General features: G+C 36.8%; 3 protein-coding genes across 4 annotated transcripts; 1 reads left to right on the top strand and 2 right to left on the bottom strand.

Annotated features, from left to right (window-relative positions):
• Positions 1-12,865: 12,865 nt before the first annotated feature.
• Positions 12,866-14,044, bottom strand: LOC133525291 (zinc finger BED domain-containing protein 4-like). Its single transcript, XM_061861578.1, has one exon. It carries the CDS (start codon positions 14,042-14,044, stop codon positions 12,866-12,868), a length of 1,179 nt encoding a protein of 392 aa, XP_061717562.1.
• A 9,689-nt stretch (positions 14,045-23,733) lies between these two features.
• LOC133524999 (uncharacterized) lies at positions 23,734-93,931 on the bottom strand. Of its 2 annotated transcripts, XM_061861184.1 has the most exons (8): positions 93,473-93,931; positions 91,258-91,449; positions 89,756-89,794; positions 68,731-68,841; positions 33,219-33,383; positions 31,808-31,899; positions 30,608-30,746; positions 23,734-28,973 (listed from the first exon to the last, which is right to left on the bottom strand). In XM_061861184.1, the coding sequence occupies exons 2-8, from the start codon at positions 91,367-91,369 to the stop codon at positions 28,708-28,710; spliced, it is 924 nt and encodes a 307-aa protein (XP_061717168.1). In that variant the 5' UTR covers positions 91,370-91,449; positions 93,473-93,931; the 3' UTR covers positions 23,734-28,707. The 2 variants fall into 2 exon arrangements, with proteins under 2 accessions (XP_061717168.1, XP_061717169.1); XM_061861185.1 differs by lacking the exon at positions 89,756-89,794.
• On the top strand, positions 92,765-104,351 carry LOC133525290 (uncharacterized). The gene is made up of 10 exons (XM_061861577.1): positions 92,765-92,791; positions 99,347-99,368; positions 100,242-100,273; positions 100,538-100,620; positions 100,753-100,841; positions 101,223-101,254; positions 102,212-102,288; positions 102,418-102,506; positions 103,447-103,570; positions 104,104-104,351. The coding sequence occupies exons 1-10, from the start codon at positions 92,765-92,767 to the stop codon at positions 104,249-104,251; spliced, it is 723 nt and encodes a 240-aa protein (XP_061717561.1). The 3' UTR covers positions 104,252-104,351.
• The last annotated feature ends 39,828 nt before the right edge of the window (positions 104,352-144,179 follow it).

Raw genomic sequence — 144,179 nt, 5'->3', positions numbered from 1 at the left:
TTGGGGTGATCATGATATAAATCATTTATGAAACATGCATGGGCTGTTGAAAAACTGGTATGGGTAAAACAAATAAAATCAATCTGAGGGCCTTTTATTATGGGTTTACACATTCTCTAAAGTATGTTGTAATGCTCTTTTGTAAATTAAGACCTATGGATTATATTTTTACTAATTAACTGTTATGTTATTTCCAATACATGGCTAGGGTTACATACAATTGTTACATTGTAATTTATTTATATGCGACTTCACTTTATGACTGGTTGAATACAAGTAAAATTCAGGTGACAGAAGGGAGGCCATATTATATTTTATCTAACCCAGGTATTGGCTGTTATATTTATAAATGTTATCCAGTATGAAAGGAAACAATTAAGATGGTCAGCTCTTTATCATTTGTCACCATGCCTGTCATGTTCTAACAAGTATGTATGTGCAAAAGTGACAGGCATAGTGACAAGTGGATAAAAATGGAACCATGCTGCCACCGCAGGTTATACCTATTAAACTACTTAGTTGTTCTCATGTATATTCGATATTTCCAGAAGAATTACTTTATTAGGCTCGGAGGCCACTATTGTCTAGACACAGTAAGAGATCCTTTGGCGTAGTATCAAGGTAAGTATGTCAGGGCATGCCGAGGCATCCCTCACACAAACAAATGCTAAGAACATCTGGCATTTCTAAGACTCTGTGGTAAACCTGAAAATTCCAGAGGGATACCTTGACATTCAAAAGCAGAGCTCAATGTGTAGGGATGCCTCGGCAATATGCTGAAGGACGCCCTGCCATGCCATGTTGCTAACGGGTGCGGGACCCTATAATAGGTATAATGTAATAATTGAAGATAAGAGATACCCAGGTAGCCCACACTCAAAATAAATGTAGATTTTTGGAGCTGTTAATGGTTAAATCTAATTGTAACTTTGTATTCTAATAAATATTAATTTAAATATAAATATCACCATAAATAAAACTGTTTTAGTTAATTACTTGCAAAGTTGTTGTTTCTAGGGTTAATGAATAAGATATGTTGTAAAAGCAAATAAAACACAAGCAAGTATGTATGAATTGAAGTATTATAATCAGTTTTACATTAGGTACACATTTTGCCCACTTATATATAACCTATTATGCCGACTGGTCTGGAATTGTCCAATACATTTTCTTCGCACTAAAATACTTGATTTCATATGTAGCATCTTGTTTTGTGTGATTTTATAGTTATAAATATAGTTCACTTCTCTTCTGGGTTACGATTTTCAGAGGCCGACTTTGTATATGTTTATAGTTGTCATCTCGCTGTTTTCGAATATCATAGTTAGTCCACTAATATTTCCAAGGGATATAACATTCTTATCTTGATTCCAATAAACAGAGAGCGTTTTAAATTGATTTTAATGACCAGTCTGTCGATAAATAGTGTTCATTACATGCCGTCGAGTTTCACTTTATGGGACGTATTTGTTAACCTGTGATAGCATCAATCTGGTCTTATCCTCAACTTAAACTCATTCTGCACTCGATTTCAATTTAAAACACACCTTTTCTTTGAATATCCGGAACAAATTAATGTATTTTATGAAACACAAGTAGTCTCGCAACTAAAATGACATTTAAAACCATTATGTCAACTATCACACGTTTTTGCGTTTAGATATTTCCACCTTTTTATTGTTATAAATATATTTTTAATAATTTACATTACTTTTTACTCAAATTATTTAATAATCAAACATAAATTCGTGAAATACGGACGATTTCCAAAAAGCGCCGCCATATTTATCGAACGACTTTGCTGTTAACCAGTGCTCTACCACCGGTTAAAGGCAGCGTAACTTTTTAACGGACACATAGCGTGGTGCAACCCAAATATGCAGTTAGCATTCGCTAGCGCCATATTTACACATGATCAGTACATCAAATGGGCATGGTGCAACTGGCCCTTAGTGTTAGCGCTGTGGCAACACCGCTAGTTTTTCTACAACCAATGATTGATGGAGATGCGGCTCCAATCTGCCATCATAGACGACAGAACGGCGGCCAACCAGAGAGCGCGATGCCAGCGCCGAAGTTTCGCATATGAGACGCATCGACGTGCACCGCGACCCGAGCATCGACCTCTTGCATCTTAACCACTGAACTGAACGCGCGTGGCCTAGACAAAGAACCTGTAGTAACGTCTTGTAATACACCATTAAAATAATGGTACTTCTTTAAACACTTGTCTTTTATTTAAATAGCGTAATAACGCGCTAACATTTGGCGACCGCGGACAGGACACGCGCGGAATATTATAAGCATTTTTCCAGTGCCTGAGCAAAAGCCGCCATATTGGGACGCTGTGGGCCTGGAGCCGACGCCGACGCAAATCGCCAGCGACCATCACCGCCAGCCATCGCCGCCAGAAGTACAGCCCGAAGACCAAGGAGGGACGGCAGCGGCGACTGGGACCGAATCGGAATAACGACGAACGACGGCGCCTAGCAACAAGGCGGCAGCGCGTGGCGGCCGGCGAAACGAGGGAAGTGCCGTGAGGGGTGCCCGTTCCTTTCCTGTTTCTTTCCTTGTTTAATCCTACACCTTTTTCTTTAACTTAACTTAAATCCCTTGTCCAAAAATTGCATCGTAAATTTAAAAACTTGAACATTCCTAAACTCAGTGCATTGACCTTTACTTAACCTTACATGACAACTGACTTTAAACTTAAAGAACATTGAATTCCCTTCTTAAAAGAGTGCTTATTGTGTATTAATTGCCTTCATTTGTGTTTTACTTTCAGAATAGTTCTTCAAAGTGTGACAATCGTGTGTGAACTCGTAAATTTCTAACCTCTTAAGCCACGTTTGCATATACCTACTGTTAACTTTATTTCTGCTTAAAACGCCTATCGGGGCTTTCTTAATTACATAAACTACTGTGAAGTGCTATTATACATTCCAATTTTAAAGACGTACTTTTTTGTAAAACCAGTGAGATTGCATGTGCATCTTTTTATTTCGTGAAGAAACCGTTTTGACCACGCATTTACGCTCAATTCTTTTGCACTTAAGGACCCACACGTGTGTTCTTTTAAAATTTCACTTAAATTGTAACCCAATTACTTTCGCCAACCTAATCAGTTTTCTTTCTAACTTCACCCCTGCTTGCATCCTGGTTGTGTTCGCATATGCACATATTCGTTTGCACGATTTCAGTGGACAACCTGTCGAAGTGCGTGCCGCGTGCCACGAATATACCGTGCCACGCACACTGCTGTCACCACGTGGCAAGTTATCCAGTGTCAAAGCCGCATGCTGCTGCTACACGCCAAGTGCACCTCTGCGTAGCTGTTGAAGTCAAATAAGGGGCGTAAGCTGTTTTGCCAATTTTTATTTTCTTACGTGGATGACTTTAAACTTTGATTTAAAATAAAATTTTATTGTTAGACGTGCTAGCTCAGCTAAAAACATAATTCAACATGGCTGAAGCTACAAAAAGCGAAGCTCTTCTGGCAGAACTACGTGTTAAACGTGGCTCAATAAAGGGTCAGGTTTCTAAATTCCGTGGTTACTTAAGTACAATCAAAGATGATGAAGTGTTAACCGGTGTTAAAGTCAATGAGCTGACCTTAAGATTAAATAAAGTTATAGAGTTATCCACGCGCCTTGACGAGCTGCAAACTTCGATAGAAGTAACTAACTCTGATAATCTTGAAAGTGAACTTTCAGAACGGGACATCAATGAGACCCATATTAACTCGGCTATAGCTACAGCTCAGAGTATACTTGAACGCTCTCAGGCTCTAAAAACATCACCAGAAGCTTCTGTCAAAACCTGTATCTCAGGCGGCTGTAACTCGGAGCATCTCGGCTTCAAGCTTCCTCAAATTAAAATCTCAAAATTTGATGGCTCTTATTATAAATGGATGGAATTCAAAGACCTTTATGAATCTTTAATTCATAATAATGAACATATTAAGCCCATCCATAAATTCCATTATTTGAGTTCCTATCTTGAAGGAGAGGCCTCACGAGTCATAGCAAATTTAGAAGTTTCCACTGACAACTATACTGAAGCCTGGAAACTGTTGTGTGACAGGTTCAGTAACAAAAGGCAACTAATTACTAACCACTTAAATGCTTTATTTAATTTAGACCCCATACAAAGAGAATCTGATAAATCTTTAAGATTTTTGAGTGACCATGTTACTAAAAACCTCCGGGCCCTTAAAACATTGGGCCAACCAACGGAACACTGGGATACAATGCTAGTTCATTTGTTATCTGCAAAATTGGATACCAATACTAATTCAAAATGGGAAGAGCATAGAAACACTCTTAAAGAATGGCCAACACTTGATGATTTTAGGGAATTTCTAAAGAATCGTGCAGACATTTTAGAAAACCTATACCGCTCAAAGCGGGACAAACAAGCTAACCACAAGCCAGAGCCTGTGGCTATTAAAACTTTATTTAAACATGATAAAAACATAAAAACTTTCATGATTTCAGAAAAACAAAGTGACCACAAGGGTCGGCCGTGCGTCGTGTGCCATGGTGATCACAGGGTGTATGACTGCCCAACCTTTAGAAAGATGTCAGTCGACGAGCGCTGGTCACGGGCGTCCAGTCTGAAGCTGTGCCATGTCTGCCTCCGACCGGACCATGAGACCCGTGCATGCAAGTTAAATGGCTGTCGCGTATGTAGAAGACGACACAATACATACTTACACAACACACCAAATAACACTTCTTCTAGTGGAGCTAGCAAGGAACAGACAGTTCAGGCAACCAATAGTGCTATGGGAGATGTCGCTTGCTCCTCCACTATGCTAACTTCTGACAGTGCAGAGGTGCCAAACACCTTCACTGCTAATACTTTGCTTACCAATAGTGAAGCACTACTTTCGACAGCTCTAATTGAAATAGTTAACCCTTTCAATAATAAAAAAGAGACTGTTAAGTGTCTCTTAGATAGCTGTTCGCAATCGAACTATCTTACTGAAGCATTAAGACAACGTTTGCAACTTGATCTTCAGCCTCTAACTGCCTCAAATGTTACAGGAATAGGAAATACCCCTCTGACCTATAAGCCTGTACGTTGTGCAGCCCATATTAAATCTAAATTAAGCGATTTCAATGCTAATCTTGACTTTCTAGTTTTAGACCAAATAACTGATCGCTTCCCACAGAAATATGTTGATGTTAGTCACCTTAACTTACCTGCTTATATACAACTTGCAGATCCAACCTTTAATGTTCCAGCCCAAATTGATATGCTGTTGGGAGTGGAAATGTTTTGGGCAATAGTAACAGGTGCTGCAAAAACATTGCCAACGAGCAAGCGCACCTACCTAATCCCATCTAAACTTGGGTGGCTTGTAGCTGGCCCGGTAGAGGGAGCTACTACGCATATAAACACATCAACCACGCGTAGTCATTTTTGTTTAGCTGATCTGTCGACCCAGATGACAAAGTTTTGGGAGACAGAGGAGCTGCCGCCAGAGGCAGACTCCATCAAAAATGGGATTGAGTTCGACTCTCATCCTATAGAAAAACATTTTGTGGACAATACCTATCGCCAATCTGACGGCAGATTTGTAGTGCGTTTACCTTTAAAAGACACACCAGACTGCTTAGGCAACACATTTAACATAGCTAAGAAGCGCTTACTTAACTTAGAAAAGCGTTTTAGTAAACAACCTGAGCTTAAATCAATGTACGTTGATTTTATAAATGAATATAGAGATTTAGGGCATCTGTCGGAGTCTAGGCAATGTTATACAGCCAACCACCTCCCTCATCACCCGGTGATGAAGGAGAGTGAATCTACTCGCTTAAGAACTGTATTCAATGCTAGTTGCCCAACCTCCTCTGGATATTCTATCAATGATATCCAGCTGGTAGGACCTAATATCCAAAACTCTCTGTTCGATATATTGCTTAGATTCCGTCAATACAGGTATGTGCTCTCCGGTGACATAGAAAAACAGTACAGGCAAATTTTAATGAATGAACTAGACAGAAACCTACAAGTGATTCTATGGCGCGAAGACGAGCACTTACCTATACGCTCTCTCACTTTAAATACCGTTACGTATGGCTTTGCTTCATCGAGCTGGTTAGCGGCTCGATGTTTGTGGCAGTTAGGGGCTGAGAGCAAGGATCCTTTGGTTAGGACCATTATACAAAATGACTTTTACTGTGATGACTTATTAACAGGGGCAGACTCTGAATCAGAGCTGCTTCAAATACAAGCTGGCGTCTCACAGTCTTTAGCCTCTGGTTGCTTTAATCTGCGTAAATACCGTTCAAATTCAAACGCGTTACTAAAGTCAGATTTCATTAATCAAGATGATCATCTAGCTTTGAGTCAAGCCTGTCAGACACTTGGACTGGGGTGGCAACCTAGCCAAGATATATTAAATTTTTCAATTAAAAATGATCACTCTGATGAAAAGGCCACAAAAAGAACAATTTTATCTAAAACCTTCCAAGTATTTGATCCCTTGGGTCTTTTAAGCCTATGTACAGTCAAACCTAAAATATTAATACAAACTTTGTGGAAAGAAGGCAAATCTTGGGACGAACCAGTTTCTCCTGAAATACAGCGAATCTGGTCTCGATTTATTAAAAATTTGCATCACATTAAAGCACTCAGTATACCTAGATATGTATTGTGCGAGGCACCCTCCACAATAGAGTTGCATTGCTTTTCTGACGCTGCAGAGACTGCATATGCAGCCTGCATTTATGTAAAAACTATTTCTGACACGGGTGAACAACAAGTCCACCTGTTGTGTGCGAGAGACAGAATAGCTCCAATCCGGCGCACAAGCATACCGAAATTAGAATTAGCTGGATGCTTGTTAGCGGCACAAACATATGCAGCCGTAGTAAGAGCCTGGAGGCGTCCTGTCTCTCGCACTATATTCTGGACTGACTCTAGCTGCTGCCTGGCTTGGCTAAAGACAGACAGAGCCAACTTAAAACGTTTGTAGCAAACAGAGTGGCCGCTATAGCCAGTCTCACGTCCGGAGCCACCTGGAGACATGTGCCTACAAAAGAAAATCCAAGTGATCTTGCAACACGTGGTGTGGATCCACAGCATGTCTCTGGGAACGCTCTGTGGTGGGGGGGCCCCGAGTTTCTATTAAAGCCTGAAAAGGAATGGCCAGAGCTAAACTCAGTAGAATCGGAGGTCTTGCATGAACTCAAAGTAACGTCTATGCTAACAAGCATCGACAATGAACCATCTATCATAGATTTTGATAGATTTTCAAAATATAAAAGGCTACAACATACTGTGGCTTATGTGCGCCGTTTCATAAATAATTGTAAGCCTAGCCTGCCCAAACTAACTGGCTCGCTATCGTCACAAGAACTTACAGACTCTTTACATACTTTAGTTAAAATTGCACAACAGCAGTCATTTGCCTCTGAACTTGAAACGATGCGCAAAGGTCACAGGTTGAGTCCTAGATCACACGTTATAACCTTGAACCCATTTATTGACTCACAAGGCCTCTTGAGAGTCGGGGGAAGGCTAGATGCTTCAGATTGTAGTTATGAACAGAAGCATCCCATGTTGTTACATGCTAAACACACACTAACCAAACTCATTTTTACACATGAACACATACGTCTCCTACATGCAGGACCACAGCTATTGCTATGCTCAGCGCGGGACTTGATATGGCCGGTCGGAGGCAGAAACCTCGCGAGAAGCACGGCCCACAATTGTGTCACTTGTAAAAGAATCGCTGGCCAAACTTTAAAAAATATAATGGGCAATTTACCAGCGCAACGCTTAAATGCTGATTTTTCATTCACGTCAACAGCTGTAGACTTAGCCGGTCCTTATTTAATAACAGATCGCCGTGGGCGTGGATGTAAAATCACGAAATGTTATCTGTGTCTATTTATATGTTTAAGATATAAATGTGTTCACTTAGAGGCTGTGAGCGACTTGTCTAAAGATGCATTTGTGCTAGCACTCCGCAGATTTATCGCCAGGCGCGGCAAACCTGCGGAGCTGTTTTGTGATAATGGTAGAAATCTAGTAGCTGCAGCTAAAGAAATAAATGATTTCTTTAAATTGTATGAAAACGATATATCTGAATTTGCAGCTGGTCAAGGTATGAAATTTAAATTTGCACCAGCTTATGCACCTAACTTTAATGGCTACGCTGAGGCCGGCATTAAAAGCGCCAAATTTCACCTCAAACGAATTTTGGGTAACACACATCTCACCTTTGAAGAGCTTTCGTCTCTTTTTAGCCAAGTGGAGGCAATTTTGAACAGTAGGCCTCTCTGCCCACTCTCCTCCTCCCCTAATGACTTTTACCCCCTTACTCCCGGGCACTTTCTCATTTGTAGGCCGCTCACGTCGCTGCCGTCGCCGCCCCTGCAGGACCGGAACCCGAACCGCCTGGACCGCTACCTGAGGCTGGAGCAGCTGCGGCAACACTTCTGGAAGCGTTGGTCGGCCGAGTTCGTGTCCCTGCAGCAGCAGCGCTACAAGTGGCGCGAGAGGCAGCGCGATCTACGGCTGGGAGAACTCGTACTCATCAAGGAGGAAGGCTTGCCGCCGTTGCTATGGCGCATGGGCAGAGTCGTCAAACTATATAACGGAAAGGATGGCGTGCCACGCGTTGCAGACATCAATATCGCTAGAGGGATAGTCAAGCGAGCGCTCAACCGAATGTGCCCGCTGCCTGTACAACAGAGAGAGTCCTGAAAGATGGATCTTTCAGCGCCCCGGAGTATGTTAGCGCTGTGGCAACACCGCTAGTTTTTCTACAACCAATGATTGATGGAGATGCGGCTCCAATCTGCCAACATAGACGACAGAACGGCGGCCAACCAGAGAGCGCGATGCCAGCGCCGAAGTTTCGCATATGAGACGCATCGACGTGCACCGCGACCCGAGCATCGACCTCTTGCATCTTAACCACTGAACTGAACGCGCGTGTCCTAGACAAAGAACCTGTAGTAACGTCTTGTAATACACCATTAAAATAATGGTACTTCTTTAAACACTTGTCTTTTATTTAAATAGCGTAATAACGCGCTAACACTTAGTAAATACGTATATATGCGTCAACCCTAATGTGCAACTGCTACGGTTTTGCGGATTCAATTGCGAGGTATGTTTATACGTAGAATTAACGATGTTTATACGTTAAATCTTTCTCTTTAAGGCCGTATAAAAGTGCAGCTGGTGAATAACTTGCGTTATTGCTGAGAGGAGAGGGCTAAGTCTGGGTATGAGCCAGACTTAGACAGAGACTTAATTGCTAGTACAAACTCGTCTAGCGTTGCTTTCAAGGACTCAGTCACCGCGGCATGCACCGTGGTGACTATGTCCTTGTGCAGCGCTGCGGTGTCGAGCGTGGGGGGCGCTGCGGGTGGCGTTGTTCTGGGCTCTGCTTGCGGCTTCCTCTGCTGCTGTTGTTGTTGCGGCTGTCTCCGCTGCTGTCCTGTCGTCCGGGTCTTCGGCTGGTTAGCTGGTGCCATTAGAGAACCTGTGGAAGACTACTACCAGGTTTGGGGTGTCCGAGGCCCTCGTGTCAGGGCCTCGTTGCGGCTGGCGGCGGGTGTGGTAGCGTGTACCGGCCCGCCAATTCCTCAGCTCTGTGAGGTATGCGGGGCACTGCCTGTGGTTGGCAGGGTGGTCCCCGAAACAGTTGCAGCACATGGCTGGTTCCTCCTTCGGTCTCGTGCACTCGTTCGAGGGGTGGTCCAGTGCGCACTTGACGCACCGGACCGCCCTGTGGCACCCGTGGGATGAGTGCCTGAACCCTTGGCACCGGTGGCCCGGGCTTACCTCTCCAAGGTTCGACACGAACCTTGGTGTTGATGCCGGCTAGGTCCGTGAGGTCCAGGAAGCCTGGATTCTCACGTTCCGTCCCGGCGAGCTCCACGAAGAATACGCTGCTTCCTCGTCCTCTACCTGGGGATATAAGTTTTGCGTTTTGTGTTGCATTATACCCCTTTTCGGCGCATGCGTCCTTGACGTCTTGCACCGTTGTTGTCGGCGGAAGGCCGCGGATAGCGGCCTTCATTGGCATGGCGGACCTCTCCGCGTGCTCGACGAACTCGAGTTTGTGGTGTAGATCCCGCTGCTCCGTGAGGTACTTTTTGACCCCAATGTATTCTACCCCGGACCTGGGGTAGAATCGGACGCCTTTTGGGCTGGCGGTCTCGGTTTTGGCCGGGAACTCGAGCCGCTTGTTGATGGCCTGCACGTGTTGGCGCCAGTCCGGGAAGTCCTCGACCAGGATCTGGGGCGGCTTGTACTTGGCCGGTTGGCCTAGTCTCCTCTTGTCGCTGGCTGGTGCGCCTGTGGACGAAGAGGAAGCGGTATTAGCCTTTTTGGGCTTTGGTGGTGGCGATTTAGCCGCGGCGGCATATGTGTCGGTACTAGCTGCCGGTGTAGGCAGCAGTACTTTGCGCTTTGGCGGCTGATGCGATGTTCCGGCGGCTGGTGTCGATAGCTCTGCTGTGTCCATCGGCTGTTGGGAGACCTGTGGGCAGACCGCGGGTTGAGTAGGACCGCGCGACACAGGAGTGATACGGTTACATTCCCGTGTGCCGGCGGGCTGTCCTCTTCCCGCTGTCTCTTCTATTGACGCGCCCCAGAGTGCGTCAACAGGGTTGACAATAGCGCCGCCTCGAGCGGACCGAGGGTGCAACTGTCTAGCGATCCCCGAGCTACTCTGTCGAGTTTCTCAAATATCGCCATCCAGGCGTCCCCGGTCATCTCGAGGCCGGGCTGAGGGCGGCAAGGCGACTTGCGGCGGCGTTGCGGCGAGTTGGCCGGCGTGGTGAAGTTGCCGGCCGGTTGGGACGGACTTTCGGCACGTGGTGATTTACTACCACGTGGCGATTGGTCAGGTCGCGACAAGTCTAGTGGCGATGAGTCACCACGCGACAAGTCGAGACACGAAAAATCGCCATGTGCCAGGCTCTCATCGACGACGGCTGACTGTTCCGGCTCCCCGTCCTCGGGCGTCCCAGAACCGCATTGGTCCTCCGCGTTTGTGCCTTCGCTAGGACTTTCCACGGAGTCTACGACGTCAATGTGCTCTTCCGAGTCACTGGTTGACATGGTTGACCCCGTGTAACTTCGACGCGCTGGCAAACGCTTTGGCCCTTCGCATTCCGGTTCGTCCTTGGTATCGGCGAGCAGAAGCAGGCCAGTGTCCGGGAGCTTTATCACCCGTGACGAAGTCGTCGCTGTGGCTGCGTCCTCCTGCGTTGAGGCCTTTGCCGCTGTGAAGATATGTAACCTCCTTTACATACCTACTTGTTTGCTTAGCTGATTTTTGGTAGTTGCCTAGCAAAGTTGTTTGACATGTCTTCTTGACTCTGTTTACTTGGTAATATAAAATATTGAATGAAGTATGTTATGAATTAAAATAAGGGTTTAATTTACGTTAATAATTATATTTCCGTGCACATGAAGAAGTTTTTACAAATAGAATAAAAACAAACTTCATAGCCGCCTTGGGTGGTGTCCTCTGAATGAACATTTTGCGTGGCGTCGGCGGGTTGACCTGTAAATTAACACAGCGTAAGCACAAGACAAGACAGTTAGCACTATGTTGGGACTGGGCTATAGTGCCCCGTTCGTGGTTTGGGTTGTCACCGTTAGGTATCCACCAACAAGAGGCCACTACGAAAGTGGTCTTTCAACACTGGGGGCCACTGGTTTGCACAAACACTGAAGTTAACACAAGACGACTAGTGAGTTGGATAGGGTGCGTAAGTCTCGAGAGCTAGCTCAAGCGCGTGCGGTCCCTTCAATGTCTGTTGTCATGTCATGTTGTCTGCTGTCTAGAACGGCCGGCCATATTTATACCTTGACCAGTCCCCCTACTGTGCAAGTGTGAGTGAGATGGAAAAAATCGTAATAACGGCGATGACGCAACATTCAACTGTTCGTTAAGAATCATCCCCCTATTGTTGTACCTAATTATTTCCAACTGTTCCAGAACACTCAAACGCAATCCTTCCTCGCAAACATGTAAAATATCTTTGGTCTCGTGTAGTACACAAAAATTTTCACGTCAGTCAGCCATCAAAAAATACAACCTGAAAAAATGTAATCCGTCTTCATCACTATTTCACTCATGTTTTCTGAAGGTATTCTAACAATTTCATTATTTTCGTATTATTTTATTGAAATTTCTAATTGAAAAATTATAATAATAAATAGTAATTCTAACAATTAACTTTAATTACCGGAATAAAACAAATCTACAGAAATTTCAATAAAATAATAAGAAAATAATGAAATAACGAATATCAATTGACAGTTCAATCGAAAACTTTTTTTTTGTAAAAAAAAACCTTTGTAAGATACGGTCCGAATTGCGGATACTACTATTTGTCAACTACCTATAGTAGAGATCGTTAAAAGTAGTTAAGTAGAATTATTTACTCCGTAACAATTGCGTAAATTTGTATAAGTTCATTGTTTTTAGAGGTGCGCCGAATATTCGGTAAATATTCGGTATTCGGCATATTCGGCATGATTTTCAATGTTCGGGATTCGGCCGAATTATTCGGTAAAACTGCCGAATATTTACCGAATAAACAAATGATATTTTATCTGATAATAAATAAATCATTCATACTATTTGTAGCTCATAAAAGTTAAGTTATATATTTATTGATATTATTAGGGTTATAATAAAACAAAAAAACTTTACTTGTAAGCTTTATTATTCAGTTTAATCACATAATCAAAAATCACCATCACGATATCAACGTCTGTCACTAATTCGCCGTCAAAAACAATTGCAAATGTTGACATTGACAATGCCAAGGAAGCATACACAATTACACATATTATTTTACTAGAAATAAAAAGTTCAATAGTTAAAATTTAATAGCGGTAAATTATGATGCAGAAATACTAAACTTTCTGCTCGATCAGGTAGAAGGCGGTTTCGTTTCTTCTCATAAATATTACCCGCTTCAGAGAATAATCTTTCGCTGTAAACCGAAGAGCCAGGAGCTGCCAACCATTTTTTAGCGAGGTGCGCCATTAGTGGATATTTTGCTTTATTTTTTACCCACCAATCATAAGGACTTCTGTCCCGCTGAAGTAAATTCTCCTGGAGATATTTGTCCAATTCTGCAGCAATAGGACTTTTAGTTGTTTCGATGGGTTGGGATAAAGTTGGTTTTGCTGATGCAACTTCCTCGAAGCAGCTCCAGAAATCTGCGTGAGTCTCGTTTGAAGGTATGTTCTCTTTATTACGTGGCAGCTCTTCGTCATCGTTACTGCTATCTTCGTCATCATTATTTTTTATGGCTTCTATGAGGAAGGCTTTTCTTGCAGGTTCTATTTTGTCATTGCTGAAGAAATTGAGTTTGTACCTGGGATCCAAAATTGTGGCGAGCGTGTACACAATGTCATCTTGAATACCTTCAAATCGGGCTTTTAACTCCGTTTGTAATCTTTTCCTCATTGTAACAGTGTTTGAGTCATCACTTGCAGGTTTGGCCAAATATTTGAGCAGAATATTTACGTGCGGTATGACTTCTGAAATGCACGAAAAGTTCGAGCTTGTAATTCTTGTTATCTCTTCAAAAGGCTGCAATATTGTCAACAATTCTTTAACGAGTTGCCATTGTCTTTCTGTTAAATTGTTGAAGTTAATTGAGCCAGAGTAATCTGATATATACAGTGAAACAGCTCGCTTTTGCTCAATTAGCCTCTCGCACATATAAAAAGTGCTGTTCCAGCGGGTTGTCACATCCTGAATGAGCTTGTGTTTTGGCAAATTGAGCTCATTCTGGATAAGCACCATTTTTTCTTGCGCTGTACTAGAGTGATTGAAATGTGTCACGATCCTTCTCGCTGCAGTGAGGCTTTCGTTGATGTTTGGTTGAGCATCCAGCGAATGCTTGATGGCCAGCTGTAGTGTGTGAATAAAGCATGGCTTTCCGGTGTATGGGCTGTCATTGATCGCCTTCACGATATTTGGTCCATTATCCCTTACAATTATGTGAACTTTCGAACCCAAATCCCACGACTCTGCCATTGTTTCTAAGCTTGCTCTGATTTTTCCAGTTGTATTTGACCAGTAAAGTTACACATTTGCAGCACACGGTGTTGTGCAGCGAGCTCAGCATTCAGCCAGTGAGCGGTGAAGCTTAAAAAACTGGTGACGTTGTCAGTGCAAGTCCACATATCAGTTGTTACAGAAACCGCCTTTGCCTGGTCAATATCCTTTTTTACACACAACTTAACTTTCTCGTAAATTTTTGGTAAAATAACTTCACTCATATATTTCCTTTCAGGCATTGGATATTTCGGTTTTAATACTTTGATTAGTCTGTTAAATCCAACGTCCTCTACAATCGATATCGGCTGATTGTCGACGGCGATCATCTCTCCTATCGCGTTGTGAATTTCTTGAGATCGTGGATCTTGTAGGTCCCACTTTTTAGAAATAGAACTTTCGATCGATTGCTGTACCTACGCACGCACGCGATGAGGACGGCTGATGTAATTCTCCAACATTAATAATTGAATGAATTGGCTTATCCAGTTTTTCACTTTCTTCTTTATGTTTTAGTTTTAAATGGTTCGATAGTGCCGAGGTCGACCCCGTACGTCCTGTGCCGCCGCGCGACAGCACCGAATTGCACAATGTACACTTAACTTTACTTTTATCGTCTTCCATTTCATTAAAGAACGTCCACACATTCGACCGCTTGCGACTCCCACTCATTTTAAAGTCCAAAACAAATAATAACAATCACAACGACAACACTCCGCAATCCGTGCAATCACTAATTAAGACATCAAATAACTAAACACGATACGACTAGCTGACCGGCCGTCGCGCTGGGCCAGTACGGGTAGCGGGCGGCGAGCGGGAGGGGTCGAAATCGCGCTCAGCGAGCCGCGCGCGGACCTGCATAAACCTGTTTAGTTTTACCGAATAATTCGGCCGAATATTCGGTTCGGTAAGATCTGAACCGAATGTTCGGCCGAATAGGTATTCGTATTCGGTGAAGTCTATATTCGGCGCATCTCTAATTGTTTTGATTGTATAATAAAATATGGTGTTTTTATTAAATTTTAAACTTTTATTTCATTAATTAATTATTACGAATGAAGACTCGTAGGGTGTTTTTGAACGATGCGGTCTGACTTATTTCGGGGGTCTATTATAAACCGTCAATATACCGTTGAATTAAGTATGCACTTTTTTTGTCTCTTTCTTTTTGCTAATGACGTGAAAGGGACACCAAATACTTCGAACTTGTATTAGGCCCTGCACATTGAAATGACATTTCAATATAAAGTCATTTGAATGTTATTTTGTCTCACTCAGTGAGAAAAATGCGATTTTGCTCACTATTTTTAAGCACCAAATTACCCTTGTTCCAGCTGCTGACGTGAAAATATTTTAGGGGAGCAACATTATGTTTTCTTCTACGATTTAGCAGCTCCGAGTTAAATGGTAGTGTTTTATCTACCTAGTCTCGTTAAACTAAATACATACAGCTTCCTCATTGATAATAAGTCACATAGTGGTAGAGGTCTTTCGTTGGGTATCTGTATGGCTTGAATTAAAGTACATAACCTTTAGCAGACAACGTTGCCCCCTTTCAACCTCCAGAAATTACCGATTGAGCTAAAGTTATATATAACTGATTCAATATTTTTATGTAGTAATATGTCTTAACTTTTTGAAGAGCCATATCAGTTTACGTATTCTCATATTGACATATTCAGTATGAGTATACCATGACATGCGCTGGTCCAGCATTACACCTAGATATTTCGTGGAGTTTACTTTAGTAATTACCATACAGTTTCATGAAAGTAGATTAGAAGTATTATAAGTACGAATTTTTAATTTAAGATTATTGTTAGGTTGTGAGCTAATATATTTAGTAAAACATATGTAATTCGTTTTATTAACATTAAGAGTTAGAAGGTTCGTTTTTAGCCAAGAATACACTTTATTGAGACCTGTCTTTTGGTTAGTTAGTCCCACAGAAATAAGTCAGGAGCTGCAAAATTTGGGGAATTTGGGTGCCCATCACTGTTACTTTTTCTCGAATTTAATCGAGCAAACAACGTGTTTTCAAGTCAATAACACAAATATTTGAGAAAAAATTGCTTTCTGCCAGAGGTAGACATATGGCAGAAATTGGCTACCGTATACAATTTTTTTTTATAAATTTGCACTTTTTATAATTAAAATTTAAAAACAAGTGTGTCTGTACTCTTATTTGTCCAGGCTGTACAAACTATTTGAAACTATATTTTTCTTATAATGGCTATACTCCTAACTCTTATCAATTTACATGCTTATTACTCACTCGGGTACTGTTATTGGGTCAGTTTTGCACCTGACTGTATATTGGAAATACAAATATAATTTACTACATAACCTATTGCATTAACCTGTTTCCTTAAATGTTCGCTTATTAAGAATGATCGTGTCGCATACTAATTTTGAATTCATGGAAGGTGGAGGTACCTAAGGACTACAATCTACATAGGCAGAACTGTTGCAAGTGTCCAGCTGTCAGCTCTAAATAATAGTTCCAATTCCAAATCTCTCCAGAGTAACGCTAGAGTAGCTAAGAACCTAGGCGTTATTTACGGAGTTAAGTGCGCTGTCTATGATTTGTTTTTTTTTTCTAATATTCTACGTGTTGTAGCTCTACAACCTATTTAAAGTTCCTTACCTCTAGCTTCCATATTTGAATTATTATATTTGAAATTAAAGATCTTACATAAATGATTTCGTGTATTTAAATTATAACTTTGTATATTGTAAAATAATTAACAAACTATGAATTAAAAAAGGTAGTGAGCTCCAAATGTACCTACTTAGAAATGTTAAAATATATTTTTTTTTCTACAGTTTATACTTATTTTTTGGCTAATATAAAACATTCCCGTAGCCAATAACCCCGATGTATGGTTATCACGGTGTGTGAAAGTAGGTAAATATTACATTTGGATTGCCACTGCCACAGCAATGCTGGTGCAGCGTTCCAGTAAGAGATGATGTGATGTATGGAAGTAAAACGACCGTGTATTGCTATTGCTGATTTAATACTGAACAAGAGTGGTTTGACAAGGTTTTAGGCGCAAGCGCACTAGTTTATGCATCTATACATACGATGTAGGTACATGTATACAGGCTGACGCAACTAGGAACAAAATAAGTTTTGTATGGAACTTGTTTCGCAAAACTTTGCCAACGAAGAAAAATAAAACGTCAGTGCTATTTATTCTGTCAAGTTTACATCAAGTCAACTGTCAGCCTAATTGTTTTGTTTGTTATGAAGGCTAAAATGTTTTGTTCGGGTATTTCGTGCAATTTCTTTATTATTTAGTGAAAATAGTGAACCGTGATCAGAGTAAAGAACGAGTTTTTTACAATGCCACCGAGAAAACGGTTTACTAAGTGTGAAATATGTGGCAAGCGAGCCACTCGAGAAAATCACGAAAAAAGGGATTTTATGGCGAAATTTCCCTTGGATAAAGACCGGTAAGTCTTGCTTTAGATACTTTTGACCTTATTTTGGTGCAGCAGGCTTTAAACACATCGAAAATTTGATATTTTATATTATGTTTAGTTGTGAACTAGGGATGTACTAAAACTATCGATAATTGTATGTTTATTTGTATATCAGTGTAAGTAATTAAATAAAATATGTGAAATTTCCTGAGAACTTGCATGCAATATGACACAAAATTAATTCGTCGAAGATTTTCAGTGGAAAATTATCTATCATCTATGCATTAATGGTCATTATTAAACATATTTGATTTGATTTATAGATGCATATTAGCGCTAAATAATCAGTTGATCATCTCATTAGCAAACACTTGGAATATAAACTGTACATAACCAAGGCTGTATGTTTTCAGATGCAGGCAGTGGGTTAAATTTGTTGGGAACGAAGACCTGATACATCTTCCCATAGAAAAGTTACATTTATTGAAACATGTATCTGCAGATAATTTTAAAAATAGTGCTTTTAATAATAAAAAAAAAATAAGAATAAAAATAGTGAAGGATTTTGTAATTACAATCTGAGTGTAACGAGGTATTCTAAAATAGAATCCTAGCGTAGTGAGGGATTCAAGTGTTAACGCCTATGGGTGGTATTCCACCTATGCAATTTCTTTGTCCAATGTGTATTGCGTCTCACATTTTGATTAATGACAGAGTGAGACGCAATGACATTGGACCATGAAATTGGATAGGTGGAATACCACCCTAAGGTGGAAATATTTTTGCTACCACGTGATAAATTTACATACTGCTTTGCACATCACCTATGAGGAAAATATTATGGTACAAATAAATAAATAAATAAATTTAATTAATGGTAATTAAATTAAATAATTTAACCTAAGAAGTATGCAAAAAGAGGAAAAAAGTGATCCCTCCTAGTAGGAAAAAAAAGTGCTACTTTGATCCTTCCTAGTGGTGAAGAACAACAAGGTGTTCTAAAAAAATCGAGTCCACATTAGGCTCGACCACGTATTAGTCTACTCATAGAACTATCCACTATATAACATACAACTTAAATGTGGACTCGATCCTAACTTGATTTCGAGTACAAAATTTGTAGACAAGAGTATATTTCAACCCTCCCCATTTTATCGATATCGATAAGAAACGCAAGCGTGTAGCGTACTACACTATTTAAATTGCTTATGTTGGTACTATGGTTCTTTGACAGTTCTTTGTCGTACATTTTGGTAATGATTTGCGAAACAAAGGGATTCCACTCGCTAGTATGGAAGTCCCGTCTCTTAAAACGTAGTGATTATATGCTCTCTGCATGTATACACATCAGATGAGCTATAAATTGACTGGCTTGAGTTGAAGCCACGGCAACAACTTAAGGATAACCCACGCTAGACCGGCCCTTGCCCATTAAGGATAACCCACGCTAGACCGGCCCAGCAATTATCTCCGAATATATTTACTTTATCAAGAAATGTTTGTTGAAGACCCCTATTAGTTTTGAAAGACCTTTCCAACGATATCCCACACTGTAGGGTAGAAGAAAAAAAAAATTCACCCCCACTTTACGTGTAGAGGAGGTACCCTAAAAAAATTAAATTTTTAGATTTTATTGTACGACTTTGTCGGCTTTATTGATTTATATATCCATGCCAAATTTCAGCTTTCTAGCAGTAACGACCACGGAGCAAAGCCTCGGACAGACAGACAGACAGACGGACATGGCGAAACTATAAGGGGAAACTATAGTTGACTACGGAACCCTATAAATGGTAACGTACGACTCTGTGCATGTGTACATTATTAGGGTAACAAGGTTGAATGCCGCCTACGTTAGCACAACTTCACGCGTCTTATAGGGTCAACCATTCAGAATAGACTATAGGCAAATTAACCCGAAGTCGTCTCTTTCACGATTTTCGTAGACATCTCTTCTATATACCTAAAACTGGTATGAATGTGTTCCTCGTTATCTCCAGAATATGAATTGACCGGTTTTAGTTTATGGAGGGGGGGACGGGTCCAAAAAAGGGGGGAACAGATGACGGTCGACCATGATTGATATTTGTTCACATTTTAAGTTATAATTTATTGAGTAAGAAGTATATTTTATCAGTACTTATGCACTGAAAAAAATAGATAGCCGAACTGGTTTTGTAACTTTACTAAATAACTAAACTACGGTTATAAGAAAATAAACTTCGCATAAATTTACAAACTTATTTTGTAGTGTATACCCAGTACCTGAACACTGATAGCCAAACACAGTTTTGTAACATATAACACATAGTTCGCAAGTCCCAATTTTTGTGTAAACAGTAACCAAAATTTTGTTACAGTTATGCAAACATTTCTTTCAGTGTGCCATCCATGCACGGTAAAAAAATATTTTCAAATATTTTGTAAACGACTGCAGTTATGACTATCATTGTTGAGAAACAATAATAGTACGTTTAATATTATTTCAAACCACACCTCACACGAATTGATCATGGAACCCGAGAAATATTAAAAAGTCGACGACGGTCGGACGCTATTTTTGTGACGGTGCGTAGTGATCCATGCTGAACAAAATTCGTCATTACTTGGTTATATAATATCATACACCAATAAAACTTATATTTTTGGAAAGCTAATGAAATATCCCATATATTTTGTAATAACTTTAATTGCGGTAAGTTATAATTTATCGAGTTAGAAGCATATTTTATCAGTACTTATGCCATCTGTGCACAGTGAATAATAATATAATTTCAAATATTTTGTAAACGACTACAGTTATGACTACGGTTATTAGATATAATAATAGTACGTCTAATTATTCTTTCAAATGACACCTCACACGAACCGATCGGTCTCACCCCCCCCCCCCCCCTTTTTTTTCGACCCCTCCACCTCTCCATAAACTAAAACCGGTCAATTCGTATTCTTGAGACAATGAGGAACATTTCCATACCAGTTTTAGATGTTTAGAAGAGATGTCGAAGACTTTTCTCAAAAAAGGCCGGCTTCCTCCAGACTAGAAAAAGGTCCCTTCTGTAGACAAAACCATCAAATTTAACGACTCGGATACATACATATACATTTTGATGATCGCTCTGGCCTAGTGGGTAGTGACCCTGCCTATGAAGCCGATGGTCCTGGGTTCGAATCCCGGTAAGGGCATTTATTTGTGTGACGAGCACAGATATTTGTTCCTGAGTTATGGATGTTTTCTATGTATTTAAGTATTTGTATATTTTATATATCGTTGTCTGAGTACCCACAACACAAGCTTTCTTGGCTTACCGTGGAACTTACACAATTTTTCTCATTTTAAAACGACGTGCTTAAATGACACGACATTTGACATGAACGTATACGTAAAATACACCTACCTGGTACCAGTTTTCGTCGCTAAAAATTATTATCCCCTCGTGCGGCAAGATGCTTCGAAATGAACGCTCTCTGGCAACCGCGCATGCGGCGGCCGCCATATTTAATAGGTCGCGAAGTGCGTAGTTTATGGTCAATAAAAAAATAAAAACATTGCAGTCTCGATTTCATGACTACAACCGCGAAAATCGAACTTCGCAAATTGCGGGCATTTTTTCTGTCACTAATTACGGCTTCATTGGAGTAAATAAAAGGCAAGATCCCCGCAATTTTCGAATGTCGGTTTTTGCGGTATGCCGTCAGGACTGCATTTTTAGAGTTCTAAATTTTTTATCAAGTTAAAATGGCCATATCGAATGAAGGCATAGAGGTCCATTAAACAGATGATTAGTGCTTATTATTATGTTGGTACAGTCAGCATCAAATACTTTGTAGCAGTCAAAGTGGCGAAATAGTTCGGTACACCATACTAAATATATGGTGTACCGAACTATTTGGCTACTTTGGTTGCTACAAAGTATTTGATGCTGACTGTACCGCGACTTTGGCTGTCTCAAATAGGTTGGCATTTCGGCAGAAAAATAAACTTCAATTTTTTTTATTAAAACAAAATAAAAAGGTGGCAAAACAAATATTTTCAATTGTTTTTACTTTTTTCTGTGAAATATGCACGTTGCGTCTGAAAAATATTTCTATTATATTTATATTTTTTGCACCACTTACGAGAAAAGCACAACTTATATTATGACTTGGCTGGAAGGTACTATTGTTTTTGAATAAAATTAACGTATAATAATAAAATCAAACCACTTTCGTTCAGGAGGGTCAAGTTTTAATTTTCAAATAATATAAAATGATTTATACACCAAAACTTGAAAGAAGGAAACCACATATTATTGTAAACATATATATGTATTCACAACATAAACTGTACTAAAATTGAAATTCATGCGTTGGCCTATATAAAACATTAGTGAATTCCAACAACAAATTTAACAATAATAAAAAATTTGATTCCACTCATTTCATGCTTACAGCTAAATATACTATTATAATATCAACTAATCTTAAGACCAGAGTTTGGACGGATAAAGAAAATTAATATCCTAAATTATATCGAAAACAAATATTTTAGGTTTTAGATTTTAAAAGGCAACAACCGTAGGGTAAAGGCTGAGGGTTGAAGGCACGTTTGCATTTTGTTGAGTACCTAAGGCACAATTTTGTATAGATTAATGTTGGATACCAACCAAACGAACGAAAGAACTTCGTAGAAGCATGAGGGTTTTTATAGGACACTTGATGCGGTTAATTAATTAAATAATTCTTAGCACTATTAGGGCACTTGATGCGGTTAATTAATTAATTCCTAGCACAACTAGGGCACTTGATGCGGTTAATTAATTAATTAATTCTTAGCAAAATTAGGGCACTTGAAGCGGTTAAATAATTCCTAGCAGAATTAGGGCACTTGATGCGGTTAATTAATTAAATAATTCCTAGCACAATTAGGGCATATTAAGTTATTTACCCAAAAGGATCCAACCTTGGAGCATTTAACAACTGAAGACGCCTTGTCTGTAATTATCTGTACAAAACAGTCTGCCGATTTTTGCGGGGGAGGGACACGTGAAATGTATGGCTATTTGTAACGTAACGTACAAATAGCCATGTCTGATAAACGCCAGTCCATACAAGACATATGACCATTGACCGAGGTTTTCGACAGAGGGGTAAGCTCTTAATGGCGACTCCGGTTGTTAAATCCTCCAAGGATTCAACCCGCAATAATCTGTCAATAAAATTAGAACTGTCAAAAAGAAAAGTCATTAATTTGAAAGAAAAATTGTTGCGAATGGATCCTTTTCGCCAAACTATGACCAATTATTAATTTTTCCTCGTGTGCTTTACGTTCACATTGGATGCAACCGCACGCCGCACACTGTGCAAGCGGGACCTCGCTATACTGATATGTGCATAGCGATATCTCGCTCACACACCGGAGCGTCATGCGGACCCATATCAGTGTCATAACCGAATTAGAACCGCACACTTCTGCGGAGTTTTTTTCTAATCCTAAAAAAAAAGCGTCTATGAAGTTTCTCATTCTATAAATATAAACAGTATTTCTGTACAGAAAAAGCACAGATTTTTCGCCGTTTTCAAGATATGCAAGAAAGTTTTTTCGTTCGTTTGTCAAATTTCTTGTGAAGAAGTTCAGAGCGTCTTGTTGGTTCATATAATTATTTGGGCCATTTTGTTCCATATAATTCGCCTATTGGACAAATGCCTATGAAAAACTGAAATAATACTGATGATGACATCGAGGAAAACTAAAAAGCACGGAACATCTAAACAAGACGCTCTTAGGTAAAAAACTTAAGTAAAGCCCATTTTGTATGTACAGTCTGAAAATATCGATACGGACAAAGTACCAAAAATATGTATACATTACCCTAATATATAGGCCATAAAGTCGTGTATACATATTTTTGGCACTTCGATCGTGTCGATGTTTTCAAACGTGACTGTAAGTACTATGAAGTGAAGTTTGATTAAACATTCCATATTTGAAATTATAACGAAACATACATTTAGCAAAGTAATTATACTGGATTTCGTAATTTACTTAGTAAGATTAAAATTATATTAAGAAATTCATTTGATGCCCACATTACAATGGTAGGCCCACGCTGGTTTGTTATATAACATCGTGTTACAGATAGTATTAATAGTGTTTTATTATGTTGTTACACAATGTTATATAATAGCCAGTGCGGGAACACTATAAGAAAATAAATAGCAGCATAAATAGTTGGTTGTTAAAAAAACGCAATAAGGGCTTTTCTTAAGTTTTTAGTACTAAAATGATTAAAAAAAGTATTTAAGGCGAAATCATGTCTTACCCTAAATCATGTTTTTAACGTGACGATCTTGTAACAAGCCTGGTGGGTTTTATTTATTTTAGGAATGTTTATTTACAATACTATGTAATACTAGCTTATATAAAAGTAGTCATTTCTATATTTCAACTAACTTACAGTTAAGTGATAAAATGAATTGCATACAAATATACAACAAGCTATATGTATAAAACATTCTCTCAACACTTTGTGCTGGTAATAATTATACTATGTACACGCGTAGACAATATATAAAAAGAACTTTGTTCACGAAAATATACATAAACGTAATTAAGTATATAAAATTGTGTAAAAAAATAAAAGGTATAAGTCTTACGGATATTTGATTGAAATAACAATGTGACATTTACTCTCGAATAGCTGTAAAACTTTTCGCCTTAATAGTAAATAATAAAGATTACATAGTTGTTTTTCTACACAAACAGACTTTATCCATCTATACAAAAGAGAAATGAAATCGAGTCACTGTGTAGGGAAATTTTCATACAAATTGACCAGCTTTCATTGCTCTTGTGTTTCAAGGAGCGTTTCAATAGATGGCGTTAATAACACGCCATACAAAATGACTGAACTCTCTAAAATTACGCCATTATATCCAAATACCATTGATACAAAGACTGCATTTTTTGTTGGTGAGCCGGTAGAAGATATAAAGCTGACTTTTCACTCAGATACTTATTATTTACTATGGTGGCCACATACAGATGTAGTGCATAATTATTTTCCATCGTATTTTCACGGAAACGTACAAACGCGTCTTGCTATTTCAGTCAGTCTCGGTACAAAAAGTACTGAGGTTGACTGAACTAGCATGACATATACGAACGTTTCCGAGAAAATACGATGGAAAACAATTATGCACTACATTTGTAGCCCTGTGGATGTATTTAATTTACAAGACTAATTAAAATTGGTCAGGTTCATATAAAGTACACTCATACAAACCTCTTGCACCATCCCACTAACCCAGGGTTACCCCGTTAAACCTGGGGTTACCATGGTTACCAGAACAATTTTACCCTGAGTTAGGACCACTTTCGCCATTACACTAACCCGGGGTTAAGCAGTTAAACCGTTAACCCAGTGTCAAATTGTATTGGTAACCATGGTAACTCCTGGTTTACCCTGTTAACCCAGTCTCAAATTGTACTGGTAAACATGGTAACTCCAGGTTTACCCTGTTAACCCAGTGTCAAATTGTACTGGTAACCATGGTAACTCCATGTTTACCCTGTTAACCCAGTGACAAATTGTACTGGTAACCATGGTAACTCCAGGTTTACCCGGTTAACCCAGTGTCAAATTGTACTGGTAACCATGGTAACTCCTAGGTTTACCCGGCTAACCTCGGGTTAGTGGAATAATGCAAGTGGCGCTTAGTAAAGGATAGATACATTAGAGACTCGTTTTGACTGCTCTTAGGTCATATCTGATTTCCATTTTACAGGTAAGTTTATTGCGATATAAAACCATCAATACAAAAGTGTAAATAGTGGGATATGTCGAGATTCATGAAGCGTGCTTTAACACTTGCCACTTAACATATATCTACATCACAGTGTGTGCGATGCTTGATTTTTATTTATATTTATACAGCAGTTTAAACCAGTATAAAAGATTTTTATAGGACTTTAGGAGAATTTTTTCGTACCTTAACCATATCGTAGATGGTTAAGCAGGCAATACTGAACCAATTTTACTGTGTGATCAGTCAAGTAGTTGAGAAAACATTAGTACGATATAAGTGCAAAAAGGAGGAAATTAGAAACGAGTGGCGATAAATTAAAACGGGACCGAAGGGAGTGTTTTAAATCGACACGAATAACCTATTCGTACATGTATCGTACATTTTATAGTACATTAAGGCCCTTTAAATTTTCAGCATAGTTACGTAATGTGCTAATTATTATCACACTAGTGCGGAAAAGTAGCCCGATATGTACTGTAAAAAATATTTGTTGTTATTTCGCGATTTCAAGGCTGGTCCCATAGTCAAAGTTAATCAATATGACCTACCTAGTCACTTTTCTTAACCTTGTCCCGTATCCTTCCCAGACAATTAGGACTGTAATTTATACATTCTACGTTCAGTAGCAATTTAATTTAATTTTAGTAGTAGTTCATTCAATTGCAATTTTTTGACAAGTACAAACGAAGGGTTAATATGGCCGAGGAATCGAAAAAACACCCTGCATTTTAAAATCGTGCATTGTATAAATATAAGTAAATATCTTGGTTTTGTATATTATCTTACAAGCTAAATATTCTAAATTACTTAAGTCAGGTAAGACCAGTGACATTTACAAGTTTTTGCCTTAGAGCTAAGATGCGTATTTTGAAAATAATGTATCAACTATAGGTATTATTCAGGTCATTTTTTGTGTCTATCTGTACACTCGGCAAAAACCTTGGAACCATAACAAGGTGTATTTACAAACAGTTAAGGCAAACAGTTTTGAATGATTAACGGTTAGTTTCACTAGACTTAAATCGAATTAATCGATCACGGTTTAAGTCTAGTTAAGGTCAATGTGGGTAAAACCGTCTATAAAGGACCGCCGTCCGTCGCTTTTAAGCAGTAGGATTGAAGCTTTTCCTTTCAGAGTGTGTCTGAGCGACGTAGTTACTTTATTCAAATACTATGTCAGTCTTCCCAGCAAACATTTGTATATGCCGGTCTTGTCCACATTGACCTTACGTTAGAAAACTCATACTACTTAATATGGTTCCATGGTAGATAAAGTTCAATTAATTTGTTTACACTCGTATCCAAATAAAATATATTTAAGTTACAATCAACATTGTAAAAATTGTTTAATATGTTCAGTAGGTTAGTTCTTTTTTTTCTTGAATGTGGTATTTCGATCAAAGTAGTCTAATTTACTACAAAAAGTTGATATAGACGTTTTGCCATAGCAAAATAATTATTATTTAAATGTGGTTTTATATCCAAGTGACGATATAAATAATGCTTTTTTGTTAAGTTAACCGTAAAAATTGGTCTAAATTTATGACTAAACAAGTACAGATAGACCAAGCTAAGTTGGCAGCGATTTTCATAGCATAGACGGTGCAAATGCTACTTTAAACGTCAAACTTCTATGAGATGACGTTTAAATAACACTTGAACGGTCTGGGCTATCAAAATCTCTGCCAACTTAGCTTAGTCTAATTCTAAATCCTTGTAATTATTTTCTTAGTCCTTACTTTGCGTCTGATAGACATATACTTTCGTAATTCGATATTATTTATAATGAAATAGATGTCATACACTAAAGAAAAAGTGAACAAGCCTTCCACTTATAGTTCGTGTCATCCACGATGACGCGCAGATCTGTCAAATCTATCCTTTAATAACATGACAATACGAGTCAAGGCGCGCGTCTTCGTGAATGACACGATCTATACGCGGCTAAAGGCCACCTAGCTACGGAGGTACCCGTCCCAAATTCTCGAGTATATGCAATTAAAGCGCTTTGTTTAGTATATTACATCTATTTCAGTTTATAAGTCATATATACCTAATAGTGCGAATACTTTAAAAATATACAAATCAAAATAATTTGATTTATTCCTATTTGTATCGATATTATTTATTGACAGCTTGTAATATCGCTAAAATATCACTACATTCACTGCCGTTATGGTGAACAACATGATAAGATGACAATAAGAGACTCGATTTTAGAATAATTTATTTTTAAATATTGCAATTTCTACAATTAATTCCGATAAGATTCACAATAACGGGTCATTTCGAGGATTTTGGACTCCTCACCCCATCCTTGTCACACTAAGTCACATTTGGCAATCCGGTATTATTGCGATGCACAAGCTGTCAAAACAAGTCGAATACACTTGGTTTATCGATACTTTCTCTCATTTCCAAAGGACTTAAATTAATCACATAATATTCCATGCGGTCAAATATTACGTGTTTTTAAAGATGAACCAGACTCTGCACAGAAATTTATAATCTTAACTTTGTTAAATTTTGTCTCATTCTAACAAATACAAATGCCGAAATGATGGATAAGGATAAACGATTATCAAAAGCTTGTTAGACTTGACAAGAGTTTATGAATAACACCATAAAAGTGTAGCCCTGCCACTTTAAACGACTAATTCGTATGAAAACATAACATTAATAGTAGCAACTACTATTAATGTTATGTTTACTACTACTATTTTAATAAAGTCTGCAAATAAAACATTTTTAAATTAGAAGAAAAATTTGAAAGTTCACGACTTCGGGCATAATTTGAATTTGCGACCTTTTGGAATACTGGTCCAATCGCTCTTATTCAACTGTTTGAATTGAATTTTTCAATTCTTTTTTTTTGTTTTAAAGCCTTAGGGAGGCGCATAGCGACATCTAAAGCGTATTTCCCTAATGCGAGCGAACTGTCTTTATAGTGGCAGTGTAACACTTTGTGACTTCAAACTCGGTGCAGAGTCAGTTTACACAGTCTAGTAAAATTTCAAATAATGTTGACTAATGTGTCCAAAACCAACCAAGCAAGGTGGGTTTTGAAAGGTTTTAGGTACTTTACTACTCGCTAGCGTCCAGCCGAAGTTTCGGGTTCGGTTTCGGTATGTTTCAGCATAAAAATCACGTTAGGCCGAAGGTTCACTTTCGGCCGAAAAATTGCCGAACGAGGGTCTCTAATCGAGTGAAACTAGAACAAAACCGAATTTTCTGTTTTGGCAAAAAAATCTGGTTTCGGTTGTTCCCAAACAGACTCATATATTCCATACGGTGAAATCCTCCGTGCATTTGTAGTAATTCGGCTATCGCTCATTTACACGGCGCGCGAACTCGCATGCGATTTTAGTTACATTGCGGACTATAGGTTACAGTCAGCTCAGCCGACTGGTCCAAAGGAGCCCTTACACCTCAGTGCTGTGGGTCTGGATACGCACCTTCTTCTGGCTGCCGTTCCTGGCGAGCGGCGGCGAGTGGCCCGAGTAGCCGGGGTTGGGGATGCCGAGCGCGCGCGGCTTCTTGAGGGACGAGCGCAGCGGCGAGCGCGTCACGGTGCTGGCGTCCGAGCCCGAGCCCGCCGTCAGCGTCGTGGCCGCCGTGCCCACGGACGCCAGCGAGCCGTGCCCGTTGCTGCCGTACGGCTTGCCCGACGCGTCCGTCATCGAGATGCCTGCGAGTTTAAGAGGCTGTCAATACCTACAGCGCGCACCCTGTCTATTTCTATCGGAGTAAATGAGATAGCACTGCCGCATGTTCCTGGGCCCGGGCGAGGGAATAATAAGAAAATTATTTAAATAAAAAAAAGTGGATTATTAGTGTAATATTTTACTCGACCACGGTTTAGATATAAATGTTTTGAAATTGTGGTTTTAATTGCAGACCCACAAGTCAAAACAATAAAGACATAGAACCGTTTAATTGTGATTTTAAGACCAATCTTTGCAATTATTTTCTATCGAGCCGATTTCGTTCAATAGTGTATCGAGTACAACCACGGTCTTTGAAATATAATTAATATGAACATATATTTTTATTACTTGACTAAAACAAATAGTCTTTCTTAAAAAACTGTTTAAGTAACATCAATTTCAAGGACATTGGGTGTTGACAGCCTCTTAAGCGGGACGATATTTTGAGTAACGATCAACTCTACTTCAAAATAATCGCAATAGTAGGTAGGAGGCCGGAAAACCGCTCAAAGATGGACGAGTGAGTTTGAGCTCAAATAATACGAGTCCATCTTTAGCGTTTCCGACCGAGGCATTACATAGTACTGTTCACGACTACTGCGAGGAAATAAGAAAACATTTACAAAACTATAAGTACTTTAATAGAAATTAATATTTATATTGGCGTGAGAACAATTGTTGAAAGAAAGCGATGTATTTTTGCCAGGATCATTTACATTTTCTTCACTAGAAAAACTCATTTTTATAACGTAGATACGTGTTTCTTGTATTTTTTAGTCAAACACAATTCAAATAGATGAATGAATATGAGTTTGAATAAGAGTTGAATTTTATTGTCAATGTCGACTCCATAGCACGCTAGTCTTTCCATGCGATAAAAACTCCGATGCCAATTTATCACTATATATGCCCAGGTTGATACAGTCACAAATCATGTCTACTTCTGACAAGTGCTACGTCATGTCTGACGCTTCTATGGGATATATGTGAACTATCAAAACCAAGACAGAGCAAACTTACAAGGAAAGGTACCCAACTGTCCGGTTCCGATTTGATTTATATTTATATATGTTATAGAGTAGTCTAAAATAATAGACACGTATTTTTTTTTAGCTGCCCAAACTCAACCTATTGGGAGAAATTGTCCTCCAGTACTAAAAAATTACTGACTCCTATAGAAAGTGATGCTCAAGCAACTTGCTAGTTAATGGCTGGTTTGAGTATATGTTTGAGATCAGGAAAAAATAATAAGCACGTGTTTCTTTCTTTCTATCTTTCTATCTTTAGCGATAAGATATTATAAAACTTCGCACGTCGATTTTTTTAGGAGAAAAAAGAGTTTCTGGCGATATAACAAAACACGTGTTCATTTTTTTTCCTGCTCTCAAACATATACTCAAACCAGCCATTAACTAGCAATTTGCTTGAGCATCACTTTCTATAGGAGTTCGAAGGTTTAGTAATTTGGAGGACAATTTCTCCTAATAGGTTGAGTTTGGGCAGCTAAAAATAATACGTGTCTGTTATTTTAGACTACTCTATAACATATATAAATATAAATCAAATCGGAACCGGACAGTTGGGTACCTTTCCTTGTTAGTATAATAGTAGTTACCTCGACCCTCCTTGAAGCCGGGGTTGTTGATGGTGGTGGAGTCGGTCTCGTGCGTGGGGTCGCCGCCGCTGCGCCGCGTGAACAGCGCGTCGTACACGGACATGATGAATAGTAGCGAGTTTATTACTATGCACACGATCTGGAATATTATTAATATCTAAGTCACTGTTTAGGTAAGAGGTAATTAAGAAAGAAAATTAAGAATAGTATGTTTTTTTAGCATTAGAAAGAAGGTAAGCGATTTTGACGTGTCTTTGAAAAACACTTTTGAAAAATAATTCACGGCAAATATGTAACAATTTTAAATATAAATCATAAGTATAGGTACTGATTTAAAAAAAAATGCGTTTTTCAATAACAAGACATGTCAAGATTGTTAAGCTTTTTTCTAATGTTAAAAAAAACGAACTCTAGTGGTGTTTTCGGAACTAAATTAGTCTGACAAACAAGTTTTGTCAGTAACAGTAGAGTCTGTCAGTTACTCGCAAAAGCTGACAATCGCGAATAGCTGACAGACCGAAATCGTCCGGCGAACTGGTAACCAGTGGCTCCCTTAAAGGGGACGAAGTCACATGATCGGTCTCCATTCAAACGTAATCCTCATTTTCTACTCTGGATATTAACTATAATAAATCGAAAGTACTTGATATATTTCATGGATAACTATTTTTTTATTATTCTTTTCTTTTGAATTTGGTTTTTGGACCAAACTCTTAAAATAATCAAAATATGGAAAAAAGTTAAACGAATAGCGTTAACATACATAATGTTCACATCCAGGGAGGAAAATGGGGACTACGATTGAATGGAGAAGCGAGCGAGAAGTCCACGCCGCAGGGTTTACCAGCCGAGCGGCTTAGCGCTGGCGAATCCGTTTATAAACACGAGGCAGGAAAGGTAGACTACATGAGAAAAACTCAACGTAAGAAAATGTCTTTTTCATCATCCCGCCGCGGCTTTTTACGCTCGGCAACCTAATTCCAAGAACATGCTGCCAACCCAGCGGAAATAGTAATGCTTATTGGAATTAGCTTTTCACGGTAGCTTTCCTCACGATGTTTTCCTTCACCGAAAAGCAACTGGTAAATATTAAACGATATTTCGTATTAGTACGAGCCAGGGTTGTAAGACGCACGCGCTTAATGTTATATCAACGCTTAACATAAGAAAATGCCTGTACAAATATTAAATGAATATTACCTGCACATAGAACGCCTCTCCCCTCGTCACCCGGAAGCCTCTGTCATCGCCCTGCACGGCGAACAGACCTGCCGCGGCTATGGACAGCAACGCTGAAACGCACATTTATATGATATTATTCGGTGAGATAGGTTATTCGAAAAGGCCCTTTGTTTATTAAATAGTACAGTCGCGGACTTTAATTGTTGAGCCATTTAAGGTTAACTTTACGAGTATATTGGACATTTATTACTCGTACTGTTAGTCTAAACAACCAAATTACCTAACTCGTAAATCGTATTTTTTCAACATCTAACAACACTGGGTATACTTCGTCAGGAGATTACGTAAGTTATACTTAACGAGTTTTACTAGGTATGGGACATGGGACTGCCCCGACACCAAAAAAAATTAACAGACCATTTTTTCCTGGTTTAGTCCTATACCATTGTAAATGTAATTCAGAATAATTGATACATATTTAACATATTCCCTTGGCGTAGGATCATCAAACCTTGAAAAGACATCTGGTAAATCAATCGTCAGTTTACATTACTTGGAGCCGCATTAGGTACCCAACCGGAAATACGCAATACAACGCTAGTTCTGTCTTACAATGTCGGCCTCCACGTCTTCCAGCCATCACTTCATCCATACCGACTGTCCTTGTGCGTATGGTGCCATCAAGACTGCCTAAAGCAGTCTTTTACTCTGAGCTAGCCTCAGGTAAACGCAAGGTTGGCGGGCAATACCTAACGCTACAAGGATGTCGGAAAACTCCACCTGTCGGCCACCGGCATATCTTGCGAGTCGTGGAAGAAGCTTGCGACTCGGAGATCGGACTGGCGATTTGCTGTCAATACGGGTCTTGACAACTTCGAACGCACCCGGCTAGAAGATCTTGGCGCCAAACGTCAGCTCCGAAAACCTCTGCCCAAGCCCTCTTATACATACAACTCACCATGACAGCTTGAAATTTGGATTTGCATGTCACGCTCGCGCCCATGCGCGTAATAGTTGATAAAGAACCTTTAAAAACTATATTAATAAATAAAAAATCTTGTCAGGATATCGTCTACGGATACGTCTGGGAAGACATAATCATCATCACTGGACAAAGGCCTTCCTTATAAATCTCCATTCTTCCACCCGCTTCATAAAGTTGTTACAATGTATTTAAATAACTCCGGTTACACTTGCGTAAATTCCACCTTGCTGTTGGTGACATGTTTCACGTGTGCCTTGAGTACACGGAGTGCAGTCATTGCGAGCACTCAAGCCTGAGGAAGGACCCCCGATGGGTTCGAAACTTGTCACCAATAGCGACGAATAATTCACGTGAGTGTAATCGGAAATGAGTCGGAATCGTGAGTGTAAATATTTTGAAATATGTCTCACGAAAGTTTAATTTCGATTGTTACTTGAGACTTACCGGCTAACAGCGCCAGCGCCAGCTTCAGCATGACGAGGGTGGAGTACTTTAGCCCGACACGCTCCTTGGACGAGATCATGGCGAGCTGCAGGACTGACAGCACGCAGAACACGCCGAGCACAGAAGTACCGATCGCTCCGACTACACCCGCTATGTAGACCGCAGCTGGAAATAGACAACATCAATTGTTAATAATCTTTTTCATTAACATTATAATTAAATGAGAACCAAATGTAATTCGTGACAATGAGTTTCTTGGAACTGTACAAAATAACATTTGATGCTTACCAGTTGCTTTTTGTGAAGGAAAATATCGCGAGTAAATCGGAATAATGACTAACAAGTTGTTACCTCTTTGGCATGGAAGGTCAGATGGGATTCGATTTAAGGCAGGCGAATACTGTTTTTCAAGACGCGGAGATTTGTCAAATCGAACCTTTAATAACATGACAATACGGGCACATGACACGATCTATAATCATATACTTAAATGGCGTTATTCTTAAAATCTAATATTAATAAACAACGGTTTGTCATTCTAACTAACAGAAATGTCAAAACGTCAGACACAAATTACAACAAATGATCAATAATCGTCTCTTCCTGTCATGTTTCTGTTTGTTAGAAAGAGAAAACATTTAACACAGATTCGTAAGAGGTTGCTAAGTTTTATGAATAAGGGGGTTTGTCTTGACGTCAAAACTGTGTACAAAAATTAATATTTCCGGTAATACCAGCAACAGGAAAAATTCATTAAGACAGATCCGTAATTTACTTAAAAGGGCGCAATAAAATGGTTTACCTCTCAACTAAATTGACCCTGAATCTAAATCTGAATCATATCAGTTAACCGTTTGACCGCCATAGAAGTTACCTAACCGGTAACCGGTACCGATATTGCTTCATGCATTTCAATAAGAAGTGTTAAGTAGCCGTGGCGTTGAAAGGGTTAATTTCACAACCGACCTTTTTTACATTTTCCTAATATCCATACAGGGACACATCACTTTTAAAACCAATTTACTCAGTACATTCTCAAACAGTTTTCGTTTTTATTTATTGCAGCAAATCAGTAACAACAAGACACCGAATGACACAAAGTTGAACTGAGCGGGCACGAAAACACTTTCATCTTACTTCATTTCACAAAATGACTCACCACATACACTTCAGACTTGAACTACCGAGTTTTCAAGTCACGACTCACTTTCGATACTTGGTGGAATATAGGTGAATACTTTATATATTTTTATGAGACAGTTTATTTAGAATCAGACTAAACTAACTCTGCGTTTCATTCTCATTGACAAAGTGACACATGGTCATCGTTAATGTTAGATTTCTATGAAAATACACTGTCACACAACTTAGACGGACTCTAATAATGTTTAAGTTTTCTTATAAAATGTACCGGTATGTCTACGCCAGACCATCGACTGATTTGGCACATAGGCCTGTGCATCCAATAATGTTAAGGAATTCTGAGTAATATTGTTATCAATATGCACGACACGCGTAACCCGTAGAGTTGCGGTAGGTAAGTAGTCAGGGCAATCCCATGCGTCATTATATTAAGACATCACCTGCTTATTAGTCATTCATTAAAAAAAATATCCTAATCGTAAGCGACAAACGAATTTGCGACAATTATGTATCATTACGGTAATAAGCAGTTAGGTTTTATGATCGTCTCAAAATTCCTTTGATGATGTGAGTGTTTCCGGTGTAATAAAATACATTGCTCTTCTGGGCAGGTTGTTGCTCTTAAGTTATCTCTCAATGCAGAAAGTCGACCTGTGTCTATGTCCATACTTTTTACAAGATTTTCAATGTTAAGTTAAAATTTACAATGTTTGTATTTCTGTACCTATGTAATATTAGATATGTTCGGGTCAAATCTTGCAAGCCAAATTAGATATACTTCCCATTATTTGATTGAGCTTAAACTTAACATACATATGTGAATTGGGTGACAATCGTCGAGCTGATCTGATGATGAACACAGTAAGTGGCCATAGGAACTCTGTGATAAAATAAACGCAACCTCATTGTGTTTGAGTTTATTAGAATAGAATTGTCTTGATGAGTATTAGTTGCCTGTTAAAAAAAAAAAAAAAAAAAATAAATAAATAAAACGTTTATTCACATTTCATGCCTTATAAATATTTACAATATACTTCTGCCAAACCACAGAGTGGTTTGTTGGCAGACGAAGCTCCTATAATATGCAAGCTAGGTAGTCTATATGTTACTTATATTTTTATCTATTTAACCTCTTACCGCATGCGCAGCCCTATCTGGCAGTTATAATATTCAATTCTATTGATAGCTATTAAAGTTTATTTTTAAACAGATATAATACTTTTGTTTACGACATGAAGTAAGGGGTTAACGCTACAATCTGATCATACAGTATAAAAATGCAGTGCATGTATACAATTTATAGCGGTTGTATTTTACCTTTTATTTTATTTAATAGATTATTGCTAAGTTTCTTTTTAAATGTTCGTTTTGTTATCCTTTTGGTCTTCAAATCCGATGGTAACTCGTTATAGATCATAGGGACTAAATATTTTCTACATCTCTGGCCAAAATAATTAGTAAAACTAGGTACTAGCAATTTATTATTATCTCTGTTTCTTACTAACCTTTGATTGACAATAGGTATTTTAAACTCATCATTATACATTTGTTCCATAGCTAAGAATAACGTGACTTTTTCATGAACTGTTAAAATTTTACATTCTAAGAAGAGTTGTTCATAGGTAGTACTTTTACATTTAAATTTAGTTTTTTTGTCAACCATTAATTTCATGAATCTAATCTGCAATGCCCTTATCTTGTCTAGATACGTTTTAAATGTACGACCGTAGCTTGACAGCCCATACGACAATAGTGAATCCACTAGAGCATAGTACACTGCATACATAGTGGCCCTATTTAAAACGAACTTCAGATGGTGGAATTTTACAAGTACTGCTCTTAATTTATTGCATAAGCCATTAACATGTGGCTGCCACGAGAACTTATAGTCTACAAGCAAGCCCAAGTACTTGTATTGTTCCACAACCTGAAGCTCGACACAGCCGCATGCGACCCCGGCCGGCCGCGCACTGTGGAGGCAGTCGAAACTGTGCCCCACAATGCACGGCGGCCTGTACCTATCTCTAGAGTAAGGTGACCGTATGCACATACATTTTGTTTTCGCAATATTAATAATAATACCGTTATCATGTGACCATTTAATAATATTAGTTAAGTCTTCCTGTACTCTATTTTCTATTAGGCCTAGGTCCTTATCCGCGTATATTAGACAGGTGTCATCTGCATACATGTAAACACTACAGTTTTTGACAACATTACACATACTGTTAACATGAACTATGTACCCAACTGGCCCGGTTACCGAGCCGGTCGGCACGCCGCAGGAGACATGCGCAGGCGCGCCGCACTCGCCTCCCACGGCCGTGCGCAAGGTTCGACCCTCGAGGTATGCGCGAAGCCACCCGTGGAGTGGACCCGCGATTCCACACTCTTCCATTGCCTGAAGCAGCTGGTTGTGGCCCAAAGTATCAAAAGCTTTTTTGAAATCAATAAAGACCACAACCACCTGCTTCCGCTGGTCTAGAGCCTCGTTGACCTCGTCAGTAAACCGACCCAGCGCGGTCGCCGTGCTACGCCCTCGACGGAACCCATGTTGCGACTGTGCGATGATATTATTTTTTTCTAAAAAACTACTAATTTGTGCTGTCAAGTATTTTTCTAGTATTTTATTAATGACTGATAAAATGGCAATAGGGCGATAGTTTGTATAATCAGTATATGATCCTTGCTTAAATATATAGACCAATAGTGGGACCGGATTTTTGCCCTATAAGTTTCGATAATTCTAAAGAGTGAAAAGTGATGTTTATCTGTTATGGGACATATTTTTAAGCATATTTGTAATATATGAAGAAAATTTAGAACGAGCGTTAGATATAAATAAGGTATTTATGTATTTTTATTGATGAATTTTGAATATTGAATTAAAGTACAAAATTTAAGCATCGTCTTTTATAATATGTATGAGGCTTTATGCTATCAAATTTTTAGAAAAAAAATCAACGTGCTACTTTGTCAAACTCAAATTAGCTTATTATTTTGTCAATATTGAATTAAAGTTTGAAAAATCCACAATATCATATCTAAATTCTTAAGTTAATAGGCAAGGCAAAAAATTAGAAGAGTAGGATATGTGCTTTACAATTAATATGCGTTTTTTGTCCTGTAAGATCTAATATTGAATTAAAGTCCGTAGAGATAAGTCTATTACTATAAAATAATATATGCAGCCATTTTATGGAAAGGTAGAAATATCTGTGTGTAGCTTGCATTGTAATAGTAAAATCAACTTAAAAAGGCGCGAAATTCATAACCACGCCGCGCTGGTCCGTCAACATGTCGGCTCGGCGCGCGGGAGCCTATCGTAGCCGACCTGGTGAGCGATAGATACCTCGCCCCGCCCGCGCCCCCCGCTCAGCTTCGCAAGCGCTGTTTGTCTTTTCTTTCAAATCATTCATTTGTTTGTTTATCGTGCACATAAATTAGATGCGGACATTACATGAATTTAATTATAGAATAAAAGTTATTATGACTTCAAAATGAGTGAAAAATGTTTGATATGTGTACTGTACTGACTTAGTAACAGAGAAAAAACGAGGAATTGAGCAGTTAATAACTGCGAGCAAATAATCTTTCTTGGTGATGGGAAAGTTAAATATTTCTACGGGAAGGAGGAACTACGTTTCCATAAAAAGTGTAGATTATACATTGAGTCGAAGGCTATACCGGCGTACAAAAGACTAATGGAGGTGGCATCAGAGGGCTTACCGCGTACCACGTTCGACGTGTTGCCTCCCTGTCATACTTACGTACGAATTTACAAGTGCGACAGAGAGGTAACACGTCGAACGTGGTTCGCGATAGGCCCTCAAATGTACAGCCAAGTGACGATGATGAAAATTACATTTTCAAAACTTTTGTCTTTTGGTACCATTGTGTTAGCCGCCTGTACTTACTTTCAACATATATTAGTAGTTTATGTTACTGCTACATAATAAAAGGCATTAAAATACACGAGTGTGGGCTTAGGAAACGAACGAAGTGAGTTTCTTAAAAAGATCACACGAGTGTTTTAATGCCTAATTATCTATTATATTACCTTTAAACGAGCAATTCTTGTATATATATATTTCCGGGATCTCGGAAACGGCTCTAACGATTTTGCTGAAATTTGGTATATGGGGGTTTTTGGGGGTAAACAATCGATCTAGATTAGTCTTATGTTTGGGAAAACGCGTGTTTTCGAGTTTTCATGCGTTTTTCTTTCGACGCAGAATATGGTCGCTAATTTCGTGTTGCCGGCCACTGTCCGTCTGGTCCAGCGGGTTAAGACGCGGACTGCTAAACGAGTGTTACGGGTTCGAATCTCGCCTGGTGACTAACTTTTGTTTTTTTTTATATGTTCAATTTTATATATAATTTTTTAATTTTTATTGTTTTAGACAAGTTTAATTTAGTAAAAGAATGTAGTTAAGATTATCACCTATACACCACCATATTACAATAAATAGTTAATTATAACCGAGCAAAGCTCGGCGCCCAGGTACTGTATAGTTATTGCAGGTAGTTCGCAATCACATTTTTAGCACAGGCATTATAAGAGAGGTATGGGCATTGTAAATGTCATCTGGCTCTGTGTGGTAGGGCACAGCACAGCGGATGTCATTCCAGATCTAGAGCAGAACCCAACTGGGGAAGTACCTCCACCTTACAGAAAATCGCAGCCAAATAACACTAGACCCTACTCATAGTGTTGTGTTCCTGCCGGTGAGTAAGGTTGCCAGAGCTCAACGAGGGGTGGGAGGGTGTTAGGGTCGGCAACGCGCATGTAACTCCTCTGGAGTTGCAGGCGTACATAGGCTACGGATACTGCTTACCATCAGGCAGGCCGTATGCTTGTTTGCCACCGACGTAGTATAAAAATAAATAAAAAAAAACACACACAATTAAAATATTTCATATGACATGTGCTAATTATTTGTCTCAGTGTAAACAAAAATATATCATAATTATGATATCAATTTTCAAATTCAAAATGGCGGACATGTTTTATAACTTATTTTAAGAAATTATGAGTAGTTTAAGACTTTAAAAAGCAAGAAATTGTTTCTTGCTTCTGTTTGTATATGTATCATGTAGTATTTGATGTTTTCATTATTTTTGAAAGTCCTCAGGGTGCCGATTACGAAAATGACATCCATTATGGAACCCAAGATGGCGGACATTCATTTTTCTTAAAAATTGGTATGGGTGTCATCTCCGAGGTTTTTCGAGGTTCCGATTACGAAAATGACGTCCATTTTGCAATCCAAGATGGCGAACATTATTTTTTCTTAAAAATCGATATGGGTGTCATCTCCGAGGTTCCTCGGGGATCCGATTACGAAAATGACGTTCATTTTGAAATCCAAGATGGCGGAAATTATTTTTTCTTAAGTCGATATGGGTGTCATATCCGGGGTTCCTCGGGATTCCGATTACGAAAATGACGTCTATTTTGAAATCCAAGATGGCGGACATTAATTTTTCTTAAAAATCGATTTGGGTGTCATCTCCGAGGTTCCTCGGGGTTCCGATTACGAAAATGACGTTCATTTTGAAATCCAAGATGGCGGACATTAATTTTTCTTAAAAATCGATATGGGTGTCATCTCCGAGGTTCCTCGGGGATCCGATTACGAAAATGACGTTCATTTTGAAATCCAAGATGGCGGAAATTATTTTTTCTTAAGTCGATATGGGTGTCATATCCGAGGTTCCTCGGGATTCCGATTACGAAAATGACGTCTATTTTGAAATCCAAGATGGCGGACATTAATTTTTCTTAAAAATCGATTTGGGTGTCATCTCCGAGGTTCCTCGGGGTTCCGATTACGAAAATGACGTTCATTTTGAAATCCAAGATGGCGGACATTAATTTTTCTTAAAAATCAATATGGGTGTCATCTCCGAGGTACCTCGGGGATCCGATTACGAAAATGACGTTCATTTTGAAATCCAAGATGGCGGAAATTATTTTTTCTTAAAAGTCGATATGGGTGTCATATCCGAGGTTCCTCAGGATTCCGATTACGAAAATGACGTCTATTTTGAAATCCAAGATGGCGGACATTAATTTTTCTTAAAAATCGATATGGGTGTCATCTCCGAGGTTCCTCGGGGTTCCAATTACAAAAATGACGTCAATTTTGGCGGTTCTTGTTGGTGCAGATTTCAAAAATAGAGACCATTTTAGAATTAAAGGTGGTTGATATCACGGCTACACACATCGACACCCATTTCAAAAAGTAGCGTCCGCCATATTTATTTTCAAAATAGATGCCATTTATGAAATCCACACCCCTAAAAACCCAGAAAACAACACCCATGACGACTTTTTCAAAAAAGTGACGTCCGCCATCTTTATTTCCAAAATAGACGTCATTTGTAAAATTAGTACACATACATCATACAACATGAAAACTAAAAACATTTCCATCCTCTTTTGGGCAGTTGTGTAAGTCTGTGATAACCCTAGGTAGGTATGGAGACCTTGAGCGGTGTCGGCATTTACGCAAACATCAAAGGCGTCGGCCCACTGTTACTTTTTACACTGTGCTTTTACTGTGTAAACGAAAACGTCACATGATATATCAAAAGAAAAGTTATTTTATCTTATACCTTTAAACGAGCAATTCTTGTATATATATACATATATATATATATATATATATATATATATATATATATTTCTGTGATCTCGGAAACGGCTCTAACGATTTCGCTGAAATTTGGTATATAGGGGTTTTTGTGGGTATACAATCTATCTAGATTAGTCTTATGTTTGGGAAAACGCGTGTTTTCGAGTTTTCATACGTTTTTCTTTCGACGCAGAATATGGTGACTAATTTCGTGTTGCCGGCCACTGTCCGTTTGGTCCAGCGGGTTAAGACGCGGACTGCTAAACGAGTGTTACGGGTTCGAATCTCGCCCGGTGACTAACTTTTGTTTTTTTTTTATATGTTCAAGTTTATATATAATTTTTTAATTTTTATTGTTTTACACAAGTTTAATTTAGTAAAAAAAAAATGACCTATGTAATAAGAAAAATCGACAATACATGGCGTTACTCTGTGACAAGTGCTGTAAGGTTAAAATCGATTGTAAATAATACTAATTGTCAGTTCACATTTTACTTTTTAAGTTTATGTAGATTATCACCACCATATTACAATAAATAGTTATAACCGAGCAAAGCTCGGTCGCCCAGGTACTAATATTACTAACTGTACTAGGTTGCCTTTTTAACAAGTTGGTCCAGTCCATGGTTGCCTACATTTTATATAAAAATCGGTTAATCTAGGCGACCATTAACTGGACCAACTTTTTTAATACGGCAACTTTCAAATAAGCTTTCATTTGATATATCATACGATGAAATAACAAACAAAAAAACTATCCGTACGCAATCTTACAAGGCAACCTACTTGAAATGTATCACTGTGAATTTTGTTTTACATTTATTTCTTATCAGAAATAAATAACATGAGGGTGCATATACCTTATAACGTATCTCTATATAACTATCGGTTATCAATATTAGCATTAGCGGTTAACAACAACATTCCCCTTAAAACAAATAACTATCGCGAGGAAAATACCAAGTCCAAACATCTGAAAAAAATCGGGAAAGAAAAGCTGCAACTGGCTTTTAAAATGGTACAAGGAAGGGTGGTCATCTGTATGAGAATGTGTTTTTTTGTCTCTATTTGACCCAATGGTTGACTGGTAGAGAATGCCTTTTGGCATTAAGTCCGCCATTTGTGTTTTTTTTTTTGTTTGTGCAATAAAGTTTAAATAAATAAATAATATTCATGTAACGCGATAACGAATTCTACGTGAACGAAACCGCGGGCAATACCTATTATAGTAACAACAAAATAACAATTTTCCATTGCTATTAATTTAAAACACGCTTACCGTAGACGCAGTCAAGGGCACCCCGCTCCCCACTACCGTTGTTCGCTGCCTCCTGCCACAGCGCGCGGCGCGCGCAAACTTGCCGCGCGTTTGAAACGTAACGTATTTATATAAGCAAGGAATGCATACATATCAGTAATGAGTGTCGCCGTGATTTTATATTTCTAAATTTTTGTTTAGTAACTGAGATCATTGTTGATGATCGATTATTATTAACTCTACAAACTTTAATTCAATATCAGCTATACTGCTTAACCTGAAATCAATATCTAGACAAGCACATTGTCTACATGTCTAACTTTTTACTAGAATACTAAGTTGATCGATAATATCGTAATTTTGCAATATCAGCAACTCTAATTCTATATTTACAAAATAACTCGTGTTTTTACGTTTACCAGAAAGCAGCTGTTCCAGATTTCTAAAAACTGAAAATTGTACATAAATTGAAGTGTTATTCGATATGCTAAAGTTTTCTGTAACTTTAATTCTATATTTACTTAGTTATTAGCAAAAATTAAAATATTTAAATATAACCGAAAGCTCAATCTTAAAATTTCTAACTTTTTACCAAAGTATTATTTAACATACTCCCAATGACATTTAAAAAAAAGAAAAAACTTTAATATTATCGAAACCCATTTTTGTTCAACCGCTGGTCTAATAGGCCTTATTATTGCTGCTTTTAATAGCTCTGGGTACATAGCTTTTGTTACACACATATTAATAAATTTTGCCAACACCGGACTAATTTTTTCACTTAAATATTTTACATCTCGAACTCTGATCTGATCTAATCCAGGCGACTTTTTTTCACTTAAATTATGAATAATTTTCTTTATATCGTTAGATTGCGCCTTAACAAACCTTAATGATACTTGACTATTGTTTATATACTTTGACCTATCTAAGAACTTGACATTACAGTTATGCCTTATATTCAATATTTCCTTAGTGAAAGTTTCCGAGAATTTATTACAGATATTCAAGATGGTATCATTTTTTGCTAAATATTTTTGTATTATTCTATCTATGCTCAATTTTTCCGTCCCTGTCCACAGATTAATTTTTTCCCATATTTTCCTAGGATTGTTATTACAGTGTTTTAACTCTTCCTGCCTATACTTATTTTTAGCTTTATTTATACATTTGTTGACCCTATTCCTATATCTATTATATAGCAGTCTTAGGTTCATATCGTTAGGACTAATTTTCCACCTTTTAAATAACTTATCTCTTACTATTAACATTTTTTTAATACTTTTATTCATCCATGTTTTATCTATGCGTCTACCAGGCGTTTTTTGTTTTTTAGAGTCATTGTAAACACTAGAAAAAGCTGAGCATAACTTATCATACAATTGTAGTGGACACTCGCAGTAAGTCAGTTCTTTCCAATTAACACTGTCAAGTAGATTTTTTACTGTTTTTTCACATAAAATAGTCACAGGTGCTTGCTTACTAGTCTGTGCAGGGTCAACGACCTCGATACTCACTCCGATAGGATAATGGTCAGATACCTTGGTGGTGAGGACGTACGCGGACACAGGCCGCCCGCACCGGGTGCGCACCCACGCGTGGTCTATGCAGGTGCGGGTCACGTGGCCGCCGTACACCTCCTCGCGGGTCACGTCACTGATGGCGCATTCTAATCCTAACTCACACATGTTGTCCCTGTACTGGTTAATGACGTTGCCTGAGCTGACTTCATTCATGAGATCTATATTTGTATCGCCGATCATTATTAACTCCTGTCCAGTAGGTATTTTTGAGAGCACTTGATGTATATCTGTCACAAATCCATGTTTGTTTGTTTTCGGTGGTCTATATACGACGGTCAGCTGTTTTTTATCCCGAGAAAGTTCTCCGTATATTATCTTACTGTAGTTAGATTTAATTATAGATGCCGAGAAGCTAATACTCTTTCTTACATATACCAGTATTCCTCCTCCCCTGGATGTCTCTCTTGTCGTTATATATGTATCATAGTCCTCCAGTTTATACATCGGCAATTCTTGTTCTCTTATATTAACCTCTGTAAGCGCAATTACATCTATTTTCGCCATACACCCGCTTAGTAATAATTGTAGCTCGTTAAAGTTTTTCCTTAATGATCTTATATTGATGTGAATGATATGTAAACTTAGTTTATATAGTTTTATTTCATTGTTCCATACTTCTAAGTTCTCGTACTTTTTGTAGCTTATATTAGACGTAATATGTGTAGATTCGTCGTCGAATTTGAATATTAGATAACATCCTATTTACCTCAATGTTACAATTTAAAGGAACCGTTTCAGATATAAGTATAAGTACGTCACTTCTCATCATTTAATAATGAATCTATGTCGTTGAGGGAGCGGACCACTTTTATCTTCGCGTCAGCTGGGTCATCTTTCCTTATCAGCACCTTGCCGTTCTGCACCCATACATACTTATAAGTAGGTTTCAATTCATTCTTTGCCGTCCACAACAAGTTACGTGTATACTTAGTTAAATCCTCATTTATGTATATAAAGTCTTTGTTGCCATTCTCAAATACGTCATCATTGCAGAGCTTTATTGTTTTTCTAGCGGCCAGCCACTGGTCGCGAGCCGCCCGCGATGCCATGGTGATAACAACGGGCCGCGGGCGCGGCTTGCTCGAGCGACCCTCACTTTGCTGGTTAGCGGTTGCTAATCTAACAGCGGCGGGTTTTACGCCTACCCGCTGTATCTCTCGAATTTGCCCGGCATCTACTCCAAACTTGCGGGCTAACTGCTGTATAGCATTATCCAGCATGACGCCATCTTTGTCCTCCAGGCCAACTATCTCCACATTCTTCTCTTTCTCTTTAGTTTCCAACCATGTTACCCGCTCTTCCAGAGCCCGATTGCATGTCTCCAGGTGGTTGTTCCTATGCTCCAGTGTCTTTATTCTGTTGTTCGATTTGTCCCGATCCTCGATAAGTTCTTGATATTTTGCGGAGTAAAAACTTATGTCGTTAGACATATCTTCGAGGGTTTTTTCCATTTTGTATACGACAGACAGCTTTTCGTTGACCTCTCTCAACACTTTTTCCATCGTTATTTTGGAAGAATCAGTATTTGTACTCGATTGAGGCTTTACAGGTGTTTGGCAGTCTGCACATATCTCAGTCTCGTTAAAGCCTTTTATTTTTGCGGCACATTTTTTGTGAAAAGCACCCTCACATATGCCTTTACAACGGGATATATTATCGCTTTTGATTTTAGCTAACGATAATTTGCACTCCTTACACTGCACCATCATCAAGGGACATTAAAAAATACAATCTCGTAAGTATCAAAAATGTCATTTTTGACAAATAACTTTTTTGAATCAAAATGTCGCTAAGTTCACAGTGTTAGCGTGCACTGAAGAGGATAATATGAGTACATATTCGGGTCATATTTCAAGGCTGCCCATAGTGTTTACATGTTTCAGGTAATTTGCGACAGTTGACAATAAGTAATGTTGAGTAATGTAGAGCAAAGCATTAGCTCAGCTGAATTTGCATGAAAATTACATAATACTAAATGAGTTTGACCAGACTAGTAGGTACATTTACGATGGCTGTTTTACCACTTATGTTTGTTTCAATATTTGAGTATTCCTTTTCAATTCTAATCTAAGCTTTGATATTGGATTAGGAAAGAAAGAAATAAATGTATACAGTTTTTTAATACAACAAAGTGAGAGGTAGTCATTTTAAACGTCATTTTCATAGAAATTTCATACTGAGCTTGGTCCGACTATAGTCGAGTCGAAAGTCGACCAACTGATATCAGTTCTCTGCATAACTTCAGTCATATAGGGTGAAATCTTAAGAAACTTATACACATATGCCGCGCTCTGGTTTTTTTTCTGATCCTCCAACGTTATCGAAGTGTATGTTAAGCTTACTCATTCATTCCAGTTCTCGCATTTATTCTTCTCGCACTTTCATGCTGCATACTATCTTTCATTCATCCTTCATCTTTCACGACTGTCTTCTGGATGAGATTCCCAGCTAAGCTATTCTGTCTACTCTTATTTCGACTGGGATTTTTGTGGCAGTGTTAGAGAGAGCTTAACCGAAATTCACAAACGACCGACGAAAGAAACATAGTCTATGATGAATGAATGATGAATGGTGGTCAACGGTTTTATAGCCTGAAAGTATGCTGTGGTGTACCATCAATTGTTAGGCCACAGCAGGTTATTGTCATATAACCATAACCCGGTTACATTAGAGATTTGAGCCCACAAATTCGTTGCAGTCTAGCCTTAATAAAAATAAAAAATACCACGTCGGTGGCAAACAATACGGCCGAAGCAAAGCAATCACCGTAGCCTATGGACGCCTGCAACACCAGACCCTCTAGCATGACTTGCGTTCTCGCGCGTGACTCCATACATCTAGCGCGACTACAAGTATGGAAACGCAAGTCATGATAGAGGGTCAGATATTACATGCGCGTTGCCGACCCTTTAAAAACGTATACACTCCTTTTTTGAAGAACTCCATACTGTAGACCCTCGGGAATACCTCGGCAGGAAGCTCATTACACAGCCGAAGCGGCCGCGGAAGGAAATTCCTCTTAAACCGCACAGTACGTGATCATTTGGGTTAGGAGATAGTAAGACGACACAGAATCTACTTATAACCTAAAGGTATATAACGGTGCTAAAGTAGTATATACATTTACACAGGTGACCTGGCAATAGCGTTTTAACGAATCAGCTATTGCTTAGGTAAATATACGCGGCGGATGATATTTATTAGAAATATTGTTCGACGTTCCAACAGTGTATTTGCAGATCAGACAAAACTTGCGGGCAGACCATCCAGCCAAACGGGGTATCCCATCGTCTTGTCAAATTACATTTGACGTTTAAACCTGGGACGCAGCGACTCCACTTTCTTACTAATCCAGGCTACCCTTGTATAATAACATAGTCACTTTCCCGCGCATGTGCAGTTTAAACATGGACTCCATAGCAATCTGCTCTACCGACAGTGGCATCATTCGCGGCGGCGGTCGCGATTAGCACCGAGATATTTAAGATACCATGCACTTTATATATTTTATCGCACTCATGTAATTCATGTTTTAGCTTCAGCTGAACGTCATCTAATGTCATGCTATTAAAAAGCAAGTAGCGGTCACCGAGACAATAGCGTGGCATTGACAACATCAGTCATAAAGTAATTGTCCATTATCTCTGATATACCGTGTAGAAGATACGAGGAAAACTGACGAAGGTAAACGGTTACAGGAAATGCGCTTCTTGCTATGTAGAAGGAAGATGCATTACGAAGTTAATGTTCGTAGTTTACATATTTTAGACGGTTTTCTTTGGAGAAACAACATTAACAAAATGTATTAAGATTATGATGAAGTCGACGGCAGCCTTTACTAAACCTACATACTGGATCTACTTTATCTATACGGGTGTTTATTTAATAGTCACCTTCAATAATTTACGGGGTGAATATATAGGTAGCTCAACGAGGGGGGGGGCGGGTTTAGGCTCAACGAGGGGGGGCGGGTTTAGGGTCGGCAACGCGCATGTAACTCCTCTGGAGTTGCAGGCGTACATAGGCTACGGAGACTTCTTACCATCAGGCGGCCCGTATGCTTGTTTGCCACCGACGTAGCATTAAAAAAAAGGTCATATTGAGTAACTTTTACTATGGGACCAACCCCAAAAATACAAAAAAATTGCCTGTTTTATACATTTTGTCTGTGTGACCTTGACATTTTCTATGGGGGAGTAATTTTTTTTTTCGGGGTTTGTCCCGTATTAAAAGTTGCTCCGTATGATCAATATAAACGGGCCGTAAATTTTTGCAGGTGACTAAATTAATACCCTGTATGTCAAACCGAACTAGGTGTATTATTCGAAAGGGGGGTTGGGTTTCAAATTAATTACGAATGGATGGAATAGATAGCACAATTCGAAGCCTAATTAACCTTTAATTAACCTCTTCATTAATTGTGAATGATTATTAATACTTCTTTTCATTTAATGAAATAAGCAACAGAACTTTTAATTTCAATACTGCAGATACCTACGCTTAGCGAGGCAAGGTAATAAAATGCAGTCAATCTTGTGGAATTTTAATGAAAACTATTGGTTGCTCGCGTGCTGCCAAATCGAATCAGTGACGTCATACCGGACTGGTTTTGTGTCTAGCTCGGACAATAACTTATTATAATAAACGGTATATTGGCAATATTGGAATGTATACTAAAACGTAGGTATATAAAAAAATAAAACCTCGTAGCATGAATTGAATATGTTTTTAAATAAACATTGATATAGACGGTCTTCCCCACATTGACCTTATGTTTTTTTGCTTTGAAATGTCTGCTGTCTATCTATTATGGTTCTTGAGATACGGCCAGACAGACGGATAGCGAAAGCTTAGTATTAGGGATGCTAGCACAGGCAGAGCAGGGATACCATGTAAACGTTTTTTTTTTATATACTACGTCAGTGGCAAACATGCATACGGCCCGCCCGATGGTAAGCAGTCTCCGTAGCCTATGTACGCCGGCAACTCCAGAGGAGTTACATGCGCGTTGCCGACCCTAATGGAGAGGGGTAACGCAGGTTTTTTCTTGCTAGGGATAAAACTAGATCAGAGGTCTCCAAATTACCGCCAGTAAAAGGGAAGCGGGAGAACCCAACGCCTGGCCATGACCCTCGAGACAAAATGTTTGGAACTCTCTGAGCTGGATGATTTACAGCTTTGGTATGACAGCGATTAAAACTCAGCTTTAATATGAAAATATCTGCAGATTGACAAAAAATCATTTAACAATCTCTATTGTCGAAAATATAATGTAAGTACTTAGGAGCCTTTTCAAATTGATAACCATATATTTCCGTATCTTATAGCATAGACAGTTTCATATTCCCTCGGGGAACCTGATATTTTCCCCAGTCTACCGACGTATAATGAAGTTGGAAACGTAGCAAAACCTGTAGAACTTATGCTGATAATATAATCAACTTTATTACTGAAACCGTTATTCGAATAGGTGCATTTCAATAAGGATTCCGCAGAAGAACCGGTTATATCTATATCTTAAACATATTGTGTACCTGTGTTGGCGTGAGCGTGGCAAACAACTATACGTGTTGGTTCCATTTATGTCGTAATGTCAATGTCAATTTTATTGTTTTGCTGATGTCATAATTAGTTAATAGAATGAGGATGAACTACGTAGGAAATAAAGTTACAATACCCTAGTATGCTTAATGTTAAGTCCTGCGTATTAATGATTTTTGACAGTTAATAACTTATATCACTATACTTTTAATTGGCGATTAGTGAATAGTGTCATACATTTTAAGATCCTGCTTCGTCTGTAGGTTCGTATATTTCCTCCTTAAATCAACTTATTATTGCCTCCAAATACCACTGGTATAGTTATTTTCTTACTCTCTCGAGCTTCATTATATTTATTCTACTGAGTAGAAACTTTTTTCTAAGTCCATTCCTAAACAATTTAAAAAGTTTCGCCAAAGTTTGTATTGTAAGAATGAGAAAATACATTGTAAACAAATTCGCCATCACAACACATAGGTAAACTAAAGAACATAATCAATGATTCAACATAAAATTATACAAGTATCAAATTAAATGCAGTTACTATTGATACTGCAAGACGTGACTCACAGAGACGTGCAAAAATGCCGTCTGACTTTAACGTGTCTGTTGAACTATAGTACCTGCTTACATTTATTTACTAACTCTCTAATAGTCGTGAGGTTCATCACGACCATGGTATTATCTAGACCAGTTGGCGTTTAGCACTAGGCTGGCCACTTACAAAAGTTGCGAACACATTAGGAGAGATACCGTTAAAGACTAGATGTCGTTAAGGCTGGGACTTAATTCTGGTTTTCTTTTCTAATGGGTTTTTTGTACTAGAATGTCTAGAACGCTAACTTTATCGTCATTTCGAGTTCAGCTAACTCAAGTTACTTAAGATTTATCTGCAACGTTTTCTATATTAACAAAAACGAACTAAAGTGGAGTTAAAATAGAAATTGCGGATAATGTAAATAAACCAATTTACCTTCATTACTTTGTAATCTCGCACCGGCCAACCCACTGAGAAGGTGCCATGGAAATAACATCTGTGCACGCTGGATGTTGTGTTGATCTAGTACCAACCAACTCTATTGCACAATTTTTTCACAAAGGTTTACTTTTTATGTATTCTTAGTATAAGTAAACTGTTATCTTTTATTAAATAAGCTGCATCCTGTCTAGTAAGTCTGTACATGGTAAAATCATTCAAACCATACGTTGCTGCAGGCGCCAGACGTATTGTAATTCACTATATGACTAGACGCACTACGCCTATGTCTATATAGGCATATTCCTATCAATCAGTCATTCAATGGAATCAAAGGCCGGTTAAGTAAGGTGTGTACTTAGGTGGTATTTAGAATTAGATAAAGCAAACTGACTTGCGGGTAAGTATTTAAAGATACGAGTATTATATGATCACAGCTATATTTTTGTTAATATTAGTGAATTTTGTTTTGGTAGCATTATCATACTGTAGTCCTGTAGGGTTTTCTAGGTGTACGTAACCAGCTAAATTAAACCAGTGGCTCCAATACTAGGCACTTATTTTGGTTCCCCTCCTGAATGTTACACCGTCCTTACTGTTTACTGACATTTTGTAAACCTTATTGCAAATACGTAAGGTCCTCAATAAACAAATTATGTTTCTGTTAGTTCTCACTTGCGCTCAGTAACCAATACATGGGCTGCAAGGCAGGTGACAGAGGCGCGTTGCATCTGATTAGATTACTGAGTGACTCATATGTCCCTGATCTATAACCTGAGGCATGCAGAGCTAAATCAGACCATTGTTGCTGGTACGTGGCCGGGATTCAGTATGATTGCATAAGGTTAGACGATTGCGTGGTTTTGGAAAAAGTTATGGTATGACGCCAATAATAGCATATTTAGCAAAATAGGTAAGTACTTAGACGGCTCTCTGGATTAATAAAACAATACAATCGGTGGTTGGCTGTAAAACTAAGCTTATCATGTAATCGAAATACCTAAATCTGATCGACACTTTTTCTACCTTGTACAATAGGTATGATTAGTCACGAGAGAACGTATAAAAGGTAAAATATTAATTAGAATATAAGATTTTCAATTCGATTGAGGAGGAGCAAATAGCTATTTTCTTTAACACTGTATAGTATATTAATTAATAGATAGATAGATACAATACTATGTTTTCCTACTATTAGGTAGATATTTATTAGTTCTCATTAATCAATGTCATGTCATAAGCATGAATCTAATATTAGTGCTATTAAATCCAGAGCACGTAAAATCGGCTGGAAGCTTATTTTTAGGTCGGCCTTCAGAACGTATAGCCCTAGATTCAGTGCAAGGGCATCTTACAAATCAGATGCTGGATGCGTTGGTACTTGAACGTTTGTGGAGTATTGCGTAGGAATCCACAACAAGTAACTAGGCATCACTGATGATAGGTAAAAATGGTTAAATCACTATACAATTTCACTACGTATTTTTTGACTTAAGAGAGCCGAGAGGAAAATACGAGTCATGGCAGAATAGGCCCCATTATGCCAATGAACACGTTATGCGTAAAAAAAGCAATCTGCTATATGAGATGATATTATCGTTTGAGTCATGAACTTAAAAAAAATCTCATATTAATCTAATATTGATTTCTGACACTGACAAGTGCGGCGAGATGTACAGATATCAATAATAAATCAATAACAGATTAAGATGTGATTAGATAACATATTAAAGTTCACATGTCTTAGATAAATCTGTCTTATACAGAAACACAAATGTCTACGTAAAATTTGACTACCGTTTTCGCACTGCGTCACATTTCCGTGTCAAATAAGTTGATTCATATTAACTTATTTGTAAATAAAAAGTTGTGGATCATTCACCTAGCCTTGATGTTGTAATGATTTATGTTGTTACTGGACATGGACAACAGTCCATCAGCATCCTGATCTGGGAAATCATTTTGTGGTATTTGAACATATTGTCTGCTTATCATGTGTTTTAGCCATGTTGTTTATGTAACAACACATTATAAACAATGTTTGTTTCTTCAATGGATTCTGATGTTTGATCATCATATGATGTTTTTTCAAGTTTTGCACCATTTTGGTATAATTTAAATTTTTAGTTCGTTGAGTAATAGTAACAACGTTAACACTATACGTGGACACACATTACACAAGGGTATCACCGTAAGCAACGGATGTATACTTTAAACACGTTATTTGTACCGTCTCCACCGTTTAGCCATAAGGAAACATTCACACGAAATAGTAGATAATACCGCAACAATGACACCCCAATATGGATAACTGTGTTGAGGTGAATCGTAATCTGTGAAACACCTGTGTTTAGATTCTTGAATTAGTATGCCGACGGTGTTTACTGCAGTTCTGTATATGTCGCGCCATTGTCGTATTGTGAACTAACAAATGATGATTAGATACAGTAAGTGACTTTGTTAATTATTGCTGCATTTTGCGACCCATTCGAGGTGGTCATTGGCTATTATGAAGTTTAGTTGCAAGAGTTGCCAGTATATTTATAACATTAGTACTTGCGTCTACCGATACTGAACAACATAATTGAACTTTAGTAATAAACAATTTTTTTTTTTCAATATGAAAAAAAAGTTTTGAATTGTATAATTTAAGCTCTTTCAAACGATACTTATTTTCCTGTACCCCTAGTTACAAATTCACCGTATATCGCTGTATTCTCGCTTTAATGTCGTTTTGTATGAAGAGAAGTGCCGATGAGATATTCGATTAGGTAGTAGTTTTGCAGAAAGCGGTCAATTTTATTTTTATAATTAATGCAGATCAAAAACATTGAGATTATGGTCCATTATCGAATGGTTTTAACAACTTTCTCGAGAACTGCGGTTCCTTTGGATGTATTCATCCAAAGAATACAATCAGGGCCTTTCTACTTTTATCGCCACAACGATCTGTCTTCACCGTTTGACGTATTATTCGTGACTTAACGATTTACTAAAAATAAAACATAATACAACTCTGTTTAAATAGAAAATGAAATAGTGAATTGATAGAAAGTGTTCTGCACTGAGATAGGGAATAAATTGATTATTTGGTAGTGCTAATTTGAGCAGATAATCAATTATTAAATATACCAGAAAAACTACCTCTTTAGTAAGTTTATGATGTAAAATAGAACTTGTCTTACGTTTCTGGTGCAGAAGGGTAGGGAGTTACCGTTACATTTATATAAACATATCTAATGAAGCCCTTTATCCCGTACTATCACCAATTAATTGTACTTTGACTCGTACTCCTCAAGGTTAATTTTAAATAACCGCATGCTTACGGAACACTTTTTTTTAGTTTTTTCGTCCAACTGTAAACAGAGGATGCTTGCCAACAACGGGACCAATGTATAACACCGCATATGAGTGGGGAGGGGGGACAATGACATTGTTGTCGCATTACGTGAGCACATGGCAACGTTTCGATGCGAACTTCCTTCGCCCGTGCAAATGACCGACTTGTAGTGAGATTGTACAACCAAAACCTTTAGGTAAGTAAGTAAAATGATTATTATTTAATTCCACTTGCCCAAAACATGAAGATCAGGATTTTTTTTAACCAGCATATTAACTGCAAATACGCGCGTGTGATACTTTTATCCCGAACATGAAGATCTCCGAACCTTCGGAGGCCTATTGAACTTCATAGCTGAATTGAAATTTTGATATTACTTGTGTAGAATGATTATATTATATAGCACGATTGAGATTGAGAGGCTAGTTGCATTAGTCAACTTTTCAAGACTGACTAATGCAACTAGATTACCAAGTAATTTTCTCTAGACCTACAAAATGTTAGTGGGATCGGATCAGATCATATAGGGTAACGTAAATACGTAAATTAACCTCTTACCGCCAGAGTAACCGGTAGCTAGTTTGCCACCGATATCGTATAAAAATAGTGTTATCGCCATAGCCGTGAAACAGTGTAAAGTAGCACGTGCGAAGGATCCCATACGATTCTCCACATTGTCGCGGCTTTCGAACACGTTCGTATCTTCGGACGTGGTAAAAAGAGTGTTTCTGTTGATTAAGATAACATTTTTGTGACGCTTTGCGTCTTAAACAACCTTAATGCCAGTAGACTATAATTAAACGAATGGAATTCGTAACAAAGAGGAGTTTCACTGTTTTATTCCCACATATAGCAATAAAATTTCAGTGTTACGGAGTCTACCTATCACTAAAGCAGCCGGTTAGTGTTTTTTGACTGACTATTCTGTGGTTTGTATTGTGCTAGTAAGTAATAATGAAAATTTTCTTTGGGCCCCAAAGTAACCCGTAAATTAAGGATTACATTGGAACTACTTCACGATTCCCGAGTTAATTGGCACGTCTATAGCACATATTTCAACGTAAAACATATTTCTTTCATTTTTATTACAAAAATTGGCCAATGTTCTAATGGCCAACTGTTAATTAAATTAAGTCTTACAATTCCACAAATTACGTTAATGTAATTACACGCTAATTTTATCGTCTTTTGTTTCGTTCTTGCGCACTTGCCAGTTATTTAAATAGAGATTACAGGTTTATTTCGTTAAAGCGATACACATCACACGCTGAGTAAGCATGATACCGCACAAAGGTTTAAAGAAATATCGCCATACCCGTGGAGGCCCTATGTTCCCAACCCTCACCGCACGAATCACATGCGTACCTGTATAAATGATCTGCTAAGGCATTTGTTGCACAGAACTCATAGCCTCGCTGAGGCAGATCGCTTGATAACCGATTGAATCAGTGCAAGTTTCGAAAACATCACACCAACCTCACACCGTGGAAACGCGTCCAAGCGATAAACAAAACACAGTCGCGTCAAAACTTCCACGTACCAAGCTCAGAAACAATCGCATTCTTCTAGAAACATTTAGATAAACCACTAACACTAATTGCTTAACACGTTAGACTGTCGGCGGTGTGGTGGGAATACTGACTGGACTAACCCAAATGAGACGAGCCTATAATGTTAAGGGATAGTTTTTGTTAATGAAATGAGTTGAATACAGTCGCTATATACCCTGCGTTTTTACATGCATGTAATACACGTAATGCTCATCAGGGGGCCTATTAGAAAACGCCTCTAGAACCTTTAAAAAATATGGACATTGTGAAGAGACTTTCCGTCGCGTCCTGTTTTTCCGATATATTTTTACTTTTCGATTGGCTTTTGCTGAGAAAAGTTTGTCATCGTGGCTACGTTCCCTGTATGTAAGAGACGTTACTGTAGTGCTTATCATATCACTGAACTGTATTGTGTTAGTTTGTGTAAGATTGTACCTAGTACGAGAGTTTGAAAAACTATGTTTATGTTTGGCAATAAGCAGCCCACTTGAAAAGAACTGTTGTTCACGTGTGAAATTCTAACAGATGACGGTTCTATTTCTATCACATTTGAATATTTAGTGGACACTGACAATGTATGACCCAGAAACGAAAATCAAGCGTGTATCCTGCGGGAACCATCGTTCGTTGACCTAATACAGATTGGCGATCAATACAGGAATATAGAGCCAACTAAAAAAAAACAACGTACAGGCCTTCGAAATAACATGCATGTGTGATGATCTGATGATGAGAACATGTGATAAGCATTGCTGCCACATTAGAAATCGCCCTAATTAACAGCCGATAATGTGGTAGATTTTGATAGAAAACGTCATTTTTATCGGGAACCCAGGTTCCCGATACTAACTACTAAGGTACAGCATTTATTTTTTATACCAGTATTGTATGATTAATTGGAACTCCGGTAATAATCAAGCTTAAATCAACCAGCACAAATAACAATAGATGATGCCATCAGTAATTATACCGGAGCCATCCTATTTACACAGATATGAAGATAATCATCGACCGTGTCAATGGCCATGGCGTGTCGCATAGGGAATGCAAACCGGTTTTAACCGAAACCGAAAAAACCGGTTAAAACCGGTTTTTTGACGGAAATCCAAAACCGGGTTTTTAGAATTTGAAAAAACCGGTTTCGGTTTTATTCGGTTTTTATTTTATTTAACTAAGTTGCATGTTTTATTCATTATAAGGGTGTAAATCGGTCCTAAACCGGTTGAATCGACATCAAATCAAATAATGTGGTGTTGTGTTAGTTTGATCAACAAACCAAAAAAATAATTTTATATAATTGGTTTGTTCCTATTCCTAGTTACAAATAACATTAAGTCATTTGACAATTCCGATACAATACAATAAAATAGTCAGATATTCTGTCTTTAATTTCGTGATAAAATCGTGTATATACGAGGGCTGCTATTTATATATCCGGAAACCGGGATTACAATCTTCTTAAATAGTATATTTGACCTCCATGGTAAAATTTGAACTTGTTTAAGTACTGGCCGGTATATTTTTTCTTTCTTATTAACGCTGGTGTTTTGTTTTTGACGGGTTTTAAATGTCATCTCACTGCAAGAATGGAACTCACTCGTGAAAATATGATTTATTATGATTTTCGGCGTGGTTTGACGCAACAAAAGTGCATAGATCAACTAACTTCAACTTTAGGTCCATCTAAAACTACTGTGTATCACTGGTTTAGTGCGTTCAATCGTGGACGTAGTATGCTTACGGACGAAGTTAAGGCAGGTCGCCCGAAATCGGTCGTTGTACCACAAAATATTGAGGCTGTGCGAAAACTTATAATGGACGACCGACATGTTACGTACCGCGAGATAGAGTCGACTCTGGGTATTTCTATGACTAGCATTTATAGCATATTACATGATCATTTAGCTGTAAAAAAAAATTGTTCGCGTTGGATACCGCACAACTTAACTAAGGAGCAAAAAGATGCTCGCGTTGAATCTTGAATGGTGCAATAAAATGTTAAAAAAATATAACCGTGGTGACTCAAAGGCCGTTTATAACATCTATACAGGTGACGAATCCTGGATCTGCATGCGATCCCGAAACGAAGCAACAATCAACGGTATGGGTGTTTCAAAATGAGCCGAACCCTACGAAAGTTACTCGTGCAAAAAGTACATTGAAACAAATGGTGGCCTGCTTCTTCGGTATTAATGGCCATGTAGCTACAGTGCCACTAGAAAACCGTAAAACGGTTAATTCAGATTGGTACACGACCATTTGCTTACCGGAAGTATTTGAACAAATTCGTAAAACTAACCAGCGACGAAGAATCATTCTTCATCATGACAATGCCAGCTGTCATACGTCACGCGAAACAACTCTATTTTTGGAAGGTCAAAATGTGGAATTAACGGGTCATCCGCCGTACAGCCCTGACTTGGCACCCAATGATTTTTATTTATTTCCCAATATAAAAAATAAATTACGCGGTCAACGATTTTCGACCGCTGAAGATGCTGTCGACGCATTCAAACAACACGTTATGGAGGTACTTCAGGCGGAGTGGTAGAAGTGCTTCAAAAATTGGTTCACACGAATGCAAAAGTGCATAGATCATCAGGGGGAATACTTTGAAAAACAATAAAACCATTTTCAGCCGTGTACGTTTGTTTTTTTTGTTTCCGGATATATAAGTAGCAACCCTCGTACTATACTAGCATTCGTTTTTACACGTGAAGCAATCTTTTCTTTATTCCATGGCGATGAATTTAAGAATTGTTGATTCTAAAAACCGAAACCGGTTTTAACCGGTTTCGGTTTTTTTTGTGGTAAAACCGAAGAAAAAACCGGTTTTGAAAAACCTCCGGTTTTTGTATTCCCTAGTGTCGCAGAATCTTTTCAGAGATAGCATCTCTTATTTAGGTCCAATGTGAAATGACGTAACTCATGATGAACACGGTGGTGAGTCAGACCACTGAAATCTTGGATTGTAGTGGTTGTGGTTTTAGAGTACAGAACGTGAAGTCTCGATCTCCCTTTAACGGTTGTCGCTCCGTACGGGACTTTTCATGGGAATACCTATCGCAATAATTCTATGGAACGTGGTGTTATACACAACGTATGGTGTCAAATGGGGTTTTTTAACCAGGTAACTTCGCGTTCTTAGCATCCCAGGTTTCGCAATTAGTAAGTTTTTGAAATTAGAAATCGAACTGAAATTATATAAACGAGCAATTTGAGTGATATAAATTATGAACCTGCTCTTAAATCTCTAGCTCCTCTAAAAGTTTGTTATTCAGCCACCAGATTCAGAGGCTTAATGTGCTTTCCAAAGGTCGACTGAATATCGTGGAAAGTAAAAGCTAAAACTTATTAAGGCATGTTAAACTTTCCCTTAATGCGCTAATATGACAAAATAAATTAGGCTTTCGTGACATGCCAAATAAGAACACGAAAGTGTCAGATATGTCAGGTGCTAATGAAACATGCCGTGTACGCGTGCGTTCACGTTCCCAAATAGCATTACTTGTTGATTGGATAGGCAAATAAATACGTAATTTGAAACGAGCCCTGTCTATTTGGTATTTGTGAATTATGTGGTCAAAGTCAGTGGAACATTACTACACTTTAAAAGGTAAGTATTTATTGTGTTTTAACAAAGAGGTAAAACTAGGTAAACAGTTTTTGTCTTTTTTATATCTGTCAGTCAAAAGCGTTCGGGAAAAACCGGAGTTTTTTCTGCAGACATTACAAAAGTTAACGACAAAGTAAGAAAATTTCCGGACAACTCGTAGAGGGTAATATTAACCCTATTGGGATGAACTTTACTTAATGGTTTGATTGAACGATTCTATGAATAGGTGCGAATCAGCGAAAGTGACAACTAACGAATTATGAACTTTTTATAAGTCTTTACGATGTTTGTAAATAACGGCAAAGTCTAAATTACATACAGGAAGTTTGACGTAAGACATAAGTCTCGTACCATCGTCCTGTTAACTGACAATTCCTATACTATACCTTATTGCACACAAATAAAGTCCACTGATAGCCAGTATGTTTGTCGCTACAAACAGGTTTCAAATGCAACTATCGGTTTTCTTATGGTTATGTAGAGCTGTCGCCGGAATGCAAATAAGTCACGTGCCAATTCCGACAACCGATCTACGTGATCTACTATAACATGACTATAGCTCGTTACGTTACTAATGCGCTAGAGAGTTGCAAGTATAGCTGTTATCACACTGATGCCGCGCTTCGGGTTTGAGCGAGATAGCGTTTTGCACGTATCCATGATATAGTTCGTGTCATCCACGATGACGCGCAGATTTGTCAGATCTAACCTACAATAACATGACAATATGAGACAAGGCGCGCGTCTTCGTGAATAAATAAATAACTATTGGTCATTCTTACACAAATTGACTAAGTCCCACAGTAAGCTCAAGAAGGCTTGTGTTGTGGGTACTCAGACAACGATAAATATAATATTACTTAAATACATAGAAAACACCCATGACTTAGGAACAAATATCCGTGCTCATCACAGGAATGAATGCCCTTACCGGATTTCGAATCCAGGACCATCGGCTTCATAAGCAGGGTCACTACCCACTAGGCCAGACCGGTCGCCAAACGTAAATGATACGATCTATTGCGATCGCGCATCTCATCTTAAAGCGGGAGGAATAAAAAAAAAAAATATATAAAAGCATGTACTAAAATCATGTTTTTTGAAATATAGGGTTCTTTTTGCCAGTGTAAAATGGCGTAACACATAAAATCGTACAGATTCTTTTACATTATGATATGTACTTTAACATTTGTACATGCGCATACTTTTAAATCACTTAAATTGAAATTAGGTTATATGCTTAAGTGCAATGTCTGAAAGTAACCTTGCAAGGTAGTAAACTAGGAAACTTTTCCCCAGAAGACTACAAACCCATAACAATTTATTATTACCCCGGGAAAGCCCAAACTTAAGGTGCGGTTAATACATCAAGGAAATCCAATTAGCTAAGTTTATTTGGGTAATTGACCTAATCTAGCGCGTCAAGTTTGCTCAATAAAATGTATTAAATGTAATCTCACGAAAAAGCTAATATGTACATCATCAATTCATTTTTTTTATATCAATTATGCCGTATGCTTGTTTGTGGCAAACAAGCATACGGCGCGCCTGATGATAAGCAGTCTCCGTAGCCTATGTACGCCGGCAACTCCAAAGGAGTTACATGCTCGTTGCCGACCCTAACCACCTCCCTCGTTAAGCTCTGGCAACCTTACTCACCGGCAGGAACACAACACTATGAGTAGGGTCTAGTGTTATTTGGCTGCGGTTGTCTGTAAGATGGAGGTACTTCCCCAGTTGGGCTCTGCTACAGATCTGGAATGACATCCGCTGCGCTGTGCCCTACCGGCTTCCCCACAAAGCGAGGTGACATTCACAATGCCTATACCTCTCTTTTAGACGTAGTTTAAGGACGTACCCGGGTCCATACATTTAGCATTCTTGGTACAATCCTTTACAAATGATACACCTAAACCTTCCTCAAGAATCACTCTATTGATACCTGAAAACCGCATGAATATCCGTTCAATAGTTTTTTTAGTTTATCGCGACAGCAACAAACAGACAGACGCGGCGGGGGACTTTGTTTTATGAGGTGTAGTGATATGTACCAGGGATAGATGTTTAGTAGTTATGTTCATAAATTGTAATCTTACGGTGTTAAACGAATGGTTACGATGTGCAAATCTCATTTTATGGCTTAAACGCAAGTACGTTTTCTAATACATGCAAATATCGGTGTATAAAATTAACATTAAACTAATGAACAATAACGGAAATAATTATTCATAAATTAATGACTGGAGTTTAGTGGCACTCAGATTGCAGAGGAAATTTACTTCAGATTAAAAAAAGCAGGATACTAATATATAACGTCCATTACATATGAGCGTTTATGGCTCATTATTACATTCGAAGAACGCTAATATTTCAAAGATATAAACAAAAGTAAGGGGTCATCCACTAATTAAATCACACGTTTAGGGGGATTCGCTTTACAGTTCATGTATTTTTTTTCCTATTCGGGTTCGTGTTATAATATTTCTAATATTGATTTTATCATGAATATTTTTTCCTTAAAATAATGATACCATTTGAATATTTTGAATCACCGATTTCGTTGAAAACAAAATTGCTAAATATGTGACGTCACACCAGGGGGAAGTCTTTTCTAAAAAGTGTGACAAGGAGGGGGAGGGGTCAAAAAACCTAGAAATGTGTGTGACGTAATTAATGAATGAACCCTTAATCGAAAAACGGCCGGTAGGTTAACTGTTTAAACAGCTTTTCAAATATCAGTAGAAGGAAATACTTGGCATAGTTTAATGACTTTGAATGGAAACGTTATCAGAGAGTGCTTCATTGAATAACACACGATATCTATAGGAAACCTACATGGTATTTTTTTAAAAGCCCATAAACTTCAAGGGTGCATTTCTGAGCTTAAATTAAGTAACTTTCTCAATTAAACCGGTATTCTAATTAACTCCATTTTGGAGTTACCCTTACTAATTATTTAACCCCACTTCTAAAGTGAAATGCAATTAAAATTTATAAAGCTGATCTGAGTCATATTAGTATAAGTCACAGTAAACAATAAAACGCAACACAAGCTATAATAAAAACACCTTCTGTATATCGATTTGAAAAGGGACAGTTGAATGACATTCAATGACAACCTGACAGACGGTGACAGCCCAAGCACTGTCTTTTGTCTAATACGGGACATTTTGCGCAACCCTTGTACGGCCCATTGATGTATTTACTAGTAAACTAGAGGGAGTAGACTAGCTGTATTGTATATGAAGCTGTAAATATATTAAGTATATGGGCCGATTTTCATTTCATTCTCGATTCTATTTCGCCCGATTTAAGATACAATTTGGTGGATAGATAGAGTTCCCTGTTGTATACAATAATTATAATTGGAATTTCACCGTATATCTAAAACACACCCTCTAAAACGTATGGTACTTTCGTAAGTCAACGGAAAATTATTCCATACCGACCTCTTTTTCGGGACAAGTTGCAATTTCATTGTCTCTCAGAATGAGCTCTTCCAAATCCAAATCTAACGAAAAAAAAGCGATATTCCAAATATGATTAAAATCATTGAATAATTTTGAATAATAAAATCATCATCTAAAAGGAACCATTTTACATAATATGCTCATCTGTAGGAATAAGGCCTCTTAAAAATACCACCATTATTAACATTCAATATCATATTAATAGGCATATGATATGAGTATGAGAAATGGGCATCGGCAATTCGTCATAATTAAGGGGCTGTCAACACCCAATGTCCTTGAAATTGATGTTACTTAAATAGTTTTTTAAGAAAGACTATTTGTTTTAGTCAAGTAAGAAAAATATATGTTCATATTAATTATATTTCAAAGACCGTGGTTGTACTCGATACATGATTGAACGAAATCGGCTCGATAGAAAATAATTGCAAAGATTGGTCTTAAAATCACAATTAAACGGTTCTATGTCTTTATTGTTTTGACTTATGGGTCTGCAATTAAAATCACAATTTCAAAACATTTATATCTAAACCGCTAATGAGTAAAATATTACACTAATAATCCACTTTTTTTTATTTAAATAATTTTCTTATTATTCCCTTGCCCAGGCCCAGTAACATGCGACAGTGCTTTCTCATTTACTCCGATACAAATAGACAGTGTGCGCGCTTTAGGTATTGACAGCCTCTTAAGTTAAATTATTTGACGGCCCCATTTAGCCCGTTTAAGAAATTATATGAAATTTTCGTTACATTACGGTATTTGGTAGATCGACTGAAATCATTGTACTCTGTACTTGGCAATGTATCGAATATTGCATGCAAGTTCATGTACTGTTTTAATGGGACTTAACTGTCCTATGAGTGTACCTACACAGTAGAAGGTGTATTAAAAAACAACTATGTTGTGTACGTGTATTGTTCATCTTTTAGTAATGGAGGCCCATCTGTCATGGGTCGGTGGCACCTCTACATTTGCCTAAACGGTAACCACTGACCTATTTTAGGAGACAACGCCCTATAGACTTTCCTTTGTTGTTGTTAAGGCACCCATTTCACGTTTATCTTTCACGTCCGTCAGTTGAAGTGATGGTGTTTTTATTTATTTACACTTATGGTGGAATTTGTTGGTATATCTTATTGATTGGTCTAGAGAGACATCATGGACAACGAATGTGGTTATACACGATTTTATTATTTGATCGTGGCATCTTTTAACACATATTGGCACCAAGGAGAATAGAGGTAAAATATAAGAAAAAAACGTGCTCCTTATTTTGACCACCAAAACAGATGGTTCGTATTGCGCCATATGTTTTGCGGTCACTGAATTGTCGAACATCAACTTTTGACAATCAGAATAACCGCAAAATGTATGGAGCTGTACAGCGCCATCTCGTTTACCTGTCAAATTAGAAGCACGGAACTGTCTTAGATTTTACGCATTTTACTCAATCAATGTATCTTTGATTTGCACTATAGTTAACTAAATTAAAGGATAAATTCACCGGCTTTATTATTATTTTTTATTCAACGACCTTATGGAAAACTGGTCAGATCGATCGCTCTAAAAAAGCTTGTTATATGTCCCTTTTATATAATTCTTTAGTCACATATAATACATCGGTAGCAAACAAGCATACGGCCTGCCTGGTGGTAAATAGTCTCCGTAGCCTATGGACGCCTGCAACTCCTGCAACATGCGCGTTGCCGATCCTAACATTCCGCACCCTCGTTAAGCTCTGGCAACCTTACCAGCAGGAACACAACACTGAGTTGAGTACCTGTATGTGGAACTGTAGGGCAAACCTTGGCTATTCGGTGATACGTAGTTATCCGGTTATAATCAGTTTTAATGTCTTTTAGCCAAGTTACATGGTGATTTTATCACTTGAAACCATATTACACCACCTCACCTCATCCATGCTACCACTTAAACATTAAACATAATATGTAAATACTACACTTAAATCGACCGGGATATAAACCTGATTACCTTTACAATATAAAAGGTAATCACGGTTTATATTCCGGTCGATTTAAGTGTAGTGAAACTAACCGTGAATCATTCAAAACTGTTAATATGTAAATAGTCCGGCACATCCAGAGGAATTATTCTATCAAGAAAATAAATGTACGAGTAAAACAGTTAAACAGAAAACTAGGAAGTATGTTTCCATATCTCATAATACCACAAGTAAATATTCGTTAGCCTCCAACAGTAATTAGGCATCTGCTTTGTGAACTACAAGCTTGCTAATCAAATATTCATAAGTGTGTAAATCGTTTTGTAATTGGATAACACTTCAATAGACGATATGAAGTGTAGCAAGGACATCGCATATGGAATACTTTGACGGCTGTACTGTACGTAATTATAGTAACTACTAAACATAATTGGAAGGACAATTTTGCTCAGATGGTTACAACTTACAATTAAAAATATTGTCGACGAATTGATAATCTCTCAAGTTAAGGCAAAGTAATTTCCCGAATTTGAACCTACAAAACCCTAAAACTGTCTGGCCTTATAACTTTTCTAACAAATTCTTAAAACTGTCTGGCCTTATAACTATTATAACAAATTTCTAAAACTGTCTGGCCTTATAACTTTCCTAACAAATTCCTAAAACTGTCTGGTCTTATAACTTTTCTAACAAATTCCTAAAACTGTCTGGCCTTATAACTTTTCTAACAAATTCTTAAAACTGTCTGGCCTTATAACTTTTCTAACAAATTCTTAAAACTTTCTGGCCTATAGTTAATTAAACCTATAAATACCTATGTCAAATTACTTAAGATTTACTAAGATATAACGGACGAATGTTTGAAATGTCACCGTATTTTAGAATTCTCTCCCTTAAAATTTAGTTTTTTCTTCGCAAGTGTAATGAAAAACATTGTGTGTAACTCCGGGGGTAAGAATATTGCAAACTTGAGTCTTTAATGCATCTAAATACCTCGTTTTCAAAATTTCTTTTACCCCCCTCGTTGCACAATGCGATCTTAAGTATGTATTAAGTGTATATCTCGACTCATTAAAGTCGAAATATGCAAAATATGCTTACGTTACGGTATTATACTAAAGTAGCCATCACATTGATGTGTTATTTTAAACGTCAAACTTCTTATTCTTATACTAAACGAAATTATGACGTTTACACTTGCACAGGCTGGGCTATCAAAATCGCTGCCAACATATCTTGGTCTGACTCTATCCACCTTTGTTTGTATTTTGAATACGGAGGGTACCTACAATATCGTTATTTAGTAGTGCTTGACCTAAATACAACAAATCGCAGTTTTCCACGTGTTACAACCCCATAACCTAAGGGTCGTTGGCGATGGCGTGCTATTCCCGAGGGGTTGTCAAGAAATCGATTAAAGAAGTAGGAATAGCATTAGCATATCCACATTGACAGCACCGTAACTTTCACGGTGGGATATAAACTTAATGTTGTTGAGATTAAGGTTCATAATGCATTCTTATAATGCAAAATATACAGGGTTCAGAAATTATAGCCTTTGTTCCCTGCGGTTCATTATTGATTACACAGACGCTGCAGTTACGAAGGAACGTATTTATTTCATGTGACGAGAAGTAATGTAACAAATGTAAGAAGAAAGTTAAACCAAGGAAAAGGTAGACGGGCTGTGTGAGATGATATGAAAAGAAAGTATGTAAATGATATGACAAGCGACAGAGAGGTATGGAAGAAAACTGCTGTGCCGATGCCGTCCCAGTATGGCACAAGTGGCACAACAGCAAGCGAATAATATCCACAATAGCCTAGTTACATATAGTGTCTTCAGTTCAGAATGTTCGGATTAATGAGCGGCTCTACTTTCTATAAACACTTAAACGATAAACAAAAAAAAAGCAAATATAAACCCATAAACGTTAGATATGATTAAAAATCGAAATTGGTTTAAATCATTGCTTTAAGAAAGAGCTTGCATAAGTTTCACCGACACTCAAGATCAATGGAAACGAATTACTTTATCTAGAACTCTCTATGCAAAACTATCCGTTATAGTTGGTTTTGAGTTTAGTTCGATTACATCCATGTTTTGAACATTTTTACAAACTGTTTTTTTATGATTGCTATAAAACAATCTAATTTATCTACTGGAAGTATCCTATTGGTATTGCTACTTCCACGTTACTACCTTTTAAATTGAACTACAAAATCTGAGCACTATAGCTCTATAAGTCATAGACAACATTAATGCGGAACGAATCAGATTTCGCTGCTAAACAAATATTCTCATAAAAAGATAATACTTGGATATAGTTGGTTTTTAACGGTCAATTCAAAATGAAAGTGTGGATACCCGTATTTTGCAGTCATGCTTAATTAATTTGCAGTAACTGTGACGTCTGTGATTGATATTTTTCCTTGAAAAAACTATATAAAGCTATGTTCAACTCTCTGTTAAAATATTTTTTTGTACCTGACTTGGGCTCTATACTTCTGGAGCAGTAGAGCGATCGAGCTATGTGGGGGGAAGGTGGCCTCAGTGGCCTGGGAATAATCCTTCCAGGTCACACTTGAATTTACTATTACTGGAATACTCCTACTGAGTTTCGCTCCAGCGAGATCAGTTGAGCGACTCAACCTGATTTGGGTGTGATGAGGAAATTTTGCTAAATGGCAGTAAAACTGGTTCGCTTAACTTAGCCTAGCCGAGAAGCAAGAAACTCAGCTAAGCCCAACGACTGCCGGAGTGACAGGTTCATCTCGTAGCTCGTATACTACAGTACATTTTGAATAATCCCTTTAGCCTAACCACATGCGTAAATATATCCCAATAGTCTGCAGACACCAAACGTCTTTGATGTTAAATCAAGAGTAGCTCAAGGGCAATATTATACATGAATGTAATAATAGAACTTATAGAACGTTCGGTTTCGTTCCTTTTGATCTTTATTGTTTAACCGATTAATATCTAATTTATAAACGTAGAAGTATGTTGTTTGTTTTGGTTATGCATAAAAATATGATTCAACGAATGTATACTAGAATATTTGTGCAGTTTTTAAATAATAAAACTTGTTATAAATACAAGTTACGTAAACAGCCGAAAGTGTATCGCTAAAATTGCCAGTTTTATTGCACTTTATATTATTAACAATCATAACATTTTTAGATTAGGGATGATGGTTTTATGTATTATGATGGCGGATTTAAATATTGCTGTCGACATTTGACGTTGGATTTGGATACAATATGGTTGGTTTGAAGAGTTCTTCATTCTGGGCGGAATAAATACGAAATCCCAATTTCGGACAAAAAATTATAGGTACTTATGTAATTTTCCATTGAGTTACGAAAATACATACGTTTTCGTACGATTCTTTTAAGACATACTGTGTAATTGCCTTTATATTGTCCAGAATAAGGAATTACATATCTATCCAACAAATTTTATCGAAATCTGCTGAAAAAGAATCGACAACAATAGGCCCATTTAATCCGTTCCATATAGACGATCGCTTAAAAGGGGTGATTCTTGATGGCCCGTACACAGACTTGATTATACCGTCTGAGATATAACCGGTCTTTGATATTATTTTTTTATAATCATGGAATTAAGCAGTTTCGTGTTTCAGAAGGCACGTTAAGCTGTTAATCCCTTAACCTCCGAGGGTCTAACTGGGCAGGCAAAAAGCGACCTTGAAGTTTTTAATTTTGGATTGAATTTTTGATTACCTACTGACCCGATATCGAATTGGTAGGAAGCGAGGAGTTATACCACTGAATACCTTCAACCTAATAGTAAATATTCAGTCTTTCTTGCAGTTCTCTTGTGAGAGGCATGCCTGGCTATTCACTTAGAGTGAAAACGAACCTACAGAAGATTTCCAGGATTGCGTAACGAAATATAATAGAGTACAGCGTTTGTAGGTCTTCAGTTGGTCTTGACCTAAATTGATCATTGATCACACTCTTTATAAAATTTTACTGAATAAGATCGTTCGTTCCCGGATTTTGAAGTACGCGTCCGCAACTACAATCTTAATCTTTATAAATAAAGATTGTTTAATTTTCAAGTAGGCATATTACAAATATTAGAATGTGCTTATGAACGTCAAATAAAGCTACACCGGCTCTAACCCTACACCTTTGACCCGAGAAGATTTAAATCCCTACTAAATTGTAGGAGGGTATCCCAATATGGGACAAGCAAGAAACTCGGCGGGACACATCTTTTCAAAATATTACATCTTATAACGAACATGCATGAAATAAAAAAAAATCAATTGTAATAAATTTTGAATTAAAAAAAATCATAAAATAATATTTTAACAAGGCCGAGCGCTGTCTCAATACTGTATTCTGATCGGGTAATCATTTAACTCTTAAGATATTATCGAAAAATATAATACATACTTGATGGTCTGAATTTGGAGACATCGTCGCCACATTTCTCCCTGTTGTAGAGCAGACTCTTGCACATGCGCCATGGCCCGAAGTAGCCTTTGTCGTAGTTCGGGTTCTCGACTATGGACAAGAGAGGAATGAAATAAGTAACGCGTTTTATGTGTATGGCGAACATGCTCAAGCACACCGGATGCGTGCGCGTAGACGTGCACGTGCAAGTTGTAATATACAGATTCTTATGAGACACGGCACATCGTCTGCGTGACGTGGGCGTGTTGGGCTCCAACAACGCTATAAAAGAGCATGTTAACGAATACGTAGTAGTAATATGAGTAGTGGGCCGATTACCAAATATACAATTTCGATTTTCCATATAGAGCGACTTTTAGGAGTGAAGTTTCAGGCAAAAGGTTAGGATCGCCTATTTAATAATAAGTTGCCTTTTCTTTGAGAACGGCACATATTGTATTGTAATCGTTCAACAATGTTTCTAGTACAGTCAAGGTATTACATATTGATACGGACAAAGTGCCAACAATATGTATACACGACCTTATTGCCTATATATTAAGGCAGTGTATACATATTATTGTCACTTTGTCCGTATCGATATTTAATACCTTGAATGTACAAACTTAAACTGATACACGGAATCGTTATTACACAAATATTCGACACTCGACAGAAAATTTAAAATTGGAACATTCCTATTCGTCCCCGCCCCACGAGATCGCCGCCAACCATTAGGCGGGGACAAATAGGAAAATACCTGAAAATTTCATAACCCGGAACCTCCCCTTAATGTAGTTTGATATCACAATTATTTCATTCATACCAGCATTTGTATATTCATACTTGAAAAGGCATAAACGCATGCTAAAATTAATCAAGAAAGTTAATCATGCGGATCATGCCAACTCGAATTAATACAGTCGGAAACCTAACTATAGTAATTATTACTACAGATTACGGATAGCTTTCATAATGTACCGCAGTTCACGAGTACCATAGTTGAAGTACTTACAAACTAAGTAAACCTAAGTATTCATTTCATACGCATCAGATGCGAATTATCTTATTAGGAAGTCATACATATTTATTAGTACTATTAGGAGTACACAATCACTTATATACCATTATTCAATTTATGCCTTTACAATGGAGCCTCATTTAAATAAATTGTAGAGATCAAGTCCTAAAAAAACAATTTGCTGGTAAATACTACCTTTGTAGCAAAGACGAACAAAAAGACCTCTACGAGAGCACAATAGATGTTAAGTTATCCCATATAACGAGGAAATAGCTTAACCGAATTTATACCTTATTTTAATATGTAAAGAGTTGTTTTTTGTTAGTAATAAGGCTTGAGAATCATGGCCTCACGATTAGTGGCTCGAAATCCTAACAGATAAGGTAAACCATACATTAGATCCCTCGTTAAGTAAAGTTGAAGTAACCCATAAAGAAACATCGGCGACCTTGTCAATTACCATATTACGCCGTCTTAGATGTAAGGGGTATTCTAGTGGTTTAAACGTTAGCTCGTCCAATCGCCGTAATTAATAATAAAAAATGTATTTACTTAAAACCTAACACAGTATATAGCGTTTCGATATTATGTATACAGAAATAGTTTCACCAGGGTCCCGAACTAGGTCAAAGCCTGTGACTCGGGAGTCAGCCAATCCTCCGCTAAAGGTTACACAGTAGTGGTAATCAAAAATGAAAAAAAAGAAAGAAAGAAAAGCTATTAGAACAACAAAAACACTATACAGTAAAAAAATAAGTAATGTGAGTAACGTCTAGATTCGATTTTTTTATCAAGTGGACTTTATGTTAGCGTGTAATTATATATGTAGGATAGTCACTAGTTTGGAACTTAAGCTAGTATCTTACTTCATATTTATTAATTATTAAATACAACATAGATAGGCAATAATGTCTATGTATGTCACAAATTAGCGATATCGTGACGTTTTATTGAAACATCTTGAATAGAGCCCTGTGGTCAATAAACAAACAGATATTCGGCATTGTGATGTCACTGATTTTAGAATAGGCCCTTTTCGGTCAAGGTAAAGTACCGTTACATCATTCATGTGTATGCATAGAAAGCGAATGTTTTCCAAGTTAAAAGCCATTTGAAGCAATCGTTATGAAATCTAACATACTGTAGTATTCAGGTTAGATTTTGTCATTTAGGTATAGGAACTATATTCTTCGCTCAGAATATGATGCCACTTTGTAACCTGATCTGATCTTACATGAAACTCCTTACGCATCTTGTGAATATAGATAATTGGACTAAACGTAAACATAGTTATTAACACCTTCATGTCTACGAGATCATGAAAAACGTGTTTATATCTGAAATAACCCTGAGATAAACCATAAGGCTAAAATATTCTTGTCATGCAAACAGTCTATCGGATGTTTTTTTAAGATAAGTATAGAACAATAGGAAGTATAAGTATCATAAAGGTAAGCTGACAAATATTATGATCTTAAAAGCAGTGAAAACGTTTCATTTTGCCTATAAAGTGCCTCAATTTCATTGCTGAGTTCGTTCAACTCAACTCTCATGGATAGGTTGAAGATTGTCAATTGCGAGTTCATCTACCTGATCTGGCATACTGTGTAAACAGTATCTAGGACAATGTATCCATTAATTTCAGTTGACCGTATGACCCAATGAAATCAAAGCACGATGAGTTTTTAATTCGTATTCTTCCGCTCATTTGTCTCAATCACTGACTAGAAATCTAATTTTAGCACCGAATAGTTCAAAGGTACCTGACATTCACCGATGGCAAATCATCATGCTTACCGACCACTTCATAACAGCCTGCCCAGTGTAAGACTGACTTTCGAGAGCGCTTATGGAGCGAGTAAGCAGAGTTCTCACAGGACATCAACGTATAGTTTGGCAAGTGACACTTCTCACTGGAGCATAGGCACTATAGGCAGAGAAAATTATACACTTTTTCTTATTCAAAATAAGGATGAGTGTGAGTAATCAGATTAAAGAAATAATCTGCTTCTGCTGACAAAAAATTTTTGCCAAGACTATAGTCGTATTTTAAGGTGTCCGAATGTTACTTAAAGTCTTCCTAAAAACGGAGATCTTAAAAAAGTCTATTAACAAGTATACGAGTAAGTGGATTTTCTGATGTCAGAGACAAGAACGGCTTTCCATGTGGCAGCTCGTGGGCCCAGTTACCTATTTCAGTGAAAAATTTAACACAAATTGTACTGAGACGTCATAAGAGATTTTGTGAATGATAAAACAGGTTGTAGATTCGCCTCGGGCCTTTTTAGAAAGGACAACAACGTGCAACATTGACTGTATATTATTCTTCCTGATGCCTAACATTATCTTAAGGCACGACTAAGATTTGCCTTTGTTTACATAGTCTAGCTAGATATTGTAGGGTTCAGTACCCGAAGAGTGCCAAGAGTGTCTCTATTAATAATAGTTCCCTCCCTAGGAGGAAGGAACATAGATTGGAGCAGGTAACCGCTACCAAATTTTAGTATGTTTTTGGATATCGTATTACCCCAAACTGCTAGGAGACCGTGGCGCTGGCATCTACTTCTGCGTAATGACGTCATTAAAATGACTCCCGTCCCACCTCGTCGCGAATACTGCATACCGCACCGAAACTATGTATTACATACACGTGTGGGTGAACTGTCTCTTCGTCTTACCATAAGGCATAAGAATATATATGTACTCGTCACCGCCACCGTCCGTCCGTTTGTCAGCCGGTTGTATGTTGTAAAAACCGTAATAGATTCGTTTTTTACAGAATGATTTTCCTTTTGCTACTAACAATACAGAGGTTAATACTGAGCAGGATAATAGGTAACCGAGAATCTAGATTAGCTCGAGCTATCAGTAAAAAAAAAACTACGAATTCGTGCCCTCGTGTCCCCTCTTAAGTGAAAACAGTGGGGTATCGTCACGACTTCCTGTGTGCGCACAAATTCAATTTGCACTACTTCTCTAAAGCGGTGGAACGCTAATTGTAACTAAGTACCTGGCTGGTTTAGGTGCCAATCTGGTCAGATAATCTACACAAAATATGGTAACTGCGATCACGTCTCTTCCATTAGTAACTATAATAATATATTAACTTAAAGCGAAATACTATAATATGATTACTTTATTTCTTTCCATTTTAGACTTTTTATAGAAATACGAGTTTATAGATATGTATATACAATAGGTATATACTTACAAATAAGCGATGATATTTCCAAGTTGACGTATTCTGTAATGTAATTAAGGATAAATAAATAATATTATGATAAATTTTACAAAGCCCTTCTTTTATAACAGCGCTGGTGTACCGACTTATTATTGAATTTCATAAACATAAACGCAGTTCAGCGGCTGTAGCAAAGTCGCATTTTTATCAGTTGTCACTAAGCCTGTCACATTCTAGCAAGTATGTAAGTGCGAAAGTGACAGGCATAGTGACTAGTGATAAAAATGCGACCGTGCAGCCGCAGGGTAAAAAGACATCTCGTGATTCTAGTTCAATTGTAAATCTTAGAAAAAACATAGACTGAGACCTATTATGCAATCGATTGAAGACTAGACTATACCATAACGGACGTAGCAATACAATGGTATTACCAATGCTTGGTCTAGTCTTCCATTTCGGATGACGAATGATCAAAGATTTTGATCTGCGTTCTCAACTTTATGACACTGCAAAATATCAAGGACAACAACACAGCTATGCGGAATTATGATACGAGATGAAGTGTAAACAAGATTAGTTCTTGTTAATTCTGTTTATTATCAGGTGCTGATAAGAAAATCTCGTTATTTTATAATTAATTCGTTCAAACAGGCTGTTATGTTCTTATCACCTGCAAAGGTTTGAATTAATCGGAACACAGCACGTTGGCTCTAAACATAGACATAGGTATATACTAAACTAAACACCTACGACCGAATAAGAATATAAATGTAACAATCTATGGTTGTTCACTCCTTTTTCTCGTTTACCTTATCTATGCCTATTATCTCATTCGTGCCTCAGGCTAAACTTTCATTCGGTTATCTCAAACTCGCTGACATACTAATTTAAAGACCTTTCGAGGTCAAAACCTTTTGCCGTCACCTTTACACTTTAAGTGATGCGCTGAGTTAATTAGCTTCATGATGACCGACAATTATGACCGCAGTATGCATTTTTATAGCTATAGTTATTTGGCAGGCAATTTTGTCACTAGAACTATTCTAAAACTCAGTTATTAAAATTGATATTTCAATTGACTTCCGTCGATAAGTCGAAAACAAGATTCAAAGTTTTCAGATTAGTTAACCTAGTTTAGGTTGTCTGGAAGAAATCGCTCTGTAGCGATTAGACCGCCTACCATAGTTTAAGTTATGTGCTTAATTTGTATGTCATTTTTCATATTGGTGAGCATTGAGCAATAAAGAATATTTGTATTGTATTGTAAGTTTACGCTGAGGAAGCGGCAATATGCATACATAACACATAGGAGCAACATACATGACCGAGGACTGGGCACGATAACTTAGCTTCAAGCATGGTCAGACTTTACAACAATGAATATCGTTTCGTTGTCTGGGGGCCTAGCCAAGATGACAATAAATAGTAAACGCCAATCGAAACTTAAATAATGTATGGCAATACTCACGTAACTTTTCGTACCATCTGTCATCTTGTCTAGGTCCTCGTAGTACTAAACAAGAAAGGCTTTAGTCAGATTTTTTATTAGTCTTTATCTGCATGTAAGTTATTTTAATTATTTTAGTTGTATTTTTTAAACATTCTCATGTATTATTACCACTTAGTTGTTAATTCGTTTTGCTGTTACTGTCTCATCAGTCATCACGACACAGGCTTGACCTAGTGTGAGGGCTACTGTTAATCTAACCACAATGTCTGTCAATCCTGCCAATTTTGTATTGTATTTGTATTTGAAGATTTTAGTCACGAGCTCGAGCTATGAGGAACTGCATTTCGGCTTGGTCCTATATCATAGAAACTATTATTGAGAACGATTGTGAGTTGTTACAACTAGGCTTTGTTAACATTAGGATTATCTCACTGACGACACTGAGTACATCCTACACCTACGCAAACATTATTTGACCCTGTAACTACAACGAAACCTTCGACCTTATGTTTCATAATACAAACACTTGATCAACTAAAACCAGATAGAATACTGGAAGTTTCTAAAGCAGTTTGATACAGTTACCTTTGATAGCAATACAATTCGTGCCATTGAAAAGCTGTATATCTACTATGAAGTTTATAATAAGACGAGTCGTCCTACTAAAGGTATGATTCGTTCTTTGTTTAGTACCGTACACGACGATCAATCTGTCAGATAAGTCGTGTTAGATCCAACCTGGCCGTATTATGAATGCGCGAGCGCTGTGCAAGTTCTCGAGGCAACCAGTATAATTTGTGTATGAGATATTTGCGTTTTTTATACCATATTACTCGTATTCTATATTTCTACTTTTGTTTGTTCAAAATATTCTCATATAAATTTACTGTTTATGATTTGTCATAATATTTTATTATTAATAAAAAATCTTGGGTAAATTCGCCTCAGAGCGTAAAAAGGGTGTATTCATCACCCATGTTCTGTCTCCGCGGGGCACAGATGGGAATAGGCGCTACATACAAATCATTCCCATCTGTGCCCGCCTCTTGTATGGCGGTGCTCACGTGGGGAGGGCACACATAGGAATACACCGTAAAAAGAATTCCCGCGAAGTGGGGCTCCGTCAACAAGTTACAAAACCCTATTATAATATTACGAGTCCAAATAGAATACTTTCATCTTGCTTCAATTTCCTTAAACCTAAGAAACAGAACTTGTTTAATACTTTATTCGGGAATGTTAATGAGCTACAACAACACACAACAACATTTCCATCTTCACCACTCAGATGGTTGGCAGTCCTCAACTGTGCGTTTCTCCAGGAATTTTCTGCCTCGCACAGCTAAACGAGGTAGACAGGTATTTCCGGACCGATACGACCTTCAAACCTTCAAGAAAAGATCGTACTCCCATCTTAAAGGCCGGCAACGCACTAACAACCCATCTGGTGTTGCAGGTGTCCATGGGCGGCGGTAATCGCTTACCATCATGTGATCCGTCTGGTCGTTTGCCTCTTCTATCATAAAAAAAAGCTAACGAGAAATACGACGATCAATCCAACAATAAGTTGTCGAAATAATCGAATCGGAGAGCGTCTCTGCTATTTATCTGAGCCATATCTGAGCCTATGTGGCTAGTACTTGGTAGTCAATGGAATAACACCCCATGACTGCTAGTCTACATAACACATACTCACATAATCTTAACTGATCATGGATAGACCGTATCTCTCTGTATTAAGGCTCACGAATGATCAGTTAACTGGGTGGATGACGGTACTATTCACTATAGATTAACCAGTATCAGCTAGACCTCAGAATCGGAACTAACTGTGTGTCTTCAAGGATCTCGTTTATATTGTACCTTTTGGTCGGTGTGCGATAAAAACAATACTGCTGGTTCCGCTAGCTTAGCTAACGGTGTCCGTTACAAACGAAATATAAAATTCAATGAAATTGAAACTCATTGCGCAAGAAAACAATAGGGTATTTTATACAAAAAATATTGTTGTTATTTGAAAAACAATATACATGTAAGCAAAATGGAAAACTTATAAGTACGGTAAAATATGACGAAATAAAAAGTTGCAAAAGGTATGTCATGTGTCTTTTCATATGTACGACGAATTAGAAATTGGTGTATTATCTATCGATCCACCAATATAGAGCTCACAACGTAGGCGTAATTTAAAAATAATGTTTTAACGGTTTTATGTCTCTCGGTAAAATAAAGATAAATAGGTTTCAGACAAAATATAGCACCACACCACTTTGCAGGTACGATATGTCAATTCATAATAGCTGGCGCGATATTTGTACTGAAATGTCAAAATCCTCATATAAAATCCGCGCCAGCTTTCGTGAATCAACCTATAATTATCGATGGTGATAATCGGTCGGTGTCACTTATTGAATCTGCATAGCTACTGCGCCACTATATAGACAAGACAAAGACATTATAGACCCGTTTTGATTAAAAACGGCACTTATTTAATATTTTTAGCAAAATACCGTACAGTTTACAGCTTAGGGCTTCAGTTAATGTAACATAACAGTAGGTTGCGAGCGTAGGAACAATAAGTCGTTAAGTTCCGCGATAAATTTTTACGATTTCAAAGAGCCCTGGTAAACCGATAGCCTAGTTACGCCCCGGTGTAATGCACTCTGGTGTACATTATTACCTAAACTTAAGAGGAAAGGGGACGACGGCTTCTCCATACAAACGTAGTCCCAATTTTCCTCTCCGGAGATTAACATTATAAAAAGTATGTATATATAAGGGACATAGCTACGTACTGTAATATACATCCAATTGTGTCAAAATGTTAATATCCAGAGAGAAAAATGAGGACTACAATTGTATGGAAAGGCGGTTTCGGGGCGGTCGTCCACTTTCGTCTTAAAAAGGTGAAACAATGTTTTTCCCGTCGTTGCGTCTTGGATATGTCTATTATGTTTACGTAATCGACAAGAAAGCTACAAAAGCGGTTAATTTTCGAATTAGGGTATGTACCTTACAAATACAAATACTTTATTCTTTATTCGTCAAATACTTATTTCGAATTGTCAAAACGATCAGCCACTACGGAATGGAATTTATATGAAAACTTTACAAGTGACGTCACGGTCAAGTTACCTACCGTTAAAGTTCTACCTGATTTATTAAATAGAAATTGTGTCTAAAATAAACTGCTCTCTACGTTTTGCTAATAATTATCTTTCGTGTGAAATAATTTATTTTAAATACAGGCAACATCCGTATTATCAAAAGTGTCATCGAGTGCTGATACTGTTGATGAAGATTTGACTAGCTACACCCGAATTTAATTAGTACAGTGTGTCAAGGTCCTGGATGACTGACTGTCTTAGTACACCGTTAAGCTGCTTAAGCCTCCCTGAGTAGGAGTGGTCTGTAAGTCGTGTCCAATTTCTTTGTCCAGATTGTAGGCCTCAAAGACGTCGTTAGATTTATCGAGTAATATATGTCTCTACATATATTACTCTTAATATATGCTGGAGAATTCGCAAAAACGCCAAGCTCGAACAGATAGTTGCTGAACCAAACATCATTGATGGCACAAAGGCGCATAGGCTTCGGTAGCTCGGCCATTTAGTTAGAGCGAATAAGAGGCGATCGGGCGGTGAAAAGAGCGTTTGAGCACCGACAGCACGCCGCCCAGCTGGTCGACCTAGGTATCAAAGGGTGGATGTAGTGGATACGGATCTGCGCGAGCTCCGGATTGAAGATTGGCGAGAAACTGCACAGGACCGGATTAGTGGAGTGGAGGCCAAGACACACGTTTGGATCGCTGCGCCAGAGGATTAATAAGTATAATATATGTAGGCAATTAATATTTAATGTCTATAAATAGCTAAGCAGGTTAATTTTACTCTTCTTGTTAACCTAGCTAGGGCGGTAAACTAAGGTTTGCCATATCAGGCAGGGTTTTTTTTTATAGGTAAACATGTAATCTACGGTTTTTTACACACCCCCGTTGAGCACAGCCCCTGACTTGGGAAAAAAGCATTTCCTGCATGCAAAGTGGGTGGCAAATGATAAAAAGTAACGGTCAGGAATTAAGTTGGTAGGCATTTTATATTTTATGTTGACTGTATTATGCCATCTTTGAGTTTACATTATTTAAACGTATTATGACTATTATAATTTTTGGATATTCTGAATGAAATAAAATGGATCTTATCTTATTTTAAAATAAACATATTTAATAATAAACCGTCCCCTTTAATTTTCTGATGTTAAGTCAACGATTGAAATGCATATTCTGTCTCGTTTATAGTTACTTTTTATTTCGGCTACGTAACTATAGAAAAAGTAAGCGAAATTGTAATGAAACAACAACTGTAATTCTGCAGAAAACTGCATAATGTCACCGTGCTTAACAAAACGTAACAAATTGTTAAACTTGACAGTTCATTTGGCATCAATGTCGCGAACAATGAAGACGCCATCTAACTACGGAACAAAAAGCCATAAAGAAAAAAGCTGGACCTTCATATTGCGAGGCATCTAAGGTCAATGGCTGACAGTAAAGACTTGTGAATAATAAGGACTGTTAATTTCCTGAGAAAGCTAAAGTCCGTCTAAGTTGGCTTTTCACTAATTCGAACAGAACAAAGTGAGGTAAGGTCAGTACGGGTAAGTGTCGCATACGGACAAGTATGGCTGGCCTCCACATTGAGGCCAGTTTCACACATTTGCCACTGAGTGAATGCCAGTAGCAAGTCGCAATTGTATGAAGTCGCAACATACACCAAAATGTGTAAACAGGGTCCAATGTGAAGGCTAGCCACACTTTTCCGTATGCCACACTTATCCTTATTGACCTTATTATAATTATAAACGTCATATTTTAATAGAAATTTGACATTAATTATGACATTGCCATAGTTTGTCATTACAAGAGCCATGCAGAGTTAGCTTGGTCTATACGAGCGCACCTCAGAGATCACTTCAGAGAGAAATTTATCACGTGATACGCCCCCCATAAATGTTGCAAGAAGTTTTTATATTTTAACACCATAAGCCATGAAGGTTACTTACAAATTCAATAGGCGTAAATTTAAGAGGTCAAAGCTCTATTCTACGGAGAATTCGCAATGCCGTGGAATCCAAATTGTATGGAGATGATATTGGTCCCTTACTTGAAAGCCAAATGTCACTTAATACATGTTTTACTTAAAAAGTTAACCATAAAAGCATTAAAAACCAGCCAAGAGCACGTCGGGCCATGCAGATCGTGTCAGTCATGTGCCACTACAGTTCCGTTTCCTTTACCGTCAAAGAAATATATTGTCTATATTGGTAAACTAAATACCAAAACCAAACTTAGCTTCATCCTATAGCGCAAACCCGTAGTGCCCTAGGGCTCCGCCATGGCATTAGTAAGGCGATTAATAGGCACTTAGGCGCCGCGATCAAAAGGCCTATTTTTTTATTAAAATTGCTAGATTTCGTGTTCTCCTTATAATAATATCTCATCTACTAGCCATTTAAATTATACATTTCTAGTACTTATAATTTTTAGAAAAAATTGCTAACACGCTTTTTTCACGATACTTACCTACTAACAATAACACTTTTTGACCTTTTTGTAACTGAATATAATATAACTATAAATTTAACTCTGTAGAAAATACAGGTTTTTTTTATTTTCATTTATTTAATATAATTGTAAACGAGTTGTCAATACCACTAGATTTCTAATCTCTATCGCCCGTATTTCAAAAAATAGCATTTCGCCTTTTGCCACAGATTTTCAAACATCGCCCTCCCAGTCAGTGTTGGCCGAAACGTTAATGCAATTAAAAATTATTGGCCAAGAACCATTATAAATTGAACCGTAAATTGTAACCGTCCGTTACGGTTACTGTAATAATAATGGCTACCGTTATAATGGTTAATCGTTAATTGCAATTAACGTTCGGCCAACAGGAAGTGTTCAGTTCTATGGTTTATGACCTATGTCTATAGCACACTACGATTTCGAAGCCAGTGTGAAGATCGCCTATCACGACATAACTACAGATAAGTAGTCTTTATTATTAACTGATCTTTGATATCAGTCACAAAAAATGGCATTGTCATGTTGTCCATTGATGGCTCGATACGCGTTGGCAAACATCAACAACAGTTACTCTATTATAGAACTGTGAGAGAAAAATTTGGATCCGAGATAACATAACCAGGTGGATTTGGTTTACGAAGGTTCAGATGAGCGAGATAAGCAGTTTCAACCGGTTTGAGGGTTCTTCGATAAAGCATACCTTTAATTTTGTAATACATACTGTATCTAAAGGAGCCGTTCTGATTGAGACTACACTAGCATTACTGCAGCAGTAATGCGGCACGACATCATTGCAGACTACATTGCTGCCGCAAATGTTAATAATCCGGGCGGCAACATCGATTTTTACATTTGCGGCAGCAATGCAGTCGGCACTCGGCAGTAATGTCGTACTGCCATACTGTTGCAGTATTGTTCCCGACTGCATTACTGCAGGAAATGTCACAAAGATAATTTTATTTTTATTTATAAGAAAGGTACAGCTATCCCATGATAACTGTTACTTGGCTTAATACAATTATTTCTAAGAACTTATATTGAATTTGACGTTTCTTGCAGTAATGCTGTCGACAGCGTTACTACTGCAGTGTTGCAGCACGATATTGCTGTCGCAAACGTCAGTAATCCAGGCATCTACATCGATTTGACATTTCCGGCAGTAATGCAGTCGGCAGTAATTTCGCACCGAAATACTGCATCAGTAATGCTAGTATAGTCTGAGTCTGATTGGTACCATAAGAATTAGTGAAGCTACGGTTACCATAAATAAAAGTAAGTAAAGTTCTAAATGTGGGTAACAAAAAGTCTTAAATATTATAAATTAAATAACATCACACATTTAACTAAATTGCAGCATGCAAAATGTATATTTTTGTAGGTTATTATTGTATACCTATCTAAAATTTCTTACAACATGTCACAAGCTTATATACAATTAAGATATCTAAGAGTTGAGAGCAAGAAAATCGGCTAGTTTTAAATCTAAATTTATATAAATTGTAAAAGTAAGGCAATAATTCGCAATGCTCCCACAAACTGCGTCATTGTCGTCATGGGATCCTAGGGTCCGCTGGGCAACTAATCCCAAGAATTGGCGAAGGCATCAGTTTTTACGAATACAACTGCCATCTGACCTTTCAATCCAGAGAGATGCAAGTCAAAGAATGACACCTGACAAAATAGGTAAATTCTATCTGATTACAAACAAATTAGGTAAAATCTGTCTTATTTCCTAGATTACGAACAAAAGTATTTAAGTTAAAGTCAAGTACTCAAGCTGTCAAGTCAAGTAAAAAATATCGTGTTTCCAACGTAGTTGCCATTTTTATTGCACCTAAAACGCAAATGTACGAAACTCAAAGCACGTTTCACTGTCGCTGTATGAATCTTGAGTTTTTTTTGGTTCCTCAGTGCATTGTACCTTTGCTCGTGTATTTAGGACTCGATCCGTGAGGCTCCCACGCAAAATATTTGCTCGTGTTAACTGTGTAACCAATGGTAGACTTTAATACGTTGCAATAAGGTTTACGTATGATCAGTTTAAGTGTTGAGGATGGTATGATACCCCCTGAATTAATGAGCTATCTTTTTGTATTGTGGCGAGAGGATATTGGAAGTTGTGTTAATGAAATGTTATAGGACTGGAGTACGAAACGCAGTATTAACATATACATATTACTTACCTACTAAAATGTCAGCGACCGTAAAAGTTAGTTTATTTTGCAGAATTCTGTAGACCACTTTAGAAAGGACTCTGATCTCTGTACAGGTTTATAACAAGAGTTTAAAAAAATAAGCTTTGAATTGAATACTTAGAGGAGGGGTGTACAAACTAAGGCTCGCGTATATAAAGGCAAGTTTTCCCGGGCCGCAAAAAGGAAGAAAAGGCCAGGGGGGGGGGGGGGGGCGGGGGGAGCTAAGCCAGGTCCAGACAGATGTAACTTGTAATGTAATCCATCGTGTAATGTGACAGGAATTCTGCGTGTGGACGGCACTACGAGCATTACGTGTAGGTAACACTCGTGCCGGATACATCGGCTGTCGATTTATAGTGCGAACATAAAGGTGGTCGCAGTGCCGTCCACACATTGACGCTATATTGTAATTTGCACGTAATTAAATTACAAGTTACACCTGTCTGGACCCGGCTATAGAAAACGCCAATTGAAACTTAAATAATGTATAGAAATAAAATATTTGCCCTGTTGGTATGTAAGTTAGTTAGTTAGTGTGTTAGCTAAATCTTGGAAGCTAAATTTGAACCACTTCCCGATTTCCGATTGAGCTGACAATTTGAATACATATATAAGACTATGTATATGGTAACATCGAGCTGATCTAATGATGGAGACAGGAGGTAGCCATAGGAACTGTGTGATGAAACAGCGCAACCTAATGGTGTTTGGGGTTTTTAGAGTTGTCTCGATGAGTATTTGTTGCCTGTGGTAAGAAAACCTTGTACCTACCAAAAATGAAAATTTAGCCAAAAACTTTTTTCCCTCCGTTAGGCTTAGGCGATATCTTGGCTAGACTCCTGGCCGTGGCCCGCCGGTAAAAACGTTTGATTGTACGTACTATACTTATAGCCTGTCGGAAAGTTGTCAAAATTGCGACATTTTCGGAAACTTCTCATATTTTTGTATGGGAATCGAAATTTTCCATTTCCAAACGAAAGCTTCCTTTATTTCCTGTGAAACTTTTCAATCTTTTTGGAAACTTTCCGGAACCTGCCATTGTAGTTTGGAGACCCCTGATTTATAGTTAAAACAAACTGACTGTCTTTACTTTTAAAGGTCTCTGAGGCATTGATTTTTTATCAGTAGTAATATGTTCAACAATTACCTATTCATTTTAAACTAGTTAGTTGTATTCGTAGGTATTTAATCTAACAAGTGTAAGTGTAGTTAAGGTCATGTACTTACTCTTAAATATCTAGCGAATACCAGTAATCAAAACATTACAAATGATGTACAGAACCGGTTTTTTATTAGTGTAGGCGTATTAATGAACTGTCGTATTTAGAATCACGATTTCGTAATGATAAAACGTCGTAAGGCTATAAGAAATTATACATGTTTGATGCCTTTATTGTGGTCTTTCAACTAAAAAAGATAATGATACCGTTCTTACACAGAAGGCTTATTGGAAAGCGTTTAAACGTCATTACGCCGTATCAGGCAGTGATGCAGTAAAAGAGATTTGAAAATAAATAGGTATTGATTTCTTTGACCGCCTTTTAAAAGACGATGCTCCGTTGTATTCTATGAGTTATGTTCGTAATCCTAAATTTATTTTTAGTGTTCCGTACAAAACTTTTGTTCACGGAACATTTATTAAGAGATACAAATGAGTTAAAATTAGGAGAAATGAATAAAAAAATCCCAACTGTTGGTTATGTTACTTCTACGGTAATAAATCTAACGTATGATGGATTGCTGCTAAAGCTATAAAAGCAGCAAAAATTGCTTCGCAACGAAGGTGTTCTGGGTGGTAATATGAGCACAATTTAGGTACAGAAGGTCTACATAAAATCGAAATTTCGTTCTGTCTCTCTATCGCTCGAATATGCAAGATTGATAGAGAGGCAGATAACGAAATCGCGGTAGGCCCTCTTCAATAAAGGGAGTAAGAGCGTGTGCATATCATTTTGACCCCCTTGTCCGCTTATATACTTCTGCTGCTGACTATACGTTAAAAGCCATAAAAATAATTAATACTTCGTACTAGTAGTATTAGCATCCATACGGAAAATATTACCCTCTTCATCAGAAGTTGGTAAAAGACCCAGTCGAAGCCATAAGCTACAAGTTCTGTGACAAAGGTCTAAGGTCAATAACCCGTTTGGCGGGACGGCGGGCGTGCCATGTTAAAAATGCATCGTGCTTGATAATTGAGATAATACATTCAAAAATCGTCTTTAACGCCAAGGCACTTATGACTTTATTAAAGTGTACTTTAGCATCAGCACAAAGATGACACCCAAGCAAAAACTACCTTAGGCCAAGGCGCTTATAACTTCTCTTGACACGAAACGACTTAAGCGCATTTCACATGAGTATGGTTTTTTTTATTGCTTCTAATTAAAATATGTAGGTAATTGTAGGCATGTTTTATAATTAGATAACGTATAATTGCTCAATTAAATACACGGTTGATCGTGCAATTTGAAGAATGTTAATGAGATTCGTGATTTTCATGCAAATTGTGTTGGTTTTATCACAGTTGTGGTACTTGTGGTCGGATGTGTGCTTCGAGACAATTAAATGCAATAGATAGTTTAAGTTTACAGATCTTTACGTTCTTTCTAAACGAAAAACATACTAATACCTAACTATTTTATGAGTCAATACACAGATTTAAATATCGTTTTCTTAGCCCTTTTCAATCTTAAAGATGTAGGCCTCCTTTATTTTTTGCCATTCTGGTCTATTTTGCGCTCTATGTACCCGCAGGTTTTGGACATTAATTCATAACTACAAATTACATTCAAAAGAGATTTTTTTTTTGTTTGTGTATCAGTTGTATGACCTTTAATCTCAAACCAAGACCGTTACTCGCATCGCTTCGCATTCGGCTGTCTTGAGTGAACTGAGCTTTCGACTTCATTTTTATTTACTATATAAGTTGCAATTCTTCATATATATTTATAAGGAAACTATAATTGCATCATCGTTTTCTAATGCGGAAGAACATAAAATTGAACATAAAAAACTTCCATGGGAATATCTTCAAATACAAAGGTACTCCGTTAACGAGGGGTAAGAAAGACTGCAGGGGTATCATTTTTATAATTATAGATGTAATTCGTCTTTTAATTGAATCTTCAAACAATAGCCCATAAAACGGGGGTCACCTAAAACATCAGGTTCGTGATTGCGTTAATGTTTTCTCGTCATAGCACATGTAAATAGAGTAAACTTCTTTCAGCGATAACTCGTAGAGTCAGACCAAGTTGGCAACGATTTTGATAGCCCAGCCTGTGCAAGTGTTAAACGTCATAATTTCATAGAATTTTGACGTCAGAATAACACTTCGCTGCCAACTTATCTTGGTCTGACTCTAAGTATGTAAGCAATTGTACTTCGCTACTAATCCACGTTGTGGGCGGAGTGCTGGCCCTATGACTTTTTAAGTCATTTTGAGAGCAACGAAACCATAAATGGGACATTCCGCTATATTACCTTTTGCCTCCCTGACATCCACCGATGAGCTACTAGCTAGATGACTAGACCTGGGTTTATTAATAAGGATAGGAAACCAAAATAACTTGAGATTTCGATCGTTTTAAACTTGTAATTTTTTTCCCGGGCAGCAAGCCCTTAGTTTTATTTTAATCAGGCCCTTATAGTGTGAATCGTCAGTATGTCACCAGTTTTTTGCGCGCGGCCTAGCGTGTACCTTAGCTCGAAGATGGGCTACTTCATAACCATAACTCCACTCTGGTTTCGTTTCGACTTGTCTTAGGGTCTAGAATGGTAAGTAACAGTACACCGTGTATATCGCGCGGTTTGCCCTAGTTACGAAGCGAGGGCACTTCAGTACAGTATAAGTTAACATAGTCACTTTTTATTTTATGCAGTTTTCACAAGCTTTTAAGTCAAATCTTATAAGCAAAGTGACCCTGTGTCTGAAATGAATAGAAATAATGCAGCTTCGACAACTAATTGACAATGCAATGAAACTGGTTTAATGATGGAGACAAATCGATCGGATTCTTCATTAAAGGTATATACATACAGCCGAAATTTATATACGTAAGGTCAGTGATATTATTGTTTGGAAACTTTATACAGGCTTTGATTATGTTAAATTAGGTAATTATTAACAATGCCAGGCGGCAAAATTGATCGATAAAGTTACTTTTAATAGTAGTAGTAATCACTTTATTGTACACAACACAGTTTTACATAAAATTTACAGAAATCGAAATACAAAGGCGAACTTATCCGTATACAAGAACTTTCACTTTTTTTTTCAATATTTTTTTTACTATTGGATTGACAACTTAAGTTATTTCAAATGACCATTGTGCATATATTCACTGAGGGCAGTCCATAGTATGGATTCTAATTACTTACGTCAAAATGTGTCTTATCCACGAAAACCACCTATATCTAGTAATGGTGCACCCTCATTGCCTGTAAAAAAAATTTATACAACATTGTGTGACTGATAAAACACTAACAATACTATCATGTTGTCCCTGTTATATAACATTTTATAATAGACAATGTGGGAGCATCATAAAAAGCTAAATACCAACTTAAGACTTACACCGCTTCGCGATTTGTCCTACTTTCCGCTCGAGGGCACTAACATCAGTGCAGGTCACTTTTTATTTAAATACAATGTACTGAGACACGTTTCTCACTGGTTTTAAATTAATTCATTCATACGGTGTGTGATGGGGAGAAAACTTGGCTGGAAAGTGACATCCGTTGGGAATGTAGTGAGTGCGAACTGCGAAGTGTTTGCGTAGATGATTTTATGTTGAAAACAATAAATTCGAGTTTTTTTACTAATTGCACTAAATTATTGACAATTCAATTTCAAGTCTGACGTGTTAAATTACAAGCTAATAGGTAATCAACGGGCCCCTTAAGCACTCTCGTTTCACGCAGATTTTACCCACTTTACCAGTAACAATTGCTAACAAATATAAAATCGCCTGTTTTTACCATTGGTCATGAAGTATAAAGTTACTCCTTTGACATCATTCGATCGGTTTACAAGCACACTTGAACGTGGCGAAGTAATTTCACCCACGCTTCTCAACGCCCCAGCCTCGAACACGAAAAAACACTATTTTAAAACGACTTAATTCCATACTGTATCGGTCTTAATGCATTGTGATTTAAAAATTATAATTTTTTTTACTAACAGGGAAAATTTTTAAGTATGCAGATTATACATTGTTATAGGGGTGAAGAGTGCATTTAACTTTTAAAAAGAAGGTTTTCAATTCTTAACCGTGTCTTATGCTTAAGTATTCAACAATCGTCTTTGAAATGTGTCTTAGTACTATTAGCAAACTCGGGAATTGACACCCTCGTTTCCAATATTTCACTTACCCCCTCGTTGTACAATGTACTATTTCATGTTTCATTGAATTAATCCAGAAAATTTTATATGACATTTTAGTTTCTAAATATTACCAGGAATGCTTAGTTAAAATGTCTCGCAATGCTCACGGGCACCTTGTATAATACAATGTATATTTGCTTTCTAATTAGACTTTTCGAAAAAATATTCCTAATAAAATATTGTGTGTAACCCGGGATTTATCCGACTATCCTTTGACCATACCTTCCTTATCCCATAATGTACTCGTAATTACCTACTATTAAAGCTCCTAGGTTCGTTTATCTGTTTAAAAATAAAATTTGGCATTTACCACGCTAAAGTTAAACAATGTTGTTGTTTGTGTAAGGTATCCGATGGGCGATGATCAGTTTCACAACAGTTTGTCTTATAAGGCTTCCAGCACCCTTTAACAAAATTATTCAAACGGAAATTTACAATGAAAAAAACGTCTGCCACAAGTATCAAACAGCTTGGTTTACACCCCTTTCGGGTACCTATCTAATGACCTTTTTTCGTTTCACTTTTTTTTACAAGTCCATTTTTTTAAGTATGGCTGGGTCAATCAATATCAGAGCGTTTTTGTCTCCCTTATTTCTTTCGACATACTTATGACGAAAAGTTTCAACATTTAGATGACATATTTGGTTGTCTGGTAAAGATCCCTGACTACTACCAGCAAAACACATTGATGATAATTGATAGAGCCATCTACTGAAAGATGTACAAAAATATTAGGCCTTCTATAATCAGCCTAGGCCGAGATATTGAGCCGGCTAATATGGAATGTTACATCGCCTACAGAGTTCACCGGATAAAATCAAAAACATGTGTTAACGACCGGTCTGGCCTAGTGTGTAGTGACCCTGAAGCCGATGGTCCTGGATTCGAATCCCATTAAGGGAATTTATTTGGGTGAAGAACACAGATATTCCTGAGTCATGGGTGTTCTCTATGTATTTATACAAGTATGTATATCGTCGCGTAGTATCCATAGTACAGATTTGCTTAGTTTGGGGCTAGGTTTATCTGTGTAAGATGTCCCCTAGTATTTATTTATTTGTTTGGCAAATAATCCTGCCTGCTAATAAAGTCGTGCCATAAACGTACCAAGGCGTGTCAAGGTGGGCTCTGCTTTACGTTTAATGACAGGTCTTCACAGTAAGCAATCGAATATAATGACGATCGTTAGCTAACATGACATGCTGCATTATGTGCATGCACGCTGAAGACACCTACGTAGAAATAACGTCAACAAGTTTACATGTTTAAAGCTTAGAATCGCCTTTATACGAGTAAGGTCTGTATTATTAAATTATTATCAAGAGGTTCACTTACATGTTTAGAACTACCTTTATACGAGTGAACTATATTAAAATTTGGTCATTTCTTAGGTACATATAGTAAACCACGTGTATATTACATGTACATGTAATATACGAGAGTCACAAGATATTTAACAATATGGACTAATTCAAAAAATATGACATGCGTTTTGAAATGGCGCGGAGCTCACAACGCCATGCATAATGCGAGAATCTTACGAGAACTAATAACAATTAAGATTAAAATACCATAGTTATATAGGAAACGTAACTAATAATGAAATTCTTGTGAGATTCTCATTGTACGTGAAATAAACTTATTTTAACCGTGCACCCAGCCCACCACCTTGCTCTTTGACGTACTGTTAGCTGCATAGATAGCTGACCCCCTGCATAGAGACTTGTTTGCAGGGGGGTCCATTATCTCTGCAATTTACTGTATGTCAACAATTGAAATAGCCAACCATTCCTGAATGTTGGCCGTGGTGTCTCTTTTGCTGCCTACATAGTTCTGGTGCTTTCTTCAGTTTATTACGAGTTTAAAAGCTCTAAAACTCTGTATCTTAAGTTATTTAAATAAAAGTAAACAAAATCTACCCTCAAATGGCTCCTTAAGCTAGTTGAGGGTAGATGAAAACATTACATGATCAAATAATGTAGGTTAAAGTAAAGTCGTTCAGTGACAGATCCAGGCGGTTTTGTATCTGGTTGGTAAACCAATAAATGTTATAACTACCCGAAAATGTACAAATTGTTTATTTACTTTTTTGAAATACCTAAAGATACAGAGTATAGTAATGAGAACTGCGTTTGACCAGACCAACATTGTGGGAAGTTTGACATAGTTTTAGATCATGATTCTATTAAAGGGGGGTGTACTTACAAGAGTGCCACTGCAATGCGATATCTATGCCAGAATCATCTGAAAGAATTAGTGTTGATCTAGTTGTGCGGCTAATAGTATTAAAATTTACATATTTACAAGTGTTTGGTCAGAATCATGTATGTAGATATTAATTAATAGAGTACGTATGGAATACGGTCAGTATTAGTGTGTATTGGATTCGACGACCATAATTATGTTTTGTTTCCTAAATTCAGTTTTAATGTAATGATTCAATAAAAATATGCACAAAATTCTGAGTATAAGTAGTATGGGTAAGTTAAATCAATAATTAAAACAAGGAAGAAATATAAATATACCTATTAAATATTCAGTTTGCAAGAATGTTAGAGTTTTGACTCAATTAATATTCATGATAATGACCAATTTTTTAAAGATTTAATGTAACCAATCATGTGTAAATAAATACCTAGTAGTGTATTGTATTCTAATGTGTGCAAGAGTAAATACCTAGTAGAGAATAATAACGAAACTTGTAATCTAATCGTAAATCTGCAAAATAAAATTATTCAGCTGTGCATAATTAGCTAAACACATTTAAATTAGTTACACTAATCTATAAAATTTGCGTAGACTCGGCCGAGGTACGTCTACACTGGCCGGTTTGTGCGCGAGGAAATTGCCTCGCGCGTATGTTCGCTCTGTGTGGACCCGCCTAATCTCTAAGGGACAAAAGACCTTAGTGATAATGCTTCATAGGCATAAGCTTTCAATTTATCTGAGACTAATGTTCAAGACATTCATGTTAAAGAATTATTTCTGAAAATTATTTACATGGACACAGTTTTTACTGACCTGACCTACACACTAGGCAATGCCTGTCATGTGGAGGAGCAATCTTAAATATCTAAAATCTTAATAGTCTAGTAAATCTTTAAATTTAATGAAAGTATTAAATTATTATTAGAGAGCTGAGTAATTACTTCTTGCAGTACTATTAAAAACTAGTCAGTAAGTACTAATATAGTAGGCACATATCACTAAGGTTCATTTCCCTTAAATTAACAATGATTGATTAATAAATAGATTAATCATTTTTAACACTCATTTCCAACATCCATTTAAAGTTAAATCGGTATGAGAAAGCATTTCATGTACTAGTTATTGGTAACAACACCTCTGGTCACAAAACACCTTTTATCAGGTTAGGATATTACTTCACCTTTTTTGTACCATTGCCATGAGGACCATTCTAAAAAAACATACACTCCAGATTTTACTAGACATTCCAAAAAATTCCATACCTATTTAAACTTCTAATCTATACTTACAACTGATGTTATATATTATTGAAAAAAGATATTTACTATCTAATTTAGCCAGTGATATAGACAAAAATTAAATAGAGCTAAACAAACTTTGAAAACAATGAGGAGAAGAATGTAGTACATGTTTTTAGAATGATCTATTGAAAGGTCCAATAGTCAGAAGGCCTCAGAAGATTTAATGTGGTAAATAACTGTGTTAATTATTATACTTACAACTGTAATAGTAGCCCCATGTTGGTAGGCCCACCGCTATGGCACCGACAACAAAACATATGAAGCCGAACACAACAACGGCTATAGAATACATAGCCTTGCCGCTCGCCATGGCTGCATCTCAGCCGATCTCACACCAGAACATCAGGAATGGTTGCACATGGTCTGGTGCAGATTACGGTTTGTGGACATCTGCAAGTAAAAAGATTATTTAAAGCATCATTTACACAGCGCAAAACTTGCATGCAATATTCAGTACATTGCTAATGCTGCATGCCTGTTCTTGACTTGTCTAAATAGCCCAAAGTTGCCAACATTTGTGACATACTCAATTAAAAGGTACCACATTGTCGCTTACCATAAGAATGAAATTTGCTCATACCTTTATACAAATAACGTATCAGAACATCCTTATAGCTCGCGACAATGTGGTACCTTCTAATTAAGAATGTTACATTTGAGAAATCATATGGTGTGTAGAACACTATTACCGCGAAAATAGAAATTCGTCAATTGCGGACATTTTTCTCTGTCACTCTAATTACATCTTAGTAAGACTAAAAGAGAAAGATCCCCGCAATTTGCGAATTTCGGTTTTCGCGGTAGACCCCCAGGTTTTAAAGCCCTTATACTAGCAATAAAAAGCTGGCATCTCAGTTTCCCTTTTTTTACTATGGAGCCTACTTGGGGGTGCTGTTTTATATAAATAAATAAATATTTGCAGACAGTCGCCATCAGAAATCTCGGAGCGGCTGAGGTGCTCAAAAATATCTGAGAACGCACTCTAACACCTTCACAATAAGTAAGTAAATATTCTTCATGGTGCACCATACAGTTAAAAATAGACACTTGTTCAGATGTTTGTGAGCACCTTGGTCACTCCAATATATCTGATCACAACTGGACAATTTTACACAAATCGACCTAGCCGCAAACTAAGCAAAGCTTGTACTATAGATACTAGGAAACGATATATACACACTCTGTGCTCATCACACAAATAAATGCCCTTACCGGGATTCAGACCCAGCACCATTGGCTTCATAGGCACAGACACTACCCACTAGGCCAGACCGGTCGTCAAATGTCAGAGCAATACATACAAACTAATTTTTTTGTAGTAAAAAAAAACTTTGCCAGACTTAAATTTATGTCATACAGATAAATCCAATTTAAAATTTAATAATACATCCTCACTGTAAGTATTCTCCATGTGGCCGAAGTTATACATGGTTGAAAAAGGGCCTCAGATCAGATTTCAGCTATATTAAACTTGATAGAATAATGTTGCAACAAGGATCTCGCAACCCTATAACTGTCTCTTCTTCCTCAAATTGTCCCTGGATTTTGCCAGGACTCATTCCCATGAGCTCCTGCCTGGGGTCCGCTAGGCAACTAATCCCAAGAATTGGCATAGGCACTAGTTTTTTATGAAAGCGACTGCTATCTGACTTTCCAACCCAGAGGGTAAACTAGGCATTATTGGGATTAGGCCATATTCCTCACAATGTTTTCCTTCACCGAAAAGCGACAGGTAAAAATCAAACTATGTTTCGTACATAAGTCCCTCATTGGTACGTGCCAGAGTTTGAACCCGCAACCTCCGGATTGCAAGTCACACACTTTTACCGCTAAGCCACCAGCGCTTCCAACTCTATAACTGTCTGCCACTTAAGTTTCTAGTGCAATTACAGGACAAATTTATTAGTTGTCTAAAATGTTATGCAACAAGTCCTAAAACTTGTCAATCTTATTTTTTTATTTTATTTATGTAAACATTAATTTCTGTCCCAAAGTTAAATTATGGTGTTAAGGAAAATAAATATAAACAAAATATTTGCATTGGTTTGTTTTTTGACTTAGACACATATCGAATATGCTTTAAAGTGGTCCTGAATTATAATTTCAAAATAAATAAGGCATACAAATTGATATTAGCAATAACATAAAAGTAAAAATAATTGAATGAAGTTTAAATAGAGGCTAGACCGGTTAAATACACAGGAATGCCGAAATCAAAACATCCACAATATCACTGACGCAATCCTAAACAACCCATTGTTGTCAAAATATCCTATTGGAAAAAATTATGACACAACCAATTCCAATTAAAATCTCACAAGAATTCACTTTACAAAAATCCGCTAATGCTCTCTCAATAAGAACGTCTTTATACGCTATAAAATACAGTTATTTGATTGTTACTTTTACTCACGTTTTCAATAAAGTCCGCAAAGAATTCGTCACACGAAGTTCACTGATGTATGCAATCGAATTGAAGATGTGTTCCGCAATCTATCAACATCTCTTTTTTACACGTTTGAACTGCACATGCAACTAAACACCTGTATTTTCACGTGAGTGCACACAAATTAACTCACGATTCAAAATTCACGCTGCGACACACCTATCACTACTTTTAAATTTATGAATGACACTAGTTTGAATTAAAGTTACAATACTTTTATAACAACTTTAAAAATAAACGCCTAAACTAATTTCTGATAAGGAAACACAGACGGCAATAAATAAATTGTTTCGAAATAGCTCTGCGTATTGTGTACGCTTGCAAAGCGACACTCCACGGATGTAGTCGGTAAATAAACTGGTTTTTTGACTTGAGTTTGTGAAACGGTCTACCTACGTTGCCATGCTGCCACGACAGACTATCCCTACCAAATCCCTACTTCCATCCACAGCTCAAGTACAGCTAACTCACCTGTTCACGTGCAATAGAAAGAGAAATAAGATTGTAACTGTGAAGTGGTTTAAGTTTAGATAATAAATATAGAAGACCTTACAATAATTATTTTCTATAAGTCTAAAATAATACATTACGATTATTTTGTATTTATTCTATAAAAATATAAAAAAAACTGTTCAAAAACACTTTTAATTAATATTCCGTTGTTGCCAGAAAAAATAACTCCAAGTCTTGTAATACGTTCCGTTTTCCATTTATGTCGTTTTGTCATTGTTCAGAATAATCATAATTCTTGATTTAAACGGCGAAATTAAGATTTTTGTGATTAAGAAATAATTTATAAGAACTTTAGCGCCAAGTTTTTGTAATGTCCATTATCATTTATCATAAATGTAACCTAGATGATTTAAATTTAGAAAATTATTGTAATTAATGCATAAGTAAATTTCAGTGATACGAGTGTTTCTTTTTAAGTATAAAATTAGGTACCTATACCTATTGTAATTAGTTTGTGAACTGGATTTGTACGGTAAAACGGGGTCAACAGGAATCTCGGGGTGAATAGAGAAATTTCGAATCTTTTCTTTCAAGTTATTATATTCTTATATCTACATCACTATGTTCAGATTTTTTGGGATACATACATAAATAAAGCAAAATCATATCATATCACAGTGTTCAAATGGTTGAATTACATATATATAATGTTATTGTTGTTGATTCGCTTAACAGTTGTCATTATATTATCAATTTCAAAGCATTTTTGTAATAAACTTAGTGTTTTAAGGAGGTTTGTATTCGGAGAATAAAGAATTTCGTGCCTATACCTATACTTACTTTACTCTTTGACTAATACGCACGTAACGCGCAACGTCCTGGTACCAAGACATATATCTTACGACAATTAAGCAACCAGGTCTTAATGTGAAAATCTATTGTTTATAAAAAGAAACATTGTTTTAGCAGTAAATGTAGTGATAATCATAAGGACATATTTTTATTTGGTTGTCAAGCTTTTCCGTCAGATTTGTTAAAATCTGGCAATTTTGAAGAGCTCCTCATTCTAGGCGGAATTAATAGAACATCGCAATTTAGGACTGAAAAAATTAATTTTCTGTTGAGTTACTAAATTCCATACTTTTTGTAACTCCGAAGATTTTTTAGAACCTACGGTAAAATTGCGCTTAAACTAATGTAAAGAATACTACCGGCGAAAAAAGTATATGTCATCTCCACGTTTTATCTATATTATAAATAATAACACCAATTTTTTCCTTAATAAGGCAATTTTTTTGCAAAAAACAATCCTTTTGCTGTTATAAAGGAGCCAGTGGGCACGCATATGGGGTGAGTTATATTGGGGATTGGGGTGATTAGATAGGACATATGGGGAGATAGAAAAAGAACACGTCCCGTAGTGTAAAAGGCACACGTATAGATACGGAAAATTAGCACTTTTATATCAATGAACTGTTTAACAGATATATGTACATGCATATATCTACCCTCTCCTAGCAGAGTAAAGACATTAAAATAACGAAATTGGATATTAATTACAACGAAAACTAAATTTTTCTATTCAACCATTTGTATATTTTTATTCGACTCCGTTTTGAAGGATACGAAGAAAATAGTAGGTATTCTTCGATTTTCTCTGAATTAGGAGAGAAAAAAGTACAAATGCAAAGTTGAAGAACTAACGAATACTTAAAAAATTAAGTAAACATTTTTACTTTTATCACTACGATTATTGCTAAAAGTCGTGCAATCAGTTGAAAAACGTGTATTTCCACCCCGTTTTACGATATTTATTGGATTTTTTTTTACTCTAAATGTAAAACAACGTTAAATGTAAAAATAATATAAAGGGCACGCAGGCTGTTCTACTTGGAGGCTAGTATGTCGAATTTTTGCCTTAGATTTTAATTTCTCTAGGGCTTAAAAACAGCGATTGATAATAAACAAGATAAAAACACAATTTTTTTCGTTCGCTGCGTTGTATAAAGTCAAGTTAATCATGCATAAGACACACGGAAGGCACAAATGAACTTCGTAATTTAAGAATCAGTTCGGACAATAAGTACTTCTTGGTTCGTATGATGACCCCGATGACAGTTCATTTTTCTATGGAGTAACTGTCACGTAAAAATTTTTGTACTTAGATAGTTTTTGGAAGTTTAGCACATTATTTTTTTTAAGAAATGTATCATTTTCTTAATAAAAATACGGTAAAAAACATTTTTTCAATTCTTTTTTTTATTTAATATAACCGTACGTTGTTCCGTCCCTTGTTTTGTTCCTTTTTAGTTTAGTTTAGATGTAATTAGTAAATACTAACACTAGTTATTAGGTACGTAGCTTAGATAAACTAACAAAACTTATGGATTGTAAAGATCTGAAATAAATGATAATTTAATTTAATTTAATAACTAAAAGCGACTTTTCAGGAACTGTCATAGGGATCATCATTCGACCCAAGAGGTACTTATTGTCCGAACTGATTCTTAAATTGGTTCAATTTATGTTGATCATAGAAGACATACATGCATATCCGTAGTTTAGCTCGTAACGTGATATTGTGTGACCTACTGATTCAAGAGTCAGTCGTATTAATAAAAACAAAATACCTTTTGCGTTTTTACTTAATATTTATGTATTTGTAAATCCGACGATGTGGAAATTTACATGTTTATATTTTTGGACCTATGTTATACGTAAGTTTAGAAAATTAATAAATTTCTGAAGTAAAAGTAAATCTTAATTTTATGCATACGATATAAACTTACTGATTATTGCCTGTTTTCTACTACACAGTGACGGAAGGGGTAACCGATAAGGTAAATGTTAACATCATAAATACATTCAAAATGATACGGATTGCTTAGGCTTTTATTTGTCGTTATTTTCAGCCTTCTGTGCACTGGTGGTGCGATGAAACAGAGTGTTATTACAGTGATACAATACCCTTGGAAGAAAAATGTGAAAGCAACAAATCCATGTCAGTAATAAGTGTATTTTTAAGTTTAAGTTGAAAAGGTACCTTTAATGTGATAACAATTCTAACGTTTCTATTTATTTGCCTTGTTTCAGCCCCTATCGTTTCAACAGTGCCGGATTAACCATTAAGCAAAATAAGCACTTGCTTAGGGCACCACGTCTAGGGGGGCACCAAAATCGTAGGAAAAAAACGCGCAGGCTGCATCGCAGTCGTAGTACTTATGTACCCATCTAATAACGAAGGGTCGTAATAGAGTGAGGACACGTAAGCACATCTCCAACCTTCTTACCGTCGGGCTTATGGCCAACCGATTTCCTCGACGTAGATTACCGATTTTGTAGCGAATTTTGCTCTCTTGCACGCCAGATGTGTCGGCCTGGCCGAGTTGCTGCAGAACCACGATCCTGCGACCTAATTGTCAAACTGTTATAAAGGGCCCCGCGAAGGCACAAAACCAAAAGCAACTTATTAAGTTTCGGTTTCCACTTAAGCCAAAGGCCGAGCAGTAGGAGAACCGTGATTACATAGGTTTGATTTCAAGCCACTCTTTTGCAGTTCGGCGTTAGGTCTTATGCGACGCTATAGGCCTTCTACTTTGTGCAAACTGCCTTACTTTCACTTAACATGGATCGAAATCTAAGCTGTCCTCTCTCGAAGCTGGGTCTTCTGCCTTGCTCACACCTCGCCATCAGTTGTATTGTATGATAACCCACCGCGATCGGACGCTCCGGACGTTCAGCCATTCATACCTCGCCAGTGGTGAAATTCAAATGCTTTCTTCCAGCTCGACCTTTGGCCTCATCCATGCCTCATCCGTAAGCGCCGATCGAACGCTCCGCGCGTTCAGCCTTATGAAAAGCTCAGCCTTAGACTTTGCCTTTAAAAACACTGATTTAAACTTTCACGATTTAGGCCAATCAAATTAGATCCAAAAAAAGCGTTTTGAGGAATTAATTCCCAGCAAACTGAAAAATGTTTTAATACTTTCATTTCATTCTAAATGCGTGTAATCCAAGTTTGCTCCATCCCAGGGGGTATGCATACATTTTGGGATCCTTAGGAGATATTTTTTTCCTTTCGAAATCACGTGATTTTGAAGGACATAGGACAGTCCGTGGATTAGACACTGGTAAGAGGCATTTTTGGATTTTTAACATGATTTTACCAAAAATAAAAAATAGGTCGATATTTTTTATTTTATACAATTTAGACTTGGAATACATATTAGGGTACCTTCAATAAATCAATATGTTTTGTTGCAAGAACATAGTTAAATTACATTTCGGATCCTCAGATATCAGTTTTAATCATAATTAGAACAAATGTTCCGCCGGACGTACCGTTTTCGATTTTCAAGCAAAAAAAAACTCAAAAAGAGGAAACATTTATGCACACCTTCTGGAATGGAGCAAACTCGGATTACACGCATTTTTAGGACCAAATTCGAAAAAATCTAATTTTATTAGCATAATTGTGACACATTATTATTTAAGAAAACGGGACTTAATCGCCTTTGATAAAGTTCTAAAATTACAACCCATTCTCCAACGTCAAGATAATGACGTCGACTTTACCCAGTCTTCTCCGAGACCATGGGGACAACGCCGTTTTTGAAACGTCGGGTCAGTGGTAATTTTAAAAATTACCCTATTAAGTCCCAAGTCGCAAGGGTCTTAAATAGCAAATTTAAACAATAATTTGCTATTTAAGACACTTGCGGGCATTGGTTCTTGTTCTGTCTGACAAGAACCAATGGCCAATGGCTAAGCTCCTACTGAAGCTCTGCCTTTGCCCTCACATGAATGAGGTTCGCAGGAAAGCTCTAGAGGGTGCAAAACCCTGTGCGGAGTACGGCCTACGCTTTTATGTCTTCTCACACTTGGACATTGGTTGGCTCGCCTCCGGCCTTATGCGAAGCACGATTTTCAATTTGCTAACACTTGACCTTACATACTGTTGGAACATTACTGCTGCAGTACTGTCAATTTCCGTGATAAAATGATGTGTTGGATTGAAAATTCTATTCTCAGCAGTAATGCGGCAATAAACGTCACTCAATTTACCAAGAAAATTCAATGTAATCTTGATGAGGGGGCACCATGGTCTAGAAATGCTTAGGGCATCAAAATGTCTTAATCCGGCACTGCGTTTCAACAGTACCACTGGAACTTGCGAATTGAACTTAATCGGATTGTTACTGTCATTTAGAGTTTTGAATAATAGATTAGGAGCCGTTGTTGCAGGTAAACAAAAGTGAAATATTGCATTTTACAAGAACTTTTTGATTTGATAAAATCATACTTATACTTACCTATCTCATAATTACTTTCAGAGAAAACCCGTAAACGCAATGAGATTATTTTTCAAGGAGTGATTAACTCGGGCAGAGTTTTTGCGGGATTTGCAAGCGTATGTGTATTTTTAGGATGCTTTTATTGTTATTGGGTGCAATATTCGTAAGTGTGAATGTAAATTGTTCAAACATTTACCTTTTTTCTTGAAAATAGTTGTAGTTTATTGTCTAATTTAAGTAAATTTGCTGTCAGGAATCATCAATTGAGGAGAAGCTTGAAATTAATAAAAAAAGAGAAACAAGTGCAACAAATAAACAAAAACAACCGAAATGTTGGAAGGAAAGAAAAAAAAGAAAGCGGGAGTACAGACAGATGTAAAACCATGCCCGAAGAAGTCCAAGTCTCCGTTGTTTAATCCTGTGTCTTAATATGGAGACTTTAAAAAAAATATTTAAATTGTAATAACAATAAAATTGAATGATATTTAGAATCGTTTCAAATATTAAATTGTACGTTCAAACAATAAGCGTCATGATTCGAGGCCAGTCTATTTTAGTTCCCTTGAATCCCTTGCTCTCGTTCGGCAACCCAACTAAACATGTCTCATAGATCGCGAATGTCTCATTCTGCGTGATTTTAAACCATCTCTTAGTTCATAAGATTAATTTACCTGTTTTGTGTCAAAGTGTATTGTAATTAAATACTTACAATCTTATCAAAACATTAGTGTGTGAACGTATTAGTATTTATTATGCTATTAATAAATTAGCATTATATCATCTAATACTAAGAGGCGTTATTGTTGTATTATTTGTACGCCGGGCGTTTATCGTATAATGTGTCGTCAAATATTTTTTTGTACATTTCTTATTGGTGGTTGGTGTGCTTTGACGTGTAAGTGGCATAAATTAACACCGATATTAGTCAAAAAATATTATTTACCACTATATATTAAAAAAAAGACCAAATATTTCTTTTGTTTTTGCAGCTGCTGAGTTGTCATCAGCTGAAAGTCATAATGTACGTAGTAATAAATAATTTACATTTCAATGCAGTTAATTAAAGACAATATTAAATTAGAAATTTAAGGAGAAAGTCGAAATATCAACATATCTTTTATTTTGTGGAGCGGCAAGTTAAGTTAGCAAACCTGGTACATACTTTAAAAGTGCCACCTATAAAAGCTGTTATAAAGTACTCTTTTTTTATCAATAAATTTAGATAAATCTGATATAAATAATGTCTTAATATGTATGTATTACTTATTGTTATTTTTGTTTTTAGACGACTTGTATTGATGTCGGTGATTGCCCATCAACTGCAATAGGCACAGATTGTAAGGAAAAATGCGGTTGTGATAAAAATATGTACGTATTTACATCTATTTTAATTTTACGTTGATGCCACAATTGTGATACTTTTCATGCTGTAATGTTGTGTTGTGAAGCGTGTTATATAAATAACTCTAAAACTGACTTTTTTACTATTATTTCTTTCAGCCCAACTAGTTTTAATGAAACGACTCAGAAATGTACAATAAACGTACAATTGTTAATCCTTTCATTAAAGGAGAAATATAATACGGAAGGTGAGAAGAAATTTAGTAACCGTGTGGTCCTTACAGTTAAAATTTTAACTATTTACTCGTACAGATAATGATATGTCTATTGAGGAAAATGGTATGGCAAGTACGTTACATAAGCTCTCAGTTGCGTTGTTTATCCATGTATATATTTTTTCTTTTTGACAATGATAACCGATCAAACCTTTCCTGCTCTCAAAATTACACATTTCATATCTAAATTATTGATGAATTAATTTAATGAGCTACGTACACACTTGACTTGTAACATCAATAGTATCAATTGTAGGGAATGCCACTTTTTGTCAAAAATATTATTTACCAGTATTTATATACTTATACCTACTATTTAAATATACCAACCAAATCTTTCTTTTGTTTTTGCAGCTGCTGAATTGTCACCGGCTGAAAGTAAAAATGTACGTAATAAATAAATAATATATAATTTCAATACATTTAAATTAAGAAAATATCAAATTAGTGAGATAGGTAGTCGAAAGATCAAAATTTCTTTTAGTTTTTGTGTGGCGGCAAATTAGCAAACCCCTTTGAAAGTGCCATCTATCATCTAATAATAAAATAATATTATAGGACATTATTACACAAATTGACTAAGTCCCACAGTAAGCTCAATACCTAAGGCTTGTGTTGAGGGTACTTAGACAGCGATATATATAATATATAAATATTTATAAATAGGTATTTAAATACATAGAAAACACCCATGACTCGGGAACAAATATCCATGCTCATCACACGAATAAATGCCCTTACCAGGATTTGAACCCGGGACCATCAGCTTCGTATGCAGGGTCACTCACTACCCACTAGGCCAAACCTGTCGTCAAATTAAATTAAATAAATTTAGATACAATTTTGTGATTTCGTATCTCTAATACCAACAGTATTCAAATTAGTGATATTTAGTTATATAATTGTATTACTTGTGATATGCCACAAAAAAAAACCTAATTGCCTAATTATATATTGTATTACCTTTTGACTTGTAAAATTTGTAATTTTATCAATAAAGGAATATGAATATATATAATATGCCTAGGTAGTATGTAAACTTTTTCAATTATTTCGATTTGATATTTTATATAAATTTAAATTTATTTTTTATAATAATTATAAAAAATAAATTTAAATTTATATAAAATATCAAGCGTGCAAATTTATAATCAGTAAAATTATTTTACTGATTATAAATTTGCACGCTTGCATGTAAGCTAGATACATGAACTGTAAAACTGTATTGTAAAATCCCCATACTGTATCGATGCAAATAAATAATTTCTGATTTCTGATCTACATCTAATATAATTAGTGTTTGAACATGTATGTACTCGTATTATTGTTATTTTTGTTTTTAGACCACTTGTAATGATGTCGGTGACTGCCCATCAATAGGCACAGATTGTAAAGAAAAATGCGGTTGTGATAAAAATATGTAAGTATGTACAATTTAAGGTTGATGCCACAAAACTAGTCGTAATACAATTTTCATACTTAATGTTGCGAAGCGTATTATAGGTATGATGAATTCTAAAAGTGACTTTTTACTATTTATTTCTTTCAGCCCAACTAGTTTTAATAAAACTACTCAGGAATGTACAATAAACGTACGATTGTTATCCCTGTCATTAAAGGAGAAATATAATACGGAAGGTGAGAAAGAATCTTCAAGGAAAAATATGCCAATATAATTAGTAACCGTGTAAAGTGCCACTTAAATACACACTTTATCAGACACGATTTCAGGCCCGAGCATTTTTCTGTTTCACCAGATATCATCACATCGTTTTGAAATGGCATGACATTTTTAGCAATTATAGACGAAGTATTTTTTACATTTCAAATATTGTTAGTGATGTGCTAATATTCCGTGAAACCAGAAATCGGGACTGATTTCGGGCCCGATATCGCAGAAGGGTGGATGTAATTGGAGCTTAAGGACCACACTGTAAAAATTATAATATTTATAATTATAACTTTTTACAGATAATGATATGTCTACTGAGTTAGATAGTGTGGCAAGTACGTTACATAAGCTCTCAGATGCACGTTGTTGTACCTGTTTATCCATGTATATGTTTTTCCATTTTGACTTTAATAATCAAACAAATCTTTCTTGCACTCAAAATTTCACATTTTTATATAATAAACTATTGATGAATTACATTGCATTTTAAATACAAGTATTTCAAATAAGTCACATCTCTGGAATTAAGGTAATGAGCTATGTACATACTTAACTTGTAAAATTCTCCCTCTAGAAATGTATATATGACTGGCATTATTAATCAAATACATATACCTATAATGTATAATTATATATATATATATATATATATATATATATATATATATATATATATATAATATATATATCGTAGTTTAATAATTTAAATAAGAAAATTATAATATAAATCGGGCCAGCTGAGCAAAATATGATAGACAAACGTTTCTCAAAGCATCCATTGTATGTGGTGAAGCTTAAGCAATGTAAGTTTAGTCAAATGAATATCAAATCAAGTTAGATTTGAAAAATGTCGATTATTAAATTAGTAAATAAATATTTGGATTTTGAATGTTGTTTTGTTTTTAGCTAAAATTCGAGCGGAGGCTGACAGAATCTTCAAAGGCGTTATAGTTGCCGCCTTTCTCTTCATTGCGTGTGCCACCGTCTGCACTTTGACTGCGTGCATTTATTGTTGCAGGATTAATTACACGTAAGATTATTTTATTATTGTGTCACTTTGCGTTAAAATTATGTTAACTTTTCAGAATGTGTAGTATCTAATTACAAAGTTTGTTTGGTGGTAGGGTGTTTGGAAGCTAATCTAATCCTACCAATATTATAAGACTGAATATTTGAAAGGAAGTCATATTTATTACATTATTTTTACACACAGTTCACCAAGTACAATTAATTCACGAAGTCTTGTACTTTTGGAGATATGGACCTTCTACTTCACCACCGAAGCATTTTACAAAAAAAAATGTTTTTTGTAAAATGTTATTAAAATCATGTTTACAATAAAATTGCATTACGAAGTCAGAAATAATAAGCCATGCGAAACAAGCACATAAATTTGAAATAAAACTAAAACTTTAAAAAACGACAGGATTTTACTTAGGATAAACATGATAAAAAATGTATAGCTCTACATAACGACATTTAAAGTTTTGCGGCTACCTACGAAACACACGTAGTACGAGTAAACTGTACGAGTTGTATGATAAACTTATTTTATTTTTATAGAGATTATCAACTGAAGAAAAGTATCAAAGTGCTGGCGAAGAAGATGGGAAAAAAATCTCAAATTAAAAAACCCTCGAAGGTCCCCACAGAACAAGTGGCAGAAAGTTGCAATGTTGTTGTAGAAGACGCCGGTATATTTTGTGTTTAAAATGAATGGTTTTTGGCTTTTCCTATTATTAGATTGGAATTACTTTTCGATTGTTCAAATATAAAAATAAACTTATCGTGTTAAAAAGGTTTTAAACAAACGGAACGTTTTTAATTCACGGCAACCCGAAATCTGACAGATGAACTTCAATTCATTTCCCATTCCCCCATTCATTCACTGTTTTGATTTTGATTTTGACATTTACAACAAATATTTTCTACGTCCATTCATGACTTCTGCTGTTCTACGAATGATTTTATAAACAAGAGAGAAATTTGTATATTTACAATCCTGAATTTAATAAGCCTAATTACAAACAGTTGCCAAAATCCTCAATCACTCGTATTCTTATGGTTAGCGTAAGTATAAACTCTTAACTACCTTGTATTGATTTGTTGTTTACTATAAACAAATCCAATCAAACGCGTTCATTTGTTTTTGTTATTTTCAGTTGGAGCTCCAGCAACAATAGGTCATATAATATGATAGAAGTTAGCTTAACAGAGTATATTATCATGACTTTTGGTGTTTTTCTAATCTTGGCACTGTTGTGCTGTCTTTGCTGCGTATGTATGAAGATAAGGTAAGTTTAGTTATTTGAAAAATAGCGAAAAATTAAGTTCAACTACTAATCATTCTTAAGTTTGCTTGGTTTAAATGCAATTTGCGTATAATTGTTTTGCAAACCTACGACTTTTAAATGGTTTGGTCGAAAGTAACCATAATGTCCTTGCAGATGGTTATGCACCAAATTATTTTAAATTTTTTTGCATACTAAATATTTCCATGATGAATGCGGCTTAAAAATATTGTACACAACCCTTATTGAGCTTACTGCGGGACTTAGTCAAATGTTTTATAATGTCCTATAATATTTAGGTATTTATTTATTATTCATAACTATGTGAGTATTATATTTTTATCTGAAGAGGCTCAAATTAGAAATGATAACGAATTTGTTAATAGTAATAGAGTGTTATCAATGATGAGCACATGTATTTAAATTAATGGCTTAATTATTAATATCTAATCTAGGGATTGAGTGAGTGAGCACTCTAAGCTTATTTGTTTATCTATGCTAAGACAGACATGACATCAATTATAAAACTTAGTAGTACCTAACAACATATTGTACATGCCAATTAAGTCCATATCTACATAATTATATTAAATCTAGGGATTTGAGTGAGTAGATTCATTCATCAATATTTAACAACAACTAACATTCATTTAACGTAATGTTTCAGTGATCTCCGGATGAAGAGCTACATACTAGAAATGGCAAGCCAGAAAGGCATAGAGGTAGACCTAGATAAAATAGATCCGAAATATGCCTTACAGCCTTCTCTTTCAAATGAAAACTGCACGATAATTGTACCAGATGTTGTTGTAGTCCTTTAGCTTATGATTTGGCAAAGGAAAGGGCATTCAGTGATTCGGTGTGTTAAGCTGTCAGGATGCTCCGAGCATTTAAGTAAGTCAAGCCGGGTGGTCACTCTGATGTACAGAATATATAATAGGGCTATTTGCACAAATTTCTACAACCATGACAGGTACAAGAACAAGATTAGAGGAAAATAGTGTTTAAATGCCGCTGAGACAGTAACCTGAAGTTCCAACTCTAGGAATTGGGCTGAATGAATGATACAAGCGATTGACAGCCCATCTGCTCCCGGCCGTCCTTACACTACATCTACATGGCAGGTACAAGAGTATGTGTTATGACACAGATAAATAATTTAGATTAATTTTCTGCCAAACATTGGATATGCTAATAGCATTGTCTTATGGTAATGTTATTAATTATCTATTCTGTGCCAAAGGATTTGAGTAAGTACATTCAAGAGTAATAAAATGGGTAAACTGTTTAAAGATTTCGACAATAGGGTCCCATTTTTAATGCTCTTGACTACTTTAGATTAGTGAAGAATTTATGCTGTTAAGTAGAAAGACTGGAATTCTAGTGCTTGTAAGCTGAGCTAGACAGGCTGACTGAATCCCATTGTAGATATTCATGCAAAGCTTGTAAATGTCTCAAATTGATCCATACAGTGTCATTGAAAATGGTCTAGATTTGTAACTGTTTAGTTATTTACGATACAAGTGCAGAAAATTGGAAATTCGCAACAAGTGGTGATAAATCGACACAAGTTTGCATTTGTATCGTACCACGTTTTAAGAGTACATATGGTTCTTTAAAGTTTCGACATATGCACGAAAAGTGCTCACTCGCGCACGCGAGCGGGAAAGTAGCACCACATGTACTGTAAATAATTATTGTCTTTTATTATCTTATATAAATATGTTTCTTCTAATTTTAATGTGATTTTAGTTTAGCTAAATAAGTTTATCAAATGTTGATAAACTCTGTTAAAATAATATTATATGATCTCATAATTACATGCATATTTGCATAACTTAATATTTTAGTCAAATTAAAATATTCAAATTCTTTTTAATATATTTAAAAAATGTAGTGTAATAACGTAGCTTTTAATAGGATTGAATACCTAAAAAGTAGGTGCTTTCTAAATCTAGTACTTTTACGTAAATTATGATTTAGTAATTTTATTGAGAAAAAGTTATTTTTAATTGGGATAAACAATTAACAATTATATACAAATTTATCAAAAATGCAAGTTTATATAGTGATTGATCGTCTTAATATTTGCCTCTTTACGAAACATTTAAAATGCATGTAATATTTGCTGTTTCGTTCCAGCGTCGCTAGGGGCGCTAGCGTAGGTTTTGATGTTAGTAGTGACAAGTGTCGATGATTTATCATCACTGATGAAGTATTAATGAATATCGGACACGCAAGGACGGCCAAAGAGGCGCCATTGGCAATGGAGTAGCAACCGTCAAAGGTTTGCACAGATGGCGCCAGCATAGGTTTTCCCTGTCCAGGACATAAAAATAAAAGAATTTGATATAATTCTAGGATTTGACAGGAACACCTACGAGTATGCTGGCGCCATCTGTAAAATACTTCGACGGGCCAACCCCATTGAATCAGTAGTAAATTAGCGCTCGATAACTTACGGGCCGATTCGAACTAAGATACGTCAAACTATAGCTGTAGCTGTATGTCAGTGTCAAAAGTGACGTTTTTGTTTAAAGAATTTTTACGATCAATTTCGTATCTTTAAGAATTTTTGGACGTCTCTTAAGTTCGAATCCGTTTGTTACCACACAAAGTACCGGTGCCTTACATCGCTATATACTTCAGCTTCAAATTTGCCCGTGCAAAATATTGTGTTACTCTGGCTTTTCAGTACTCCTTTAATAAGGACAAAAGTGCACAAATTTGTCGGTTCATGTGGAAGAAATCGTACCCTGCGAGTTTTTAAATTCATTATGGTTTTTATTTAATGATTAACCCACTAGAAGTGCCATCTAGTGAACCAAGCCCTCAAATTCTAATGTTCTAGTCATTAATACCTAATACCCATAGTGAGATTGTGAGATGTTTGCCTTACCTTAAATTAGTAATTATTGTTATCTAACAAAATATTAGTGAATTATCTTTTGATTTACTTTCGCTGCCAAATCAATACTATAATTTGTAGAAAATGCTTCGTGTATGTGTACTTATTTATTCGATAATGATATACCTAATAGTAAAGTAGACCTAAAATTATGGGAATATATTCGATACAATGTAAACATGCATAAATACCATAAAAAATCGAACATGAAATGCGAGGACAGAAAAATGTTGACTCAGTAGAGTATTAGGGACCCCTAGTTGTGGCTTTCCATTACAGAAGGATGATTATACTTCAAGTGCAATAAGGGCCATTTTATTCGAAATTCCAACAGAAATTTTGATAGAATGGTCCTTATTGCACATGAAGCATAAGAACCCTTCTCTGATAGAAAGCCACATTTTATGAAGTAAATGAGTCAGACTTTTAAATGGTTTGTGGTAATATGTAGGTATGTAGTTTTCAGAGACTAGTAAATATTTAAGACGGACAACCTCCACACGACATCGCGTTCTTCTCGTGCCTTTTTACTGTTTACATTTTAGTTTCATATGTTGGACGACCGGTCTGGCCTATTGGGTAGTCACATTCACCTGCCTATGAAGTCGATGCTCCTGGCCCGGGACTCCCGGGTTCAAATCCCGATAAGGGCATTTATTTGTTTGATGAGCACGGATATTTGTTCCTAAGTCATGTGTGTTTTCTATGTATTTAAGTATTTATGATGATGTCACGATCCTCAGCATAATGTCACGATCCTCAGCATTCAGGGACCGTCTGAAGAAGAAGATATTATATATATCGTTGTCTAAGTCAATTAGTGTAATAATGTCCCATAATATTTATTTATATATTTATAAGTATAAAATCAGTGACCTACTGCTATTTATGACATTTAAACGTAAAATAAAGCGTGTTTCCTGGCTGTTACGCATATTTTTATTTCACGGCGCCATCTAGTTTTTGCATTTTAAATCTTTTCTGAATTCTCAATACGCTATCAATATACTTTTCTGACTGTAACTGCGGTTCGTCAAGTCCAATTTTACGTTTCGAAGTTATAAATAACACATGGGTGTCAGTTTTCATACGCAAATAACTAAAATGTGAAAGTAATATTTAATTTCATCTACGACATTGAGGATTCTTGCAGCGTTGTGTGGGGGTTGTCAGTCTTCTTTATTTACTAGACTGGTAGTTTTTAAAGAATGCACCTAGTCACTATGTATTAATGTATTTTGCTTAAACGTAGCAATGACAAGCATTTGAGGATCTAAGCCATCGGCTTAAGTCTCCGGCAAGCTCGGCCGAAATTTCGTTATCATTTTATAACTATGTGTTGGATTGTAATGAAACTTTGCACATACATTGACATGAGGTATATCTAGGTCTGAAATTAGTTTGAGTTTGAAATAGAGGAAAAAGAAGTTTTGTATGAAAATCTTAAATTCACTGTATTTCTTTAACTATGGTATCTGAGGCTACATGCACTACATAAACCAATTACAGCCCTAGATATACCACCTATCATTGTATGTGCAAAGTTCATTACAATCCGACACGTAGTTTTGAAATGAGCTCGACGCTCCGTATAAGTACAAAGTTTCAGAGCCTAGTCGTTTTAAAATGAGAGGTACGTTTGTATAGAGAACCGAGCTTGCTGGGGACCCTTAAAGGACTCGCTTCCGGGCTATAATTGTTTAAAAAAGTATGTGGTCTAAAGGATACTTAGTCTGTACAAAGACAACTGGGTTTGTGGGCGCGGGACGCTGAAATTTGATATATATCCTCTATAATATTGTTCATGCGGGTAGGTAGTCGACCTTAAAAATATGTTAATACTTTTGCACCTTACTCCTTTGTAATAAGGCGAATAATGTAAATTCTTCTTTGACGTCGACTGCACCATAGACGGCAATAAAGAAACGCGGAAAGTGGTACATGTATAATAATCTCTGCACAGTTTGGACTTCTAGATGCGGCCTTTAACGCAAAATTGTATGGTTAGGTACCGCATTATACAAGCCCGAACCGTAGAGCGTCATATATTCGTACTTTAGATGGAGAAGTTGATTTACAAAATTTTGTGTTTATTATTGAGTATACTGAGTATAAAGTATAAACATATGGTTTAATCGCTTAGTTTTATAACAAGTTGCAACAGAACAAACGCCTTATGCAGCAATACTTAAAAATAACGTAGTTTATACATGTAACCCGAAAAAAAAAATTACATTGAAAAATTACAATTTTGTTTTGATTGCTTGGTGTCGTTGGTTTCAAGTATTAGCAAAGCCTACATAGATTAAGACGCGTAAAATCGAATACAATTTCGTTCTTCGAATTTTACAGATAAACGAGATACATTTTGCGGTAACTCTGATTGTCAGAAGTCGATGTTTGACAATTCAGTGACTGAAAAACATGGCGCAGTACAGCGCCATCTGTTTTAAATGTCAAACTAAGGGGTACGTTTTTTTTTCTTATACTTTATCTCTCTATTACAATCAATTCTCTTTGGTATTAGGTAAAAAGGTGTAAAAGTGCGTACATTTCCATATAACCGTAAAATCACTCAACTATAGTCCGTAGGCATAGCCAAGATGACAATTGTTGATTTAGAACGCCAACCGAAACTTAAATAATTTACTCGTATGGAATGGAAATAGTCTCGCGAATTTTCGTGGCATTTTTACTTTTTGTTTGCCGTTTGTCGATGTACAAATATCAACTTTGGTCGACAAGTTCAATAGGTACGTTATTAAGTATTGGTTTTGTGTGTTCTGCCATTTATTAAAAGATCTGGCCTAGTGGGTAGTGACCCTGCCTATGAAGCCGATGGTCTCGGGTTCAAATCCTGGTAAGGGCATTTATTCGTGTGATGAGCATGGATATTTGTTCCTGAGTCATGGATGTTTTCTATGTATTTAAGTATTTATAAATATGTATATATTATATATATCGGTTGTCTAAGTACCCGCAACACAAGCCTTGTTGAGCTTACCGTGGGACTTAGTCAATTTGTGTAATAATGTCCTATAATATTTATATTATTTTTATTTTATTATGCCATAGAACTACGTCTTTGAAATAAAAGCCATAGTCACAACTAGCATGAGTTGCGTTCTCGCGAGCGACTCCATACATCTTGCGCGACTTCAAGTATGGACTCGCGCGCGAGAACGCAACTCGTGCTCATGCTCCGGTCAGAACGGAGATAGGTATTTGGCTAGAGACAAATCAAATTATGTTTAATTAAATATTTTAGGTAATAGATTTTTAAGTAGTCACACTACTACATATAAATAAAAAAATATTACTGAAATGGATGTCGTATCAGAAAATTTGCTTTTTCTTTTGTATACCGGGTGGGCCCTGTATTCTTCAATGTACTCCATCACAATGTAATTGCTGTTGCTTGTCACGCTCTAAAAATAACAAATTCGCAATACATTGCGTCTTAGAATAAACTTTAAAGTGCACTAAAAATCAAAACACAAGTTATTTTTTAAAGTCGCTGAAGAAATGTTGGTCAGTTTGAGGAGTACAGCCTACTGTTTCATTTTTTGTTCCTGTTATAGGCCCCACCGGGTATCACATCCATTTCAGTTTATGGAGATATTCGAATTAATATTGGACTAAGTATAGCTGGGTGGTTTTACTATATATTATATAACTACAAAAATAGTATATTTCGAGATCGCTTGTGGTTATCAGCGGTTTTTCAATGCCTTCAGTGTATCGCTAAAGAGTGAAAAATGCTATAGTAATGTCTCGAATATAAATAATATACATCGCGATGGAATTGTGGGTCGGTGTTTTTATTAAAAGAAAAACTATTATGTAACATTTCATTCTACTATTTACATTGGTTACTAAGTAATTCAGACGTTTTAAATTTATTTACTGAACTATTTTGATACACATTTGATTTACATTGTCTAAAGTTTTATATTATACAGTATGTAACTGAACGCAAAGCAATTACTCAAACAAGTTAATGTTTAAGTCATACTGAGCAACTTTTACTATGGGACTAATCCCGAAATCGCGAATAAAATTGACTTTCACGATTTCGGGATTGTTCCTATATCTGTATATCTCTTTTTTGTAAGATTAACTATGTGGGTAGAGAATATTCTCAGATAAATTCCTCTACAAATTCTTTACAAATAACTGTAGGTTGATATTTAAAAAAATCATATATAGATATAAAAAAAACCTTTAGCATACTCGTAATAATTTTTTTAGGGTTCCGCATTTGTGTAAACAATGTACTTGTGATAGAAACGGTAGTTTCAGTATATTTTTAGAAATAAATACCTAATCCTTAGAATTTTCATAACATTAGATTAGTGCCTGAATAAATACTCAAAGGACCTGTATCCCTTATAATATACGAAATAAATATTTTTGTGACTGTCAATTTAATCTATAGAATAACATTACAAATGATGTCTTCACATATGTCTACACACCTGGCTAAAAGAAAATACAGAGAATACAGCAACAGGAGGTCTTATCGCTGAAAAGCGATCTCTTCCTTCGTGACATTTTTAATACCTACATTGTGTGTCAGAATGTGATCGTGTTATTTACGAAGACGCGTGCCTTGATTCGTATTGTCATGTAATAAAAGGTTAGATTTGACAAACCTGTGCGTTATCGTGGATGACACGAACTACGAGTATATCTGGTGTTACAAGTGCATTATTATTATTTATTTGCTTATTTACGTTTTTGTCACAAAATGTATTTTTTTATACTACGTCAGTGGCAAATAAACACACGGCCCGCCTGATGGTAAGTAGTCTCCGTAGCCTACGGACGCCTGCAACACCAGAGGCATGCGTGTTGCTGACACTCCGCAACCTCGTTGAACTCTGGCAACCTTTACTCTCCGGCTGGAACTCACTACTGCGGTCCATATACACAATTACCAGGTTTAAAAGTGATTTCTAAACAGCAGTTTGTACTATTTTCCTACGACAAGGTTAACTGTCAAATATTGATAATGCTATGAGAGAAATTAATAGTGTGGTAGCGATACTGGTAATGTCATTTTTGAATGTTATGCCAAATTATTTTAGCTTGTTTTTAGATAAACATAAGTAGCCATTGAATAGTATGTGTTTATTGTATTTCCTCAGATGCTTAAGAGAAGCACTACCTACTCATGTATACTTCGGTGGAAACAGGCATCTTCTGAACTCGGACCTTTTGCAGTACTATTAGTTATTCTGTGCTTTTGCTGTACATCGTCAGAATATGCCTTTCTTTCCATCCGTCGGCAATAATGTACTATTTATGGGCTCTGTTGTTGTCGTGTCGTGTCATGACTCAGGCTTTCGGCTCTCCGGCTTTTCTTCTGTCGGAATTGGTCTAATTGCCCCTTGGTATTAGATGTCACGGTTGCGGTAAGTTTCCAAAAAGTTGGAAAAAAATTCGGAAATTTTTGGAAAATTTTACAATAAATTAAGAACACCTTTTTGAAAATGGAAAATTTCAATCCCCAACGAAGAAGTTCTTGAAATTTCGCAATTATGGAAACATATCGACGGGACATCAGACATCAGTACCCGTGGGCCGTCGTATGGTACTCCTATCCTGCTAGTTGAGTTGCGTTCTCGCGCGCGACCGCGACTCCATGTCCATACATCTAGTGCGAATTCAAGTGTGGACTCGCGCGCGAGAACGCAACTCATGCTAGCCGGTGTGGACTAGTGTTTTGGTACGATGGATTGGAAAATTTATCTAGAATGTTCTGAAAAAATAGAAATTCAAATACCAATGGAATATGTTTATGCGCTGTTCTGGTAGATATGTCGCACGCACACATTCTTTAAAAAAAAAATGGAACTTTCAATAATTTCGCGTCTGTGTTGTCTGCATAAACTTAGGTCTTACATTTACTTCGAAAGTAATATAATAAGCAATGAATGATTCTAAGTATGTAATAATGGATTAATTTGGTGGTGACACTGCCAAACTTGTGACTGAAGGATAACGCCTCTGTAATTTTAATAAACTATCTACATTTACTCTTGTTTTATTTTTAAAATCATTCAACAGGTAGAGTCCGTAAGTAAACACGGCACTGACTATGACTGAACCAAACCAAGTGTGGAGGTGTCATTGTAAAGGTCAAATTTTCATAGAAATATTACATTTCTGATGAGATTTCCACACTTGATCATTAGAAATGCCATGCAGAGGTAGCTTGTTTCGACTCGATAAATATTTGTAAGAATTCATTTCTGATGCAAGTGCAGAATTTTATAATATGTACCAACATTTGATATACCTAATCTAATTTTAATATCATTCACTTTACGGATACCAATAAAAAATATGTTTATGACATTTATGGTAGAAATTATCTAACATACTTCGTATATGTTCCTGTATATAATACCTATATAAAGTTTTTATTGGCTAATTATTTTTTATAAAACATACATATCTTATAGTAATTATTACAAATAAAAAAATTCTATATGTTATTTATAAGTAACATAATTAATTACATGACAGAAATACCCTCCAAATTATACATATATGGTCATACATGTAACAAACTAAATTAGTAGCTTCTGCCGGTTGTTTTATTCTAAAGCAGGTCTCCGTTAGGTACGACGACGAGCGAAGCGAGGACTGTTAGGTTGAACTGCGAACAAACAGCACGCGAGCTGAGCGAGCGTTTATGTTTTTAAATCTACTAACTGATATGGTCTTTGATCATTCGACTATATAATTTTTATGAAAATTAACTTTTATAGAACATGAAATTATCTACATTGAATGTTATTTAAAAACAAATTAGACGTTATACCATTCGGGTTACATACTATGCAAATCTTATATTAGGTATTCAAAATTATACGAAGTGAGCGTATATCTTGTGGATTTTATATTTATAATTGGTATAGGTATATTATTTTAGGTAATTACCCGCGGAAAGTATGTTTGACACAACTTATCGGAAATACCTACTGATGGAAATTAGTTCTACCGCAAAACTAGTAGTTGAATTATTGGCATAGACCGCTAATTGACGTCCATGTGCTGAATAAATATATGCTAACTAGAAACACGAAACCGAACTGTCCCCTGATGCAATGACGTCAGTCAAACAGATTTATCTTTATCAAAAATGATTCAGTTGATTTTGATCCGTATGAAAACTTACAGAAGCGTGTGATTCATTTGACGTAGCGTCTATTAGTCCGCCGGGTTTTACTGAGGGAATTCGACATAAAATGGAACAATGGCGTATCAAACAATAAGCCCTTGGGCTTATCAAATATATCACCGTCACTCCGCTATTTTGAGGGCTTTGTGTAGTGTTGGTAAAGATTCAAGTCTTGGGGAGTCTTCACTTCAAAGACTTGACTTAGTTTTTAGACTCCGAGTTCTTTTAAAGTTGTTAGAAAAACGTAGAAACATTGTGACAAAAGAATTAGGTACTCATACATTTTCAACTCGCCTTGTCAACACATGCAATTCATCGTGTAGATTTTACGTAATTGACATATTTTGTTTATTAATTGAATAACAAAACACAAAGAAAACATAATTAAATAACAACTTAATAAAAAATTGCCCTAGGTCTTGGTCGCTATAGATTCACACACACTCCCTCACTTTGCTCGGTTGAAATCGGTGCAAACTGTGGGTACAAAGTTTGGAAGTTAGCTTCGACAGACTAATACTCACGACGTCACGACTCAGAAGACTGGAATAGTTATTTGTTTTACAAGTAAGGGGCTAAGTTGTTGTTTAACCTCTCATGCCAATATTGATAACCGAGCAAGCGAAAGATTCTAAAATTTAACCATGAGCATAGCTAGTGGTTCGAAAAGTACCCTTGGGCGTTGTGAGAGTTCAAAGGCACGAGGGTTTTACAAATTTGACCACCGCGTGAAACAACATTTTTCACCACACCAACGCAAGGAAAATACTAACTGTAATATTTTACAGTCAAACGAAATCAAACCAAAATTATTCAAAATGAATGTTATTAAATATTTATCAATCAAAACTATCATTTTAAAGTAAATTTTACCAGCCAACATAAGGAAACAACTCGAATTTTGTATTTGATTACTGTGCCACACACATAGGGATAACTTTCTTATCAGTTTTTTCAGTCTACTCAGCAGCTCGAACAAGCCTACTTTCGTCACTCCGGGGAGTGACAAAAGTGCGACTTTCCCCACTCCAGGGAGTGACGAAAGTGCAACTCCTCACTCCAGGGAGTGAGACAAGCTTTCGTCATAATAATGATGCCTTTTATTCATGAATGTAAATAAATGTGGTTAACTTTACTTGATGTTGAATTTTTTTATCCTTTAATATGTTCTCACTACTGAGGTGAAAAGTTGTATGTGTCACACGAGAGCAAAGTTATTTTATATCTCGTGTTATTGAGTATACACTCGCAAGAAAAACCAACTTTCCTCTCTTGTTGCACAAATAACTATATTCCCTGAGTCTCAATAGATCCGATTTCAGTCATAAGAATCGAATTTCCACCAACACTAGTTCCGAGGGTTATTGTTCTTTTAATATCAGAAAAAGAACTGAAGCCACGGGTATTTAGGCAAATTATTGGATGGAAAGAGCACAAAAAAATTCTAAGCGGGAAAAAAATCGTCGCTGTTTGTCAATTTAAGCAATGTGATTCTACAGTTCTGAAAAAGGGGTTCAGTTTTTTTATAGTTAATTAATTGGTCTGACGTTACTTCACGGAATTCCATGGCAAATTTATTAGAGATGTATTTTACTATTCTGCCAAATAACGTGTTGGTTAATTAGTGACATCTAGTTATACCTCTACTTGTATATTTTATGCAATTATTGTTACCTCCCGCCGCAAACTAGAATACGCAACAACTTCAACCATCACAAATCCATAGTAAGCACCTTGACATGTCTACGATGTTCCCAGAAAAGGCTTTTTAGGGTTCCGCAGCCCTTAAGAATGACTTACGCTAGTCACGCTAGACCGGGTCAGGGCGGGGCCGGAGCTTTCGGCGCTACGTTTTCTATAAAAAAGCACCACGTGATCACCGATCAGCCGTCATAGAAAAATACAATACAAATACAATACAAATCCTCTTTATTGCACAACCTCAAAATAACTTTTACAGAGAGACATACATAATACATGAAGATAGAGGTGACAAAAGGCGGTCTTATCGCTAAAGAGCGGTCTCTACCAGACAACCTTTAGGTAGCGGAGAAGTGATAATATTAATTTAACTATTTAAGAGGTGCAAAAAACTAGATTGGAAACTACATAGCTCTAAAGAAAAAAACTTATAAATACTAAATCTACAACAATACTTATATATACAAACTACTTACAGCAGGTACAGCATACATAATATATACATACATATATAATACAGACATATATACGTTTGCGAATTACGTTATCTTGCTATTATTTAAATGTATTTCTGACATTCACAAGGTAAATTCTTATTAATTGACATTAATGTAATTTGTACTGTAATCATATGTTGTGAAATAAATAAATCTAATCTAATCATTTTGGACACTCCGGCCCGGCCCCGACTCGGTCTCGCGTGAGTCATCATTTATAATTTTAAAGTCACCTACGCCATTTCCTTTCATTTCAATCAATGAAAACTATAGCGAACATGATTTTTGATATATTGCAAAAGTTTTATTAGTAAAAAGACGTATAAAGTGCTGCGAAGATACTCCCTTATTTATTTAAACTTTATTGCACAAAGGAAAAACTTAATTTAAAAACGGCGAACTTAATGCCATGAGGCATTCTTATAGCCTCCGTTTAGCCTATTTTGATAGAATGGTAACTACGGAACCCTACACTGAGCATGGCCCCACATGCTCTTAGGTCTTGGCCGATTTTATTTTAAATAGTCTGCGACGAGAAAGTTGACTCGCAAACTGAACAATTTCGGTTATAACAAAACAAATAAATGACATCGAATAGGTACAACTTTTTCGGCTGGCTAGGATCTTTTTATAGGTTGTTACTTTGCCATTATCCCAAAATTTATGGTCTTGGAAATGTATCTTCAAGTATTTTTTATTTCCACATTGATGGCAACCAGAAATAAAAAATAAATATTAAAAAAAAAACTATTCTTTTCAAAGCTCTGAATAATATGATTGAATTATGGCAGTGTTCGTCATGTTTTATAATAGGCAACTTAAAAAAATATTGTTTGGGTTAGATATTTTCCGAGGATAGGGACACGTGGAAGAATAAGAGGGAGGCCTTTGCCCAGCAGTGGGACAGTATGGGCTCATAATAAAATAATAATAATAATAATAGATATAAAAAAGTAAAGGTAAGTAAGTATACTTACTGTTAAGGTTTGGGAGTGTTTATCATCCACACTGGACGCTATCCCTTACGCCCTTACGACGACGATCCCTTCGACAAATATTGTATGGTATAGCGTCCCAGCAGGACAAACACTCGTGGTAGTTTAAACGTATTTTTTTTATATAATCGTTACGTTACAATATTCGTCTAGTCTTAATGACTGCTTCATCTAAAATGCTGGCCTGGCCAACACACCCGTTTCACCTGACAGCGAGATCTGGGGGCCTACCGCCTACCGCGAAAACCGAAATTCGCAAATTGCGGGGATCTCTCTTTTACTCTTAGTAAGACGTAATTAGAGTGACAGAGAAAAATGCCCGCAATTGACGAATTTCGATTTTCCCGGTAGCCGCCCAGAGGGCCTACTGCGAACCACGTTCGACGTGTTGCCTCTCTGTCGCACTTGTAAATTCGTACGTAAGTGTGACAGGGAGGCAATTAACGTGTTTCGCGGTAGGCCCTCTCATTATAAATTCACCGACCAAAAGGCTGTAAAGGTTGCAAACCTTGGCAATCCCTAAATTTTCATTGAAGGGTTTGGTTACGTTTCCTTTAGTAGGTACGTACTCATATGAAATCTATGTCGGTTTATAAACACACTAGCTTCCGCCTGCGACTTCGTCTGGGAGGGCTGATGACGATGATAGATAAAATCCTATGACCTTACTCGGACCTCAAACTTTTATCTATATCTGTTCAGCGCATTGACATCTAGTTGCGAGTGTTGCGACTGCACGATTGGCTCGAGTTCATGTGTGTGACACCGCTGTACTGGCCCCATTCTTAGTGCCCGTGTAGTCCTTAGATATATGTCAATGGTTTAGCGGTTTAAGCGTGAAGAGGTAACAGGCAGACAGACAGAGTTACTTTCGCATATTAATATTATTAGGAATTGTTCGATAAAAAAAATACTAATTTGAAATTAAGTTGCCAAAACAGACCCTTGGCTCGTTTAGGATGCAATTGGGAAATCATACTTCCCCTTCTTAGCTTCTAACTCCAATATAACACAAACCCTTAAGCTGATGTTAATCGCATTATCGGTTTCATACATAGGTCACGCATTCAGAACGCGTGCTCGTGCAAAACTCTTTGATTTTATAGACTGACGTGACTTGAATATCGCGCGCGTTTTCTTATATGGCCGCTTCGAGCGCAAGCAAGTTCCGATGAGCCTTTGCAACTTTTGACTCGAGACATAGATTATCCTTACGAACAAATAATTAATTATACATTGTTGACAAATTTTGATATATAAAATTCCGGGACACAGAAATATTATAGTAATTTCCATATATTTTGCGAAAACTTCAACTTAAATCCGGAGGCAGTGAAAATAATTAATAATAAATACAATAAAATACGTGCAGTCATTAATTACAAATGATCCAAATGCAAATGTTTTTAAAATTATTATTCTTAATAAAATAAATAAAAGGAATAACCCACCCTACTCAATATTCATGACCTACTTTCCTAGCTACTTTCAAATGGCTTTATCTAATGACATCCCATACTTTAGGGTTGAAGCGAAAAAAAATCATCCCCATTTTTTGTGTAGGGGGGATACCCAAAACATTCTTTTATACATATGGTGCTACTTTCCCGGACAAGTGCGGGAATGAGCACTTTCCGTGCATAAGTCGAAACTTTAAAGAGCCATATTATGTACTGTAAAACGTACGATACACGTGCGAATAGGTAATTCTCAACTCGTGTCGATTTAAAACACTCCCTTCGGTCGTGTTTTAATTTATCACCACTCGTTGCGAATTTCCTATTTTCTGCACTTGTATCGTAAATAACTATTTCATTACACTTGCTCGAAAAAGATCTTATTTCATGCAGGTGTACTGAAGGACAAAGGCCTATATTGTTCCCGCGAGAGATATAGCTTTTCAAATCATGTCATTAATTCATACAAACCAAGTAGCCTAAATAAGTTTTACTTTTAAAATACTGACGTTTATGATTTAACATTTTTGTTAATGTTTAAAAATATTTAATTTGATTAATTTAATAGCCGTTTAAAAATATTAGAATTTAATGATAAATAATGCCCATCTCTGTAAACATATGATGAATGACCACATTATCCACGTGTTAAACAGTCATTTTTTAACACCGTAAACGTATTGAAAGAGACATACGTGTCATGTAGAAAACTAGGGCCACCCTATCCGTACTGGATAACATCGGGGCCACGAACGAGTCTTCATCTGACCACAAATGAATTGACAGCAATAAAATAGTCGCTAACCCAATTGCTCTCACGGGTGGCACTGGACCGAAAGGTTGCGTTGCGACCCTCTTTCCAACTGTCCTGACTAATTGTTGAAGTGATAACGCTATGACAAAGTTACGGCAACTCTGAGATAATTTTCGCTGAACCGTTTTATAGGCATACACTGAAATAGATGTCATATCATACACTGAATTAAAAAGTGACCAAGGCTTACGCGGCTCCTGACCACTAGGCCCCCCAGCCATGGCGGTACCCTTCTCAAATTCTCTGGTGTATGCTTTCTTTGAAAGACTAGGCGCTTTTGACCAACTCTAAGTTCGGCGGGGCGTACAGCGTGGCGTCGGGCTCATAAGTGATTGGATATACGCTCTTGCATTTGTTTAACATGCATGCCGCACGCCCTGCCCAGCTGCACGCCCAACTCGAGCGTCCACTCAGGCCTTACACTAAGGGCTAGTAGTATGTGCTTGCACCTCCTATACGAATCCTTTACAGTATTACGGTATAGCGTGAGAGATGGTGCTGCCATCTACACAATTAGGGAACAAACCAAATTATTTTATTAAATATATGATTAGAAACTATATAGATGTCATACACTAAAGAAAGTGACCAAGTCCTCCGGTGGCCGAGGCCGGAATCGAAGTTTTCATCGTCCCGACCAAAAAAACATGAAACCTTTTTTGAAGTCGGTTAATACTCGTACCACGAACAAATACTCGCTGTTACTAATTCCTCCTACGAGGATAATTTTGTGAGAATGACAACTTAGGAGTAAGTACAAAATGGCGGTCATGAATTTTTTTATAATATTCGCCATGGGAGTCATTTTCAGCGTTTTAGCGGGTGAAAAATCCTGTACACCCCTTTTTTGAAGAAGCCCATACTGTAGTGTAGACCCTCGGGAAAACCTCGGAAGGGAAGTCTCTAATGATTGTAATAAAAACAGCAATAATCGAAATTGAGAATTTCATTAATGCTTGGGTCATACTAAAAGTTCCTATAATCTCATAAATTTAAGTAGATATGTAACATTTTCTTTTATAATTCCGTTTCTTAGCTCTTTTTGAAAATACGTACAAATTTTCTTTACGATAGGGTCACCTGAAAAGTGCAGAGCCCATTTTTCCTTAGGCACTTCGTATGAAAATTTGGTCCTACAGTGGTTTTGAACGGGTGCATGTAGATTTTTTATACTTGACTATTTAGGTAGGTACCCAAATTTTTCTGACTCTGCTTCTTCTTCTTCTTCTTCTTCTTCTCTCGTGTCGAGGTTCCCCTAAACAGTGGATGCCCAGAAAGCAGCGGTACTGACAGCCCGGACCGTGGCATCTCTCAGGTCAGATTCAGAGCGAGCGCTTTGTCCTGTGAGAAGCCCTCTATATTAATAGAGATAACTGTCAAGGCAGGCTTCGAGAAGCGCCGCTGGTGATCGCATGTATTTCTTGGAGGAACCATCGTGTCGAAAGGATTCGCCGCTCGGTGGTAATACCGAACGTTGCCCGGGGTGCGCCAGACACTGTTGCAATGTATAATCGCCGTAACTTCGAGTGCGTCGTGCGGGGAGGCTCCTTTCATGCACCCCATTTCTGACTCTGCTGATTTTTTGTATCTTAGTATTATTGAGCACACAGTTACGATTTGAATCCGGAGGAAATTTTTTCTCGATTATCATCCGTAAGATTAATATTAAAGCCTACGTAAGATTGATACTAACCTACACAAACAGTCGCATATGAAGTGGGATAGTTGGATCAAATTTGGCACGCTTATAGTAAAATAACCTGAAATAAGGTAAAATATTTTTTGAATAAAAGAGGGTAGATTAGGGGTTCGAAGTTTGTATGGAAGTGATTAACGAGCTCTACGTGGACGATCTCGAGGGCAAAAGCTATTAATCTATAACGGCCGAACTCAATTCACACTGCTCCGATGTTATCTACTGTCGTAAACTTTATTACAAAGTAATTAGGATACTAATAGTCAATTGATGCGGTTGGTAACTGTAATAGGTTTTTGTAGATATCGCCAGCATGGGTTATACCTGTCTCTACTTTTGTTTATTGAACATTGGGTTAAAAACCTGACTTCCAAGTTCCAGGCCATAATGTAAAAAAAAAGGAATTTGACACTATTCGTATGACTGACAGGTAAAACATATTCTGACGCCATAATATGTAAAATATTTAGACCGGGCAACCTCATTGTGTTGCTATTAGTACGTTAGGTTATAGAAAGGAGAGAACAATATCTACTGTATAAATATACTGTGTCCGACACGGCTAATATTCGGCGCTCGGTCATCGAATGGTATGGTACATACTAGTGGTTTTTCTATCTGTATTAGACCTCGGCAACACCGTTAACTCCGCCTTGTTGACTATAAAAAAAAGAATTGTCAAAAAAAAATATCGAACCTGCGCCCAAAATCTCACGAATGTTTGTATATGTATTGGCGCGAGCAAGCAGCACGGGAAAATGACATTATTTTGATATCGGAATGTAAGTTTGAATTCGAATTGGCATTCTGTAGAGAAGAAGAAGCAAAAAGACATACAAAAGCAGAAATTATCAGTTAAAATAGAAAATAAACACATATTTACACTTCATATTTCACTTGAGTCGGTACAGGTTTCATATAAGTATCTATTTTTTTATATATAAAGTAAAGTTTAGGCTCGGTACGATGTAACATAAGTCATTATTTAACATTCTAAGAGAAAAGAAAACCATCCTAATGTAATGTTGTTGAATGTCTTTTGCGAAACCACGGGGACAACGCCGTCCTCGAAACGTAGGAGGTAAATTTAAAACTCAATCCCGTTTCTATAATTTAATAATATCCTAATGTTTACACTGCATTAACGTGGAGGTCGGTCTGTTTAAGCTTATACGGGCTACATGTTATAAGTATGTAAATTGTAACTTTACTTTTGAGTGGCGTTAATGTGAGACACTTCATTCGGTTCTGGTCTGTTTGTCTGATTTAATTTCTTGTCTTTTAATTATTTATAATAGAATTCAAGTCCTGGAAACCCTTTAATTATCGTTTAATGATCGTTTTTTAATCATATTTTATCTCTGACACTGTATACATTTCTAATAAAGTATCTGATATTTCATTGATTCCATATTTGTAGGTAATTGTATTTTGTAACTTTTGGTTATTTTTATTGCTTGTAAAAATTTTACATATAAAAGTGCCCTGTGGCCTATTTGCTGATTAAATTTGATGTTTGAAGGATTATTTGTTGCGGAAAATCCGTAAAATTGTGCTCGAAGACAAAGGGAAGCAATAATATTACCCGGATTAAGCCGACCGCTGATGCATGGACTTATTCCCGGACCCGTGAAACCAAATTGGATATTTCGGGTTGAATTAAGGCAGGCTATGACAAGGCCTTATGTGGTTTTTTGAATTGGAGAAAACTTTGCCGAATATAAACCATGTTGCATGTTAGAATTAGCTAAGATATCACAGTTGGGAGCATGAGGTCAGCTTGGCAACAAATCACAAGAATTGGCGTAAGCACTAGTTTTTACGAAAGCGACTGCCATCTGACTTTCCAACCCAGATGTTAAACTAGGCCTTATTGGGATTAGTCTGGTTTCCTCACGATGATTTCCTTCATCGAAAAGCGACTGGTAAATATCAAATAATATTTCGTACATAAGTTTTGAAAAACTTTTGGTACAAGCTGGGGTTTGAACCCACGACGTCCGGATTGCAAGTCGCACGCTCTTACCGCTAGGGCACCAGCGCGTCAGTATAATCCTTCAATGCCACATATCCGAAACGTTACGATCCCCATCTCTTCCTTATTTGCTCTATAATTAGTGCCTCGGGTCGGCAGGGTTGCCCTAAACTAACATTTGACTGCACCTGTCGGGAACAGAAACCACAATAGAGTCAGCCCAAACGGGTATGTACAGGGAATTTCCTTGATTGACATATCGTAATGGGGTGTAGAGTGTAATATGTTGTTGGGCTTGGGTATTATACAATGCTAAATCATCGAGTAATCGAGTTCAGGGGGCCTAGCCAAGATGATGATCTTTGTTAGAAAACGCCAATCGAAAGTAAAATTCATACATTAAAATTATGGCTTCAGTCTGGTCGGACTATTTCGCTAGTATCAAGGAATTAGGAGCTTTAAATACGACTAAAATTGTACGGTTAGTACAAGACAGTGTACGGTGATTTTATCAGCTCTTGTAAAGCGATAGCTGGACTTTACAAGTAGCACGTGGACTACCGGACGTTGACTCCAAAATGGTGATTAAACGCGTTTCAAGATTAGTTCTCCATTCACTGCACACTACCAGTCTACCACATTAGTTTAGTGTATAATAAGTTATCGATATTACACTTTAAACAATATTAAGGAGCAAAAAACAATGGAATTAATCACGAGGCGTGACTATCAAGATGGCGCTCGAACTGGAAGTCCGAAAGTAAAATAATGTATTGAAATAGTTACGTAACATTTGGTAGTATCTGTCATCCGGATATTCCGGATATATTTTTTCTTTTCGTTTGACGATTTTCGATATACGATTACCATCTTAGCTAGGACCCCCATGCTCCCTAAATTGCCTCGGAATTGCATCTACAATGGAATCATTAACTAATATTCGTTTTCTAACAATAGTGTCATATTACGCTCACTAAATAACACTATATCTATATATTCCTTAAGAAAAATACTTCTCAGCGCAACACCAGGTTGTCACCAACCCTATCTCAAGCCAATTGTTTAAGCTAAAGTTAATTAAGTAAAACAAAAGAGGCAGCAAAATAACGATAGGACGCGGTTGAAATAAAAGAGATGGGAAAAGCACGGTGTAATTAGGTAATTAAAACAAAGCGGTTGTCCTTTTCTACCAAATGTAGCTTGATGATTAGGGTCGAGCAAAGTGCTTCCGGGTTGAACTAAGGGCGTTTTCTCACTGTCCGATCCGATATCAGATGTCGGATGATCCTTGGAGAAAAGCAGTTGCTAGAGCTTTCTATGATATCAAGTCCTTTATTTTGGTTTGTCTTTTGGACAATAAACATGACGACTGGTCTGGCCTAGTGGGTAGTGACGCGGCCTATGAAGCCGACGGTCCTAGGTTCGAATCCCGGTAAGGGCATTTATTTGGGGATGAGCACAGATATTTGTTTCTGAGTCATGGATGTTTTCTATGTATTTAAGTATTTGTATATTATGTAGATCGTTGTCTCAGTAGCCACAACACAAGCTTTCTTGGCTTACCGTGGGACTTAGTCAATTTGTGTAAGAAATTAAGAATGTCCTTATAATATTTATTTATTTAAACATTTAAATAACTAAGAAATAAATCTAAAAAAGGCCTCCGCGGCATAGTACCGAAAACGCTGGCAGCATCAGCATTTCCTCGCTGGATTGTTAGACTAATACGCTGAGCGAGGAAGCTTAGAAGCGAGAGACTTTAATGCGTAATGATGGCTAATAACAAGCAAACGTTGTAAGTGATCTTCGAATTTGCAAAAATACAAACAAATACAAAAAGACGCTTTTTAAATTTTAAATCTTTTGTGGTAATTTCCTCCCGCGAACGCTTCGGCTGTGGAATGAGCTTCCTGCCGAGGTTTTTCCGAGGGGCTACAGTATGGGGTTCTTCAAAAAAGAGTGTACAGGTTTTTAAAGGGTCGGCAACGCGCATGTAATGCCTCTGGTGTTGCAGGCGTCCATAGGCTACGGTGACTGCTTACCATCAGGCGGGCCGTATGCTTGTTTGCCACCGTCGTGGTATTAATTTCCAACATCCGATATCGGATCGGACAATGTGAAAATGCTCTAAGGGCCTTTTTACACAGTTTTTAGCCTAATTCCCAAGAAGGGGTTTGAAATAACTTGACAACCCAAATCCCTGTAAAAGTGTGAGTGTTTTTTTCACATGCGCGTTGCCGACCCTGTTCGACGATAGTTAAATGCAATTAAAACAGGAATGCATATGCTAGTGTTATTTATTTTGGAAATTCATGTTTACAGGTCTAACACTTAACTCAAACGGTTGGTATCTTTATTTCAGTGTGATTTCTATATGAATGAGGCAGTTCTAAGACAAAATATTGTCATTAATTCGAGAATAAACTCATAAAAAAACAAAAAAATATATTGGTTTTGATAATTAATTACGCATAGAACTTATGGACCATAGTTATAATGAAATAAATTCATTAGTAAGATGAGAACCCGCATTCCCCTATTATAAACTATGGCAAAATTGTAACGTAAATAACTTTTCTTTTCTAATAAAAACGATTATAACTCAGTGTGCTCATAAAGCAGGCATAAATGAAAACCCTACCCGATGTATTTTTATACTCCTCTTAGCCCAGTTAGTGGGGAATATGAAAAAATACCCACGACACTGGGCGTGGGACAAGTGAGAGCGCAAGCGATTTTTGTAAGCCGGTCATGCGCCATGACTGAAACGACTATATGTGACAACTATGTAAGTATGCAATATAGTGACAGCGATAATTTCCAAGCAAATTATCATTATCATTAGTCTTGTTGTTTATGGTTGGAGATTGAGATTTAAAAGGGTTACCTAATTCGTAGGTAGTAGTTTTGTTAATCTGCATTCTAAGCTAAACTCCTTGCCTTAGGAGCGAATACGTCTAGGCCATAAAAATTAATTTAAGTAGTAAATATTTGAATGCAATATTAATTCTTAATAATATAAAAATATACTTATGCCAGTCAAATATCAAGCATTTTTTATACTACGTCGGTGGCAAAGAAGCATACGGCCCGCCCGATGGTAAGCACGGCTTGTTGCTATTCATAGAGTTGGGTCATTTGCAATGACAAAGTGTGACAAAGTCATAATTAATGTCAAGATTCTATGAAAATATGACGTTTACAAGGAAACTCCAACTCTCTGTTCTGTTCAATTCGGTACAAAGTTAACTTAGCCCGCTAAACGCTACCGCATATACCCGGGGCCATAAGCACAGGCCGCAGCGGGACATAAATCCGAGTGCACATGTAACCGGACCCTGCTAATTTAATGTCGCAGCCGATGCCTGGAAAAAATAAATTGACCATTTGTAGGCAATTCTAAAATAACGATGTTTTCTAGATTATTAGTTTGGTTGGGAGTGCTGGGTTAGACTCAGGACTGTTGGTTTTGGTTGGTTGGTTGGTCAGGGTTGTTGGTTTATTGTAGCTGCTTTTACTAATTAAAGTCTCCAAACCGTCAAACATGTCGTCACAAAATCTAACATGTTCGAATATCTGAATTTAAAATTTAAAAACTTTGTGTGTGCTGCACATAACGGTAATTTTCATAATGGATGAGTAACTGATATAGGTAATTATGACGGGTACACAATACACATACACGCACACATTTTACCACTTTGGAAGTGTCTTTCGCGCAAACTATTCAGTATGGAAAAAAATTATAGAAACCTCAATATCATTTTTGAATACCTATCCATAGATACCCCACACGTATGATTTGACACGGTTTGATGAAAATTTTTTTTTTGAGTTTCAGTTGAGTATGGGGAACCCCCAAAATTTATTGTTTTTTTTTTTCTATTTTTGTGTAAAAATCTTAATGCGGTTCATAGAATACATCTACTTACCAAGTTTGAACAGTATAGTTCTTATAGTTTCGGAAAAAAGTGGCTGTGACATAAACGGACAGACAGACGGACATGACGAATCTATAAGGGTTCCGTTTTTTGCCATTTGGCTACGGAACCCTAAAAACGAGACAGAAATCAACCGTTCCATGGGCGACAGACGAGCTGTTTGGATATATGCAAAGACACCGTGACCTTCATGAGATATTGCGTCAATATCCTAACAACCAGATCATATCGGACTGCATTAAGCATTACTCACAATTAATCAAGTCAGAGACATTACGAGCCCGTCAACAATATGTTGAAACTAGACTGGCGGAAAGTAAAAATCCCTCTAAAGAAATATGGAGGATTGTTAACGAAGAGATCGGCGTGAAAAAATGTACCCTACCCGTTACTCTAAAAAAACCTGACGGAAAAGCTTACATGTCTCATGAAGAGGTCCCAAACGCATTTAATTCGTGATTAACAGCGATGAGTCATTATCCAAACAGTACGTCAGTAGGCACTTGGGTAGCTCTAATATACTCTTTTCCTGTCGTAACACGTGAACTATTGGACAAGACGATTAAGTTTATGTTAAACACCCGGACTACAGTTGACGTATACGACATATCTTTAAATATTATATATAGTATATGGCCTATTTTATCTGACATTTTAGAAGTTTTATTAAATGACATGTTTCTAGTCGGTATATACCGCAATGTTCTTAAAAGTACACGGGTATGCCCTGTATATAAAGGAAAAGGGGAAAAGAGTGATGTCAACAACTACAGACCCATAACCATCGTACCTACCATCTCAAAGCTAGTGGAGTCCATTATATCTTCTTCCGTAATGGCTTAATTGGAATCAAATAAGCTGCTCACTGTCCATCAGTACGCATACAGAAAAAAAAGAACCACTACCATGGCGGCACATAAAATGGTAGACTGCATTATGACTGGTCTAGATGATAGATACAAAATGGCTGGCATACTGTGCGATCTTTCGACAGCATTCGATGTTATAAATCATAACTTACTTCTAAATAAATTAAGTATGTACGTCGGTCTGCTGCAGCAAAAACTGAAGTGGCAATCATCAAACAAGGAGCTGAATCTCGGATCGCTGGTCTTAATAAAAGATCGGGCTCTTCCACCCCTAGCGTGGTCTTTAGGGCGCGTAGCTCAACTGTACCCGGGCAACGAGGGAATCAGTAGGGTTGCGGAAATAAAGACGTGGAGAGGAACCATTCGGAGCGCCTTTAATAACATCTGTCCCCTTCCAGATTTTTGAAGTCTACCTCCACATACTTCAACCCGGTACGCACGGGAGGAGACGCGCGAGCGCCGGACAGAGCACGCAGGCCGCAAGCGCCGCGTGGCATACACTCGGCTTCACATACTCCATCGGCAACGGACGAATAACGAATTAGTTTTTTATAATTGTTTGGCCGGGATTTCTTTGTAATTAAGGCGGAATAAACCAGCCTATTTTTATACAGTCCGCATTATTATTTCTACGTCCAGTAGGACCCTAACATAATGATCTTTTTTTGTTATACTCGTATTTTATCTCTGATACTTAGAGACTTATTATACACCTCTAAAGAATTTTAATATTCGTTGGTTGTGTTTTTTTATCATAGTTTTTTTTTGTGCAATTCGACATTTAGAGATTTTATACATCTCTAATAAAGTATATATTATTAGAATGATTCCATATTTGTAATTGATTTTGTTATTTTTATTGTTTGTAAAAATTTTGACATGTAAAAGTGCCCCTGTGGCCTATTTACTGAATACATATTTGATGTCTGATATTTGATTCCAGCGTTTTTCCGCTTTGTAGCTGTCACTGTCGCTAGTCAGTTGCGTTGTCAATGTTGTCATGCCATCAATTGTATTGGTTGCATAAATGGTTTTTGTGCTTCAGCAGTTGACAGTATTTACTATGCAGTGTCGTACCTCAGCTCAGTTGTTTTTTAACACTTTCCGTGCCACCATTCGCTACACGCTACGTAATTACGTTAATTGTTTAAAAAAAAATGATTTCTAAACAAACTCTAAAAGTTATTATCAAAAATGTTAACGATAAGAAAATGAAAATTAAAAACATTGCCAAGGCTATTTAAAACACCACAAATATGCATACACAAGCAACATTTTTTTTCTACTAATTTTGAAAAAATAAAAACATATTCATAATTTCATAGCGCAAAAATATACGGCAAAACCGATTTCATATTGTCAGTCAAAACAATTCTACGAGGAACTGTGAAAAAATAAAATAAAAAAGAAAAACAAATTACGTAACAGGATGTATATATATACAAGTATTGGCTATCTTTATACAAATCGCGTGCACCCAGCCAGCTGCCATCTGAGAGATCTTGCTCAGAGTTGGCGGTAAATGATATCGTTTTATCTATAGGTATCAGATTATATCAGGTCGAATAGCCCTGTTTATGAGGGCTCGGAAACATCTAGCAATCTTTCATCATTGTTCGACGTCACAATCTCAGAGAAAAAACGACATTCATTTACCACGGAAAAACATGTGCCTGAGCCCTTGGAAACATCCAGCAATGTTTCACCATTGCCTGACGCCACTATAAGAGAGGAAAAACGGCAATCAGGTTCTGCGGAAATTCCTATATCTGCGAGTCCCTCATACGAACCCGTTCGAGTAGAATGTGACGTTTCCCCGGACGTACCGAAGGTTTCTAAGGAAATATTGAATATATCTGGTGCAGGACGAAACATAATAATTCTGCCTGCTTAAAATACACCTCAGAGAATGCTGAAATGTACTGTATTAGAAGACAGCTTTTCATTTAAAAAAAGATATACTGGCCAACTTCTTACAAATGAAAAAAATGGACGTGTTTGTGTAGGTATCCTTATATATAAAAACAAACATTAATAAAAAAGTAAACAACACGTGCATTTTCCTTGTAAATTGCGTTAAATACAAATCCTACGTACAATACCTTAAAAACTGTGAATGTAAACACGAGAAATGTAAAAAGTTTAAACTCATACTGAAAAATGACAAACAGTTACTTTGCGTAGTCAAAGTTTTAATTACTCACACTTAATACAATTAACGGCGCAAGTGCGCGGTGTCGTCAGACTATTAACAAAAAATTACATAACATCAAACCCTCAACAGCCAAAAAAGTCGACCTTTTGAATTTAAATACTGATTTGTTAATACTACCAAATCTTTGCAAAATGCAATCGCGTCTACCTTTACTCGGGGGTAATACAAATACCTACAAACAGAAGGAATTTAGCGTGTACGATAAGATCATTTCCAGTTATGACACAAACTCCGTCTATAAAATGCTGATTGATTTCAGACGGCTTTGTGCCGAAAATAATAGTTGGCCGGCCTTTTCAGGTGTTGTAACAGACTTGAGCTTTGTGCTCATCAATGCAAGTTGCCAGGCTTTTAATGAATGAAGTCTGTTGGACTATCTAATCTGCGTCTATAACATGTTAACGCACACTAATAAAATCAATGAAAACAAAGAAATAACACCGCTCTTCCTATGCTGTGGTCAAAAACGTCCTTTGGTCAAAAACTTCTGCAAGGACATTGATATCAGGCAATTGACAGATAAAAAAATGTTCAAAGATATACTGCCCAATTTTGTCCTGGCTTCGTCGTTGGAGCAGGTCGATGAGTTTATTCGAAATATATTCATCCTTTTGCACAGCAAATATGTTTCAACGGATTCAACAACCGCGCAAGAAAATATTATATTACGTTGTCAGCTTGATGCTCAAACAACGGAATCCGTTATTAACATGGGGAGTACAGCTACATCCGTATCAAAAGATGACAAAATCAAGACTTCCATATTTAGAAATATCCCATTGTACAAACGTGCTGTACAAGTTATAGATCAGACTAAAGTTACCGATATTGGACAAAAACAAAACTCATTTTATGAATTTTGCTATTCCAAACGATCCTTAACAAATACATTCCATTTTTGCCGATGTGGACTAACTTGATGAAGGAAAAGCGGGTGAGCAATGCTCCCATAGAAAACTATTTTGGGCATTTAAAAACAAACGTGATAAAGGGCCAAATAAAATGCACCCAGTTGTTACGAAAATTAAGAGCGGAAACTATATCAAAATCAATAGAGATAATACATGCAATTCCTAAAACCAGACTATAATATTGATATATTGAATAATAAAAATGATGCAGTCAAGTATAACTCTAGAAATATTCTTATTTAATTTTGATAGTTAGTGTAATGTACTGCACGATACAATAGGTGAGGTTTACTCGCTTGCCGTCTAAAATGCAGCAATCCTTGAATGTTTTTCATAGAAAGCTGATGTTTCTACGTGGCCGCCTCTGTTTCTTTTATATGCAGTCGAGTATCACCATAGATATAGTGTTATTTGATAGCTAATTGCTTGTTGTCTAAGGTGCAGAAATTATGAAAAATGTATCAAAAATCACTTTGGGTGCTACGTTGTGAACTTAGCGGTCAAAGTGCATTTCTAGTTATTAGCGTTTTTTAATCTTTATCTTTGTTTTTTTTTTTGTTTTCTTTAATGAAAGTAGATATTTTGCGGTTCTGCTTGTTTTGACAGTATTCTTGTTGCAAATATACATAACTTCTTAATTTGGTCAGGTTATCATCGGCCGCTAACTTTGGCCCCTAACTTCACACTGGTTTCAAATCATGGCAAACTTTTTAAATTAAAAGCTTTGTATTTATATTTTATCAGTCATCTGTGACACCTTTGTGACAGGACTTATGACCTAACTAAATACATTATATTAAATTTAATAAATATGCGCAATATGCTGCTTGGTTATTAGTTGTTTAATTGATTAGTTTCATATCTAAAATAATAAAAGAAAGAGAGGGTTTTAAAAACTTTAATTTTTACTATCCGGAAATGAATAATACTGCGCTCACAACAGATGGCTTGAAACTGGCTATAGCCAAATATCATGTATGTTCCAATCCAGACTTTTTCACATCATCGTCTTGTGCAACTTTATCCAGTTGCCCAATACCTTACGCAATCGTACAAGAATTTACAAGGTTTGGTGGAAGATACATAGAGATGCTGCAAAATCGTCCGACAAGTATCTTCCCACGAATTCACCGGTATACGATGAAATCCAAGGCTCCTTATATCGATACTGTGAGCCCAATGGAAATAATAGAAAATTACGGTCATAGCAACAGATCACCTTCGCTGGTGACCACGACGTGACGCAGATGACCTTCATAGGGATAAATCACCTTCGCTTGCCCCTTATATCGATACTGTGAGCCCAGTGGAAATAATAGAATGGTGGATAAATGACTGTCTTAGCAATATATCGCCTTCGCTGGCCCCTTAAATCGATACTGTGAGCTGAATGGAAAAAAATGGAAATGACGTTCATATAGGGATAATCGCTAGGCGCAGTCAAACCAGCATTGTCCAAGAGGTGAAAGCAATGACTTCATTCGCATGCATAAAGTGTCACCAGCTGATATACAGCATGTGCGGAAATAAGTTCAAAAAATTTCAAGTCTAGATATTTCGGCTGATACGATTGATGACGTTATTGAGGGGTCGTACACTATTAATGAAAAATGGTGGAACGAAATGTTTACAGATGGTACTCTAAATACTTTTACGTATCCTTACCTCCTCAAAAGACAATTGAAATATACGTAAACAATACATGTACTATAAAAATGAATCACAAAAAGTATTTGAAAGACGGGGAAATCATAATATCAGCCTCATGCAGGCACACAAAATGTAAACAATTTAAAAATCACACTTTCTGATCGTGTGACGGTACGCAGTACAAATCAAATTTTTTGTCACAGCATTTATTTAACTGGTCAATTACGCGGCCTTGAAAGAATAATAGAAAAACATAAACTCATCAAAACAAAGCCACTTGCACATAAAAAACAATGTCTCTTAAATTTGAATCAGGCTTGTTTACAGCAAGCAAAAAACCTTCAACGTGTTAAATCCGACTCCACAATCAGAAAATTTAGATCTGAGGCGATGGGTATTAATGATCGGTCGAAAAATGATATTCTCGACTTATATTTATACCAAAAAGATCATTCAGAGTATATACAGGAATTGTCGTTTCCTCTTGTTGTAAAACTGTTTTGTGACGAACGATTGAAAGTAATCAAAAACAACGGAAAACCTTGTTGCATTTTGATGCAAGAGGCGGAGTTTGCAGGCCACCTAATGGAGACGGGTCAATCAAAAGAATATTTTTGTACAATGGTGTAATCCGCCTTAAATTGACAGAGCGAGTATTTTCCGTTTTCTCGGTGATATCGTCAATGCATATACAATTTTCAAATGGCCCATAACTGTTGGCCTGCATTTTCAGAACTCGTAACGTAACAGACTTCAGTCTCGCACTAATACATGCAGTGTGCACGTCCTTCAATCATTGCATATTGCCTGAGTACTTAAAACTCTACTACGACAATAACAAAAGCGATTGTCATACAACAATATGTTTATGCTGCGCAGATATTGTGTAATTGCAATGCTCCGTAAAATACCTGTTTATAGCGATATATTGATGAGCGATATAGCGACGGTTGACGCGTTCAATGCAAATGCTTATAAAAATCTGGTCGCACTTTACCGCAGCAAAGCTGAAAAGAAACTCCTCATAGTCTTTAGAAAAAATGAAACGCACTTCTTCCTCGCTTTTAGTGACTCTAACACTAATAAAAGGAAAGTATGTATGCCGGTAGCCCAAAAGGGGCATAAACATCGTATCCTCGCCCCTCGGTTCATACGTTAAGTAAATATTACGATCCCTCACTATATGCCACTATTGTTTCTAAATATATGGCATATTTGCCCTTGTGGAGTAATTTACTCAAAGACATGCGTAGGTACGAGCAATTCGGCCGTAGAAAATTACTTTGGATAAATAAAACAATATATGTAGTTTAAATGGCCAAAGCAATTTAAAATGCAATCGGTTAATAAGAAAATTGAAAACAGAGGTAATATCACTGTCTACCGAAATCTTAAACGATATCCTAAAAAGAAACTGACCAAAGTACCAAAATCAGCTGAGGAAGAAGCAACATAGCAAAAAAAAACCTTCCCATAGCCACTTCGATGGACAATTCCTTAAAGAGATGAAAATAAAAAGTAACTTATTAGAATTTAACGCCAGTACATTCTGTAAATACTGTCGACGGGGTACAAGTCAGGAGGACGTCACAACACCATGGGTTGCTTTGAATAATGAAGGGTAATCGTGTAAAAGAATACCTACCGAATGGTGTGATAAATGTGCAGAGCTTGGAAGCTGCTTCCGACAGTGGCAGCATCCAAAAACCTTTGTTGGCATCCAGCGTGGCGAAGAATTTTGCACCCGCCAGGTCTGACTTGATCTCATCCATCGTTGGAAATTAGTAGTGGGACCTCAGGATTGCTTTGTTCAATTTTCTTGGGTCTATACAAAGACGTAACTTACCATTTTTTTTCGTTGTGCGAACGAGTGATCCAAGGTGTGTACCATAAGGCAAACGTCATCAGCATAGAGAACTTCTGTGATTGCAGTCGAGTGGACTTTTCGCTTAGCTCTGAGTCGCGCAAGATCAAATATACTTTTATCCTTTTGAGAATTTACCATGATCTGATGTTACATTTCTAAAGGGCATCGCTCATTACTGCGGAAAAGTAAATAGCAAATAGGGTCGGAGCCCTGTTTAACGCCGCTAGTGACCGGAAACTGTTCTGTGTAAGCGCTTTCGTGACGCACGCGGGCACTTATGCCCTCGTGAAATTGGCGCACCAAGTTGACAAATTTCATAGAGCACCCGCACTTCTCCAGGACAGCCCACAGGGCTGATCTAGGAACACAGTCAAAGGCTTTTTCTAAGTCCACAAAACACAAATAGAGGTCACGCGGTGTTGCTCAAGGCTTTTCTCTTGCATTTGTTTGACAACAAAGATAGGAAGATGGGAAATTGTCCAATATATCCTTGGGAGATTTTCCCAAGTATATATTGCACAAGTGGCACCCGCGTTACTTAGAGATTTTAATTTGTGTTTTAATGTCATATCTGCTCGTTTTTCTGCGATCACATAATGCAGCTGGTTTTTAAATGAGTTTTCCTATAACAGGAATGACATTGATAATATCCGCCGTCAATATCTGTGATGTTTTTCGAACAAAGAAAGCATGAATTCTCCATTTGGTAACTTTTTTCCAAGAGCATATATTTAATTTCGTCCCTGAATGCATCAAAATCCAGTTTCTTACTGATCATCGAGGTTTCAGTAACCAAGCAGGAAGAAAAGAAAACCCCCATAGGGTCACAATTGTAAGAGTCGTTTTGCTTCGTATGTTTCACGGTTTCGAATTTAGATATATGTACGTTGCAACTCTTTTCTTTTAATATTTTATTTACCACTGCTAAATACATTTGGCCAAGTGTGTTTTCATGCCCTAGCGGATCAATGATCGTAATTTTTTCTCTTTAATTGATAACAAAACCATTGTAAAATGTTGGTATAGACATTAAAAATACGGTATCCGTCTCGGTGGTTTCCAAAAAATCTTTTTTTAAAATTTGGCTGTTTCAGTTTGGTCTGATGTTCGCATTTCCTATGGGAGAGTTTTTTTTTCGCGATTTCGAGGTTGGTCCCATAATAAAAATTGCTCAGTATGACCTAAACATTAATAGGTTTCAGTAATTGCTTTACGTTCAGATACATACTGTATATTCGTTTGTGTGTGTGTGTGTGTGTGTGTAGCTAAAAGGCATGCGTGCTATGTCCGTATAATCTCGAAATCAGCTGGTAAATAAGAATAAAGGGCAAAGAGTATAGTGTTTGGGCATAGATTATATAATATGCAGATACACCATCTTCAAGGCAAAATTCGCATCTTTCATTATTATTACTTTACCAAAATTCCTATCGGTATTAATATTTGTTTTACGAGTTTGTCTTGAGAAATTGACGTTTACGTACCTAAAAAAATTAATCCGATTATTATAACAAGTCTAGACGAATCAAGGAAGTGGTCTTAAATAAATTTAACGTATAGTTTTTTACGTTACATATTAAATGTAGCATGTAAAAATAAAACCAGTCGTAACTGGTTACAAAGTTTTCATTTATAAAGTCAAAATTCTGTGGGACTCTTGTCTTAAAAAAATCCCTCTCGACTATTACAGACTGTATTATATAATCTGTGGTCTGGGGTTAGACGGTAACTGCGGAATTATACAACAGGATGTCCGCCATCTTTGTCAGATGTCGCCTCTAATGGGGCAGATTCGGTGCCCATTTTTAACCTTTTATGTGGTATGTGTAGCAGTGGAATGATATGGCTGTGGGCATTAACCGACTCGCTGACACATGATACGGCATATTTATTTTCATTTCTCATGCTCTGAAAGAGGGTTATTGTAGTTCTATGAGGTGTGCAGAAAGTGATACGTTTCTGCACTAGAGCATTTTATTTTCCAAGTCCGGTGTTTAATTACGATAAAGAATTTTTGGTAATATTTTATCTTAAATGGATTTGTTATACAATTTCCATTCTGATATTGACCTCCCTATTCATAAATAACGATAGTTTTACCTAAATTGTTAATTGGAAGTAGGTACCCTCAATAAATACTATGAACGTTTATACTTAGTCATGTTTTTTAAAACACATGCATTTTACTTTCCTCCTATTCGAAATGAAAAATAGAGTGTTTAACTCAGGTGAAAGGCATCATTCCAGCCTCGGACTCTTGGCGCTCTCACTGCGTTTGAGCACCAAACTACCTCGACTGAAATGAGTGCCTTTCATCCCTTGGTTGACAATTTACTATTGCAGATTGAGAAATAAATAAAATATTGTTGGACGCAAGACAAGATTGGCTGGATCAATGAGTTCTGGATTATTTATATCTGGAAAAATGGACTCGATCGACTAGTATAACGATAAGATAGATGGATAAGCACTGAGCATCTAACCAGACAACAGAAAATACATTTATGTGTGTGATTGTGTATAATATTTATTTCTTAAAATCCTGCGGATGCCGATGGCGATCGCATAGCGTCGTCATTTAAGTGTCGATTTCACGAGAGCAAAGTAAAAACATCCATTCTTTCTTTCTCAGGCGTTACGCCGAAATGTACCTATACTAAAAACCGTTCCCAGGAAGTATTTTCAACAATCTGCAACTGTGTACGTGTAGTCAATCGAGTCTTGTGAATTTTTATCGAGGTAAAACGGTTACGCGTGTTCGTCGTGTGTTAACATACTTTTGGCATAATTTTCATTTTATTAATATTGTCTTCGGTGACCGGAACACTAGTACCGCGATAACAGCTCGTACTTGTCATAACATTTATAGAAACATTTTACAAATTTGGTGGCGTTTAATCGAAAATGACACAGTACAAAGTAATATACTTCATGCTATTTTTAATGGCGTCTGAATGGGAATGTGGTATGGCAGATTTGGTTGTCCCGGCAAATAATTCTATATTATCGATGTTAAGTGGTGAGAAACTAGTTTCGGCAACAAGTATGGGTAAGTTCTACTTGCTCTACAAAGTGAGACGGGAATGTACAAATTAATATCTATGGTGTTTCTAAGTAATTTTTTAACATAAATTTAACAAATTTATTACGAGTGTGATAGCGGGTAGGCTCGATAGTCGCTATATGCAGCACTGGTGAAATGTATGATGAAATGTAGTAGGTAGATAAATATATAATAAATTAAGTACTAACATTGTCTAAATTACAAGCTCTGCATATACATGTTTACTAACCTGTTATGGATTTTTGTGGTCGGAAATAAATGATTTTTATTTTATTTTATTTTTTATTTATTTTATAAAACCAAATTAGAATACGTTGGATTTACGAGTTGTGATACTCATCATCTCATTAGATAATGCTTTAATATAAGACCCTACAGGAGCTAAAGCTTATTAGAATTTCTCTTAGGCATGAAATCGTTTTTTTTCGGCTGATGCTAGCTTCTTATAACCTTAGATTTAAAATTATTTCTTCTCATAAGAGACATACAAGTCACGTACACAAGAACAACGTAACATACAAAATTTTATTTATGGTAGCGAGAAAACTCGTTCGATAGGTAACTTTTTTATGGTATCACGTCGTCGGCAGTATTCATCAAGGTTAATTTTTCAGTTTAAAATGTATTGTCACTGCTGCCTATCATCATTCTAAATACTTCATATGTACCTAGCTTATCAAATAATATCTCTTTAATTTTGAATTATTTTAAGACAACTTCGAAAGCTTTCATAAATGTTGATAATAGTTCTTAATAGAACATTTGGCAACTTCTCTTACCACCGAGAGGCTCGGGACAACGCCCGTCATATTTTAAAACATAACAATAATTTATGACCCATTTTTGAGCCTAAAATGTTCGTTCACACTCACAGTCTATACTATAAGTACGAACGTTATTGGGCCATATTTAATCGTTGACATTGGTTATAAGGTAGTCTCTGTTGTACGATACAGGGTTACGTTTTCAAAATGACGGGCGTTTTTCCGAGCATTGCTTACTACAAACTTTTAAAATTACAGACACAACGTTAAAACGTCAACGACGCAGCACGGACACTGTTGAGAGTATTAAAAAGTCTTTATCCATATTTGCCAAGCGTCTTTGGCAGGGATTCCGACTGTACATCCGAGGCAAAACTCAGCCACGCAGAAGATTTGGCGCAGAAAACCTGCAGAGAATAATGGCCTTATCGATGGTTTGTAAATTGTACAGTTCATTAAGTTTCATGGGTAAATCGATTGAAAGACCGCGAAACACGAAAGTTCAAATTTCCGGTACCTATATTTTAATGTTAACAGGTATTTAATCGTGTAAGTAGGTGTAACTCAATATAGAACCAAATATTCTTTATCCTCGTGCCGTTCAATACATTATACAAAGTGACACTTAGCATAACTACCCAGATTTTAAAAATTAAAATAATACGTAAAAGTTATCAGATGTCAGTTTAAATTATCGCGCTTAATAGAACTTCACATAGAGCTTACAGGTACGTGAATGGTCGGTTCAGTGGCGACTATTTTGACAGCTGTCGTTTGGCAGATATTCATAGACAAGTGATCTACTTCCCTAATTGTTCAAACATGCCGCTATCGCGCACGACATATGGGTACATCATAATCTTGATTTATTAAATGAATCATGTTATTTTTTTCGTTTTGAGAGTGACATAAAAATTATCCCAAACGTTTGCTTTATTTAAATATATTACCGTTATTTTTTTATAAATATTTTTATTTCTTAATCGTAAGATTATGTACATCATATTGCATATTGGGCTTTATTGTACTTTAAAAAAAAATTAAGTACGTGGGCAGTTACAACCTAAAAATATTATGGCTCATATATTGCACATTGAGAGACCGCAAAACGAATGAGTGGCTGAGACAGAAGAGCAAGGTCACCGATATTGTAAAACGCGTAGCCAGACTGAAGTGGGAATGGGCCGGTCATATAGCACGAAAAACCGATTCGTGGAGCAAACGTCTACTGGAGTGGCGACCATGGGGGGAGGAACGTCCTCAAAGTAGACTCCAGATGCGTTGGGACGACGACATCAAAAGGACTGCGGGGAAGAAGTGGCTCCAGGTCGCACAGAACCGTGACGAGTGGCATAAAATGAAGGAGGCCTACACCCAAAGGGTAGAGAAGGGCTAAAGAAGAAGAAAGATATTGCACATTGGGCGCTTAGCTGATCTTGCGTTTTTTGCTTGGGCGGCACGAGGCTATACAACGTTATGTTACGTTAGGGCTATATATATGTTTGCTTTATACTTTTGTATTTACATTCAACCCTTTCAAATAACGCTGGCTAGGCTGAACTCCGTCTGTTTCAGCCCTTATTTATCTATCTAACCTATTGTCGAGTGTGTGGCGATATAATAATACAACGTCAATTTTTCAGCCAAAGAACAAGTCAGACATCTCCAATATAACAGCTCCAATAGAATTTATACCACTTCTGGAAAATGAAGAATTGACGCCAACTTCAAAACCGATGCCAGAGATATCAGAAAAAAAATTAAGTGGCCAATTAAACCAGGTGAGAGAGTTAGGTGATATTAGTTTGTAACATTGTCTATCGTGTTAATTTTGTAATCATTATTCTGTATGCAGCACAATGTTATTTTGATATATTTTTCCTCAGTCTGCCCGTTGATCACCAACGTCGTAAAGGGTTCTAAACGCCAGGAAGTATCTATAAATACTATAATCCGTTTGGATTGTTTTATTTCAAGTTAAATATAGGTAAAAGCTGTATCGTTGATATTACATTTGCTTGTTTCAGACACAGGAACCGCATAATGTTTATCGTAATTTACGACAAAAATGGAAACATCAACTGGTGTCTGATAACTACGATGAGTGGCAACCTGCTATCGTTAACTACGTTCAAAGTTTGTCTGAGAATGCTGTAAGCCTGTTTCAAACTTTAAACAGAAAACCAAGTAGATGGTATCTATGGAAATTGAAACCAGGTGATACACCTGCATCCGACTACACCACGCAATTTCTGAATTTATACAAACTTACCTTGGCTTATGGTACGAATGGTACCGCGTTTTATAGAAACAAGACAGTATTAACTTCAGTGATTGAGGGTCTTAAATTTATGATCACGACGAAAAGATATAACGGAGAAAATTATCACGGAAATTGGTGGCATTGGTTGATTGGCGTTCCAGACTCATTTATTAAAATTATGATTGTAATTAATGACGAACTTACTCAAGAACAAAAAGATTTGTATATGAAGGTAGTCAATAATTACGTCTCGAATCCACTTATCACAAAACATCTAAATAATGTTAATGTGGGAGCATACAGCGGTAGCTTAGCTGAAACTGTTTTAGCTTTAGGTATTTTAGGGGAAGATCAGGATTCAGTAACACTGTCAACAGATGCATTGATCGAGCTTTTTAAACCGAATAAGGAAGGCGCTAAAAGTTTTCAACCAGATGGCTCTTTTGTTCATAATTATATCCCATACACTGGTTTGTATGGAAAAGAATTGATTAAAAGTGTAGCGCAGATTATGTTCATTACAAAAGATACAGAATTCGAAATAGTTTCCATTGATATTCAATCCTTATTAGATATCATAGATAGTGCTTTCATACCACTTATCTATAACGGAGAAATGATAGCTACTGTATGTGGTAGGGCTACATCTAGAGCAAAATCGAGCACCAAAATCGGATATGGATCACCATTATTATACGATTTATTACTAATGAGTAAAACTGCACCGCAACGCACTGAGAAATTACAAGAAGCGATCAAATTTTGGATGCAAAGGAATCTAACCTACTATTTAACAAATACGAGGAACTATAATGATATATTGATGATGACGGAATTGTTGAATAATGATTCTATTAATGGAGATGAATTGCCATTCTATGGGGCCAAGTTGTATGCATCTATGGATCGTTTTGTTCAAAGAACTCCTGATTATATGTTTGGCTTGGCTCTTCACTCCAGCAGGATCTCTGCATTTGACGCTGGAGAAAACGAGAATAAACGTGGCTGGCACACTGCAGATGGCATGACTTATCTCTATAATGACGATGAAGTTCAGTTTAGTTCCACTTATTGGCCAACTGTCGACCCTCTTCGCTTACCAGGAACAACCGTTGACACCATTCACTTATTTGACGAAGTGTTAAATTTTAGGACAACCTCGAAAGAAAAATGGGTAGGAGGTGTCACTAACAATAATCAGGCTGTTATCGGGATGGCTTTAAATAAAAAAGGTTCAAAAAATCGTGGAATGTTTTTGACAATGAACTTGCAAGCGAAGAAATCGTGGTTCATTGTAGAAGGACAAATTGTAGCATTAGGTGCTGGTATTTCAGGAAATACTATAGCTTCGATTGAAACAATTATTGACAATCGCCTGTTAAATGACAAACTAGATTATTTATTACTTTCAAACGAAGGTAAAATTCATGACCCAGCTGGAGCTGCAGTTGTAAAATCTGTTGGAAGGAGGAGAAAACCTCTTAAAGTACTGTGGATGCTTTTGCAAGAAAGTTCTCATAAGGCTTCTGTAGGTTATTACTTTCCAACTAAAGAATCAGTTCATGTAATAAGTGAAAGAAGAAGTGGAACGTACTTCGATATCAATGAACTATATATGAGCCCTGATATTTTTTTCGGAAACTATAGCAAAATATTTATTCATCATGGAAGAAAACCTTCGAATGCTACTTACGCATATGTGATGTTGCCTGGAATTACTAAACAGGAGTTAAAGGAATATATCGATACCAATTCCGTTACAATTCTTGAAAACACAAGGGATATACAGGCGGTTAAAATAAAAGAACATAATTACATAGGCATCAATATTTGGAATGATTTTGGTGGTGAAGTTGCTGGGATTAGCAGCAATAAACCTGTCTCGATATTAAAACAAACTAATAAGAATGAAGATACATATATTATATCGGATCCGACACAGTCAAATACTACTATACAAATTAAGATACCAGAGTTTACTAAAGTAGTTAGAATTAGTGAAAGGGTAGAATATGATGGTGAATATAATGTCTTCATCATTAACTTTGAAAATAGGGGTGGTGCGAGTGAACAATTTACAGTTTTATATGTAGTTTATGAACAAATACATTTATAGTAATATTTAGTACATCATATTAGATTAAGAATAAAGTTTGGCAATCCATTTCCGTCAATAGAATCAAACGGCAAAAACGGCAAATTAAAAAAAATTAGGCGCGAAGGGTTGTCCTCCCATAGAAAATTTGAATTTCGCGCTTTTTTTTACTGACAAAGTGGATTTGCCAGAATAAGTATATGTATATTATTATGCATAATAATAAAATGCTGAAAATGCTGGCTAAATTTACACGCATGGAAATGAAATTATGCACAACTGCGATAAGTAGGTTAAGTTCTCTCACAGCAGAGATCCATAAAAAAAAATCTTCCTTAAACTTAATAAATTATTTTTTCGTTTATGTTTCGGTTAGATAATGATCCAGAGTAGGTACAATTTCTTTGAAACTTTGAAATTATCAACAGAATTATCTAGTTACAGAAATGTCACCTCCTAACCAAATTGAAAGAG

The sequence above is a fragment of the Cydia pomonella genome, chromosome 14 (assembly GCF_033807575.1).
Source record: "Cydia pomonella isolate Wapato2018A chromosome 14, ilCydPomo1, whole genome shotgun sequence".
Lineage (NCBI taxonomy): Eukaryota > Metazoa > Arthropoda > Insecta > Lepidoptera > Tortricidae > Cydia > Cydia pomonella.
Note: the sequence above shows the minus strand (reverse complement) of the source record. Positions and strands in the feature narration are given on the sequence as shown.

Coding starts and splice junctions, on each gene's coding strand:
- LOC133525291 (XM_061861578.1), bottom strand. CDS start 14,044: ATGGCAGAGTCGTGGGATTTGGGTTCGAAAGTTCACATAATTGTAAGG.
- LOC133524999 (XM_061861184.1), bottom strand. CDS start 91,369: ATGGCGAGCGGCAAGGCTATGTATTCTATAGCCGTTGTTGTGTTCGGC. Junction 68,842..89,755: donor CGCATTGCAGTGGCACTCTT/GTAAGTACACCC, acceptor TCTTGTCCATAG/TCGAGAACCCGAACTACGAC. Junction 33,384..68,730: donor CTCCAAATTCAGACCATCAA/GTATGTATTATA, acceptor GTCTATTTCCAG/CTGCGGTCTACATAGCGGGT.
- LOC133525290 (XM_061861577.1), top strand. CDS start 92,765: ATGTTTTCCTTCACCGAAAAGCGACAG. Junction 100,274..100,537: donor CATCAGCTGAAAGTCATAAT/GTACGTAGTAAT, acceptor TTTTGTTTTTAG/ACGACTTGTATTGATGTCGG. Junction 102,507..103,446: donor GGAGAAATATAATACGGAAG/GTGAGAAAGAAT, acceptor TTTTGTTTTTAG/CTAAAATTCGAGCGGAGGCT.